The 144,179-nt window shown below is 41.1% G+C and overlaps 7 protein-coding genes and 1 long non-coding RNA gene across 20 annotated transcripts in view; 1 reads left to right on the top strand and 7 right to left on the bottom strand.

The window, feature by feature from the left end:
• The window catches only part of crlf2 (cytokine receptor like factor 2), a 16,049-nt gene extending 407 nt beyond the window's left edge, over positions 1-15,642 (bottom strand). The window contains exons 1-5 of one of the 2 annotated variants that reach the window (XM_065011587.1): positions 15,235-15,642; positions 1,960-2,119; positions 1,668-1,764; positions 1,463-1,541; positions 1-1,225 (exon numbers count right to left, since the gene is read on the bottom strand). The exon at positions 1-1,225 is cut by the window's left edge and continues 407 nt beyond it. In XM_065011587.1, coding sequence (XP_064867659.1) covers positions 1,004-1,225; positions 1,463-1,541; positions 1,668-1,764; positions 1,960-2,044 — 483 coding nt within the window. In that variant the 5' untranslated portion in view covers positions 2,045-2,119; positions 15,235-15,642 and the 3' untranslated portion in view covers positions 1-1,003. Of the gene's footprint in view, positions 1,226-1,462; positions 1,542-1,667; positions 1,765-1,959; positions 2,120-5,384; positions 5,988-15,234 lie in introns of those variants that run through there. The other variant, XM_065011585.1, reaches the window with a different exon arrangement.
• A 16,175-nt stretch (positions 15,643-31,817) lies between these two features.
• Positions 31,818-46,302, bottom strand: asmtl (acetylserotonin O-methyltransferase-like). Its single transcript, XM_029630907.1, has 15 exons — positions 46,236-46,302; positions 45,032-45,140; positions 44,654-44,785; positions 44,476-44,523; positions 44,318-44,382; positions 44,165-44,229; positions 43,888-43,996; positions 43,087-43,372; positions 42,665-42,904; positions 40,748-40,916; positions 40,407-40,588; positions 39,445-39,577; positions 39,083-39,223; positions 34,087-34,209; positions 31,818-33,232 (listed from the first exon to the last, which is right to left on the bottom strand). The coding sequence occupies exons 1-15, from the start codon at positions 46,298-46,300 to the stop codon at positions 33,027-33,029; spliced, it is 2,073 nt and encodes a 690-aa protein (XP_029486767.1). The 5' UTR covers positions 46,301-46,302; the 3' UTR covers positions 31,818-33,026.
• Positions 46,303-46,711: 409 nt separating this feature from the next.
• On the bottom strand, positions 46,712-73,269 carry upf3a (UPF3A regulator of nonsense mediated mRNA decay). Of its 5 annotated transcripts, none has more exons than XM_065011566.1 (11): positions 73,054-73,269; positions 69,069-69,175; positions 68,593-68,675; positions 66,900-66,998; positions 66,324-66,434; positions 66,190-66,245; positions 63,434-63,592; positions 60,961-61,094; positions 57,086-57,383; positions 51,356-51,448; positions 46,712-48,451 (listed from the first exon to the last, which is right to left on the bottom strand). In XM_065011566.1, exons 1-11 carry the CDS (start codon positions 73,192-73,194, stop codon positions 48,284-48,286), a joined length of 1,449 nt encoding a protein of 482 aa, XP_064867638.1. In that variant the 5' UTR covers positions 73,195-73,269; the 3' UTR covers positions 46,712-48,283. The 5 variants fall into 5 exon arrangements, with proteins under 5 accessions (XP_064867638.1, XP_064867632.1, XP_029486754.1 ...); XM_065011560.1 differs by having other exon boundaries at positions 68,593-68,699; positions 73,054-73,267; XM_029630894.2 differs by having other exon boundaries at positions 51,356-51,433; positions 57,098-57,383; positions 68,593-68,699; positions 73,054-73,267.
• A 7,821-nt stretch (positions 73,270-81,090) lies between these two features.
• Positions 81,091-105,222, bottom strand: cdc16 (cell division cycle 16 homolog (S. cerevisiae)). Of its 6 annotated transcripts, XM_029630874.2 has the most exons (19): positions 105,097-105,222; positions 104,195-104,429; positions 102,461-102,515; positions 102,242-102,339; positions 100,581-100,619; positions 99,419-99,553; positions 98,847-99,006; positions 93,402-93,496; positions 92,845-92,978; positions 92,510-92,589; positions 92,360-92,409; positions 92,103-92,176; positions 91,766-91,891; positions 91,349-91,501; positions 90,248-90,311; positions 90,019-90,080; positions 83,332-83,467; positions 83,081-83,189; positions 81,091-81,953 (listed from the first exon to the last, which is right to left on the bottom strand). In XM_029630874.2, the coding sequence occupies exons 2-19, from the start codon at positions 104,195-104,197 to the stop codon at positions 81,694-81,696; spliced, it is 1,833 nt and encodes a 610-aa protein (XP_029486734.1). In that variant the 5' UTR covers positions 104,198-104,429; positions 105,097-105,222; the 3' UTR covers positions 81,091-81,693. The 6 variants fall into 6 exon arrangements, with proteins under 6 accessions (XP_029486734.1, XP_029486741.1, XP_029486730.1 ...); XM_029630881.2 differs by lacking the exons at positions 104,195-104,429; positions 105,097-105,222 and adding an exon at positions 104,173-104,193; XM_029630870.2 differs by lacking the exons at positions 104,195-104,429; positions 105,097-105,222 and adding an exon at positions 103,556-103,729 and having other exon boundaries at positions 83,099-83,189.
• On the top strand, positions 103,007-108,012 carry LOC115107507 (uncharacterized). Its single transcript, XR_003860210.2, has 2 exons — positions 103,007-103,292; positions 107,590-108,012. It is a non-coding gene; the product is annotated as an uncharacterized LOC115107507 (long non-coding RNA).
• Positions 108,013-115,031: 7,019 nt separating this feature from the next.
• Positions 115,032-118,209, bottom strand: LOC115115202 (uncharacterized protein CFAP97D2-like). Of its 3 annotated transcripts, none has more exons than XM_029643705.2 (5): positions 117,787-118,209; positions 117,507-117,587; positions 117,149-117,261; positions 115,922-116,026; positions 115,032-115,454 (listed from the first exon to the last, which is right to left on the bottom strand). In XM_029643705.2, the coding sequence occupies exons 1-5, from the start codon at positions 117,880-117,882 to the stop codon at positions 115,337-115,339; spliced, it is 513 nt and encodes a 170-aa protein (XP_029499565.1). In that variant the 5' UTR covers positions 117,883-118,209; the 3' UTR covers positions 115,032-115,336. The 3 variants fall into 3 exon arrangements, with proteins under 3 accessions (XP_029499565.1, XP_029499557.1, XP_029499571.1); XM_029643697.2 differs by having other exon boundaries at positions 117,149-117,267; positions 117,787-118,208; XM_029643711.2 differs by having other exon boundaries at positions 115,367-115,454; positions 115,922-116,105; positions 117,149-117,267; positions 117,787-118,206.
• Positions 118,210-126,822: 8,613 nt separating this feature from the next.
• On the bottom strand, positions 126,823-133,485 carry LOC135565295 (uncharacterized). Its single transcript, XM_065011533.1, has 11 exons — positions 130,151-133,485; positions 129,795-129,865; positions 129,531-129,707; positions 129,379-129,440; positions 129,210-129,296; positions 129,081-129,122; positions 128,839-129,012; positions 128,724-128,759; positions 128,071-128,625; positions 127,690-127,801; positions 126,823-127,595 (listed from the first exon to the last, which is right to left on the bottom strand). Exons 1-8 carry the CDS (start codon positions 130,306-130,308, stop codon positions 128,724-128,726), a joined length of 807 nt encoding a protein of 268 aa, XP_064867605.1. The 5' UTR covers positions 130,309-133,485; the 3' UTR covers positions 126,823-127,595; positions 127,690-127,801; positions 128,071-128,625.
• A 1,496-nt stretch (positions 133,486-134,981) lies between these two features.
• On the bottom strand, positions 134,982-143,206 carry LOC115107437 (ER membrane protein complex subunit 5-like). Its single transcript, XM_029630840.2, has 4 exons — positions 142,889-143,206; positions 137,921-137,973; positions 137,682-137,785; positions 134,982-135,939 (listed from the first exon to the last, which is right to left on the bottom strand). Exons 1-4 carry the CDS (start codon positions 142,965-142,967, stop codon positions 135,783-135,785), a joined length of 393 nt encoding a protein of 130 aa, XP_029486700.1. The 5' UTR covers positions 142,968-143,206; the 3' UTR covers positions 134,982-135,782.
• Positions 143,207-144,179: the final 973 nt, after the last annotated feature.

Here is a 144,179-nt window from a genome sequence, read left to right as displayed (position 1 = left end):
TTACTTCTCTAAAAGTGTGTGCACAAAGTTGTTTACATCCCTGTTAGTGAGCATATCTCCTATGCCAAGATAATCCATCCACCTGACAGGTGTGGCATATCAACGGATTAAATTGCCTGATCATTACACAGGTGTACCTTGTGCTGGGGGACAATAAAAGGCCACTCTAAAATGTGACTTTTTGTCACATAGCTCAATGACACAGATATCTCTAGTTTTGAGGGAGAGTGTGCAGTTGGCATGCTGACTGCAGGAATATCCACCAGAGCTGTTACCAGAGAATTGAATGCTCATTTCTCTACCATAAGCCACTTCCAACATCGTTTTTAGAATTTGGCAGTACATCCACCTGGCTTCACAACCACAGACCAAGGGTATGGAGTTGTGTGGGCAAGCAGTTTGCTGATGTCAATGTTGTGAACAGAGTGCCCCATGGTGGTGGTGGACTTATGGTATGGGCAGGCACAAGCTACAGACAACTAACAACATTGTATTTTATCAATGGCAATTTGAATGCACAGAAATACCGTGATGAGATCCTGAGGCTCATTGTGAGGCACAATTTTTTAAAGGTATATGTGACCAACAGATGCATATCTGTATTCCCAGTCATGTGAAATGCATAGATTAGGGCCTAATTAACTCATTTAAATTGACTGATTTCCTTATATGAACTGTAACTCAGTAAAATCTTTGTAAATTGTTGCCAGCTCTTATATATTTTTTCAGTATATAATATATCTTGTCCTTATTATTATTTATTGTACTACTGTTGTTTTATCTATCAGAAATAAAGAGATAAATAACATTTCAAATAATCTATACAAGTGTGCAAAAAAGACAACAGTGTGCAAAATTTCAAGTCCTTTGGTTCAATCATGTCACATACAGTCATATACACTACATCATTGGTCCAAGGCCATCATCGTCACAAGCACCTCATCAGCACAATTTCAGTAATGTTAATTTAATTTAAAATGAAATGAAGATCTTGGTCCGTCCCTCACCAGAACACGTACGTTCCATTGACCTCCAAGTCAGGGTAGCTCTGGAGGCCTAGGTCTGTTAGATGAGAAACCGGGTCAATATGAGTGGATTCTTCTTCAGCTTGTCCATCTTCCCTCTCTGCTTCTTCTTCCTCTTCCTCCTCAGTCTTTGCTGTGCTGACAATTTCTATGTCAACTGTCTCACATTCCACACTGGGCTCTGTGAAAGTACTGTGCCACTGCCAACAGAGAGATAGAAAGGCAAGAGGTTAATTGAGGTACTGTAGGTCGCTACAACTCTTGTGCAACTCTGTAGAACTTAAACTCTATATGAATGGTGTTAAATAGATGTATTGTGAAGAATACCTTGTTCATACAGGTTTTATGACTGCTTTACGTATACCCCTCAAAGTAAAGGTAAAGTAAGTGTTTACCAAACTATATTATCAACTATGAATATAACTTCAGTCTGTTACCTGAAACTGGTCCATACTGAAGAGGGTTTCACAGGTGTGTTTGGGGTCTGGAATGTGAGGTAGGAAGAGTCTTCTGACCCTGTTGGCAAACAATTATTGCATTATGATTATATGTATGTATGACCTACTCAGGATCTACACAATTCTAAATTGCTCTTTAATCGTTAGCATATCATTGCAGAATAGAATAGACTTGACCACTTGCCTTTTCTGTGAGAAAGTGACTATCAGCAGGAAACAGATCAACAAAGGTAAAATGGTCACAACATAAACAATGGCATTTATCTCCGTGGCACAGGGACCTGTTGACAGAAAGAGTATGAGTATTTGAAAAAGTCATTTTAGCCTCATTCATCAAATATACTACTGTTCCCTTATTTTGTTAATGGGCTAAACAATTGACCTATGGTTAAATGTGAGAGAGTGAGAAATAAAAGGAAAGTGAGGGGGAGAAGGAATGGAACATAGAAAGCCAAAGGCAGAAAGAATCGCTCTACCTGTCTCGGTCTCATTTCTCCAGTATCTAGTTGGTGTCCATCCACTCCAAGTCTTCAGGTCACCAAACAGACAGTCGTATCTCATCCGTATCCTGAAGTAATATCTCCTCTTCCTGTCTGGCTTGTCCACCTGGTAGGAGAACTCCTTCAGTACAACAACCTGTTCAGAATCAAACACATTAATATACAGTGCATTCAAAAAGTATTCAGACTTTTTTTCCAAATTTTGTTAAATTACAGCCATGCACGGTGCCTTGCAAAAGTATTCACCCCCTTGGCGTTTTTCCTATTTTGTTGCATTACAGCCTGTAATTTAAATGGATTTTTATTTGGATTTCATGTAATGGACATACACAAAATAGTCCAGATTGGTGAAGTGAAATAAAATAAAATAACTTGTTTTAAAAAATTCTAAAAATAAAAAAGAGAAAAGAGGTGTGTGCATATGTATTCACCCCCTTTGCTATGAAGCCCCTAAATAAGATCTGGTGCAAGCAATTATCGTCAGAAGTCACAAAACAAATTAAATAAAGTCCACCTGTGTGCAATCTGTGTCACCTGATCTGCCACATGATCTTAGTATATATACACCTGTTCTGAAAGTCCTAAGAGTCTGCAACACCACAAAGCAAGGGGCACCACCAAGCAAGCGGCACTATGAAGACCAAGGAGCTTTCCAAACAGGTCAGGGACAAAGTTGTGGAGAAGTACAGATTAGGGTTGGGTTATAAATAAATATCCAAAACTTCGATCATCCCACGGAGCACCATTTAACCCATTAATAAAAAATTGAAAGAATATGGCACCACAAAAAACCTGCCAAGGAAGGGCCACCCACGAAAACACAAGGACCAGGCAAGTAGGGCATTAATCAGAGAGGCAACAAAGAGACCAAAGATAACCCTGAAGGAGCTGCAAAGCTCCACAGCAGAGATTGTAGTGTCTGTTCATAGGACCACTTTAAGCCGTACAGTCCACAGAGCTGGGCTTTACGGAAGAGTGGCCAGAAAAAGCCATTGCTTTAAGAAAAAAATAAGCAAACACATTTGGTGTTCGCCAAAAGGCATGTGGGAGACTGACCAAACATAAGGAAAATGCTATGTATGGCACAAACCCAACACCTCTCATCACCCCGAGAACACCATCCCCACAGTGAAGCATGGTGGTGGCAGCATCATGCTGTGGTGATGTTTTTATCGGCAGGGACTGGGCAGCGCTAAATACAGGGACATTCTTGAGGGAAACCTGTTTCAGTCTTCCAGAGATTTGAGACTGGGATGGAGGTTCACCTTCCAGCATGACAATGACCCTAAGCATACTGCTAAAGCAACACTCGAGTGGTTTAAGGGGAAACATTTAAATGTCTTGGAATGGCCTAGTCAAAGCCCAGACCTCAATCCAATTGAAAATCTGTGGTATGACATAAAGATTGCTGTACACCAGCGGAACCCATCCAACTTGAAGGAGCTGGAGCAGTTTTGACTTGAAGAATGGGCAAAAACCCCAGTGGCTAGATGTGTCAAGCATATAGAGACATACCCAAAGAGTCTTGAGGCTGTAATTGCTGCAAAAGGTGTCTCTACAAAATATTGACTTTGGGGTGGTGGATGGTTATGCAGGCTCAAGTTTTCAATTTTTTTGTCTTATTTCTTGTTTGTTTGACAATAAAAAATATTTAGCATTTTCTAAGTGGTAGGCATGTTGTGTAAATTAAATGATACCAACCAACCAAAATCTATTTTAATTTCGGTTTGTAAGGCAACAAAATAGGAATTATGCCAATGGGGTGAATACTTTTGCAAGGCACTGTATTTGGGGAGTGTATGTAGTTTCTCCCATTCTTCTTTGCAGATCCTCTCAAGTTCTGTCAGCTTGAATGGGGAGCGTCGCTGCACAGCTATTTTCAAGTCTCTTCAAAGATGTTCGATCTGGTTCAAGTCCGCGCTCTGGCTGGGCTACTCAAGAACATTCAGAGACTTCTCCCGAAGCCACTCTTCTATTATCTTGGCTGTGTGCTTAGGGTCGTTGTCCTATTGGAAGGTGAAAATTCGCCCCCAGTCTGAGGTCCTGAGTGCTCTGGAGCAGGTATTCATCAAGGATCTCTCTCAACTTTGCTCTGTTCATCTTTCCATCAATCCTGACTAGTCTCCCAGTCCCAGCCACTGAAGGACATTCTCACAGCATGATGCTGCCACCACCATGCTTCACCGTAAAGATGGTGCCAGGTTTCCTCCAGACGTGACATTTGGCATTCAGGCAAAATACTTCAATATTGGTTTCATCAGACCAGAGAATCTTGTTTCTCATGGTCTGAAAGTCCTTTACGTGTCTTTTGGAAAACTTCAAGCGGGCTGTCATGTGCCTTTTACTGAGGAGTGGCTTCCGTCTGGCCACTCTACCATAAATGCCAGATCGGTGGAGTGTTGCAGAGATGGTTGTCCTTCTGGAAGGTTCTCCCATATCCACAGAGAAACTCTGGATCTCTGTCAGAGTGAGCATTGGGTTCTTGGTCAGCCCCCTGTCCAAGGCCCTTCACCCCCGATGGCTCAGTTTGGCCAGGCGGCCAGCTCTAGGAAGAGTCTTTGTGGTTACAAACTTATTCAATTTAAAAATGATGGAGGTCACTGTGTTCTTTGGGATATTCAATACTGCAGACGTTTTTTGCTAACCTTTCCGAGATCTGTGTCTCGACACAATCCTGTCTCCGAGCTCTACAGATAATTCCTTTCACCTCATGGCTTGGTTTTTGCTCTGACATGCACTGTTAACTGTGGGACCTTATATAGAGAGGTGTGTTCCTTTCCAAATCATGTCCAATCAATTGAATTTACCCCAGGTGGACTCCAATCAAGTTGTAGAAACATCTCAAGGCCGATCATGGAAACAGAATGTACCTGAGCTCAATTTTGAGTCTGAATACTTATGTAAATAAGGTTTTTCAGTTTTATGTTTAATACATTTGGGAAAATGTCTTAAAATCTGTTTTTGCATTGTCATTATGGGGTATTGTGTTTAGATTTATCAGATTATTTTTGAATAAGGTTGCAACGTAACAAAATGTGGAAAAAGTCAAGGTGTCTGAATACTTTCCGAATGCACTGTAATTCATATCTAGTATCTGTTAGTATCAATATAATCTGTTTCCACATCTTTACGTAAGCTGGCAATGGCAAGATATCTGAGCCTCTATATTGGATTTTTTTTAAACCTTTTGGCAGTGTGTGGGTATTTATCTTTCTGTTCGAAACGTATGCACCTGTGACTGACCGTTTATTAGGGACTGAGAAAAAGGAGCAGACAGCAACCTTCTGTTTCTATGGTAGGAACCATTTTAATTTCTTTAGCTATTATCCTACAATAGCTAACATGCGTCCTAAAATAGTTTCTCTCTGTAGGAACTTAGAAGAGCATTGAAAGTCCTGTACCTGCCAGTCCGTGTCACAGTGGTTCCTGTATTGTAGTGTGCTCTCATAGCAGTGGTCTCCTACTACACGGTTAGGGTTCCTCCACGACACAAAGACAACATCAGAGCTGTCAGATAGGTCCAAACAAATTTTGTTTGGGGTTATAGCTGGGGAAAAAATGTTGTCAGTCACTTTTAGGGTTATATAAAAAGGTTAAGGTCCCAAATAGCTTTAATACCCTGTCAGTTTGGATGAGGCCTCAACAGTCCAGTGTTATGGATAGGATCCGTAAGAAATAATATATTAATTTAGGATATGAGAAAAAATGAATGCATTATTATGTCATTATGCTATGGTTTGGCTATGCATTGTAAGACTTGTCATAACCATGTGTGACCCCCTAATGTCTAATTGTCATATGGTAATGATCCTGATAAATGGCAGCCATTTTTTATCAGTCAAAAATGCCCTTCATATAGAGACATAACATATATTATAAGACATTATAAAAGCCCACACAATTGTTGTTATTAAATAAATGCTTGCAAAAAAGTAAAGAAAGCCATATACAGTGCCTTCGGAAAGTATTCAGACCCCTTGACTTTTTCACATTTTGTTAAGTTACATCCTCATTCTAAAATTGATTAAATCGTTTTTTTTCCTCATCAATGTACACACAATACCCCATAATGACAAAGCAAAAACAGTTAGTTTTTTTATCGGGTGTGTGCTTTTATAGAGAGCTGTGTGCTTTTTTTCATGCTCATTAAACCATTCAGTTACCACTCGTACCATGTGGATGTGGCAGTGGTGTAGAGTAACTAAGTAAAACAATGTTGAAGGGTTGTTACACATAAACGTACAACGCTTGATGTCAAATATGGACCTTCTGGATGTCTGGGTGCATGACACGAACCCTGACATTCTGGTTCTCACAGAGACCTAGCTAAATGGCTCAATCATGGAGAACAACATTGAAATGGACATTGCAACATTTTCAGATGTGATAGGCTGACAAAAGAAGGGAGGGGTGGCTATATACGTGCTACACTTAACGCATAATGTTCCCTAAGTGTCACTATTCCCAACAGGTTTGAATGTTTGGTTATAGAGGCCTTGTTTGTACACACTTGTTTGTAGCAGGGATTTATCACCCTCCTTCTGCACTGGCGGATGCTGTTTGGCACTATCTTGGAGTATATAAAAACTTTTCTGTCATCTACATTATTGCCTTATTCTAAAATGTACTAAATAAAATTCCTTATCAATCTACACACAATACAAAGCAAAAACAGGTTTATAGAAATGTTTGCAAATGTATTAAATATGAAAAACATGAATACCTTATTTACATAAGTATTCAGACCCTTTGCTATGAGTCTCGAAATTGAGCTCAGGTGCATCCTGTTTTCATTGATCATACTTGAGATATTTCTACAACTTGATTGGAATCCACCTGGGGTAAATTGTTGTTGATTAGACATGATTTGGAAAGGCACATAACTGTCTATATAAGGTCCCACAGTTGACAGCGCAAAAACTAAGCCATGAGCTCAAAGGAATTGTCCGTAGAGCTCAGAGACAGGATTGTGTCGAGGCACAGATCTGGGGAAGAATACTAAAGAATTTCTGCAGCATTGAGAACACAGTGGCCTCCATAATTCTTAAATGGAAGAAGTTGGGAAACACCAAAACTCTTCCTAGAGCTGGCTGCCTGACCAAGCTGAGCAATCGGGGGAGAAGGGCCTTGTTCAGGGAGGTGACCAAGAACCCAATGATCACTCTGACAGAGTTCCTCTGTGGAAATGGGAGACCCTTCCAGAAGGACAAACATCTCTGCAGCACTCCACCAATCAGGCCTTTATGGTAGAGTGGCCAGACAGAAGCCACTCCTCAGTAAAAGGCACATGACAGCCCACTTGGAGTTGGCCAAAAGGCACGCAAAGGACTCTCAGACGATGAGACACAAGATTCTCTGGTCTGATGAAACCAAGATTGAACTCTTTGGCCTAAATGCCAAGCTTCACATCTGGAGGAAACCTGGCACCATCCCTACAGTGAAGCATGGTGGTGGCAGCATCATGCTGTGGGGATGTTTTTAAACAGTAGGGACTGGGAGACTAGTCAAGATCAAGGGATAGGTGAACGGAGCAAAGTACAGAGAGGTCCGTGATGAAAACCTTCTCCAGAGCACTCAGGACGTCAGACTGGGGTGAAGATTAACCTTCCAAAAGGACCCTAAGCACACAGCCAAGACAATGCAGGAGTGGCTTCGGGAGAATAAATGTCCTTGAATGGCCTTGAATGTCCTGAATGTCCTTGAGTAGCCTAGCCAGAGACCAATCAACATCTCTGAAGAGACTTGAAAACAGCTGTGCAGCTGACGCTCCCCATCCAACCTGACAGAGCTTGAGAGGATCTGCAGAGAAGAATGGGAGAAACACCCCAAATACAGGTGTGCCAAGCTAGTAACATCATTCCCAAGAAGACTTGAGGCTGAAATCGCTGCCAAAGGTGCTTCAACAAAGTACAGAGTAAAGGGTCTGAATACTTATGTAAATGTGATATTTCTTTCTTTATACAGTGGGGAGAACAAGTATTTGATACACTGCCGATTTTGCAGGTTTTCCTACTTACAAAGCATGTAGAGGTCTGTAATTTATATCATAGGTACACTTCAACTGTGAGAGACGGAATCTAAAACAAAATTCCAGAAAATCACATTGTATGATTTTTAAGTAATTCATTTGCATTTTATTGCATGACATAAGTATTTGATACATCAGAAAAGCAGAACTTAATATTTGGTACAGAAACCTTTGTTTGCAATTACAGAGATCATACGTTTCCTGTAGTTCTTGACCAGGTTTGCACACACTGCAGCAGGGATTTTGGCCCACTCCTCCATACAGACCTTCTCCAGATCCTTCAGGTTTTGGGGCTGTCGCTGGGCAATACAGACTTTCAGCTCCCTCCAAAGATGTTCTATTGGGTTCAGGTCTGGAGACTGGCTAGGCCAACTTGGGACCTTGAGATGCTTCTTACGGAGCCACTCCTTAGTTGCCCTGGCTGTGTGTTTCGGATCGTTGTCATGCTGGAAGACCCAGCCACGACCCATCTTCAATGCTCTCACTGAGGGAAGCAGGTTGTTGGCCAAGATCTCGTGATACATGGCCCCCTCCATCCTCCCCTCAATATGGTGCAGTCGCCCTGTCCCCTTTGCAGAAAAGCATCCCCAAAGAATGATGTTTCCACCTCCATGCTTCACTGTTGGGATGGTGTTCTTGGGGTTGTACTCATCCTTCTTCTTCCTCCAAACACGGCAAGTGGAGTTTAGACCAAAAAGCTCTATTTTAGTCTCATCAGACCACATGACCTTCTCCCATTCCTGCTCTGGAACATCCAGATGGTCATTGGCAAACTTTATACGGGCCTGGACATGCGCTGGCTTGAGCAGGGGGACCTTGCCTGCGCTGCAGGATTTTAATCCATGGCGGCGTAGTGTGTTGCTAATGGTTTTCTTTGAGACTGTGGTCCCAGATCTCTTCAGGTCATTGACCAGGTCCTGCCGTGTAGTTCTGGGCTGATCCCTCACCTTCCTCATGATCATTGATGCCCCACGAGGTGAGATCTTGCATGGAGCCCCAGACCGAGGGTGATTGACCGTCATCTTGAACTTCTTCCATTTTCAAATAATTGCGCCAACAGTTGTTGCCTTCTCACCAAGCTGCTTGCCTATTGTCCTGTAGCCCATCCCAGCCTTGTGCAGGTCTACAATTTTATCCCAGATGTCCTTGCACAGCTCACTGGTCTTGGCCATTGTGTAGAGGTTGGAGTCTGTTTGATTGAGTGTGTGGACAGGTGTCTTTTATACAGGTAACGAGTTCAAACAGGTGCAGTTAATACAGGTAATGAGTGGAGAACAGGAGGGCTTCTTAAAGAAAAACTAACAGGTCTGTGAGAGCCGGAATTGTTACTGGTTGGTAGGTGATCAAATACTTATGTCATGCAATAAATCAAATTAATTACTTAAAAATCATACAATGTGATTTTCTGGATTTTTGTTTTAGATTCCGCCTCTCACGGTTGAAGTGTACCTATGATAAAAATAACAGACCTCTACATGCTTTGTAAGTAGCAAAACCTGCCAAATCAGCAGTGTATCAAATACTTGTTCTCCACACTGTGTATATATATATATATATATAAATTGGGTAACATATCTAAAAACCTGTTTTTGCTTTGTCATTATGGGGTATTGTGTGTAGATTGATGAGGGAAAAATAACTATTTAATCAATTTTAGAATAAAATAACATAACAAAATGTGGGAAAAGTCAAGGGGTCTGAATACTTTCCAAAATGTACTGTATTTCACCATTTACCATAATGAGATACAATATTTAATTCTATTATAATATGGTTTGTAAACTTACCATGAAAAAGTACCATGATGATTTAGTGTCCATATAGCTGTTACATTATATTTGCACTGCTACTAAGTAAGTTCTCCAGTATTTCACCCGCTAAAACCTCCCCCCATCCCAAGTTGGGTTGTCGTCCCAGGGACAGGCAGACCACCCCTGTCCACCTGGATCCTAGGGCCTTTGAGAAATGGGGACCCATCCTTTAAAAAGAGCACACAGTGCCACTCACAGAACAGAAGCAGATTAACTGCCAACATAATTTCCAACTCCCTCCTCGATTGTATTGTATACAGTTATTTAACAAATACAGCGATATATATTTTAAAAATTGGCATATCTTAATCTATTTCCACAATTAACACAATTATTCATAATAATGTAGACAGTTCATATGAAAGAGTTGTTACCTAAAACCAGGATTGCCATTACAAAAATTACATTTTGGAAAACAATTATTATTTTGGCGAACAACTATTGTGCTTCATCCTATATCCAAAGACCATTACCCCATAGCAACAGATGTGGGATACACACACCACTCATACACACTCCCCACCCTTCCCCCCAAAACGACCACAAGCTCACATGTTCAACAGATGTTCCATCCCCAAGCCCAACTGAAGAGAAGATTTGATGTGGAAATGAATATACAGTTGTAGCTGTTTGGGAAGAAATGCAAAATTGAGAATGAATGGGGAGATTTGATTAACCAATGTCAAGTCCTAGCTGATGGAGCTCAGATACACCCCTAATTACAAATCATTTGCAGACTGCAAATGGACCGCAAGAAGCCCAAACAGATAAAATTTTTAAACTTCTTCAGGCTAGGGTTATTTTTTCTCAATTTCTCCCTGACTGACAGTAAACTGCCTGTTGCTCAGGCCCTGAAACATATATAATATAATTGGTACCATTGGAAAGAAAACACTTTGAAGTTTGTATAAATGTTAAAATAATATATGAGACTATAACACAATAGATATCTTAGGAGAAAATCCAAAGAAAAACCAAATGGAAATGTTTTGTTTTTGAGAGACCAGCTCTTACAGTGGAAAGTATAGGGAAATAATTAAATCTACCCCCCAGTATACAATTCCTATGGCTTCCACAGGGTGTCAGCACTCTATGTTCAAGGATTCAGGCTTGTTTCTTCCAAAATTAGTAAGAATAATTTGTTTTAGTACTGGGACACACTATTGGAAATTCATGTATGCGCGCGATGAAGACAAGCTAATATCGGTTTCCTATTGAACATAATTCTTTCCGTATGAAATATTATAGTTTGATTACGTTGTAGGGTATCTGAGGAGTCAATGGAAACGTATTTTGACTTGTTTCAACCTCTTGATGTTACGGGGCAGTATTTACATTTTTGGGGAAAAAACGTTCCCGTTTGAAACGGGATATTTTGTCAGGAAACGATGCTAGAATATGATTAATTGACAGCTTTGGATAGAAAACACTAACGTTTCCAAAACTATAAAGATATTGTCTGTGAGTATAACAGAACTGGTGTTGTAGGCGAAAGCCTGAGAAAAATCCAATCGGGAAGTGCCCCAGGTTTTGAAAGCGCTGCATTACAATGACTCCCTATTCCGCTGTGAATGTACCATCAATGAGCTTACGCTTTCTACGTATTCCCCAAGGTGTCTAAAGCATTGTGACGTAGTTTTACGCATTTCTGTTGAAGAATAGCCGTAGGCGGCCACATTGCGTAAGTGGTCACATGGTGGCTCCGAGAGAGATTCTTGCGTAAAATACAGTGGTAGCCATTACTCCAATCGGTCCTAGTGAAAAACTAATTGTCCCGACGGATATATTATCGAATAGATATTAGAAAAACACCTTGAGGATGGATTCTAAACAACGTTTGCCATGTTTCTGTCGATATTATGGAGATAATTTGGAATATTTTTCGGCGTTGTGGTGAACGCAATTTCCGGGCGATTTCTCAGCCAAACGTGAAGAACAAACGGAGCTATTTCCCCTACAAAAATAATATTTTGGGAAAAAATGGGAGTCTCGTGTGTGAAAACATCAGAAGTTCATCAAAGGTAAACGATTTAATTTGATTGCTTTTCTGATTTCCGTGACAAGGTTGCCTGCTGCTAGCAAGGCATAATGCTATGCTAGGCTATGATAAACTTATACAAATGCTTGTCTAGCATTGGCTGTAAAGCATATTTTACAGCCAAGATGAGATGACAGGGTGATTAACAAAAGGCTAAGCTGTGTTCCAATATATTTAACTTGTGATTTTCATGAATAGGAAGATTTTCTAGGAAGATTTATGTCCGTTGCGTTATGCTAATTAGTGTCAGATGATGACAACGGTCCAGTTCACGGGATGGGGTGTCACTACAGGTTAACAAAGTTTAGCGGTAGATTTTACGATTCCTTTCTCTGCATGTTGAACAAGTGGATTACTCAAATCGATGGTGCCAACTAAACAGACGTTTTGGGATATAAAAAAGGATTTTATCTAACAAAACAACATAACATGTTATAGCTGGGACCCTTTGGATGACAAATCAGAGGAAGATTTTCAAAAAGTAAGTGAATATTTAATCGCTGTTTGTGAATTTATGAAACCTGTGCCGGTGGAAAAATATTTGTATGTAGGGCGTCGTCCTCAAACAATCGCATGGCATGCTTTCGCAGTAATGGCTACTGTACATCGGACTGTGCAGTTAGATTAACAAGAATTTAAGCTTTCAACCGATATAAGACACTTGTATATACCTAAATGTTTAATATCCATAATTTTTATGGTTATATATTTGAATTGCTCGCCCTCCAGTTTCACCAGAAGTTGTCCTGCTAGTCCATATTATGGCAAGAACAGCTCAAATAAGCAAAGAAAAACGACAGTCCATCATTACTTTAAGACATGAAGGTCAGTAAATCCGGGAAAACTTCAAGAGCTTTGAAAGTTTCTTCAAGTGCAGTCACAAAATCCATCAAGCGTTATGATGAAACTGACTCTCATGAGGACCGACACAGTATAGGAAGACCCAGAGTTAGCTCTGCTGCAGAGAATAAGTTCAGCCTCAGAAATTGCAGCCCAAATAAATGCTTCAGAGTTCAAGTAACAGACACATCTCAACATCAACTGTTCAGAGGAGACTACAGGAATCATGGTAGAATTGCTGCAAAGAAACCACTACTTAAGGACACCAATAATAAGAAGAGACTTGCTTGGGCCAAGAAACAGCAATGGACATTTAGACCGGTGGAAATCTGTCCTTTGGTCTGATGAGTCCAAATTTGAGATTTTTGGTTCCAACCGCTCTGTCTTTGATGAGATGAAGAGTAGGTGAACCGATGATCTCCACGTGTGCGGTTCCCACGTGAAGCATGGAGGAGGAGGTGTGATGGTGTGGGGGTGCTTTGCTGGTGACACTCAGTGATTTATTATGAATTCAAGGCACACTTTAACCTGCATGGCAACCACAACATTCTGCAGGGATACGCCATCCCATCTGGTTTGCGCTTAGTGGGACTATAATTTGTTTTCAACAGGACAATGACCCAACACACCTCCAGCATGGTTGCGGCCTATTTGACCAAGAAGGAGAGTGATGGAGTGCTGCCTCAGTTGAGTTGAGGTCGGGTGATTGTGGAGGCCAGGTCACATGATTCCATGTGTTATTTCATAGTTTTCTACAATGTAGAAAATAGTAAAAAATAAAGAAAATCTTTTGACTGGTACAATACACTGAGTGTACAAAACCACTAGGAATGCTCTTTCCATGACATAGACGTAGATTGACCAGGTGAATCCAGATAAAATCTATGATCCCTTATTGATGTCACCTGTTAAATCCACTTCAAATTAGTGTAGCTGAAGGGGAGAAGACAAGATTTTTAAGCCTTGAGACAATTGAGACATGGATTTTGTATGTGTGCCATTCAGAGGGTGAATGGGAAAGACAAACAATGTAAGGGCCTTTGAACGGGGTATGGTAGTAGGTGCCAGGTGCTGCTGGGTTTTTCAACCGTTTCCCGTGTGTATCAAGAATGGTCCACCACACAAAGGACATCCAGTCAACGGCAGGCCAGTGGTCAAAAGCGGGTCATTGATGAAAGGAGGCTGACACATTGTGCAGAGAAACAGACGGGCTACAGACAGTCAACTGACAGTCCAGTACATCACTGGTGCCCAAAGACCCATAAAAGAATGCACAACTCATCGTACCTTGATTTGAATGGGTTATGGCAGCTGACGACCTTATAGATTTCCACTTTCAGCAAAAATCAAGAAATCGCGGTTGCAGTGGGCTAACGAACGAAAACGTTGGACACTGGAGAATTGGAAAAACATTGCCTAGTCTGATGAATCCCGGTTCCTGCTGTTTCACGCTGATGTGAGGACTAGAGTATGGAGAAACCCACATGAGGTAGGTGCATACATCATGCCACCTGTCAACATTGCAGGCTGGTGGTGGTGTGATGGTGTGGGGTGTGTTTTCATGGCACACATTTGGCCCTTGATAAAAGTTGAGCAACGTTTTGAATGCCACAGGATATCTGAAAATCATTGCCAATAAGGTGCATCCCTTCATGGCAGCAGTGTATCCATCTGCATTTTTTTTTCCCAGCAGGATAATGCCCCATGACAGTGAATTCAGCTTAATGCAGTGACCTGCCAGGTTACCAGATCTCAATCTAATTGATCATCTGTGGGATGAGATGGAACAAGCTATTCAGAGTAGTGATCCACTAGCACTAACGTAAAGGATTTGGGGATTTTTTTCACCCAACTTTTAACCAAAATCTAAAGACATGGTGACATTTTTTTGTTGATTTCATATTGAATTCATGTTAGTTGACAACTCAACCAAATGTAAATCAAAACTAGACATTGAAATGATGTCTGTGCCCAGTGGGTTGTCACTTTGTAATCATGAACCTTTAATAAATAACCTTTTTCATTGTACATACCTGTCTCTGTGGCTGTGTTTGCCTTGGGATCCTAGAACTCTGCTGCTTTTGACATACATTTACGCTAAGTGCAAATATTATTTGTTTTTTTTTTCAAATATTTTGAGCGTGTTGAGCCTTGCACGTTTGGGACTATTACATTGATTCCATTGTGCCGGGCAAGCTCAATCAAGCACAGAAAAGATACAGTATTTGAAAGAAACTGTATGCTATTTGAGCCCAGGTATGCAATCCGCGATCATGAACGAGAGGGGGAAAGGAACTCCTAAAGAGTTTTGGAAAACAGACTTGTGTATTTTGTTTGGAGATGGTTTGCTGTGGCAACCTGATATATTTTGCAGGTAACTCATTTTGTGTTAACTACTGTGCACATTATTCCTAAAGACCATAGCTGATTCTTACTATGGCACAGTATAGAGTGGCACCAATGTGTGAATATTTTCATCATAAAATGCTAATTATGAACGGTAACCTGATCATTTACAGTAAAGCACCTCTTACCTTCTCTAATGGACTTTTGATGATCTAATGGTATTCTTCTTTCTTTGGTCTTCTTTGGATGGTCTTTCCTAGCTTCGGAGCAGAGCACCAGCATAGACAAGAGCCAAGCGAAGAGAGCACTGGTACACATGGCATGCTACCCTAAAAAAATATCCCTACACATACACAATACTCCACACACACACCTGCCCCCCTTACTCTGCAGATAAACACTCCTGAACCCTCTGTATGCAGGCACAAACACGTGAAGGCACCTGCCCTCTGCTCCTAAAAAAACTCTCTGTATCCTGAACGTTAGATTCACAAACACACACTCAAAATCTGAGCTACTGTCACTAGTCCCCACAGAAGGACACAGTCTCAGCTACTGAAGTCAGTGTCAACCACATCAAGACACCTCCACCTAACTCAGAGGTGGCTCATATTCTGACGTGTGATGCCTCACCAGTCAAATGTCATATTTAATATTTTCCAATGCCTCCCACTGCCTTCCTGTAGTACCCATGATGCTACAGTGTATTCCTGCTCTTCTGCCTATAAAAGGGCATCCGTACCCACACACAGGGGTCTCCCCAGATACTTGATGCCCACCTTGTTACCCCCTACCAAAGGCCGGTAGTAGGGGAAAAATGTGTTAGTGTTAGAGGTAAACAAAGGCACAATAACCTTGCAGTGATTCGACGTATGACGAGGCTCTCTTCTTCGCTCACAAATACCAGTATTAGGGGCAAAATGACCCCTCAAAATTAGGGGTCAAAGGGAAGGACACAAACCATTTTGATTTCATATTGACGCTTTGTTGTATCAAAGCTCCCCTAACTTCTTCTCTCAAGATTTTCAATCACCTGACCTGAGCAGACTGGACAGTCTGCGAGTGAAAAGTTTGCTCTCCATCACAGCACCACTGATATGAGAGATATCGCTGTGGGAGTGACTATAGAATGTTATGGGAGGGAACCTACTGAGTAAAGTATTTGTTATTTACTTTTTGCGAATCAAATGACTGCAAGGCTTGGTTCAGGAACTTGCGGTATGCTAGCAAAAGCATTCCCCTTGGCCTCAAAGAGAGACAAAACTACAGGCCCTACCATAGCTAGCTATGGCTTCACTGAGGAGAAGAATGACTACACCCTTTAAATCGGTGGTCGATGTGTGTTGCGCTTGTGGGGAATACTATCCCAATAAGAGTTACAAACACAATATCTTTAATGCCAAGATGTTGGACCGATATGACAGAGGTGTACAAGACAAGTGAGGGAAGGTGTTGTGGAATATGATTGGTTGGTAGATTTAGCCGATTAAACCAATTCCTATCATGGCAGGAGTTTCACAAGTCTTTCTTATTGGCTAACAAAGGCCAAGTCTGACGCATTGGTCCACCAGTTTCTCCTCACAATTGGGGCGGAAGTGAGTCTGGGAACAAGATTATCGATATGCTAAGATTCCATTTTTTGTACAACCTCAAATATATATGATCGAATTCACAGCTAGGCAATTTTTTAAGAAGCTATTGATCCTCTGTGGCTAATTATAGGCATTTTCATGATGTAGTAGGCTATTCTAAATTATTTCATTTCTTTCTGAACAGATAGCAGTAACTCTATAACTTTAGCAAATTTACTTCAATTTATCACGGGTGCTGCAGCTCCTCCAGAACCCTTCACGCGGCTATGATTCTATAAGGAAATAAATGATGAAGTGCAACGCTGTAGAGATGAGAGTTGTAGGCTCACGTCTGTCACAGCATAGAGAGATCATAAAAAGTGAATCTCAAATTGGTTCTGGAAAGAAACAGTCCAAAATGGAGAGGTGCAGGATCCAGCTCAAATTAAGCACTGGGAAAAGCGCAATTGCACATTCAGGTGACACCTTCTCAGTATGGATGAGTAGTATGTTAGTATTTGTTGCTTACTGCATACGTTTTCACTAAACAGTATGTTCTAAATAGTATGTAGTAAAATGAGTACACAGTATGCAGTTTAAATAAGTAGTAGGCAAGACAAATTTCAGACACCACCACTGTGAAATGGCTGCACAAGCAGATGCTACCTACAATTGTGCCCAAAGCTGTAAAATCACTAAGGCATTTTTATCCTAATGTGAATGAGTATGATAGTAATCATACATCGGCATAAAAATCATCCTTATCCTCTTCAAAAAAGTCTTTAAATGTTTTCAATTATGATTTTTTTGTTCCATGACGGATAACACAATGCATGTTCACCCTGGCCACCCATTCTCAATCAAACCATCAACACTCGGATGGAAACCAAACAATTCCAAAGGCGCTCATGATCAAATCAACAAGAGGACAACAATGGAAATACGTTTTTAAATGTTTTTGTGTTATCCTCAAGGAATTTTAAATGCATTGCATGTTTAGTTTTTTTGGTCAAATAAAAACATTTCCCCACAGTTTCCACAGCCACTAATTACAGTTGACTCTGTGACATGCAGGAGGCTGAGTGTGAACCGTTTATCTCCACAGCCCATCAGACAGTTCTGTGAACATCTCACCTCAGCCAGACAAAAACATTACTTAGAAGCTGTCCCCAGTATTAGGAGGAGGAAGTGGGGGGAAGACAGAGATGATAGCCAAGCTCTCGTTCTCTCTTTCTCTCTCTCCCCCTCTATAGGATGGGGGCAAGAGGTGTGTCGCAGTGCTCTAGTCATATCAATCGTGATATTTTAATGTGGTCTGGAAATGTGCCTGTTGTGTTAATGCATGTACTTAGCATTTGACTTCTGTGCATTTAACTTCTGTTTGGTAGTGTTGAGGATATGTAGATCTGTGTTGCTGTAACAGAAAACACTACATGGTATTGCAAATTTTCAAATTTGACTTCTCTGGGGTCATCTATGGGAATTGTCTTTTTGGGCTAGATTTCAGCTAAACTACAATACTGGAGCTAGCCTGTAGATGCAGTGGAAAGCGTGCTTCCAGACCCGAACCCTGGGGCCTTCCTTGCACGCTACACTTTCTATTACACACTCACTGGCTTCTCTTAGTTTCCACACTGGACTGTGAATCCAAACCAAAACATACAAACAATTGTGACAATTTAAAATACCCCCCAAAAAAATCCAGTTCAGCACCCCTGTCTCAAATAATAAACTAATCATAATCGTCCAAAAAGATCTCAATCAAGTTGAAAACAATTAAGAGCTAGGCTGGAACAAAAACCTGCACACCAATTCTGCAGTTCCTCAGCCTTGACTCTCTACTCATGGTACTCCTGGGCTGGGCTGTGGGTTCGGGATGAGAGGCGTCAGACACTCACAGACAGAACAGGTCAACGTAGGGAGGGGGAAGGAAAGCAAAGAGTCAAAGAAAGAAAACGGAGAGGATAGGTAAAGTCTTTGAATCCCGCAGACTTCCTCTCCTCCTCCACTGCATGCATCCTCTGGGAAGAGATTGGAGCCTGTGGTGAGAGCAAGGTAAGACAAGGTCTGTCAGGAACAAAGCTCCAAATTCACATGATATGTTTAGCGAGAAGGGTGAAAGAGAAAATGAATCAAAGCTATGGTAGGATGACGGAACAATAAAGACAAGGCATTTGCCGTGGGACCAGCAGGAGATGAACATCATTTATAAGTTGTTCTCTGGGTGGGTTGGGGGTTAAAAATAGTATGGGGGTTAAGAGCAGGGGTCAGCGTATCACAGCGAGAGAGAGAGCTACTGCCTCGTCTGTTTTAACCAGCAGCATTCTGTTATCTGTGGCTGAGGGCCACCAACTTCACTTGCACTTGCACAAAAACAGATTCACAGTGCACTCCGTAGCCAACATAAATATCTACTCAACACAAACCACATAGGCTAAGTTGTCTATTTGTTTTGTGGTATGCGAAGCGTTACGAATGTTCTTGTGAATTATTTGAAAGGAAATTACATCCTGCCAGATGTAGTAAAAGAATTCTGTTCATACATGTAACTATAGATTTGAAAAGCAGAATATTGTTGCCTATTGATGTAGTTCTCCGCATACACAGTAAAATTCACCATCTTTGATAGAGATCAGATTATAATCATTGTCATGGGAACAGTGACGTCATGACAACTTGTGTTTAGTGTAATAGTTCCACAGGTGTCAACCACAACCCAGACCACAGGTTCCTCTCAGCAGACAAGACGGAGCTCGAGTTACAATATACGTCAAAAAAAAAAGAAGAAAAAAAAAGCCTAGAACAAGTCATATCTGTTGCTGTGTTTCCTTCCGTTATTGGGGGAGGACTTACATTTTTGGCAAAATATCCAGAAAAAAAGACTAATGATACAGTGCCTTCAGAAAGTATTCATACCGCTTAACTTATACCCTTTTCTGAACAATCTACACACAATACCGCATAATGACAAAGTGAAAACATGTTTTTAGAAATGTTAACAAATGAATTGAAAATTAAATACAGAAATATCTCATTTACATAAGTATTCACAACACATTGCTATTGATCCTTCTTGAGATGTCACAACAACATGATTGGAGTCAACCTGTGGCCAATTCAATTGTTTGGACATTATTTACAGTATAATTGGCTCATTCATCACCCTCCTCTCCCCTGTCCCCTGAATCAATTTCTAGTGTGTTGAAAGTTTCCAAGAGCACAGTGGTCTCATCATTTAAAAAAATATGAAACTACCCAGATTGCCTAGAGCGGACCATCCGACCAAACTGAACAACCGAGCAAGAAGGACCTTGGTCAGGGTGACCAAGAACCCAATGACCTCTCTGACAGAACTGGAGAACAGAAGGACAACAATCTCTACAGCACTTTACCATTCTGGCCTTTATGGGAGAGTGGCGAGACGGAAGCCACTCCTGAGAAAAAGGCACAGAGCATAAGGCAAAATGTTCTGTGATCTGATGAGACAAACATTTTACTGCAAAGCACCATGTCTGGGGGAAAAAACAGGCACAGCTCATCACCCATCTAACACCATCCCTACCATGAAGCATGGTGGGGGCAGCATCAGTGCAGCAGGGACTAGGAGACTGGTAAGGATAGAGGGAACAATGAATGGAGCCAAATACAGGCAAATCCTTGATGAGAACCTGCTTCAGAGTGAAAATGACATTAGAATGGGGCATAGATTTACATTCCAACAGGACAATGGCCCCAAGGTTACAGCCAAAGCAACACAGAATAAGAATGTGAAAGTCCGGGGCCCAGCCAAAGCCCAAACTTGAATCCCATTGAAAATCTGTGGAATGACTTGAAGATTGCTGTTCACTGCCGCTCCCCATCTAACTAACAGAACTTGAGAAAATCTGCAAAGAATGGGAGAAAATCACCAAATCCCGATGTGCAAAGCTGATACAGACATACCCATGATGACTCAAAGCTGTAATCGCCACCAAAGGTGCTTCTAAAGTATTGACTCAGGTTTAACTACTAATGTAAATTAGATATTTCTGTGTTCCATTTTCAAAAAATGTAATTGTGATGTATGGGTAATTAATGTTACTATTAGGATACATAAATAACTTAGCAGTTTCTAAGTCAAATGATGTAGGTTAGTAGAGCGTTCAATATGTGTATTGTGTGGTTAAAGCAAAGGTAGTATGTGAAGCAGTATGAAAACGATATAACATGTTCCAATTAAAGCTCTGAAAATATAAACCAATTGGCCCAAATACTAAAAGGCAACTATTTTCATTTTCCATCCTATAGTCGAAGTGACAGCAATGAATCAATGGCCAAAATAATGAGGGGTAAAACAGGTGATTATATTGAAAGCACAAAATTAAGAAATACAGTGCTTTCAGAAAGCAGTCACACCCCTTGACTTTTTCCACATTGTGTTGTATTACAGCCTGAATTTAAGATCTTTTGTGTCACTGACCTTTGTCACACAATACCACAATGTCAAAGTAGAATTATGTTTTTCGAATTCTTACAAATTAATAAAAAAATATTTAAAAATGAAAAGCTGAACATTTGGACATTTTTGGACTTGGTGTGCAATAATAGTGTTTAACATTATTTTATGAATGACTACCTCATCTCTGTACCCCACACATAAAATTGTTTATAAGTTCCCTCAGTCGAGCAGTGAATTTCAAACACAGGTTCAACCACAAAGACCACAGAGGTTTTCCAATGCCTCGCAAAGGGCACTTATTGGTAGAAGTAAAAATGTAAGCAGACACTGAATATCCCTTTGAGCATGGTGAAGTTATTAATTACACTTTGGATAGGGTATCATAAACCCATTCACTACAAACATACATGCGTCTTTCCTAACTCAGTAGCCCGAAAGGAAGGAAACAGTAAAGAAATTTCATCATGAGGCCAATGGTGACTTTAGGAGTTTAATGGCTGTGTTAGGGGAAAACTGAGGATGGATCAACAGCATTGTAGTTACTCCACAATACTAACATAATTGAAAAGAAGGAAGCATGTACAGAATAAAAATATTCCAAAACATGTACAGAATACAAATATTCCAAAACATGCACCCTGTTTGCAACAAGGCACTAAAGTAATACCGCAAAACATATGGCAAGGCAATTCTCTTTTTGTCCTGAATAGAAAGTGTTATGTTTGGGGGCAAATCCAATACTGAATACCACTCTCCATATTTTCAAGCAAAGTGGTGGCTCTACCATGTTATGGGTATGCTTGTAATCGTTAATGACTGGGGAGTTTTTTAGGATAAAAAGAAATGGAATGGAGCTGAGTACAGGCAAAATCCTAGAGGAAAACCTGGTACAGTTTGCTTTCCGCCAGACAATGGGAGATTAATTCACCATCCAGCAGGACAATAACCCAAAACACAAGCCAAATATACACTTGAGTTTCTTACCAAGAACACAGTGAATGTTCCTGTTACAGTTTTGACTTAAATCTGCTTGAAAATCTATGGCAAGACCTGAAAATGGTTTGTTTTGAAAATAATAATGGCCGAATGTTGCACAATCCAAGTTTGGAAAGCTCTTACAGTCTTACCCACAAAGACTCACAGCTGTTATCACTGCCAAAGGTATGTATTGTAAGCTAAAATGTATTGACTCAGGGGTGTTGAATACTTAACTAATGAAGATATATTAGTGTTTTATTTTTCATAACATTTTGACATGTTAGAATTCTTCTTCCACTTTCACATTACATAGTAGATTGTTGACAAAAAAATGACAAATCCATTTTAGTCCAAAATGTTGAAAAAGTCAAGGGGTGTGAATACTTTCTGAAGGCACTATAAGTCAAAATACACCTAACACACACAAACACACACTCCTCTCCACCACAACATGCAAGCTGGTATGATTGACAGTCACAGTGAACATGTTGCAGCGTATTGTGTGTGTGTGTGTGTGAATGAGTGGAGATTGGACCAAGTCTGTCTGCTGCTAGCTGAGATTGCCCCCGTGAGAGATCCAAAATAACAAGAAAGGGGCCCTCAGTGGGTCGGATGAAAGCCTGTCTCCAACCATTTCAGCACGGAAAGAAACGGAAAGTCCCCTCCCCTACTGTAGGTCTGACTAACTGACATCACACGCTTCATACTCGTCGCCAAACCCATGTCATCTACAAGACCCTGCTAGGTAAAGTCCCCCCTTATCTCAGCTCGCTGGTCACCATAGCATCTCCCACCTGTAGCACACGCTCCAGCAGGTATATCTCTCTAGTCACCCCCAAAACCAATTCTTTCTTTGGCCGCCTCTCCTTCCAGTTCTCTGCTGCCAATGACTGGAACGAACTACAAAAATCTCTGAAACTGGAAACACTTATCTCCCTCACTAGCTTTAAGCACCAACTGTCAGAGCAGCTCACAGATTACTGCACATGTACATAGCCCACCTATAATTTAGCCCAAACAACTACCTCTTTCCCTACCGTATTTAATTAATTTATTTATTTTACTCCTTTGCACCCCATTATTTTTATTTCTACTTTGCACATTCTTCCATTGCAAATCTACCATTCCAGTGTTTTACTTGCTATATTGTATTTACTTTGCCACCATGGCCTTTTTTTGCCTTTACCTCCCTTATCTCACTTCATTTGCTCACATCGTATATAGACTTGTTTATACTGTATTATTGACTGTATATTTGTTTTACTCCATGTGTAACTCTGTGTCGTTGTATGTGTCGAACTGCTTTGCTTTATCTTGGCCAGGTCGCAATTGTAAATGAGAACTTGCTCTCAACTTGCCTACCTGGTTAAATAAAGGTGAAATAAAAAATAAATAAAATAAAAAATCTTTAGGGAAAGGAAAGAGAGGAAATCTCTAGTTATCTGTTTGACTATGATGCGGTTTTCCCAAATACAATGTTACCTAATGAGATAATGTCAAAATGAACACTCAATTCTCTCCATTTACTCTATTCTATTTTTCACATGTTCCATCCTACATGGGTGAGTGAGTGAATTGAGAAGGGCTCTAAGTGTTTTTCACAAATTAATGTTAGTTGAGGAGCTAGCTATCATCTCACTTAAACTCATTGTTTGCTGAAGTGGTGGTCTAGTCAGTAATTATTTACAGTTGAATTCAGAAATTTACATACACTTAGGTTGGAGTCATTAAAACTCGTTTTCAACCACTCCACAAATTTCTTGTTAACAACCAATAGTTTTGGAAGGTCGGTTAGGACATCTACTTTGTGCAGGATACAAGTAATATTTCCAACAATTGTTTACAGACAGATTATTTCACTTATAATTCCCTCAATCACAATTCCAGTGGGTCAGAAGTTTACATACATTAAGTTGACTGTGCCTTTAAACAGCTTGGAAAATTCCAGAATATTATGTAATGGCTATAGAAGCTTCTGATAGGCTAATTCACATTGTTTAAATCAATTTGAGGTGTATCTGTGGATGTAATTCAAGGCCTACATTCAAACTCAGTGCCTATGTGCTTGACATCATGGGAAAATCAAAAGAAATCAGCCAAGACCTCAGAAAGACAATTGTAGACCTCCACAAGTCTGGTTCATCCTTGGGAGCAATTTTCAAATGCCTGAAGATACCACGTTCATCTGTACAAATAATAGTACGCACGTATAAACACCATGGGACCACGCAGCCGTCATACCGCTCAGGAAGGAGACGCGTCTGTCTCCTGGAGATGAACGTACTTTGGTGCAAAAAGTGCAAATCAATCCCAGAACAACAGCAAAGGACCCTGTGAAGATGCTGGAGGAAACAGGCACAAAAGTATCTATATCCACAGTAAAACGAGTCCTATATCGACATAACCTGAAAAGCCGCTCAGCCAGGAAGAAGCCACTGCTCCAAAGCCGCCATAAAAAAGGCAGACTACGGTTTGCAACTGCACATGGGGACAAAGATCGTACTTTTGGGAGAAATGTCCTCTGGTCTGATGAAACAAAAATGGAACTGTTTGGCCATAATGACCATTGTTATGTTTGGAGGAAAAGGGGGGACGCTTGCAAGCCGAAGAACACCATCCCGACCGTGAAGCACGGGGGTGGCAGCATCATCCAGGATTGGCTGGTGTAGGCCGTCATTTTGTTCTTAACTGACATGGCTAGTTAAATTAAATAAAGAAATCAAACGCTCTGTCGCAGCTGGCTGCAACCGGGAGATGGCACACAACTAGCCCAGAGTCATCCGGGTTAGGGGAGGGTTTGGCCAGCAGGGATGTCCTTGTCCCATCGTGCTCTAGCAACTCCTGTGGCGGGCCAGGCGTGCAGCGTTTCCTCTGACACTTTGGTTCAGCTGGTTTCCGGGTTAAACGGGCATTGTGTCAAGAAGCAGTGCGGCTTGGCTGGATTGTGTTTCAGAGGACGCACAGCTCTCGACCTTCCCGAGTCCGTACGGGAGCTGCAGCGATGGGACAAGACTGTAACTACCAATTGGATACCACAAAAAGGGATACAAATGATTTATTGTTAACCATATTTGTGTAAGAACTTGTTCCTTTTGAGGTTTACATTTTTTGCAAAGAGAAAAATAGCACTATATTGGTGAAGACATGCTGTATATTGGTGTAGCTTCACTTTAACTCTAAATTATCCACGTTGCTGTTTTCTTGGCCAACATTGCCCTCATGTGGGTAAACTATGGGGTGCACTAAATGCCTCACTACACAACAAAACAGGTCCATGTGTCTATCTATACTGCTCGAAAAAATAAAGGGAACACTAAAATAACACATGCTAGATCTGAATGAATGAAATATTCTTATTAAATACTTGTTTCTTTCCATAGTTGAATGTGCTGACAACAAAATCACACAAAAACTATCAATGGAAATCAAATTTATCAACCCATGGAGGTCTGGATTTGGAGTGACACTCAAAATTTAAGTGGAAAACCACACTACAGGCTGATCCAACTTTGATGTAATGTCCTTAAAACAAGTCAAAATGAGGCTCAGTCGTGTGTGTGGCCTCCACGTGCCTGTATGACTTCCCTACAATGCCTGGGCATGCTCCTGATGAGGTGGCGGATGGTCTCCTGAGGGATCTCCTCCCAGACCTGGACTAAAGCATCCACCAACTCCTGGACAGTCTGTGGTGCAACGTGGCGTTGGTGAATGGTGTCCCAGATGGGCTCAATTGGATTCAGGTCTGGGGAACGGGCGGGCCAGTCCATAGCATCAATGCCTTCCTCTTGCAGGAACTGCTGACACACTCCAGTCACATGAGGTCTAGCATTGTCTTGCATTATAAGGAACCCAGGGCCAACCGCACCAGCATATGGTCTCACAAGGGGTCTGAGGATCTCATCTCGGTACCTAATGGCAGTCAGGCTACCTCTGGCGAGCACATGGAGGGCTGTGCGGCCCCCCAAAGAAATGCCACCCCACACCATGATTAACCCACCGCCAAACCGGTCATGCTGGAGGATGTTGCAGGCAGCAGAACGTTCTCCACATTCTCCAGACTCTGTCACATGTGCTCAGTGTGAACCTGCTTTCATCTGTGAAGAGCACAGGGCGCCAGTGGCAAATTTGCAATCTTGGTGTTCTCTGGCAAATGCCAAACGTCCTGTATGGTGTTGGGCTGTAAGCACAACCCCCACCTGTGGACGTCGGGCCCTCATACCACCCCCATGGAGTCTGTTTCTGACCGTTTGAGCAGACACATGCACATTTGTGGCCTGCTGGAGGTCATTTTGCAGGGCTCTGGCAGTGCTCCTCCTGCTCCTCCTTGCACAAAGGCGGAGGTAGCGGTCCTGCTGCTCGGTTGTTGCCCTCCTACGGCCTCCTCCACGTCTCCTGATGTACTGGCCTGTCTCCTGGTAGCGCCTCCATGCTCTGGACACTACGCTGACAGACACAGCAAACCTTCTTGCCACAGCTCGCATTGATGTACCATCCTGGATGAGCTGCACCACCTGAGCCACTTGTGTGGGTTGTAGACTCCATCTCATGCTACCACTAGAGTGAAAGCACCACCAGCATTCAAAAGTGACCAAAACATCAGCCAGGAAGCATAGGAACTGAGAAGTGGTCTGTGGTTGCCACCTGCAGAACCACTCCTTTATTGGGGGTGTCTTGCTAATTGCCTATAATTTCCACCTGTTGTCTATTCCATTTGCACAACAGCATGTGAAATGTATTGTCAATCAGTGTTGCTTCCTAAGTGGACAGTTTGATTTCACATAAGTGTGATTGACTTGGAGTTACATTGTGTTGTTTAAGTGCTCCCTTTATCTTTTTGAGCAGTGTATATACCTTAGGGATACCATACTTGATATGGTGTACTATAAGTACACCAAGTAAATATCAGAAAATAAATAAATGTCATAAAAGTCCACACAAAAGTAAGTACCAGTCAAAAGTTTGGACACACCTACCCATTCAAGAGATTTTCTTTATTTATTACTATAACACATATGGTATCATGTAGTAAACAAAACGTGTTAAACAAATCAAAATATACTTTCTTCAAAAGTAGCCACCCTTTGCCTTGATGGCAGTTTTGCACACTCTTGGCACACTCTCAACCAGCTTCACCTGGAATGCTTTTCCAACAGTCTTGAAGGAGTTCCCACATATGCTGTCACTTGTTGGTTGCATTTCCTTCACTCTGTGGTCCAACTCTTCCCGAATTATCTCAATTGGGTTGAGGTCAGATGATTGTGGAGGCCAGGTCATCTGATGCAGCACTCCATCACTCTCCTTCTTGGTCAAATAGCCTTTACACAGCCTGGAGGTGTGTTTTGGGTCATTGTCCTGTTAAAAAAAACAAATCATAGTCCCACTAAGTGCAAATCAGATGGGATTGAGTATCACTGCAGAATTCTCTGGTAGCCATGCTGGTTAAAGTGTGCCTTGAATTCTAAATAAATCACTGTCAGTGTCACCAGCAAAGCACCCCCACATCATCACACCTCCTACTCCATGCTTCACTGTGGGAACCACACATGCGGAGATCATTCGTTCACTGACTCTGCGTCTCACAAAGACATGGCGGTTGGAAACAAAAATCTCAAATTTGGACTCTTCAGACCAAAGGACAGATTTCCACCGGTCTAATGTCCATTGCTCATGTTTCTTGGCTCAAACAAGTCTTTCCTTCTTATTGGTGTCCTTTAGTAGTGGTTTCTTTGCAGCAATTTGATCATGAAGGCTTGATTCATGCAGTCTCCTCTGAACAGTAGATGTTGAGATGTGTCTGTTACTTGAACTATTTATTTGGGCTGCAATTTCTGAGGCTGGAACTTATCCTATGCAGCAGAGGTAACTCTGGGTCTTCCATTCTTTGGCGGTCCTCATGAGAGCCAGTTTCATCATAGCCCCTGATGGTTTTTGCTACTGCACGTTCAAAATTCTTGACATTTTCTGGATTGACTGACCTTCAAGTAATGATGGGCTGTCATTTATCTTTGCTTATTTGAGTTGTTCTTGACATAATATGGTCTTTGTCTTTTACCAAATAGGGCTAGCTTCTGTATACCAGACACAATAAGGAAAGAAATTCCACAAATTCACTTTTAACAAGGCACACCTGTTAAAATTGAAATGCATTCCTTGTGTGTTATTTCATAGTTTAATGTATTTTCTACAATGTAGAAAATAGTCAAAATAATGAAAAACCTTGGAACGTGTCGGTGTGTCCAAACCCTTTGACTGGTACTGTATGTATATACACATACACACTGAACAAAAATATAAACGCAACATCTAAAGTGTGGGTCCCATTGTTTCATGAGCTGAAATAAAATATCCCAGAAATGTTATTACTATATTATATGTTATTACTTATTTCGCTCAAATTTTGTGCACAAATTTGGTTACAACCCTGTTAGTGAGCATTTCTCCTTTGCCAAGATAATCCATCCACCTGACAGGTGTGGCATATCAAGAAGCTGATTAAACAGCCTGTGCTAGGGACAATAAAAGGAAACACTAAAATGTGCAGTTTTGTCGCACAACTCAGTTGGCATGATGACTGCAAGAATGTCCATCAGAGCTGTTGCCAGATAATTGAATGTTAATTTCTCTATCATAAGCCGCCTCCGGCGTTTCCAACTGGCCTCACAATCGTAGACCATCTGCAACCAAGCCAGCCAAGGATCTACACTTCTTACCTGCGGGATCGTCTGCGACCAACCACCCGGACAGCTGATAAACTGTGGGTTTGCACAACCAAATAATTTCTGCACAAACTGTCAGAAACCACTGCCAGGAAGCTCATCTGCATGAAGTTTTGAACAGACTGCAGTTCGGCATTGTAACCGACTTCAGTGGGCAAATGCTCACCATCGATTGCCACTGGCACGCTGGAGAAGTGTGCTCTTCACGGATGAATGCCAGTTTGAACAGTACCAGGCAGATGATAGACCGCGTGCGTGTATGGCATTGAGTGGGCGAATGGTTTGCTGATGTCAACGTTGTAAACAGCGTGCCCCATGGTGGCGGTGGGGTTATGGTATGGGCAGGCATAAGCTACGGACAATGAGCACAATTGCATTTTATCGATGGCAATTTAAATGCACAGAGATACCGTGACAAGATCCTGTGGCCCTTTGTTGTGCTATTCATCTGCCACCATAACCTCATGTTTTTGCATGATAATGCACGGCCCAATATCGCAAGGATCTGTACACAATTCCTGGAAGCTGAAAAAGTCCCAGTTCTTTCATAGCCTGCACACTCATCAGACATGTCACCCAAGTTTGGGATGCTCTGAATCGACGTGTATGACAGTGGGTTCCAGTTCCTGCCAATATTCAGCAACTTCGCACTGCCATTGAAGAGGAGTGGGTCGACATTCCACAGGCCACAATCAACAGCCTGATCAACTCTATGCAAAGGTGAGTCACGCTGCATGAGGCAAATGATGGTCACATCTGATACTGATCCAGATCCCTACATTTTTTGAAGCCATCTGTATTCCCATTCATGTGATATCCATAGATTAAGGCCTACTTGATGCATTTCAATTTCAATTGGAACTGTAACTCAGTAATATCTTTAGAATTGTTCCATGTTGCAGCTATATTGTTGTTCAGTGTACATGTATTCAAATATCTGTTTTGATTAAACAAAAAAAAAATCCACAGAAACTTTGATTTCACAATTTAAGCAGTATCATAGCTTCCATGAAAGGTTGGTTTCTGCTGCTCTGCATGCATGCGCTCCTAAACCAATGTCCATACAGAAGGTGGATCCTGTCCCTCTCCTCCCCTTCAGTCTAGAACAGCATGTTTTTTAGAGTTTGACTGGGTACTTTATCACTTTATCCAGAAACGAACCCATTCATCGTGCAGGCTTTCCAACTCAACACTTAAATGAACATTTCAATCAATAAACCTATCATCAAGACCTATCTCATATCAAATCAAATTGTATTGGTCACATACAAGTGTTTAGCAGATGTTATTGCGTGTGTAGCGAAATGGTTGAATTTCTAGCTCCGACAGTGCAGCAATATCTAACAATTTCACATATACCCAATACACACAAAAAAAGGAAAGGAATGGAATTAAGAATATCTAAATATATGGATTAGCAATGTCAGAGCAGCATAGACTAAGATACAGTATATACATATATGAGTAATGCAAAATATGTGAACATTATTAAAGTGACTAGTATTCCATTTATTAAAGTGGCCAGTGATTTCGGGTCTATGTAGATAGGCAGCAGCCTCTAATGTGCTAGTGATGGCTATTTAACAGTCTGATGGCCTTGAGATAGAAGCTGTTTTTCAGCCTCTCGGTCCCATCTTTATGCACCTGTAATGACCTCACCTTCTGGATGATAGCGGTGTGAACAGGCAGTGGCTGGGGTGGTCCTTGATCTTTTTGGCCATCCTGTGACATCGGGTGCTCTAGGTGTTCTGGAAGGTAGGCAGTTTACCCCAGGTGATGCGTTGGGCAGACCGCACCACCCTCTGGAAAGCCCTGCGGTTGCGGGCAGTGCAGTTGCAATACCTGGCAATGATACAGCCCGACAGGATACTCGGAATTGTGCATCTGTAAAAGTTTGTGAGGGTTTTTAAGGTACCAAGCTAAATTCTTTCAGCATCCTGAGGTGGAAGAGGCGCTATTGTGCCTTCTTCACCATACTGTCTGTGTGAACCATTTCAGTTTGTCAGTGATGTGTATGCTGAGGAACTTCAAGCTTTCAAACCTACCACTGTTGTCATCTGCAAATTGATGATTGAGTTAGAGGCGTGCGTGGCAACACAGTCATGAGTACAGCAGTGGGACTGAGCACACACAGGGCCCCAGTGTTGAGGCTCAATGAAGTGGAAGTGTTGTTTCCTACCTCACCACCTGGGGGCAGACCGTCAGGAAGTCAAGAACCAGTTACACAGGGCAGGGTTCAGACCCAGGGCCTCGAGCTTAATGATGAGTTTGGAGGTGTTGAATGCTGAGCTATAGTCAATGAACAGCATTCTTATACAGGTATTCCTCTTGTCCAGATGCAATGGGGCAATGTGCAGTGTGACGGTGATTGCATCGTCTGTGGATCTATTGGGGTGGTAAGCAAATCGAAGTGGGTTTAGGGTGACAGGTAAGGTGGAGGTGATATGATCCTTGACTCGTCTCTCAAAGCACTTCATGATGACAGAAGTGAGTTCTAGGGGGCGATAGTCATTTAGTTCAGTTAGCTTTGCTTTCTTGGGTACAGGAACAATGTTGGCCATCTTGTAGCACGTGGGGACAGCAGACTGTGATAGGGAGAGATTGAATATGTCCTTAAACACACTAGCCAGCTGGTCTTCCCATGCTGTGAGGATGTGGCTAGGGGTGCCGCCTGGGCCGGTAGCCTTGCGAAGGTTAACACACTTAAATGTCTTACGTCGGTCACGGAGGAGAGTCCACAGTCCTTGGTAGCGGGCCACGTTGGTGGCACTGGGTTTTCCTCAAAGCGGGTGAAGGAGTTTAGCTTGTCTTAGCTCATCTTAGTTTAATCAGGTGTGAGTGCTGGGCTGGAGTAAAATCCTGCACACCATAGCTTTCTGAGACCAGGATTAGGTGATCACTGCTCTACACAGTTGCATTAACATTTAATGAAATGTTAATATTACAACATTGTTATTCAAAACACAGGGACAAATCAGATTTCAGACAAGCCCCGCAAAAGCTGAAATACTGCAAACACATGGTTACAAATAGTGTACACAGAAGAGAGAAAAAAAACAACAGCTGAATTATTTCAGACAAAATATTTATTTCATTATTGAAACAATTCAGACAGGACAATTGTCAAATGGCAAACAACGAAGTGTTGTGGTGGTCTCAAAATGTTGGGAAAGCGGTCAGTTAATTATTGTTGGTTGTCTTTGCTGTCATCAGCTGTCATGACAGTTTTATGCTACCAGCTCTCACAGTCTCAGAATTAGAAGTCCATCCATGTTTCTCAAACGTCAAATTTAGAAGTTGTTCCAACTTTTTGAAGTGATTCAGGTCAAGTTTAGGTATTAACTCTGAATTGTTATGGTTCAGTTCAGGCATTATCTCCAAATGGTTAAGGTTCGGGATAGGCTTACGCTCATCCATAACACCCTTAGTACAGCGTTTCCCAAACTCGGTCCTCGGGACAGCATATTAAAATGATCAAAGCTTGATGATTCGTTTATTATTTGAGTCAGCTGTGTAGTGCTAGGGCAAAAAACGAAACCTGCACCCCTTTGGGGTCCCGAGGACAGAGTTGGGGAAACCCTGGCCTACCAAAACCTACTTGAAGGTAAAGGCACTCACTGTTGCCACCAGTGGCCGGTTTCCACGTCATCTCCCTGCGTCCTCAGAAATGGACGGACATCGAATACTGACTTATATCACAGGTGACCTGGCTGGCTTAATGACAGAGACTTCAAGGATTACTGTGAGATCAAAGTCAGCCGCATAGACATACCTCTGATAGAGTCTATATTGCAGTGTTTGAAAGAAATGCCTTCAATGTGGTCCATTGAAATTCACAACATTGTGGTCCATTTTTATAATGAATTAAAAGTCAAATTAAACTGTCTTGGTCATTGTGGGGAACAGTAACATGTCTCACAGCCAAGGGAGGTGGCGGCACCGTAGTCACAGAATCTATCATCCAAAATAAACCCCTAGCCCCATTTCCCCAACATTTCCTGACCCCTTTGAAGATCAACATGAAATGGATGGGTAGAGTAATATTGAGTGAGGCCCTGTTTGAACACTTCTAAAAAGAGTCCTTCCTTCCTACCTTTCTTGAAGTAATCGTTGATCTGACATGACAGGATGGCTGTAAGCAGTTTGCGATCAGTGAACCTTTAGTATTTAAACAGGGCCTCAGTGTCTAGTGGTTGGGGCAAGAGTTTGATTCTAGACTGGGGAGGCATTTCATTGATTTATATTCTTTATTGGTTTCAAGGTTGTTTGTCTCCAAGTCACTCAGTGACACACAGGATGGCATCCAGGAGGTTGTGTGTGTGTTTGACTTGTGCTGTGGTGAAGCCGTGGCTCTTCAGTAAGAGGCTGTATTCGGAGGCGCTCCTTTGTCTCCCCTCGGTCATACTGAGGGCCTGAAGTAGGCCTCTGCTCGGCCCCTTCCTGTCCTCATCCAAAAAGATCTCACTCACCAGCACGCAGCAACCTGGGACGGAGATGGCGTACACAGGATGTATGCATACATATTTAACGTTGTGTATACAATCAGTATTTACATTAGCATGTGAAAGTCACATTCATAATATGCAATAAAGGCATTTTGAACTACGATACACATAAATTGGACTAGTCAATTGGTCGTTTTTTTAATAAGGCAATAATGTAGTATTTCATAAAAGCAGAAACAGTCAGGTACCTAGGCTAGTCAATGATGTGTGCCCTCTGCTTTTCACTTTTGATTTGAAGAGTTTAACATGCAACTTGCACACTGTTAAAACACTACTACTATAACCTTGTGGTTCATTCCGTTTAGGCTTGAGCCAACTCCTCTGTGTTCATTCAAGTTCATTAGAACTTATTTAATCTGCCTAATACACTTTTGCTTTTTGCACACTTTGGTGGGGGCAACATAACAGAACAAATCATCACGTGACTCAAAGTTTACTTTGACATGATGGTTGTTATTACCAATATTTGCGTATATGAAAGCATTTACAACGCAAATGTCACAATCTATTTCACCGACTAAAATGTCAACACTAGGACATTTTACCGAAAGATTTTCTGTTTTTATCAGGCCTGTCGTGAGTTTTTTTTATGGGTCAGGTAATTCATTCACATAAAATTGTTGGATGGAAATGTTAATTCTGTTGCTAAATGTATGAGTGATGTATGGCATTACAACAACAGATGAGTTGGCTTTGGCACATACAGCATGGGACCAGGCTAACTCTTTACACAAGTGATACACAAAAAAATGTCTAGCCAATGTGTGAATCATTATTCTTATCAGGGTCAGAAATCAGAATCCCAAAATAATATATTGTTTTTCACTCTTACCAGGATTGCATGCTTTCGCAATTTTACTCAGCAAAATGTGTACTTTCTCATCCGACCAGTCGTGGAGAATTCTTGCCAATATGTATACGTCTGCCTTGGGAAGCTCATCTTTGAAGAAATCTCCTGTTCAGACATTAAAAAGAAAAACCATTCATTACATTTTACATGTACCCTGACAGAAAACAAATTAATGATCAAAATGGCACTTATTGCTAAATGGTTTTTAAAATAAAATTTAAAAAAACATTTTTATTATGAACACAACAAATACAAAAAAACAGAAATATACAAACAAGAGTACATAAACCTAACAGACAGGGGTATTACATATCAAGATTCATTTTTAATTTGTTAAATACTTTTATGGTGCGTATTACTTTTTGTTTTTTACATTTACTGATCATTTCAAAATAATATTTAAATTCTATCTTAAATAATGTGAAGAGGTGTTTGTTCTCTGCCCACTTCATTTTATGGACAAAGAATCTTCCATGAAAGATAAACAAATTAACACTAAAAGTTGAATCAGGGTCCATATCATTTGATTCAAAATAAAACATAATATCAGAGTCTTTCAAATTAACATTAATAGTTGTTTCTTTTAAAATAAAATCTTCTGACATAAGAGCAGTCCCAAAATAAGTGGTCAAGAGTCTCTGGGTCACAATCACAAAATACACATTTGAAATCAATAGTTATTTTAAATCTGTGTATAATAAAGGTCTTTACAGGGTAGATTCTTTGAATGAGTGTGTATGATACTTCTTTCACCTTATTAGATATACAATATTTACCAGATAACAACTAAACTTTTTTTCCAGTTCACTTATCCGAGGGCTGCATTCCAGTACATTTTAGCAGAGGGAATAGTAACATATTGACATAGTTTCCTTATATACCTGTTATTACATTTATAGTTTAAAATGTAAATTCCTTCTAGTTGTATTGAGGCTACAAAATCCTCAACAGTTGCAATTGGAGTACAGTTATATTCTCCTAAAAGAAGAATAGCACCTTTAGGGACAGCTCTAACAACAATTTGATACTCCTCAGGAGTGAATGTAACATTGTGTGTTCTAATAAATTCTGGATAATCATATAGTTGTCCATCATTATTCAATAATTGTTTAACCTATGTCAATAATTGTTTAACCTAATAATGTTGTCAAACCAGTTCTGGAAAAACAAAGACTTGTTTTGTATTTTATGTCTTTATTATTCCAGATTGTATACATATGAGGGGAAAATTGTGTTTGTACATGAGGTTCCAAGTTAGAAGTACTTGTTTATGAAAGTTTGTAAGCTTAATTTTTACCCATATCAAAGTTGCATTTGAGTAAGAATTGTAGACCACCAATTTGTTGGAATATTAAATTAGGGATGATATTCCAGATGCAATCCTTATTTCTTAAATAGTTTTGTATCCATTTAATCTTAAATATTATATTAGAGGTTTTAAAATTCAGAGCATTCAACCCTCCCTCACCTTGGGTGCTACATATTACCGCTTTTCTTAAATAATGAGGTTTATTCCACCATATGAAGTTAAATAATTTAGTATCAGCCATTTTAGTTCCTGACAGAGGAACATCCAAGGCAAGGGAGGTATAAACTAATCTGGACAGACCTTTTGATAAAAGTACACATCCAGATAAAGAAAGATCTCTTAATAACCAGGAGTTAAATCTCTTTCCAATTTTCTCTACAATAGGAGAGAAATTTAAGTTGGCACTTTCTTTCTGATCTTTGCTAACTGTAATAGCAAGATATGTGATCACATCTTTTACAGGAATATTACATACTGAGTTTAAGTCACATCTTTTCAACGCAAATAATTCACATTTCCTAATATTCATAGATAAACCTGATACATGTGTGAAGGCATTCATACACTCAATAGCTTTCTTGACTTCATTATGATCTTTCAAAAAAAATGGTGGTGTCATCAGCCAATTGTGAAAATTTTATCTCTTTGTCTTGTATCTGAATACCCCTAAAACTATCCTTATTTATATGAAGTGCCATAACATGTGTGACCAATACATTTGGTCCATTTCTAGTTGTAAAGAGAATAAATGACCCTTTCCTTCTTCATCAAGGTCCTCCATAGAGATTAGAGAAAATATTTCCTTAACAAGTTTATCTTCCCTCAATCTTTTAAGTTCAGCAATTTGTTTACCTCTCTTCATGGCTGTTCGTCTTATTTCATACTTCATTAATTCCCAATATTTCCCATAAGACTTAAATAGTTGGGCTTTCCTCCAATTAATTGTATTGTATAATATCTTTGGCATCCATCTTGAAATTATCTCTTCCACCAGTCTACTATTGAGTTTTCAATAACTCCGATTCGGTTTAACTTCAGATCCATTCATATTTAAAGATAAGAATATAACTTTATGATCAGTAATAATTGATGGTTCAATTGACACCTTGACTACAGAATTATCTAATGAATTAGAAATCAACCAGAAGTCAATTCTTGACCGTCTGGACATGTCTTTGTTACTCCAAGTGAATTCCTTTTTATCAGGATATTTAGATCTCCAAATATCTACTAATCCAAGACCAAGACATAGGTTATTAAACTCAGGATTAACTATGATGGATCTGTTAGGAGGGGGATATCTGTCATTAGATACAGAATTAAAATCTCCACCTAAGATAATTTTGATATCTTGAAATATTGTCGGAACTAGAAGCACAAGCATTTCGCTACACTCGCATTAACATCTGCTAACCACGTGTATGTGACAAATAAAATTTGATTTGATTTGATATCCTGAAATAAGGTCATCGGTAGTAAGACTCACCACTCTGGACGTTGGGTAAATTTCAAAGATATTTCAAAATTCTATGGTAACCTTTATACCAGTAATGCCTGTCCTACTAGTGACATATCTGCCTTTCTAGACTCTGTCAAAGACTGTGCAAAATTCATAGATGAAGACATCCAAAAGTCTTGTGATGAAATTATTTATATTAATGAAATAAAAAAAAATTATCGGCAAGTTAAAAGAGAACAAATCTCTAGCAAATGATGGCATTTCGTTGGGTATTAATTTCTTTTTAAAATTCTTGAAATAATATCCTGTTGTTTTGTTTGTTGTTGGATGCATAAATATTCCCTAATAAAAACATTTCACTGTTGAAATTTACCCAACGTCCAGAGTGGTGAGTCTTAATACTGATGACCTTCCCTTTAAATGCACCTCTTAAAATTGCTACACCCACAGAGTGGTTGTTGCCATATGATAACTAGATATGGTTACCTCGTTGATTTTTCCCAAAAAATAGATCGGAAGAACAAGCATGAGTCTCTTGTAAAAAAGTAAAAGTCTGCATTAAACCGTTTGCAATACAGGAAAATAGCCTTACGCTTGAGTAAATTTCGAATACCCCTGACATTAATTGAACAAAGAGATAAAGACAAACTTCAACCAACAACCTTGTTATGCTAATATAAGCTTTTCCTAAGGATATGTAACTCAAAAGGATTTCCATCCCATTATTTAACCTCTCCAACAAAAAACAAATATTGGTCATAAAGTTAACAAAGTATTCTTACTCCCACAAGGGGGAGACATTGTGTAGATTTTACAATAAGCAGTTATTCACCTATAGTTAGTGTTTAGCTTATCAGTTCTCAGGTCAGCCTATTCTCATTCAAGTGTTTGTGTACATTTTTATAATAAAAGGCTACTTTTCACCTGGTAATCGTTTTTTTGACCTGACAGTTCAGTCCGAGTTAGACTCTGGCTCTCACTCAAATGTTCTGATTTGGCCGCATTTCTTTCCCATCGATCACTCTTGCACCGATAAAAATTAAGTTTTCCCTGCCTTTCGAGCTACAGCCACAGTTTCTCTCTTGTCACTTTGTCTGCTGAGTTCAGATCCTCCGTGAACCTCAATTTTTGCTTGATGAGGAATTCACAATTCTTCGCTCGCCTCCAAAGAAGATCCCGTGTAGATCTGTTGGTGAACCGGATGATGGTCGTCCTCGGTCTCTTGTCTTGATCCTTAAGTCTTCCCAAACGATGGACGATGTCTACATTTTCCTAAAGTTTGGCTTTTGATTCAGGAATGACAGCTCCACAGATGTCAACAACTCTGCATTTGATGTCCTCACCCACCTGCTCTGGAATTCCATGGAGCCTCAGGTTCCACCTGCGCTGGTATCTCTCCGCCTCATTCACCTTTTTCTCGAGTTCAGCCACCTTCGTTTCATTTCCCTGGCAGATAACTTCCACTTTCTTCATGTCACTTTTGAGGGTTTTCACTTCTCCAAAGAAAGTCAGATTTTTTAATGGCCTCAATTTTCATCATATTCTCCCTAACCATGAGCTCCAAGCCATTTGCCCTTTCATCTATCTTTTCTGTCAACAGCATTACAATATTGTTTTGCATCAAGAAATGACATACCCTCTTGGCCTCATCTTTTTCCCCTGGGGCTTGACTGGAGTGCCGGGGTCGTAAGGTAAAGGCCTGAGCTGGGTATTGGAGGTGCGCAAGTTGTGAGCATTGTTGCTCACCACATTTTCATCACCCATCACCACATTTTCATCACCCATTGCAGTATTTCCCCCCAGTTACATTCTGAAGAGGAGTACCCAAAATCATACCATCTTTTGTGGTTAATTGTCCATCTGACGATCTTTCCATTTCTTTCCTTTTGGTTCTGGTCGTGGCAGTTTCCATGTACGTTCGACAAGCTCGTTTTTGAGCTAGCTAGCTTATCAGGCTATCTAGTATTGTTGCAAACTTTGTTTTAGAGGTGAATAACTTGCAGAAAGTAATCAATTACTTTGGTAAATAAACTAAACCATATTCATATAGAGTTTTATGACCGTAGAAACAATCCAAAACAAATTATCTGCACTGACCGCCATCTTGCCCGCCCAACGCTAAATGTTATTGTGTATCTACAGACCACATTACCCATGATGGTAACATTACTCTAAAATCCATTCCACCTGCTGTAAGTCATTAAACAAACCTGCTACAAACGATACTCTGTCATCTGCGTCATCTGGCCGGAAGTGACCGCTCATCTCAATGACTTCGGGTAAGTCGAACATGGTCACAGACAACCCCGGGTGTGCTTTGGCAAACTCATACGCCATGGCCCCAGTGCATCCTAGGTGAAGGAAAAAAACACTGATGATTGGTATGGATTGATTCTGATAGGCTACACCCGATTCCCTATTTAAGGGCATACTTCTAGCCAGAGGCTTTCTAATGTAAATCACATTGAAGATAATAACGGAAGGGCCATTTGAGATTTTACTACAATATTGTAGCAACACAATGTGATGGCCATTTTAAATGGAATTGAGGTTCAGGTTACTATGACCTCACCTCCCAGGTCGCAGGCCGTCTTATATTTGGAGAGGTCAAAGGCCGTCGCCACGTCTCTACCAGAAACCTTTGCGATGCTGTGCATGGCCTTCATGAATCGCAGCTTCACTTCATGTCTGCTGTAGTAGGAATCCTATAACAACGAACAACAAGGACGAAAACAAAAACAGTTACCACTCCAATACTCAGTTCTACAGTGAGAAAACAAAACATTAGGAACACTTTCCTGATATTGAGTTGCACCCCCTTTTGCCCTCATAACAGCCTCAATTTGCCAGGGCATGGACTCTACAAGGTGTTGAAAGCATTCCACAGGGATGCTGGCCCATGTTGACTACAATGCTTCCCACAGTTGGCTGGATGTCCTTTGGGTGGTGGACCCTTCTTGATACACACAGGAAACTGTTGAGCGTGAAAATCCCAGCAGCGTTACAGTTCTTGACACAAACCGGTGCACCTTGCACCTACTACCATACCCCATTCAAAGGCACTTAAATATTTTGTCATGTCCATTCACCATCTGATGGCACACATACACAATCCATGTTTCAATTGTCTCAAGGCTTGAAAATCCTTCTTTAAACGGTCTCCTCCCCTTCATCTACAAGGATGAAGTGGATTCAACAAATGACATCAATAAGTGATCACAGCTTTCACCTGGATTCACCTGGTCAGTCTATGTCATGGAAAGAGTAGGTGTTCTTAATGTTTGTATAAACAATAATACAAAACCATTCTATCTAGTGTTAACTGGAGAGCTGCATTGACTGTACATTTTAATCCCAGTTTAGTGCCTTCACACCTGATACAACTAATCAACACGTCTCCCACACCTTGACTAGCTGATTCTGCTAAGCTTGAACAAAAAGCTGCCGCACTGTGGCTCCCCAGGAACAAGACTGATCTGTTGAATAATTACCAAGGTAACTGGAATGTGACATGAAACTTGAGATTGTTATTACCTGGAAAAGGTTAGAGGTTTTCCCGAAGGCCTTCTCGTGCTGGTTGGTACCCTCCCTCACAGCAGTCTCCAGGTGGGTGAATAGAGGCCACACCAGTTCGTTACAGTGCTGGATGTACCCCTGCAGAGAGAGGGGACCGTCCGACAGCAGGAAATGCCTGGACATCGCTGTGTTTGTGTACTCTAGGGAGAAATTGGCATGTCAGAAGGCATGTCATAAATCACTCCTTGACACACACAGCTTAGACGCCATGAACAATGTCTAGGAAAAAAGAAAGAATATGTCTAACAGAAGGAAACAAATTATAGAGGGAGACAATGTGAGAAATTGAGACAGTATACCTTTTCCCAATCTTTGTAGGAGTCCCAGAGAGACGCAGGCCTCCAGCAGGCGTTCGGTCCCCTTAATAGATGCTTTGATCTCCTGGGCCACATCCTCAGCCTGCAGCTCCCCTGTCTTACTGCTCCTTAACACGTCAAACACACGCAGCTTGGATGCTGTGAACAACACCTAGGATACAAAACAAAGGGAAAACGTTCAATGCGAGACTAGAGAAAGAAGAGGAGTAATAGAAAATTCCAATTCATGTTTTAACCTACCTCAAGCAAAAGTAGTTTGATTAATAAGCCTAAAATTAAACTTCCTGCAACCTCAGCTTGAACATGACTACATGAACAACATAAAACCTAACTGTATGGAGAATTAAAACACAATAGCAAGGAACTCAATGTTTTGTTATAGTATATACAGTTGAAGACGGAAGTTTACATACACCTTAGCCAAATACATTTAAACTACATTTTTCACAATTCCTGACATTTAATCCTAGTAAAAAGTCCTTGTTTTAGGTCAGTTAAGATCACCACTTTATTTTAAGAATGTGAAATGTCAGAATAATAGTATAATAATAGATAATAATAATAATAATAGAATAGTAGAGAGAATAATTTATTTCAGCTTTAATGTCTTTCATCACATTCCCAGTCGGCCAGAAGTTTACATACACTCAATTAGTATTTGGTAGCGTCGCCTTTCAATTGTTTAACTTGGGTCAAGCATTTTGTGTAGCTTTCCACAAGCTCCCCACAATAAGTTGGATGAATTTTGGCCTATTCCTCCTGACAGAGCTTGTGTAACTGAGTCAGGTTTGTAGGCCTCCTTGCTCGCACACGCTTTTTCAGGTCTGCCCACAAAGTTTCTATGGGATTGAGGTCAGGGCATTGTGATGGCCACTCCAATATCTTGACTTTGTTGTCCTTACGCCATTTTGCCACAACTTTGGAAGTATGCTTGGGGTCATTGTCCATTTGGAAGACCCATTTGCGACCAAGCTTTAACTTCATGACTGATGTCTTGAAATGTTGCTTAAATATATTCACATAATTATCCTCCCTCATGATGCCATCTATTTTGTGAAGTGCACCAGTCCCTCCTGCAGCAAAGCACCCCCACAACATGATGCTGCCACCCCCGTGCTTCACGGTCGGGATGGTGTTCTTTGGCTTGCAAGCATCCCCCTTTTTCCTCCAAACAAAACAATGGTCATTATGGCCAAACAGTTCTATTTTTGTTTCATCAGACCAGAGAACATGTCTCCAAAAAGTACAATCTTTGACCCCATGTGCAGGTGCAAACCGTAGTCTGGCTTTTTATGGCGGTTTTGGAGCAGTGGATTCTTCCTCGCTGAGCGGCCTTTCAGGTTATGTCAATATAGGACTCGTTTTACTGTGGATATAGATACTTTTGTACCTGTATCCTCAAGCATCTTCACAAGGTCCTTTGCTGTTGATCTGGGACTGATTTACACTTTTCGCACCAAAGTACGTTCATCTCTAGGAGATTGCACTTACTGTATATAAACTTTTTTTGTTTTCTTTTTTTCTACTGTATTATTGACTGTATGTTTTGTTTATTCCATGTGTAACTCTGTTGTTGTATGTGCCGAATTGCTATGCTTTATCTTGGCCAGGTCGCAGTTGCAAAAAGCTGTTTAAAGGCAGTCAACTTAGTGTATGTAAACTTCTGACCCACTGGAATTGTGATACAGTGAATTATAAGTGAAATAATCTGTTTGTAAACAATTGTTAGAAAAATTACTTGTGTCATGCACAAAGTAGATGTCCTAACCGACTTGCCAAAACTATAGTTTGTTAACAAGAAATTTGTGGAGTGGTTGAAAAACGAGTTTTAATGACTCCAACCTAAGTGTATGTAAACATCCGACTTCAACTGTAAATACATATCCATCCACAGGATACCTTTGAGGCTTTAAATCCATCCATGAGCTCGATCATCTTGCTCAACTTTTCCTTGCCGTCTTCTGTCTCGTGCTCCCTCACATTCTGCATCTGAATGGTGCCCCTGCTGGTCAAGTCTGGTGCTGCAGGGTCGCTGATGCCCTGGGGCTCAGCCTCCCCGTTCTCAGAGCACTTAGACAGGTTGTTGACCAACTTCCAGGGCACCTCACCCTCTCCACACCCACTCTCCTCCTGTTTCACCTAGATGGATGGATGAATGGGATAAATTATAAATGGATTCAATTCAATTAACTTTATTGTCCATGTAACACATTAAAAACAATTAATTGAAAACACCAACACTGACATATGACAAATTAAGTGTTGTGCAATAATTGCTAAGGGCAAAAGACGTATTTCAATGCATTGACATGTGTACTGACATTATGGGCTGTACTGGCTGAAGGGATGTTTTGTCCTTGGCTGTCCGGAGGGCTGCCTGGGGGGCTGCTGGCGACTGGCTCGGCTGGTGGGACCGTGTCGACAGGGCTGCCTTGGGGGCTGGTCTGGGTGCTGTTGTGTGTCAGACTGCCTGGGGGGCTGAAGATGAGACCCAGCTTCTTGCAGAACTGGTTGAGCGGGAAGCCCACCACATTCAGGAAGTCTCCGTGTACATACTCCACCAGCATACCACCCAGAGCCTGGATACCATAGCCACCAGCCTTGTCCCTGTCACACACACACATACAGAGAGACCCAGACGCATGCATACACAAACAGAGACACAACAAACACACACGTCTCACATAAATTGACAGACAGTGAGACACACAGAGACAGAGAGCAATAGAGAGAGGGGCCACATAGAAAGACAGGACACCAAGACACAGGGAACACACACACACAGAGGTGACAATCATGTGACGTGTCAGAACTGGCCACGGTACACGAGACCACACAGCAGAACATGCTTCTATGATTGAACTAAGGCTCATTGACCCTCACTTGTTTCTTTCAGGCTGAAATTAGATAACAAAATCCATACCTTATCTCAATAAAGCGACACAAAATGGACTGGTTGGCTGTATCAAAGTCCACAAAACCATGGGTTCACAAGGTTTGAATTCAGGGAAGTGACCCCAATTGCCTCTGCGAGAGGTGAGGCGATGTTCTAAACTTAGAAAAATCTATTGGCATTACAACATAGCCAGTAATGCAAACAGAAGAAGAGAGGTGAAACTCACATGGGTTCTCCGCTATTGATGTACTCCCAGAGTAAATCATCAGACAGATCTGCAAACTTCACCTTGGTCTCCTCATAGAAGTCAATAACTTGATAATCAATCTCTTCATCTGGAAAGAACGGGACCTAGTCAGTTATAAAACTGAATGCATTCAACTGAAATGTGTCTTCCCATTTAACCCAACCCAACCCAACCATTGAAATAAATAAGCATGTACAACTTTAAATCAGGCAACTTCCCAACCTACCCTTTTACCTATTTTATGTTTAAGGCATACCTTCTTTCTCATGGCAGAGAATGATCGCCACTCCGGTAAAAACACTGTGTTCTTTACCACTCAACCTGTTCAGAAACACAAAAACAAAGATAAAATGGGATAACTACGTTTTCCTATTGTTTTTTTTAAATGTACACAGAATTCTCTCAAAACCTTGAAAGCATTCGGTAGGCATCTTGCTTGTCCACTGGCTTCTCAAGAATCAGTCCATCCACTGTCTGAGAAAAGAAGACAACCAATACAGTGTAAAGGAAATAATAACCACTATGATATGAAGGATAGAAGACATTGATATAGCTGACTTTGCTTACAACAACAGTGTCTGCTCCGATCACAATGTCTGGAGTTTTCAGGTGTTTCTAGAACAAATTAAGAAACCACAGACATTCAAAATTATATATTTGTTTCTTCAGTGAGGTAAGAATATCAACAGACAAATATGGTAATGATATTGTAATAATAATAACAGTAAGCAGAGGCTTCACTGACAAACGGCATCCTCTTGGCCACCTCCAGGGCCTTCTGCTTGGCAGTCTCCACAGCATACTCATGGGGTGTTTTGAACAGCCTCTTGTCTAACGTTTCCTTGAACCAGGATGGGACAACCTCAAATCGTAAACCCTGTGACATAAATGGAATAACAAGGCATCATCACCATCAGATAATACATGTCATTACTGTACCTTAGAGGCTCAGTTTGATTAGGCTTTAAAAAAAGTTTGCTTTCTTACTCCCTTAACGGAAGTAATCATTGAACTTTCATGACATGGATAGGTGATTGCAAATGTCCAATATTGTAGAAACCTTGCTTTCACTTATTTATCCTATCAAAGCGGAAGAGTGTAAGGAAGGAGGCCTCGGTCTTACCACATTGGTGAGTATCTCCAGCCTCCTTGGAGATGCACTAGCCAGGACGACCAGCTTACCGGTCAGCTTGGAAATGACAGGATTCATCAACACCATGGTGACCTCCTCACTGCACATATACAAGTTAAACATTAGGCTACTAGTTTGTCTCAGTCAGCTGTTTGGTGTCAGATGCCTGTGACTTTGCCTTGAAGTAGGGTACATACCATTTGCGGTCACACTTTACTGCCTACATACAATGCACGTATTCAGGTCAATATGCTTTTGTAGGCTACACCCCATTGTTCTCTTGTATCAAAAATACACTGACGTGGAATTTGTGGCAAGGGATCAAAGGGCTATCCTAGAATGAACCTATCCATTGAAGAGAAATACCTTTCGCACATATTGGCAATATTATCTTCTGGCTGGTGTAGCTTTGTTGACAGCCCCGACGATCGTTCTGAACGTTAAAACACATTGCACGCGGTACGGTTTTGGAAACGCAAGGAACATACATTTGATATCAGCTATACATTTTGTTTTTTAACTAAAGGTTAAATTACTTCACATCTTTATAGGGTTATGTTTAAGGTTCCCACACGACCATTTGTCCATGTTACTGCACTTGTTTACAAAAAATACTGCTGCAACTGTGTTAAAACAGTGTACAGTATCTGTATATTTAACATTTGTGAAATTATTTTATTGCATTTGTGAAATCATGTAGAGCGTTTTATGTTTATAGAAGCATCCCGCAATTAAGAATCCATTCACGTTTAGATTGAGTGTTTTATCTACCAGGGCCATTTCCCATTTAAAAATAAAATGTAAGGTCACTGGACAATAAGGTCGGAGTAACGTTAGCCCAATAAAGGACTAAATGGAGCCTGTCCTAGAATATGCCATGAATAGACCGAATTATTATGTTAGCTGAGTTAGAAGTTAGTTGACAACTTAAAAGGGAAAGGTCTGGTTAGTGTTTTTATGGATCAGTGATAATTATTGACATGGAAACAAGTAACGTTACCATGTTGCACATTTCACTGCTTAGCTTGAGAAACTCTTCTTCAGATCATGCAAGTTCAGCTATTCAGTTACGACATCTCAATCCTCAAGAAATGTTTACAACATGAAGCATACAACCTTGGGCAAAGCTGCATTGAAGTGTAATTCAATAAATTACACTTTGAAATCTACGGCCGCTAAATGAAAAAACATTTACCTGCAGATCTTCCATGCGAATGAATTCCTTGTTGCGCTTACAAGAGACAACGCATGCGCAAGCATAGCGGAAGAAGAATCGAGAGATTCAGCCAATCCTATGACATCTTTTTGCGTGTCATCATAAAACGTAACAGTTCAATGGATATTCATGGCAATCAACCCTCATTGCACAAACAATGCGTCAGAATATGGATTATATCATTTAGCTTTCTAAAACATTGTGCTGTCTTTGTCGGCTTGTAATGCTTTATTAATATAACAGCCATGCACCTATGTTGAGCACCATAATGCCAGTATGCATAGCCCATGAGGCATTACAATGTACTCATGAAGAGTGTATTCATAGAAAGTGTAATGGAAATATTAAGATATTACTGAGTGGATATTATACATGTACTCCTAGTCATAAAAGAAGTGGACATCCTTTTTTTTTTTCCAAACAGAAAAAATATTAATTCAATCGAGGAACAGGAAAACCTCTATTGGATCATTTTATTTAACTTTTTTTCAAATCTCTTCATGAAAACAAACAACAAACAGAAGGAAAGTGTCTTAACCAGAATGTGATTTTACTGTCATGTGCAAAAAATATCTAAGGCATGTTACACATATCTATAACATAACATACTGCAGTTCAGGAATCAGCTGAATCCAACAGTTCACAATTTGGTAGAAAACCGTGCAGTTTAGAAAATGTAGACTTTAAACAGCATCAAACTCAGCACCTTTAATGTTATTTTGCCTCCTTTTCAGCATGACATTTAAGTGGCAGAAGTTTTTGTTGATCGTGTAACCTGACCAGGAAAAACTCTGGGCTCTAAATCCATGATGAATAATTTTGTTCTTCTTGGCTCAAATGTGAAATACTGTTTTATAAGACAGTTCACGTCACCTTGTTTCCTAACACAAATAGCTACTGTCTATGACAACTAGAAATTCGATGATGTAAAAATTGTCATAAGTCACATTATACAAGGGAACAATTGACAAAGCATATTGTTGACAACCTAAACATTTTATTCTCTGTCTCCTATCACACACTCAAAACACTGAAACACACACGCACATATGCACACACAATTATTTGCTTAATATATTCTAAAAGGTTCTACATCCAACACTGCAAATACATTTTGAATATCTTAAATATAATTCTCACTACTTCATATATTTTCGTTGTGATAAAATCTATAGACTTTCTTTGAAAAACATCCCAATCAAATGGAATCACTAAAAAGGCATATAAATATGATCTCACTTGCTGAGATATTCCTTAGTAGACAGACACATAGGGGAAATTTACAGGACACAGATACATTTTAGCCCTGGACTAAAAAGCTTCTCCATTGACCATGCTTTTTTATTCCAGGACTAGGCGTAATCTGTGTCCGGGAAACTGGCTTGTAATGTGCTGCCTCAGGTACACTCTCATTAAAACAATGACACAATGTCTCATGTGGAATATACAAAATATAACTATAACATATATATAAATAACTGTTATCAGGCAGTGGTTTCTGAAATGAGTGAATGTACCAGACGTGTAAACACCACGGATTAACTATCCTGTCATGAAACAACTGTACATATAGGGTAAAAAAACTAAAAAACATAATGAATGAAGGTCATTATTGTGCTATTGTACCCAAGGGTGAACCAAGATGGGAATAACACACAGGCAAGAAACAAACAACTTCCTATAACCTCGGTCCCATCATGCTTAGAGAACATTCTCTTGTGATGCACAGTATACAACCAAATGGGAACACAATGAAAATGTTCCCATTATGTTCTGGGAATGTTTGATTTTTGTTACCCTCCTCCTCCTGTCAGGGCAGGCCAATCTTACAAGCCTTTCACATTATTTGCACAAAGGTTTTGATGCAGAAGTGTCGGAAAGTTCAAATGATGTGACCTGTGAGTGCAGCTCCATCAACCCCAAAGCCTTGCACATGCGTGTTGTTTAGTAATGCAGAAGCCTACAATCTGGCAGCCCAATACGCATAAAGAATGTGAAAGGCCTATCAGAGCGGACTACGGACTGGACTAATCTTCACTACTCTTTTCCGAGCCTGTTCCCATGGCAATGGCCTCATAGCAGTGATCTACCGCAACGTGTTCTGGCGACTGGCCGATGGGGAGCTCGTAACCTTTGCTCGCTGAGCCCATGCATTTGCGAGTGCCAGGCTGGTAGAGCTGCATGGCCGGTCTGTCCTGTATGGAGAGGAGGCAGGAACATGGGAGAGAAAAGCGACACAATCTGGTTCACAACAACAACAACAAGCAAAATGGCTGCTAAACTATCAGAGTTGTTTTCCTTGACACACATTGAGCCTAGTTCTGGACAAAAAAAACTATTTCAATGGAGATTCTACATTGAGAGCGCTTTTAATCCAGGACTAGGCTTAATCTTTGTCCGGGAAATCATCCATAAGAGGGCTATTTACAGTAAGTGAATAACGTTCAGGACAGAAAGAAAATGAAACCTGTCTAAGTTTACTGTAAGATTCTGATATTGTCAGAGTTTTGTGCCTATTCTGTACTATCTACATTTTTATCATTGAGAATGGGAGTGTCTATATTAATTAATTAAACGACTTTGGGTAATTGAAAAGCTCTATATAAATCCCATATAAACAACAAAAAAATAAACACTCACTGTCAACTGCGTTTATTTTCAGCAAACTTAACATTCAACAACTGATACATAAACAGAACAATTTCACAGACATGTGACTAACAGAAATGGAATAATGTGCAAATTTAAAAGTAACAGTCAGTATCTGGTGTGTCCACCAACTGCATTAAGTACTGCAGTGCATCTCGTATTCATGGACTGCACCAGATTTGCCCGTTCTTGCTGTGAGATGTTACCCCACTCATCCACCAAGGCACCTGCAAGTTCCCGGACATTTCTGGGGGGGAATGGCCCTAGCCCTCATCCTCTAATCCAACAGGTGGGATTGAGATCAATGGGATTGAGATCCGGGCTCTTCGCTGGCCATTCCAGAACACTGACATTACTGTCTTGGAGGGGAAAGGAAATCATGCACAGAACGAGCAGTATGGCTGGTAGCATTGTCATGCTGGAGGGTCATGTCAGGATGAGCCAGCAGAAAGGGTACCACATGAGGGAGGAGGATGTCTTTCCTGTAACGCACAGAGTTGAGATTGCCTGCAATAACAACAAGCTCAGTCCGATGATGCTGTGACACACCGCCCCAGACCATGACGGACCCTCCACCTCGATCCGGCTACAGAGTACAGGCCTCGGTGTAATGCTCATTCCTTCAACAATAAACGCGAATCCGACCATCTCCCCTGGTTAGACAAAACCTTGACTCGTCAGTGAAGAACACTTTTTGCCAGTCCTGTCTGGTCCAGCGATGGTGGGTTTGCGCCCATAGACGACGTTGTTGCCGTGATGTCTGGTGAGGACCTGCCTTACAACAGGCCTACAAGCCCTCAGTCCAGCCTCTCTCAGCCTATTGCGGACAGTCTGAGCACTGATGGAGGGATTGTGCATTCCTGGTGTAACTCGGGCTGTTGTTGCCATCCTGTACCTGTCCCGCAGGTGTGATGTTCGGATGTACCGATCCTGTGCAGGTGTTGTTACAGAGTCTGCCACTGCGAGGACGATCAGCTGTCCGTCCTGTCTCCCTGTAGCACTGTCTTAGGCGTCTCACAGTACGGAAATGGCAATTTATTGCCCTGGCCACATCTGCAGTCCTCATGCCTCCTTGCAGCATGCCTAAGGCACATTCACACAGATGGACATCTTTTGTTTGATGTTTTTCAGAGTCAGTAGAAAGGCCTCATAACTGTGACCTTAATTGCCTACCGTCTGTAAGCTGCTATTGTCTTAACGACTGTTCCACAGGTGCATGTTCATTAATTGTTGATGGTTCATTGAACAAGCATGGAGACAGTGTTTAAACCCTTTACAATGAAGATCTGTGAAGTTATTTGGATTTAATTTTGAAAGACAGGGTCCTGAAAAAGGGACATTTGTTGCCGTTGATTATTAGTGGTTCAGGCAGTGAAGCTGGTGAAACCATTTTTGTATTTCTTGTCATTATTATTATACCAATTCTGCAAATTTGGTGAAAAAAAAAAATATATTCCCGTGAGATAATAAGGCCTATGAGGAAGTAAAGTTGCATGATGGTAAATGGCCATGGGCCACACCCACTGATGCAATGCCATTAGCCACATGGTCGCGCTACAACAAGCGATTGAAAATGCAACCTTTAAAAGGTGACGCCCCTCAGCTCATAATTCGGTTCATTGGTCCCTCTCCTCACAAGGAACACATTTGCCTCATGAACCCATAAGGTCCACCATAATGGATTTTCTGCCATTTAGAATTTTGTGAAAAACACTTAAATGACATCTACTCTGGAACCACTGGACAGATCTAGAATAAATGTAATATATAGAATCTATGGATCAATGTCTCTCAACACAATATGTTCCAGGTTAGCATCTCAAACCACATGGTCGTTACTGACCAATACACATTTATATTCTAAACACTGTCAAGACTCAAAATATGCAATCACATTGAGATTGACACAGTGGTGCTATAATGGGGACGTTTATATGTCTTGTTCGGTTTGCCTCAGAGTGATACAATTTGTCATAAATGCTCAGGGATATGAATCTAGCTAACCTGTAAAGTATGGTTCAGTTCGGCAGCATGGTGGTACTGTTGGACAGGAAAAAAATATTCATGCAAGCTCATTGGCTTATAGCGGCCATATTGTTTCAGCTACAGTCTTGGAAATATTGAAGATGTGTATCCATAGATGCTATATAACGAATTTGGTGCCGATTGCTCCAGTGATTCTGGAGAAGATGTTTAATAATTTTTTTCTCCAAATTACATCAAAAGCACATTGTTAGATGTTGATATGTTAGATGCTGTACTAGCAGATGCCCCAACCTCCGGCCCCCACCGATCAGACCTGGGTTTAAAAAGTATTTTGTCTTTCTTTATCTGCTTTTAATTGAGCTTGCCTGGCGCAATAAATTACTCCCAAAGTGCACCCCCCTCATCACCCATGTAGAAAGCCTAGCTGTACCTTAGCTGGTTGTGGAAAGGATAGCTGACTGTACCTTGTTTGGCAGAGCCCCTCCTATCTGGTGTGGCCCCTCTGACTGGGACGTCCCTCTGTCCTGATGGGCTAACACAGACTGAGAGACACAAGCCTGGATCAATAGGAGTAACATGTAGATATGTAATGTTCTTATGTGTGGTGCATACAGTGGGGCAAAACAGTATTTAGTCAGCCACCAATTGTGCAAGTTCTCCCACTTAAAAAGATGAGAGAGGCCTGTAATTTTCATCATAGGTACACTTCAACTATGACAGACAAAATGAGAAGAAAAAAAATCCAGAAAATCACATTGTAGGATTTATTATGAATTGATTTGCAAATTATGGTGGAAAATAAGTATTTGGTCAATAACAAAAGTTTCTCAATAATTTGTTATATACCCTTTGTTGGCAATGACAGAGGTCAAACGTTTTCTGTAAGTCTTCACAAGGTTTTCACGCACTGTTGCTGGTATTTTTTCCCATTCCTCCATGCAGATCTCCTCTAGAGCAGTGATGTTTTGGGGCTGTTGCTGGGCAACACGGACTTTCAACTCCCTCCAAAGATTTTCTATGGGGTTGAGATCTGGAGACTGGCTAGGCCACTCCAGGACCTTGAAATGCTTCTTATGAAGCCACTCCTTCGTTGCCCGGGCGGTGTGTTTGGAATCATTGTCATGCTGAAAAATCCAGCCACGTTTCATCTTCAATGCCCTTGATGATGGAAGGAGGCTTTCACTCAATCTCACGATACATGGCCCCATTCATTCTTTCCTTTACACGGATAAGTCGTCCTGGTCCCTTTGCAGAAAAACAGCCCCAAAGCATGATGTTTCCACCCCCATGCTTCACAGTAGGTATGGTGTTCTTTGGATGCAACTCAGCATTCTTTGTCCTCCAAACACAACGAGTTGAGTTTTTACCAAAAAGTTATATTTTGGTTTCATCTGACCATATGACATTCTCCCAATCTTCTTCTGGATCATCCAAATGCTCTCTAGCAAACTTCAGACGGGCCTGGACATGTACTAGCTTAAGCAGGGGGGACACGTCTGGCACTGCAGGATTTGAGTCCCTGGCGGCGTAGTGTGTTACTGATGGTATGCTTTGTTACTTTGGTCCCAGCTCTCTGCAGGTCATTCACTAGGTCCCCCCGTGTGGTTCTGAGATTTTTGCTCACCGTTCTTGTGATCATTTTGACCCCACGGGGTGACATCTTGCTTGGAAATCCAGATCGAGGGAGATTATCAGTGGTCTTGTATGTCTTCCATTGCCTAATAATTGCTCCCACAGTTGATTTCTTCAAACCAAGCTGCTTACCTTGCAGATTCAGTCTTACCAGCCTGGTGCAGGTCTACCATTTTGTTTCTGGTGTCCTTTGACAGCTCTTTGGTCTTGGCCATAGTGGAGGTTGGAGTGTGACTGTTTGAGGTTGTGGACAGGTGTCTTTTATACTGATAACAAGTTCAAACAGGTGCCATTAATACAGGTAACGAGTGGAGGACAGAGGAGCCTCTTAAAGAAGAAGTTACAGGTCTGTGAGAGCCAGAAATCTTGCTTGTTTGTAGGTGACCAAATACTTATCTTCCACCATCATTTGCAAATAAATTCATTAAAAATCCTACAATGTGATTTTCTGGATTTTTTTCTTCTCATTTTGTCTGTCATAGTTGAAGTGTACCTATGATGAAAATTACAGGCCTCTCTCATCTTTTTAAGTGGGAGAACTTGCACAATTGGTGGCTGATTAAATACTTTTTTGCCCCACTGTATGTACTGTAATTTTCACTGTTTTCAACATGATGTAGGATGACAGTACATACGATCAACTTATGCTGTAAATCATCATCTCGCGCACAATAAAGTTGTATTCAAATAAAAATGTCTCCACTGCAACAGTATAACACTGTCTTCACAGCTGACGAAACACAGACTTGGGTATACATGCTGCTTGACAAGCAACTGGAAATGTTTTCAGTGGTTCCTCCTTTAAAAGTTGCGTCTTACTGTGGCACTGCATTTAATTCTCAACCATTTTTTGTTACTGCAAGTTATTGTTAGTTTGACCACCAGAGGGCATCTTTGAGAAGCATTTTATCGTGTTCCGTATTGGCATTACCAGAAAATTTAAAACCTTTTTGTAATAACATAAAATATGGGAATGATTTTAAGAAATTTGGCTTAATTAATGTTATGGTGTTTCTATTCAGAGAAAAACTAAAAACAAAACCCTCAGGGTTTCCGTTAGGATGGAATGGAAAATACGGCGATGTACACAATGACGGTTGGGAGTAGGCTACAGGACTGGAGGACCGTTATGCTGTTCTGCTATTCCAAGGATGTGTAACCGAAGAGAGATACCACGAGTGGGCACAGAATGCATAGCCGCTGTGGTTACAACCTTGTTCAGATATTTCTGTAAATCAGTGATATTTATTCCCATAGTAATTCATTATGGATCCATAACTAAACCAACATCTGCATTTTGAAAGAGTCCCATGTTAACTACAGTATGTATTGTAGACTGCAAAGTGCCTAATAAACTAACACATTTCGTTAATAAAATAATTATAAAAAAACTATTTCAAAATGCAGATGTTGATTTAGTTATGGATCCATAACGAATTACTATGGGAAAAAAATATCACTGATTTACAGAAGTATTGGAACAAAGTTGTAACCACAACGGCTATGTATTCTGTGCCTACTCGTGGTATCTCTTCGGTTACATATCCTTGGAATATGTAAAACAGCATAACGGTCCGGGCGGCCCTTGCTGTGCCAGGTGAGCAGTTGGTCAAGTTCTGTTGTCAGAAGAGGAATGGAAATGTCAGGGTGAACCGACGACCTGACAAACCTGCCACGTTCTGTATGTTGACTCTGCCTGTCAGAGGTGGAGTTCCAGAGCTCACAGGTGTGCCTGGCATGGATTGTGACGCCATCTCGTTCCTTTTCAACTCGTGAGTGAGTCAATGACGATTCAAGCAATTGACTCACTGATGAATGAAGATGAGCGATCGGCAAAGGCAATCTGTAATCTGCAGGCATCACGGCTCGGTAAGAAATCTATTTTTAATTCTCAGAACATTAACTATGTGTGTTTTCTTGTTTTGTACTGTTCTGTAGTTTCGACCCAATGATTCGTCTGACAAACAAAGTACTTTGCGTCCTGCAGACCCAGATCAAAGCTGGCGAGACATTCAATAATGTCATCTTCACAGACGAATCAACCGTGGCCCTTGAGCAATTTGCTCAAAATTGCTACAGAAAAAGGAAGAAGATCAAGAAGATTAACGAAAGCATAAAGATGTTGATAAATAAATGCTTTTTTTAGTTAGAAATGTAACACTTTAGAGTACTTCAGCATCGAATACATTGCAAGTTGAGGGATTTTAACAACAGTAGCCGGGCTATAAAAAGTATATTGTCCTGCTAATAGGAATCATTTGCATGATGGGCTACATTCTTTATTGTAACCACAATGTCACACATAATTTGTATCTACCTTTTGGGAATTACAAATGTGCACTTTATTTTTAGTTACATTGTTTTAGTTCGAACGTGCAGCCTTTTTTTCTTTAAATGATTGATCTATATAGGATGCTACATTTTTGACCGGTTGCAATTGTAAGTAGGCCTAATAAAGCCTCATAGCCTACCTCAGCCAGTTAAGTTATTTTATATAGATCTAGGCTCCGAAAAAATAGACTCCAATTAAGCCCTCTTGTTGTTTGTAAAGTCAAATTCAAAATTCAAAAAGGCACTCGCACATCTGAGCTACCTTTTTTTGCAGGTGCATGGCAACAGCGGGATAAAGATGAGGAAAAAGAAGAGGGAACCCGCACACTGCTCTTGATCGTATCGCTGATCTTTAATAAGATTTATGTATTGGCCTCACAGCCTTCGTCAGAGCTTTTATGAGTTTAAAAAACAATTAGCACCCTTATGTAGACCTAGCCACACCCACATCCGTTCCACACATTGAAAGGGGTTGGAGGCAAAGGAAAAACAAATAAGTGCTACCAAATATAACAATATCCATTTCATAAATATTCAAATAAAGTGTTTACATAAAACGTATTAAACACGTCTGTAAAACCACAATGAGGACATCGACCTACCAAGCAAGTTTTCATAAATCATTGGGTCCCGTGTAAGTAAAACATCAGAGTAATCTGAAATAGGGGCATAATTCATGTTGAAATTTACAACGTAACATACATAGGCATTTCATAATTAAGACCTTTGGGAAATAATGTCTGGAGGGTGAAAATCCCAAAACATTCTGGCTGATTTTCTTTTGTGACTGGCAGTTGGCATGGACCAATTTATCGCGTAAATAAAACATGCCAGTGTTTCTTGACCGCATCTCCCACTTTTCACGTGTTCAAAGTATATATGGTTGTGAACATTACAGACTGTTCTTTAGCGGGTCTTTTTTGTAGCAGTTCATTGTCGTGGTTTCCCCAATGCCAAATTAAGAGCTTCATCCACACATTGTGGAGAACAGCCTCCTCTTAGAAACCTATTGCGCATCTCCGCTGCTTTTTCTAGATAGTCCTGAAAATGATTTGTTGCAAGCTGGGGAGGAGGGGGTTTCACACCTAGCTCGGCAATTAGACAATTCTTTAGTAAAGGTTGAATAGTCTATTGTTCAGCTAATAGCCCATCCTGCTATGCTTGTGAAAAACTAATAATAATACTTGTCCCCCTTTCCACGTTAAAGATTCCAATTGACCCAGTGTCTTTAGCCACAATCGACCCCAACCCAAATTAATACATTTGGCACAGTCAATAGCATGCTGGACTTCAGGCAAGAATGTTGAGGGTTCGAAAATCTGCTCCCTGCTTGCTAAAAATGAATGAGTTTGATACACCTGGTATTGGATATGGCTGGGGGGAAAAACCTTGCTAAATAGAGATTTTGGTAAATTAACTTTATAAGAAAAAAGTATTCACAATCGTTAGTCTCTACATTAACTAACATATTCCTCTCAATTGTAAATGTTGTGCTTGACTCGCTTTGATGTTATAACTACATACATTTTGCTTCCAGTAATGTTTTGTCAGCCATCTTTGCTGAAGTCACCAGGGACGGGTGGCCCGCGTCAAATTCGTCATTGGAACCATTCAATATGATTGGTCATATAAAAACCTTTGGACCCAAATGCATAATGAGTTCTCTAACTCCCCCTTGTGGTGGTCAGGAGCAATGAAGCTGTGACGCTGAGTACCTCTAAGTCCCGCAGTGTAAGCTCAAAACTTTTAAAGGAGAAACCACTGTATGGTGGGGTTATATTCTAAAAAAAAACAGAATATATTACAAGAATGTAAAACAACCTTTGTTAACTTAAAAATACTTAAAAGTACAAACGAATCCAACCTTGCAACAATTTTTTTTTTTTTAAACCTTTATTTACCTAGGCAAGTCAGTTAAGAACAAATTCTTATTTTCAATGACGGCCTAGGAACAGTGGGTTAACTGCCTGTTCAGGGGCAGAACGACAGATTTGTACCTTGTCAGCTCGGGGGTTTGAACTTGTAACCTTCCGGTTACTAGTCCAACGCTCTAACCACTAGGCTACCCTGCCGCCCCAACAATACTTTTTACAGTGTACGCACAGGAATAATTACACAGTAATAAAGGCACTGTAATGTAAAACGTAGCCTGTACATTACCAATGTTATTTCAATAAAAATTAACCGCAAAAAGAACAACCTACCCCAACACCAGAACCTCTCTTGCTCACCTTGTCGCTCACCTTGTTCCGGGTGCGGTCCTTCCTGCTAGCGCCAATGCCTTCCCTGTCCTCCTTACCCACCTTGTCACCCGTACTGGGGCAGTAGGAGTAGGAGCCGTGGTGGTGGCCATCTTTCTTGGCCCGGTCCTGGCAGTAGCCTTTGCCCCACTTGGTCTCCTCCTTGCGCCGTATGAACTTGTCAAACTCATAGTGGTGGCGCTGTCGTTTCCTCTCCTCATCTCTTCCTCTGTGGTCTTTGTCTCTCTGCCTGCGGCCGTGTTCTCCCTTATCACTCTCCATCTGACCCCTAGTGGCAGGAAAGGGAAGAACAGTTAGAATGGTTATCACACTGGAGGGTTGTGGTATCAGTTTAAGACCTTGGCCCTGAATAGAAACATTCGTTTTGTAAAGGTAAGGTTGTAGGTGGGTCATGGCCAAAGTTGGCATCCCACTGTGAAAAGGAAGTTTCGCTCAAAGTAAAAGGCTCTTTCTCACCAAGTCCGTGATTTGGACGAAAAAAATGTATATGCGCACCTCGTGGTTTTTTCCCCACCCCTTTTCTCTCCCCAATTTCGTGGTATCTAATTGGTAGTTGTTACAGTCCTGTCTCATCGCTGCAACTCCCGTACTGACTCGGGAGAGGCGAAGGTCGAGAGCCATGCGTCCCCCGAAACACAACCCAACCAAGCCGCACTGATTCTTGACACAATGCCCATCCAACCGGGAAGCCAGCCGCACCAATGTGTTGGAGGAAACACCGTACACCTGGCGACCGTGTCAGTGTGCACTGCGCCCGGCCCGCCACAGGAGTCGCTAGTGGGCGATGAGACAAGGATATTCCGGCTGCGACAGAGCCTGGACTCGAACCCAGAATCTCTAATGGCACCACTGCGCCACTCGGGAGGCCCATGTCTCATTTTTAAAAATCTGTATTGTTGTCTATCACTTGTTTTCTTTGGTGCAATTAAATAAAACAAGAACAATAAAACAAAAATATTGTCCTGCTGCAATCCGTCAAATATTTATTCAGCACTGGATAGATTTTTGCTTTCACATGTGAAAATAGAGGGGTTGGTTGTTTAGCAACAACCACTGCGCTGACAACTATGGGGCAAAACAGACAGTTGGCTGAGATTGTTGACAATATGTCAACTATATTTAATCTCCAAATGTTTATTGAAAACAAATACATTTGCACAATGAGCACTCTCTCAAATAGATCTTTACAGTTGTTGGTTAGCTAGCTAGCAAATTTTAGCCATATTAGCATTGACATGAAATCAGTCAAAACACCTCAAAACAAGACATGGTGTCAAGAACAAGATAAAACTAGCTGAAATGAGCCACCATCGATTCCCCACATGGCAGACATTGTCATTTTTGCTAGCTATCTGACTGTTCAGAATCATAACAAAGCACGGCTTCCAGTCACATTGATGCGCGCAAATAATTGCGTGAACTTGTCAGCCAACCAATAAGCTGAAATTGTTATCTGGGACACTGACACTGACAGGTCGCGCACTGCCACTGACAGGTCTGTGGGTTTCGTTGTGTGAATGAATGAATTAATACATTTCTCTGCCTTTTTTTTTACATTAACATTACATCAGTGCAGCAATGTATCAATAGCCAATCTGATCACATCACACTAGCTACATGTCGCTCTCGCCATTCAAACGTCCCTGCCAGTTCATTACCAACGCTGTAGCCAAGAGGATCGATCTATGCTTGTCTCCTTGAATAGGCCTAGGCATGAAATAACTTTCAAACTATATTGCTGTTCATTGTCAATATAGGTTGCTCATTCAAGCGCTAGAGAGAGGGGGAAGAGAAAGTTGAGTTGCCAGCAGAGATGCATGAATTGCGCATGAAGGGAAGACAGAGAGCTGTGTAACATGCTGACTACACCGCTCGCGTCGCAAAATACATTTACACACACGTTATTCAATCATTGCACCCATACCGCTCGCGGGCGTCAGCGAGCGTCTGCATGGTCAGGCGCTAAAATAGAAATTGGTTATATTTTTGGCGCTCAACGTGCTGCAAGTCCGGCCTCTCCCATCTCCTCACTGGATTTTAGGAGCATATACCCACGTGGGTGATTGAAAGATGAACTTAGGTGCACACTCCAGTAGGTTGCTGTAAAGTTGATTGCCAACCGCCATATAAAGTCTAACGAAGAAAAATAAGCCTTAAGGAAGGAGGAGAGATGACGAGAAACAAATTCTGTTTACAGTTTTATCTGTGGATTAATTGTCAGAGTTGAGGACCTTGTGCATTTCAGGTAAAATAACAACTCAATGTTTATAAAGGAGTTGGGTTAAATGCAGAACATTTCAGTTGAATACATTCAGTTGGACAACTGACTAGGTATCCCCCTTTCATACCAGGACAAATTAGCTAGCAACAGCAAGTAAAAGTTGAATGATTTTTGACCTGTCCCCAAATAAATATAATTGTTTCAGAGTTTGTTTTGATATTTCAACCTGTGAGTCCTGATCGCTTCTGGGTGTGGGTGAACAAAATCAACGTGACCAGTTTGGTCAGCATGTAAGTTAGACAATAATTAAATGCTTAATTACAGGCCCCAACAATTCAGAGAGAAAATAGAGTGAAAAGAGAAATAATAAAAAAGTAATAACATGTGAGTAATGAGTAACATGTGAGCAATGAGTAATGATAACTTGGCTATATATATATATATATATATATATATATATGGGGTACCAGTACAGAGTCTGTGCAGGGGCATTATAATATATTAATGAATCATTCGTATAGCATTTTTTTTTTTTTGATAGACCTACTAAAGTGAATCTAGGCGATCACCTGTTCTATAAGCAACCCTAAAAGACAGACAAAATCCGTTGGCGTTTACCCTAATCAATAAGTGGTTGCACAGATTTAGATAAAACACTCAAGTTAAAATGAAGTGTCAAAATAACCACATTGCTTAAAAAAAATGGCTGATCATTAGGCTATGGAAAGGTTGAATGCATGTGTTATTTTCTAATGGTTGTCAATTTCATCTTCATATAGCCTATATCAACGCTGTCTCTATATCTCCCACTTAAAACTTTCCTAATCAATTTTAATGATAGGCTTCATTGATTGAGCACTACTCTATAACGTAGACTAGTTTTTGATATCCAACAGAAATTACTTTGAAGTTAATGGATAAATGTGATTTGCTTATGTGTCTGAGTAAGATGCGCTGCAGGAGGCTTTGATTGAGGGGTCCTTTTCGGTCTGTGGGCAGGTGGGTATACGTGTAGGCTATGAGTTCATTAATTCTTTATGTCCATTCATATAGTTTAATAAAATAGACCTAGCCTGTCTGGACTTCATCTCTTTAATCAGATAGAAAGAAAACTGTAGGTAGCAAGCATCATGATGGTCAGCATATTGTATGTGTGAGAAATGATGACAGGTGCCAGTTTTACGTTTCCTCTCTAATTAAATGTGCCACTGAATGAAACGTAGCCAATAATAACATATTGAGTCATGATCCATCCTATAGATGAATAGCCTATCCTAATATTTTCAGTTGCATATTGTTTTTCCAGTATTGTATTATTTTTCTCATTACTTCATCCTCTACAGCATATTAGTACTGAGAATGACCACGGCAGCATTGGTGATATTATACGAATTGTTTGGAAAAGTGGAAGGAAATATGCATCAGATTTTATGTGAATGGTTTAGTGCGTCAAAATCTGAATCTGTATTTTTGGTGAATTCGGATGAAAAGATTGCTATGCAGTTGGTGAGAAAAGGGCTTAAGGCATAGAAAACATCCCACCACCCATTTTGGTTTGTTATAACTGAGAAAAACAAAAAAACAGAGTTATCTACATGAATAGTTCACTTAAAAAGGTACTTACTTGTCCTTGGCTTCCTTGAACCTCATTTGTCCACTGGGTTTGTCCCACTTGGCCCTTTCCGTATCCCCACTGTCCCCTTTGTCCTTGAGCCTGTCAGAGTCCATGTCATCGTCCCGGTCACACTTCTTTAGGAGCTGAGGCAAGCCCAAAACACACTTACTACCCAAAAACTACGAACACTTATTTGCACAACACAGTAACTAACTATCTGTTCTTTCTTTAAGCCTTAAATGGCCAGTTGCTACATACATTTTTTGACTTATAAGTGATATTTGATTCTTGAAAAATCCATAAAAAATGCCTCATGAGCTGAATTCAACTCTTCTACCCAATCAGAATCCAAAATACAGTTGAAGTCAGAAGTTTACATACACCTTAGCCAAATACATTTAAACGCAGCTTCACAATTCCTGACATTTAATCCTAGTAGAAATTCCCTATCTTACATCAGTTATAATCACCACTTAGAATAATAGTAGAGAGAAGGATTTATTGCAGCTATTATTTCTTTCATCACAATCCCAGTGGGTCAAAAGTTTACATACACTCAATTAGTATTTGGTAGCATTGCCTTTAAATTGTTTAACTTGGGTCAAACGTTTCGGGGGGGCCTTCCACAAGCTTTTTGGCCCAGTCCACCTGACAGAGCTTGTGTGGATGAGTCAAGTTTGTTCACACAAGCTTTTTCAGTTCTGCCCACAAATGTTCTATAGGATTGAGATCAGGGCTTTGTGATGGCCACTCCAATACCGTGACCGGGTTGTCCTTAAGCCATTTTGCCACAACTTTGGAAGTATGCTTGGGGTCATTGTTGATTTGGAAGACCCATTTCCGACCAAGCCTTAACTTCCTGAACGATGTCTTGAGATGTTTCTTAAATATATTCACATAATTATCCTCCCTCATGATGCCATCTATTTTGTGAAGTGCACCAGTCCCTCCTGCAGCAAAGCACCCCCACAACATGATGCTGCCACCCCCGTGCTTCAAGGTTGGGATGGTGTTCTTCGGCTTGCAAGCGTCCCCCTTTTTCCTCCAAACATAACGATGGTCATTATGGCCAAACAGTTCTATTTTTGTTTCATTAGACCAGAGGACATTTCTCCAAAAAGTATGATCTTTGTCCCCATGTGCAGTTGCAAACCGTAGTCTGCCTTTTCTATGGCGGTTTTGGAGCAGTGGCTTCTTCCTTGCTGAGCGGCCATTCAGGTCATGTCGATTTAGGACCCGTTTTGCTGTGAATATAAATACTTCTGTACCCGTTTCCTCCAGCATCTTCACAAGGTCTTTTGCTGCTGTTCTAGGACTGATTTGCACTTTTCGCACCAAAGTACATTTATTTATAGGAGACAGAACGTGTCTCCTTCCTGAGCGGTACGACGGCTGCGTGGTTCCATGGTGTTTATACTTGCGTACTATTGTTTGTACAGATGAACGTGGTACCTTCAGGTGTTTGGAAATTGCTCCCAAGGATGAACCAGATCTATGGAGGTCTACAGGCTTTTTTCTGAGGTCTTGGCTGATTTCTTTTGATTTTCCCATGATGTCAAGCAAAGAGGCACTGAGTTTGAAGGTAGGCCTTGAAATACATCCACAGGTACACCTCAAATTGACTCAAATGATGTCAATTAGCTTATCAGAAGCTTCTAAAGCCATTACATAATTTTCTGGAATTTTCCAAGCTGTTTAAAGGCACAGTCAATTTAGTGTATTTAAACTTCTGACCCACTGGAATTGTGATACAGTGAATTATAAGTTAAATAATCTGTCTGTAAACAATTGTTGGAAAAATTACTTGTGTTATGCACAAAGTAGATGTTCTAACTCACTTGCCAAAACTATAACTGTTAACTTTGTTAACAAGGGCGGCAGGGTAGCCTAGGTGGTTAGAGCGTTGGACTAGTAACTGAAAGGTTGCAAGTTCGAATCCCCGAGCTGACAAGGTACAAATCTGTCGTTCTGCCCCTGAACAGGCAGTTAACCCACTGTTCCTAGGCCGTCATTGAAAATAAAAATGTGTTCTTAACTGACTTGCCTAGTAAAATAAAGGTAAAAATAAAATAAAAATGTGTGGAGTGGTTGAAAAACAAGTTTCAATGACTCCAACCTAAGTGTATGTAAACCTCTGACTTCAACTGTATATGTTTGTTTTACTCCAATGTTTGTAAACAAAGTAAATGAACAGTATATAGCATCAAAATATGGCTTAAACTCACATTTTGGTCATCCTTAGAACTATGAATTTGAGAGTGATTACATTTCTCCAGCCCCATCCCTCAGTTTTTTACCGAAACCGGCTGGGAGGGCGATTTGTTATTATTTTTACTGCTGATTGCAGCTTTTACTCTCGGTCCCAAGTTTACTAACTAACTAACTAATACTTAAAACTAACAAAACCCAGCACACAAAGGGCTTCCTAAACTCTTGAATTTAGTGAATGTGCATATACCACTCAAAATGAACCAGTGACCACCTTTATCTTGATCTCCTTCTCCGACAGCTTCTTCAGTTTATCCGCCTCCTTGCGTTTGCGTCTCTCCTCCTCCCTCCGCTTCCTTTTCTCCTCCTCCCTCTGGCGTTTCTTCTCCATCTCCCTGCGTCGACGCTCCTCTCTCTTTTCCTCCCTTATCCTCTGCAGAAAAATGGCATCTCATAGTGAGAGTTAATCTACAGTGGTTCCTAAATTAAAAGTTTTGAGTTTATGCTGTAGAGCACAGAGGTAGATTGTGGTATAGTGTGGTACTTAGCATCACTGCAAGGGGGAGCTAGAACACTGATTATGCATTTGGGTTCGGAAAATAAAGCACTGGTACCCAGGTGCTAATGTGTCTCTCTTCTCACTGAATGATGTGCATTGATGAATGGGTGATAGAAACTGATAATTGCCTCTTGAAAGACAAACAAAAAATGTAATGTTATATTCCATTATAGTCTTAAAATATATATGTGTTGACCCCCAAATTAATAAATTGATGGTACAGCCATATAGCCTCGGCTACTAAGCAGGGGTAAATAATACTCAAAACATGCTATTCTGTTATTTTGAAATACATTGTCATAGTATCATATCAATAGACCCTTGACGCCGAGTTGATTTCTATTTTTAGACTTGTATCAAACAGGTGAACAATATTTTTTACCATACAACACAAATACAAAAATAATTTATAAAGAATGTTTTATTTGTTCTAAGATGAAAAACATTTGCATTTACTCGTGAATGCAATTCCTTTAGCCAACATGTTGCGGTTTATTTATTGTTTACTTAGTCAAGGCTCCCTTTGATTTGATGAATTAAGGTCACTAATTAGTAAAGAATTCCCCTCACATGGTTGTCTAGGTCTTATTTGAAAGGAAAAACCCAAAACCTGCAGACACTAGGCCCTCCATGGAATGAGTTTAACACCCCTGATCTACAGTATTTGTTCATCAACATCTTAATGTCAATAAAATAATGATTAAAAAAAAGTATGTTTTAAAATGCAGATGTTTATTTCAACTGCATTTGAACTAAATTTAAGTTGCACTTCCACTCCATGATCATGGGTAAAATGTTGCAGAGATGATCAATGTATTTACTGCATTGTTGTATTGTAAGTTTCTCGAGCCAAAACGCTTGTAGGCTTGGTAGAATTATGTCATGAATGTTTTCAGTTGATAATTTTTTTTTTTTTTTTAAAGAGTTAGATATACTGTAGGCCTATCCAGCTGTAGATGGCACTTTACTGTTTGCCTGCCTCAACAGCGAGTGTGGCCTCTTTGAAGCGATAGGAAATCAACAACATCCCTCTTTCACAATAGCTGTTATCTGCAGTTTTGTGCTGGGAACTGTCCCACTCCGTGATCAATAGCTCCCTCTCCACAAGGACCCACTCTTTGTTTATATAATGGGCTGTAAGGCACAAGTATCCTTTTTCTTCCCTCTCTCGCTCAACTCCAGGACCACCCGCCAACTGATTTTTGGGCTGATGAGATAGCTCTTTATTTTTATTCATGGTAATTCACTACGCAGCTGTATTTTTGCAAACCTCTATAGTGTGAGAGGAGAGACTCTCGGACAGAAACATTCACACCACCAATAACTCGGCAAGGTGTTAAAACACCAATTTGTGCCACAGTTTAGGCTACCGCTAAATGCTGCGGTCAGTCATCTGAACGGGGATAGGAGCGAGCGCAGTGTGCCTATTGATTTTGACCTTCTGAATGAATAGATTTATGGAATGTTACCGAAAAGATAACAACAATAGAAATAAACATCTAGTGGCATCTCGATTTACAGAATATCCCTCCCTCATTTACACAACAAATATACAAAAGTATCCAAATTAGCGGGAGAGATAGGGGCATCTTGTCACACAGTGCTGAAGTTTATAATGGCTGTCAGTCAAAACCCATACAGTGCTGTGAATAAGAGAACCTTCTACAAGTAAAATTATCGTAAATAAAGGCCAGGATATAATGGTCACATATGAATAGAAACAATCAGATTTTGGCCTATAACCATCCAAATATTTCATTCTTCCTATAAGTTTACAAAGATTTTTTTTTTTATATATATATATATATATACACACACACACACACACACACATATATATATAAATCAAATTCAATTTTAATCATGAAGTGTATTCACCAATTGCATGTCATGGTGATCTTAAAAGGAGCATTTAACGGCAAGCACTGTAAAAGGCGCTGCATGGTCAATCCGACATCTGCATTGGCCACAGCATTTACTGGTGATGTGGCCTCCGCAGAAGTCAGAGCAAACATACTTTTGGAAGTTTTGGTATTTATTAGGATCCCCATTAGCTGCTGCAAAAGCATCAGCTACTCTTCCTGAGGTCCACATGAAACATAACATAATACATAGTACAGAACATTATTAATTGTCAAGGAAGTGAGTTTGTACAGGACCTCCCACCCTCACCTACCGTCAACCAATTATGTCAATGCGGAGCTATACAGAGCCCTCCGTATTGTTACAAAATTTGAGAGGTGCACAGCGATGTGGTACGGAGCTCAATTTGGTCTCTCTATGACTCCGGAGACTCCGTAATTGCGTTACGCCATCCATACGGCACCTCCGACCACATTTTCAGATCAAGCATAATTTGGCTTTACCGTGGTATAACGCAACTTTTAATTGAGGAACCACTGTATGTCTGGATAAGAGTCCACAATGGACAACTATAAACACATTATTTTTCACTGTTACATTGCTCTTACCTGCTTCTCAAGTTTCTTATTCTTGATGTACTCCAGAAGAGGTGTTGTTCTTTTGGCTGAAATTAAATCACATATAATGCAAAGTCAGATTGATTGAATGCCTGACTTATTGGTTGACTGATTGATCCTAGTACCTATGAGTTCCCTTGTCTTGGCCTCTATCTCTCCCAGCAGGGTTTCAGGGTTGGCCATGGACTTCTCCTCATCACAGGAGTAGTTCTCCAGAAACCGACAGTACTCTGGGTCTGCGAGGGGAGAAGGATTAGGATGAGTCAAGAAGAGGGATGAGGTCCATCAGTCACATTGTTACCAAGGATGTGGTGGTAAAGAATAAGGGGGGTAAAATATAGGGTTAAAGCCTCAGATGACAGGAGGGGATGTTATCAAAGCTAAATACGTTAATTTGGTGTAATAGGCATGTAATCTCTATTCGGAAAATAGAAAGGTTTGTTATCTGCATTTGTGTGCGTTTATCCTTCACTACATCCCAGATTTTTTTTTTTTTTGCGTTATTTATCAGATGCTAAAATAAATCCATAAAGTACAATGAGGGGGCTAAAACCCCATATACTATAAATGTAAAGGGTGGCATGGGATCCAGTCTGTGTTTGCCAGTCCCGACATGTTTTGACATTGAATGCAGAAACAATCAGGCATCCAGGCTATATGGCTGAATAGTTTCTAAAAAAAGACACAGGTCCAGCACCCACCTTCTTCAATGCTTCCGGCTTTGGCATCTTTCTTTTTGAGTTTCTTCTTGGATACTTTCTGAAAGGGTGCAAACTCTACCACAGCTGGGTACTCCTGGCCTGAGCAAATATTGACATGGAGACAGATCATCATTAGACAACACCTGACACAATGATCAAACAATTACCATGGCATCTGGGGTTGTGAAACCCTCATGTCTCATGACAGATTAGAGCCTACACACACACACAATAAAGCACCACAAAAAAAGAAGCATCACAAAAAAAAACACTGAGCGTTGACCATTGAGGATGTGTTTAATTGCATTATATACAGTGCCTTGCGAAAGTATTCGGCCCCCTTGAACTTTGCGACCTTTTGCCACATTTCAGGCTTCAAACATAAAGATATAAAACTGTATTTTTTTGTGAAGAATCAACAACAAGTGGGACACAATCATGAAGTGGAACGACATTTATTTTATATTTCAAACCTTTTTAACAAATCAAAAACTGAAAAATTGGGCGTGCAAAATTATCTGCAGAGATGGCTGTCCTTCTGGAAGGTTCTCCCATCTCCACAGATCAACTCGAGAGCTCTGGCATCGGGTTCTTGTACACCTTGACCAAGGCCCTTCTCCCCTGATTGCTCAGCTTGGGGCAGCCAGTCCTGGTGGTTCCAAACTTCTTCCATTTAAGAATGTTGGAGGCCACTGTGTTCTTGGGGACCGTCAATGCTGGAGAAATGTTGTGGTACCCTTTCTCAGATCTGTGCCTCGACACAATCCTATCTCTGAGCTCTACGAACAATTCCTTTGACCTCATGGCTTGGTTTTTTCTCTGACATGCACTGTCAACTGTGGGACCTTACATAGACAGGTGTGTGCCTTTTTCAAATCATGTCCAATCAATTGAATTTACCACAGGTGGAGTCCAATAAAGTCATAGAAACATCTAAAGGATGATGAAAGGAAACATGATTGACCTGAGCTCAATTCGAGTCTTACAGTGAATGGTCTGAATAATATAAATAAGGTATCTGTTTTTTATTTTACATAAATTAGCAAAACATTCTAAAAACCTGTTTTCACTTTGTCATTATGGGTTATTGTGCGTAGATTGCTGAGGAATTATTTGTATGTAATACATTTTAGAATAAGGCTGTAAGCATAACAAAATGTGGAAAAGTCAAGGGTTCCGAATACTTTCTAAAGGCACAGTACTTCTACCTACAGGACTATCTGCTCAAAAACATTGTGTAAACACTAACTACTAAGCACTAAGACATTGGTAATAGGAAATATTTAGGATAGGTTTCCCAGATATAGATTAAGCCTAGTCCTGCACTAAAAAGCAAGATCGATGGAGAATCTCCAGAATAGGAAGAAGAGTGGCAGCATTTTTCAGCTGTGCTAACATAATTGCAAAAGGGTTTTCTAATGATCAATTAGCCTTTTAAAATGATAAACTTTGATTAGCTAACACAACGTGCCATTGGAACACAGGAGTGAAGGTTGCTGATAATGGGCCTCTGTAAGCCTATGTAGATTTTCAGCTACAATAGTAATTTACAACATTTATAATGTCTACACTGTATTTCTGATCAAATTGTTGTTATTTTAATGGGCAAAAATGTTTTGCTTTTCTTTCATAAACAAGGACATTTCTAAGTGACCCCAAACTTTTGAATGGTAGTGTACATAAAAAAATATACCTTTGTTATCAATGAAAACATAGCCATCAAAGCGGTCTCTGAAGAGCAGGATGTCCTCTGGGTTTTTGAAGTTGATGTAAGCTCTGGAGAACAAGTGTGGGTAGAGGCTGCATGGAATTAACAGGTTGTTTTAGAAAGCCATTCCATCAAGAGCAGCCTATCTAAAATGTGGAGTTAAAAGAGTGATGATGACATATTCTCTGATACACCCTGATTTTAGGTGGTAACCTAATGATTAGATTACTGTGCTAGTGTTTTAGCAAGATCATTTAGAAATCATTCAGTCAGGCTGAATCGGCATTAACAGCAAAGGCGGTATGGACTTCACAAACCAAGGTTTGGTGAAGCCAATTGTTTAATATCTGTGGGTAATGTCAACATCATGATGTTGGCATCACCCGATGCAGATCTGAGAAAAACAATGATCTGTGCAGGCACCCTGTCCCAACACATGGAGTATCCTACTAAATATTCACCTTTGATCTGCAGGGAAGAACTCAAAGTAGTCAAAGGATGGAAGAGGACTGAGCTGTTCTTCCAGCTGGTCCTTGGACAGGTTGGGTGGAAGTCGCCTTATTACTACCTGGAACCGAGAAGGACATACATGCACAAACACAAAATAGTGGGTTGAAATTACACTAAAATTGGCAAGACACCAAAGACATTCATGGTCACGTTAATAGTTGGATGGAATTTACTCTTAAATCAATGAATTTGTACTGTGTGTCTTGGTTGTTTGATTACATACATTTCAACTATGACAGACAAAATGAGAAAAAAAATCCAGAAAATCACATTGTAGGATTTGTAATGAATGTATTTGTAAATTATGGTGGAAAATAAGTATTTGGTCAATATCAAAAGTTTTTCTCAATACTTTGTTATATACCCTTTGTTAGCAATGACAGAGGTCAAACGTTTTCTGTAAATCTTCACAAGGTTTTCACACACTGTTGCTGGTATTTTGGCCCATTCCTCCATGCAGATCTCCTCTAGAGCAGTGATGTTTTGGGGCTGTTGCTGGGCAACACGGACTTTCAACTCCCTCCAAAGATTTTCTATGGGGTTGAGATCTGGAGACTGGCTAGGCCACTCCAGGACCTTGAAATGCTTCTTACGAAGCCACTCCTTCGTTGCCGGTGCGGTGTGATTGGGATCCTTGTCATGCTGAAAGACCCAGCCACGTTTCATCTTCAATGCCCTTGCTGATGGAAGGAGGTTTTCACTCAAAATCTCACGATACATGGCCCCATTCATTCTTTACACGGATCAGTCGTCCTGGTCCCTTTGCAGAAAAAACTGCCCCAAAGCATGATGTTTCCACCCCCATGCTTCACAGTAGGTATGGTGTTCTTTGGATGCAACTCAGCATTCTTTGTCCTCCAAACACGCGAGTTCAGTTTTTCCCAAAAAGTTATATTTTGGTTTCATCTGACCATATGACAAATGCTCTCTAGCAAACTTCAGACGGGCCTGGACATGTACTGGCTTAAGCAGGGAGACACGTCTGGCACTAAAGGATTTGAGTCCCTGGCGGCGTAGTGTGTTACTGATGGTAGGCTTTGTTACTTTGGTCCCAGCTCTCTGCAGGTCATTCACTAGGTCCCCCCGTGTGCTTCTTGGATTTTTGCTCACCGTTCTTGTGATCATTTTGACCCCACGGGGTGACATCTTGCGTGGAAATCCAGATCGAGGGAGATTATCAGTGGTCTTGTATGTCTTCCATTTCCTAATAATTGCTCCCACAGTTGATTTCTTCAAACCAAGCTGCTTACCTATTGCAGATTCAGTCTTCCCAGCCTGGTGCAGGTCTACAATTTTGTTTCTGGTGTCCTTTGACAGCTCCTTGGTCTTGGCCATAGTGGAGTTTGGAGTGTGACTGTTTGAGGTTGTGGACAGGTGTCTTTTATACTGATAACAAGTTCAAACAGGTGCCATTAATACAGGTAACGACTGGAGGACAAGAGGAGCCTCTTAAAGAAGAAGTTACAGGTCTGTGAGAGCCAGAAATCTTGCTTATTTGTAGGTGACCAAATACTTATTTTCCACCATCATTTGCAAATAAATTCATGAAAAATGTGATTTTCTGGATTTTTTCCCCTCATCTTGTCTGTCATAGTTGAAGTGTACCTATGATGAAAATTACAGGCCTCATCTTTTTAAGTGGGAGAACTTGCACAATTGGTGGCTGACTAAATACTTTTTTTGCCCCACTGTATGCTCATTGAATTGAGCAATGTGATGTAGGCATTCTTTGGGGCAGAAGTGCACCGCCTATACCTTTGCAACTTTATCAACATAGCATAAGCTACAGTAGCGTTACATGCATACAATAGTACAGCAAACATACATATTACTTTGTTCAAACATAGGCCTACTACTTCAGATACACTATATATACAAAAGTATGTGGACACCTCTTCAAATTAGTGGAATCGGTTATTTCGGATGGTTCCGACCTAGAATATGTGGACATCTATAAGTACCTAGGTGTCTGGCTAGACTGTAAACTCTCCTTCCAGACTCATATCAAACATCTCTAATCTAAAATCAAATCTAGAGTTGGCTTTCTATTCCGCAACAAAGCCTCCTTAACTCACGCCGTCTAGTAAAACTGACTATCCTACCGATCCTCCACTTTGGCGATGTCATCTACAAAATAGCGTCCAATACTCTACTCAGCAAACTGGATGCAGTTTATCATAGTGCCATCCGTTTTGTTACTAAAGCACCTTATACCACCCACCACTGCGACCTGTATTCTCTAGTCAGCTGGCCCTCGCTACATATTCGTCGCCAGACCCACTGACTCCAGGTCATCTACAAGTCCATGCTAGGTAAAGCTCCGCCTTATCTCAGTTCACTGGTCACGATGGCAACACCCACCCGTAGCACGCGCTCCAACAGGTGTATCTCACTGATCATCCCTAGAGCCAAGTCCTCATTTGGCGGCCTTTCCTTCCAGTTCTCTGCTGCCTGTGACTGGAACGAATTGCAAAAATCGCTGAAATTGGAGACTTATCTCCCTCAACAACTTTAAACATCTGCTATCTGAGCAGCTAACCGATCGCTGCAGCTGTACATAGTCCATCGGTAAATAGCCCACCCAATTGACCTACCTCATCCCCACACTGTTTTTATTTATTTACTTTTCTGCTCTTTTGCACAACAGTATCTCTACCTGCACATGACCATCTGATCATTTATCACTCCAGTGTTAATCTGCTAAATTGTAATTATTTGCCTACCTCCTCATGCCTTTTGCACACAATGTATATAGACACTTTTTTTTCTACTGTGTTATTGATTTGTTTATTGTTTACTCCATGTGTAACTCTGTGTTGTTGTCTGTTCACACTGCTATGCTTTATCTTGGCCAGGTTGCAGTTGTAAATGAGAACATGTTCTCAACTAGCCTACCTGGTTAAATAAAGGTGAAATAAAAAATAAAATAAATTTCAGCCACACTTGTTGCTGACAGGTGTATAAAATCAAGCACACAGCCATGCAATCTCCATAGAAAAAACATTGGAGGATTATGGCCTTACTAAAGAGCTCAGTGACTTTCAACGTGGCACTGTCATCAGATGGCACCTTTCCAGTAAATCAGTTAGTAATTTTTGGGGGGCAGATACCGGGAGAACGCTACCTGCCCGAACGCATAGTGCCAACTGTAAAGTCTGGTGGAGGAGGAAAAATGGTCTGAGGCTGTATTTCATGGTTGAGCTAGGCCCCTTACTTCCAGTTACATTCTAGATGATTCTGTGCTTCAACTTTGTGGCAAAAGTTTGTGGAAGGCCCTTTCCTGGTTCAGCAAGCTACCATGCACAAAGTGAGGTCCATACAGAAATGGTGTGTCGAGATTGGCGAGGAAGAACTTGACTGGCCTGCACAGAGCCCTGACCTCAACCCCATCAAACACTTTTGTGATTAAATTGGTAAGCCGACTGCGAGCCAGGCCTAATCGCCCAACATCAGTGCCCGACCTCACTAATGCTCTTGTGGCTAAATGGAAGCAAGTCCCCACAGCAATGTTCCAACATCTAGTGGAAAGCCTTCACCAGAAGAGTGGAGGCCGTTATAGCAGCAAAGGGGGAGAAACAACTAAATTTGAATGATTTTGGAAAGAACTGTTCAACAGCAGGTGTCAACATACTTTTGGTCATGTAGTGTATGTTGTTGTTGACATATATTGCATGCACCTAATGCAGATCGTTAGAAAATTTGGTAGGCGCATGGCGATGCAGTACAGAGAGCTCAATTCGGCCTCTGCGTGCCTTCCAGAGGCTCCATAAATGCGTCACACCCTCCATAAGGAGAACCGACAACATTTTCGGATCAAGCATAAATTGTATCTTAGCATACCTCTCGCGTTCGCTGCCTGTGGTGCCGATTATGTTGCCTCGTCCATATCTGCGGCCGACTGCAATAACAAACACGCCATCACAGCGCTCTGCCTACCTTAGTAAATACCTCCTTCTTCTCTTCTTTCTGCTTTGAGTTGACAAAGACGGCGTCCTGTTCCCTCGGAATGTCTCTAAATTGTATCTCGACGACACTTTTCTCCCTGCCTCCGGGCATTTGGTCCTTTTCAGACCTCATCTCTCTCCATCTCTCTTCCTCTCCTGTGGAAGTCACTATGTCCCCTCGCGAGAGTTCTAAACCAAGTACCGCGATTATTCAATGCCTCAGCAACGACGCTGTCGGCAAGAGCTTGTGCTGCTGTGTTGTTTATGTCGTGCGCACTTCTCATTTATCAGTTTGAGAAAATATCTATTAAAAAAATACGTTGTTAATATACAATAAGTGCGACTTCTATAGTTTATTGATTTATATAGTATTCACATGTTATAAACAGTCTTTACAGGTCTGAGCTGCGAATAGGACAATAGTATGTTAGTAGGCTGGTCGCTGGTGGGATGTGTGAGGAAGTAGGTCTACTGCATCTTAATAAAATGTTTTAAGAAATACTGTGTTCATTCCCGGGAGATTATTGACAATAAACGATAACATCAGTGACATCCATAAGGGAAATCAACATTAAAAAAAATATAATTTTGATTCCTTGTGGACCTTAGTGCGCGTCTGATGTTGCAGGGAGAGCCTACAGTTATGCCTCAATCAGACGAAAGTGAAGGCGTTTGGTACTCCAGAAGTAGGCTACATTAATTTAAAATGGAGCCCTGCATTTTTTATTTATTTCACTAGGTAAATCAGTTAAGAACAAATTCTTATTTACAGTGACGGTCTAGTTATTTTGACCTTGTCAGCTCAGGGATTCGATTATGCAACCTTTCAGATTACTGGCCCAACGCTCTAACCACTAGGCTACCTGCCTTGACAGAAATAGTGGATGTTGAACTTTGTCGCACACATATCCACAAAAATGTTTACATGATGAAAAAGTTTGACTGCATAATTTATTACTCAGCATTGATGCCAAACACTGTCTGTATGATCAAGGCGTTTAGTCTCATCACACCTACACTTCCTTGCGTTTTGGTACACCAGAAGTACATTTATTTTCAGTGGAACGTTTGCCTTGCAGCATTGCATTGCAGGGGCAATGTGTTGGATTTATCAAACATATGCCTCCATCACACAGATAGCGTTTAGCGCAAAATGGTGTGCAGCATTATCTGGATATGTGTGCAACAAAAGTTCAACATTCACCTTCTGCTACCATTTCTATCAAGCCATCTACGCATAGTCAATCTATTCATACAGTTTCATACACCTTAGCCAAATACATTTAAACTCAGTTTTTCACAATTCCTGACATTTAATCCGAGTAAAAATGTACTGTCTTAGGTCAGTTAGAATCACCACTTTATTTTAAGAATGTGAAATGTCCAAATAATAGTAGAGAGTGATTTATTTCAGCTTTTATTTCTTTCATCACATTCCCAGTGGGTCAGAAGTTTACATACACTTAATTAGTATTTGGTAGCATTGCCTTTAAATTGTTTAACTTGGGTCAAATGTTTCGGGTAGCCTTCCACAAGCTTCCCACAATAAGTTGGGTGAATGTTGGCCCATTCCTCCTGACAGAGCTGGTGTAACTGAGTCAGGTTAGTAGTCCTCCTTGCTCGCACACACTTTTTCAGTTCTGCCCACAAATGTTCTATAGGATTGAGATCAGGGATTTGTGATGGCCACTCCAATGCCTTGATTTTGTTGTCCTTAAGCCATTTTGCCAGAACTTTGGAAGTATGGTTGTCATTGTCCATTTGGAAGATGCATTTGTGACCAAGCTTTAACTTCATGACTGATGTCTTGAGATGTTGCTTCAATATGTCCACATCATTTTCCTCCCTCATGATGTCATCTATTTTGTGAAGTGCACCAGTCCCTCCTGCAGCATAGCACCCCCACAACATGATGCTGCCACCCCCGTGCTTCAAGGTTGGGATGGTGTTCTTCGGCTTGCAAGCGTCCCCCTTTTTCCTCCAAACATAACGATGGTCATTATGGCCAAACAAGTATGATCTTTGTCCCCATGTGCAGTTGCAAACCGTAGTAGGCCTTTTTATGGTGGTTTTGGAGCAGTGGCTTCTTCCTTGCTCAGCTTCTTCCTTGCTCATGTCGATATAGGACTCGTTTTACTGTGAATATAGATACTTTTGTTTCCTCCAGCATCTTGACAAGGTCCTTTGCTGTTGTTCTAGGACTGATTTGCACTTTTCGCACTAAAGTGCATTCATCTCTAGGAGACAGAACGCGTCTCCTTCCTGAGCTGTACGACAGTTGCGTGGTACCATGGTGTTTATACTTGCATACTATTGTTTGTACAGTTGAACGTGGTACCCACAGGTGTTTGAAAATTGCTCCCAAGGATGAACCAGACTTGTGAAGGTCTACAGTTTTTTTCTGAGGTCTTGGCAGTTTTCTTTTGATTGTCCAATGATGTCAAGCAAAGAGGCACTGAGTTTGAAGCTAGGCCTTGAAATACATCCACAGGTACACCTCCAATTGACTCAAATGATGTCATTTAACTTATCAGAAGCTTCTAAAGCCATGACATAATTTTCTGGAATGTTCCAAGCTGTTTTAAAGGCACTGTTAACTTAGTGTATGTAAACTTCTGACCCACTGGAATTGTGATACAGTGAATTATAAGTGAAATAATCTGCCTGTAAACAATTGTTGGAAAAATGTCATGCACAAAGTGGATGTCCTAACCAACTTGACAAAATTATAGTTTGTTAAACAAGAAATTTGTGGAGTGGTTGAAAAATTAGTTTTAATGACTCCAACCTAAGTGTATGTAAACTTCCGACTTCAACTGTATGTCCCACACAGAACGCACTGCAACTGCCTCTGCAAGGCAATGCTGCAAGGCAAATGCAGAGTTCCATTGGAAATTAATGTACTTCTGGTGTACCAAACTGCAAAAACACTATCTGTGTGATCAAGGCGTTATGAATCAAATTGTATGTGTAGACGGCTTGACAGAAATGGTAGCAGAAGGTGAATGTTGAACTTTTGTTGCACCCATATCCAGATGACGCCTCCATCACACTTACAGTGTTTTGTGTAATGACGCTGTAGGTTTGTACAAGGCGTAAGGCGCATCCCACTAGGCATAAACTGGTTGAATCCATATGGTTTCCATGTAATTTCGACCAAAAAATGTTGGGCATTTTGTATTTTTTCACCCAACTTTTAACCAAAGACATTGTGAATTTGTATGTTAATTTCACATTGAATTCACATTAGTTGACAACTCAAACAAATGTAAATTAAAGCTAAACATTGAGCTTACGTCTGTGCCCAGTGGGAGATCTGTCTTGTGTAGATCGTATAGACCATACAGCGGTAACTTGCCGCACATGCATCTATTTATCCAATGTTATCATGATTTGTTATGAGATATATTATAGTTTAGTAAATCAACAATGACCTGGTGATGTAAAAGTCTAATAATTATGTTATCTTCCATATTCCTACAGATACCTTGCAACTGAAGATTCCTTCAAGACGAATGCCTACAGTAACTATGTAGGGCACTGCACCATCGCAAGTGTGACCAAGGCCATCTGTGACTGCCTCGTGGGGAATTCATGCCTGTCCCAACCAAGGATGACTGGAGGCCGATAGCTGCTGGCTTTGAAAAACAGTGGAACTTTTCTCATTGTCTGGGATCAATGGGAGGCAAGCATGTCGTCCTGCAAGCCCCCCCAAACTCGGATTCCTATTCCACAACTACAAGGGGACATTTTCCATTGTCCTCTTGGCGGTTGTGGATTCCAATTACCTCTTCCTGGTAGTGGATGTCAGCAGCTACGAGAAGACAAGCGACTGAGGCACTCTGGCCAACTCTGCCTTTGGTCCTCAGATCACTCCCGGAACCTCCCCAAAGACAGCCTGATTCATGGAGCAGAGCCCCAGGGACCTCAGCCCCATGTGTTCATCAGAGACAAGGCCTTTCTTCTCCAGAGAACCATCATGCAACCCTTCCCTGGAGCGAACATCCCCTGGAGGAACAGGGTCTTCAACTACTGCCTCTCCCGAGCCAGGCTGACCATCGACTGCACCTTTGGCATTCTTGCCGGATGTACCAGCGAGTGATCGGGGGCCACCCTGCTAATGCAGAGGGGTGTATGAAGGCTACCTGTGTCCATCATTGTAAATAAGAATTTGTTCTTAATCGGTCTTCTCAAGACAACAGCTGTAGCGTCCAAACGGTTTAGCCTACAAACTGTTACGAAAGATGAGACTCACGAACACGATGGTGGTCTTCAAAAGTAACAGTCAGTATCTGGTGTGGCCACCAGCTGCATTAAGTATTGCAGTGCATCTCCTCCTCATGGACTACACCGGATTTGCGAGTTCTTGCTGTGAGATGTTACCCCACTCTTCTACCAAGGCACCTGAAAGTTCCCGGACATTTCTGGGGGGAATGGACCTAGCCCTCACCCTCCGATCCAACAGGTCCCAGACATGCTCAATGGGATTGAGATCCGGGCTCTTCGCTGGGCATGGCAGAACACTGACATTCCTGTTTTGCAGGAAATCATGCACAGAACAAGCAGTATGGCTGGTGGCATTGTCATGTTGAAGGGTCATGTCAGGATGAGCCTGCAGGAAGGGTACCACATGAGGGAAGGGGATGCCTTCCTTGTAACGCACAGTGTTGAGATTACCTGAAAAGACAACAAGCTCAGTCCGATGGTGCTGTGACACACCGCCCCAGACCATGACGAACCCTCCACCTCCAAATCGACCCTGCTCCAGAGTACAGGCCTCGGTGTAATGCTCATTCCTTCAACGATAAGTGTGAATCCAACCATCACCCCTGGTGAGGCAAAACCGCGACTCGTCAGTGAAGAGCACTTTTTGCCAGTCCTGTCCGGTCCAGCAACGGCGGGTTTGTGCCCATAGGCGACGTTGTTGCCGATAATGTCTGGTGAGGACAGGCCTACAAGCCCTCAGTCCAGCCTCTCTCAGCCTATTGCGGACAGTCTGAGCACTGATGGAGGGATTGTGCGTTCCTGGTGTAACTCAGGCAGTTGTTGTTGCCATCCTGTACCTGTCCCGCAAGTGTGATGTTCGGATGTACCGATCCTGTGCAAGTGTTGTTACACGTGGTCTGCCACTACGAGGATGATCAGCTGTCCGTCCTGTAGCGCTTTCTTAGGCATCTCACAGTGCGGACATTGCAATTTATTGTCCTGGCCACATCGGCAGTCCTCATGCCTCCTTGCAGCATGTTCACGCAGATGAACAGGGACCCTGGGCATCTTTCTTTTGGTGTTTTTCAGTCAGTAGAAAGGCTTTTTTAGTGTCCTAAGTTTTCATAACTGTGACCATAATTGCCTACCGTCTGTAAGCTGTTAGTGTCTTAACGACCTTTCCACAGGTGCATGTTCATTAATTGTTTATGGTTCATTGAACAAGCATGGGAAACAGTGTTTAAACCTTTTAGAATGAAGATCTGTGAAGTTATTTTGATTTTTAAAGACAGGGTCCTGAAAAAGAGACGTTTCTTTTTTTGCTGAGTTTAGAATAACCATCCCTTCCATCTCAGCATCTGACCTTTGAAGTGTGTGTGTGACATCTTGTCTCTGCTCTTCAAAGATATGGTGTAACACAAACAGACGGACAACCCGAGAGTTGCTCTTTTCTATTACATGGCTGTGTAAGTAGGCTTGAGAAGTACAGTGCCTACAGAAAGTATTCACACCCCTGAATGTCACACAAGTATTTATTGTTTTGAAGTAGTAGGGGTAGTGACGGCAGTAGTAGGGTTTTCAAAGGCTGTGTGTTAGGTCACAAAAACTATTTAGGGGTGGTTTGTAGATGTGGAGTTATTATAGTGGGCTAGTATGGTAGGCTAACGTGAGTACCATGTGTTTTAAGCTCAAAATGTTTGTTTGAACATTCAACATTTTTTGTGGCAGTGATTTCAGTTTTGAATGTTGAAGCCTGCATTCCGCCATTTAAATGAATGGGGATACAACAAGCTATATAGTCTATGAAGTGGGAATGATAGTAAAATCCTGTGTTGAAGCCATCTAAATTGAGCCAGTCAGCATATGTCAACGTTGTAGCTGTGGTCAGTAGTTGTGTGGTTAGTAGTGGTCAGTAGTTGTGATCAGTAGTTGTGTTTCTCAGTAGTTGTGTGGTTAGTAGTTGTGGTCAGCTATGTGGTTGTGTTGGTAGCTTTAACAGTTTATGAGGAGTGGCATATCCAAATATTTTCCATTGGGGTCTATGGAGTTCCAAAAGTATAAATGGTATCAAAAAGCTGTACTGTTGTTGGCCAAAAGTTTTGAGAATGACACAAATATTAATTTTCACAAAGTTTGCTACTTCAGTGTCTTTAGATATTTTTGACAGATGTTACAATGGAATACTGAAGTATAATTACAAGCATTTCATAAGTGTCAAAGGGTTTTATTGACAATTACATGAAGTTGATGCGGAGAGTCAATATTTTCAGTGTTGACTCTTCTTCTTCAAGACCTCTGCAATCCGCCCTGGCATGCTATCAATTAACTTCTGGGCCACATCCTGACTGATGGCAGCCCATTCTTGGAGTTTGTCAAAATTTGTGGGTGTTTGTTTGTCCACCCGCCTCTTGAGGATTGACCACAAGTTCTCAATGGGATTAAGGTCTGGGGAGTTTCCTGGCCATGGACCCAAAATATTGATGTTTTGTTCCCCGAGCCACTCAGTCATCACTTTTGCCTTATGGCAAGGTGCTCCATCATGCTGGAAAAGGCATTGTTCGTCACCAAACTGTTCCTGGATGGTTGGGAGAAGTTTCTCTCGAGAACCATTCTTTATTCATGGCTGTGTTCTTAGGCAAAATTGTGAGTGAGTCCACTCCCTTGGCTGAGAAGCTACCCCACACATGAATGATCTCAGGATGCTTTACTGTTGGCATGACACAGGACTGATGGTCGCGCTCACCTTGTCTTCTCCAGACAAGCTTTTTTCCCGGATGCCCCAAACAATCGGAAAGGGGACTCATCAGAGAAAATTACTTTACCTCAGACCTCAGCAGTCTGTCCCTGATGTTTTTCCTGGAGAGAAGTGGCTTCATTGCTGCACTTTTTGACACCAGGCCATCCTCAAAGTCTTCGCCTCACTGTGCGTGCAGATGCACTCATACCTGCCTGCTGCCATTCCTGAGCAAGCTCTGTACTGGTGGTGCCCCGATCCCGCAGCTGAATCAACTTTAGGAGACGGTCCTGGCGCTTGCTGGACTTTCTTGGGTGCCCTGAAGCCTTCTTCACAACAATTTAACCGCTCTCCTTGAAGATCCGATAAATGGTTGATTTAGGTGCAATCTTACTGGCAGCAATATCCTTGCCTGGGAAGCCCTTTTTGTGTAAAGCAATGATGACGGCATGTGTTTCCTTGCAGGTAACCATGGTTGGCAGAGGAAGAACAATGATCCTAAGCACCACCCTCCTTTTGAAGCTTCCAGTATTTTATTCAAACTCAATCAGCATGACAGAGTGATCTCCAGCCTTGTCCTCATCAACACTCACACTTGTGACATGATGTCAGCAGGTCCTTTTGTGGCAGGCCTGAAATGCAGTGGAAGTGTTTTTGTTTTTTTAGGATTCAGTTTATTTGCATGGCAAAGAGGGACTTTGCAATTCATCTGATCACTCTTCATATCATTCTGGAGTATATGCAAATTGCCATCATACAAACTGAGGCAGCAGTCCTTGTGAAAATTAATATTTGTGTCATTCTCAAAACGTTTGACCACGACTGTATACAAGCAACCTATTCCAGACCACATTTTAAAGTTTGAATGCCGTTTGAACCACATTAAGGTTCGAATTCCGTTTCTAGCTTAAACGGTGGAAGACTAGTTACGACCAGAATTTTTTTCATTCATGTCTACAGCAATTGAAATGCATTGGGATGTATACAAATATGGTTGGTAGTGTGAAAAGTATTAGTGTCAACATCTTTTTTTTTTTTTTTTAAAGCAACCTGGCCAAGACTGCAATGATCACAAAAAAAAACAGAATATAAAAAGGTAAACGTATGGTTTATTGTAAGTATTACCAGTATTTTCATCAAAACGCTCTTGCATTCAGCATTTTTTGTTTGTTTATTCAAAGTAAAAATCCACAGGTAGCAACACACGTTCCTGCTAGTGGGCAGGAGTAGGGGGCACAGTCAGTTACTGCTGCATTCATTCCATTCTGTTAAGCATCAGAGTACCATGTCTTTGCTTTCCCCACTGTCTTCAGACTACCCGCCTGAGGCACAAATCCAAACCAAGCCCACACCTCACATCCCCAGGTCCTTTTCAACCTCCCTTGGGAATATGAAAGGATTGAAATAGTGTGAGCAATATTCATTCAGCCAAAAAAATATATATTTTACAATACGGTACTGAGCGTGACATCTTTTTCCAACAAAACCAATTGGACTGAAGGTCAAATTCATGCTAAAAAGCTCTGCCTTAACCTCTTCCCCATCGCTTAGTCTATTCCAATCCCATCATTTCAAATCCCCAAGAGGGGAACACGACGAGAAACCTATAGATAAGTGCCAACTGTCTGGTTGGTAATGGGTCCCGAGGCTGGGACCAGGCAACCTGCCACTACTATGATATCATCAGTGACATCACGCGCTGGTGTCGGACATCGAGGTCTCGAGCATCATGTCACTCTCGTACATGTTGCATTCCAGGGGCAGCGAGCTCCGCAGGGGCGTGTCCAACGAGGCCTTGTCCTGATTGGACTGCGGCGTCTCCAGGGCCATGATGCCGCTCTCCTCCAGAAGAACCGTGGTTCGAGCGTTACTGGGTTCCGTCGACGTGTTCAGCATCTTCATCAACCCCGGGGTGCTCAGCGTCCCACGGACTTTGTCTTTTATGTCCGTTCCTGAAAGACACATACACCATTAAATGCTTTAGACACACACACACATATGTGGACACCTGCTCATTACAAAATTATGAGCATTAACATGAAGTTGGTCCCCCCCGTTTGTACTCGCTACACGCTTCAGCACTCGGTTGTCCCGTTCTGTGAGCTTGTGTGGCCTACATCTTTGTGGCTGAGCCGTTGTTGCTCCTAGACGTTTCCACTACACAATATCATAACTTACAGTTGACCGGGGAAGCTCTAGCAGGGCAGAAATTTGACTAACTGATTTGTTGGCATAATGACAACAACAACTATGACAGTGCCACATTGAAAGTCACTGAGCTCTTCAGTAAGGCCATTCTACTGCCAATGTTTGTCTATGGCAATTGCAAGGCTTTGTGCTCGATTTTATACACCTATCAGCAACGGGTGTGGCTGAAATAGCCGAATCCACCAATTTGAAGGGGTTTCCACATACTTTTGTGTGTGTGTACATGTCTTGTATCAAACCGGCTTGACACCGTAACAACATCAGGACTGGTGGTCTACTAGTTTTCCGCTGTTCTTTGAGCATGTTAAGAAATAAGAAATCCAGCGCTAACCTGCAGGTGCACGTTAAGTTCTGCCTGTTCGCTGCAATCCACCCATATTGTTTAACATTAAAACAACGTATACATTCCAGACTGAAATTATTATGCATATTCCCATTGTACATCTGTCATTATGGTGTTGACTCATTTTAAAATTACAAATATTTTATGATACATTTTTATAGAAAATACACTCATCCAACTACTATTCATTCTTCTTCTTGTTTGATAGAATTAAACCTTTGACAGTGGATCACTGACTTGCAGAGTCTTTCTAACAGATGACACAGGGGCTCGGGTCACAATCCCAGCGCATAATGCACATAGTATCCAAAAGTGTCCCTCAGAAAAAGCGACATTATTTCTTAACACAATTCGCCGGCAAGGCACACACTGGCAACAAGACTCGGAAAAAGCAAAAAAGAAACGCAAAATCAACAGTACTTAAATGTCTTAAGTCATTGATGTTTACAGGCAAAAATATAACAAATGCATCCACAAATGATTGTCGCAAATCTGTTTTAGCGTGGGTTGCAAAGGAAGTCATTTTACCTATGTAGGAAGTTTTACCTATGTAGGCATCCGTATCGCCAATGTACATCTCAATGCAGTGGCCGAGCATCGTCACAGAAAACGTGTCATCTCGCTTAAGACCGAGTGCCTGTCAGAAAAACAAGGAAAAACTCACATCAATTGCTGTAATAACATTGAAATACACAGCAATATTTATTCAACGTGTCACACAGGTTCTGTGTCTATGGATTTAAAATGTAAATAAAATCGACAAAAAAAATATACAGTACCGTGTGGAAGTAGTCGATGGCGCTCTCGAAGTCTCCCATGAGGCTGTGCACATATCCGATGGCGGAGTAGGTTGACGCGTGCTGGGGGATGAGAACCAGGGCCTGGCGGTGGTACTCCAACGCCTGGACATACTTCCTATTGGAGGACAGAACAAAACAACCATTTGGACAGTTCTCTAATGACCAGAGCCAAATAAAGAGTTCTGCCTAGGCTGGGTGGGTTCAGAGAGACAAAAAAAGGATGTAATCAAACAATACCTTCCCTATCAGAACTAGGTAAAAAAAAAAGTATTTGTTTTATTTTTGATATTGTTCCATAGTTGCCATGGCAATAAGGCACTAAAATAAAATGGCTAAATATGTGGTCAAATAAATTAACAATTTCCTGAATACAAAGTGTTATGTTTGGGGCAAATCTAACAACACAGAGTACCACTCTTCATATTTTCAAACATGGTTGTGGCTGCATCGTGTTATGGATATGCTTGTCATCTGCAAGGGAGTTTTTTTTAAGCTAAAAAGAAAGAGGAAAACCTGGTTCAGTCTGCATTCCAACAGACACTGCGAGAAATTCATCTTTCAGCAGAATAACCTAAAACACAAGGCCAACTATACACTAGAGTTGCTTACCAAGAAGACTGAATGTTCCTGAGTGGCCTAGCTACAGTTTTTATTTAAAAATCTACGGCAAAACTTACATTTCTGTCTAGCAATGATCAACAACCAACTTGACATGGCTTGAAGATTTTTTTTAAAGAATGTGCAAATATTGTACAAACTAGGCGTTCAAGGCTATTAGAGAATTACCCAGAAAGACTCTCAGCTGTAATCGCTGCAAAAGATGATTCTACCATGTATTGGCTCAGGGGAATACTTATGTAAATCAGATATTTCTATCTCATTTTCAATAAATTTGCAAACATGTCTAAAAACACATTCACTTTGTCATTATGGGTTGTGTAGATGTGTGAGAAAAATATATTTAATCCATTTTGAAATCATGATGCAACAACAAAATGTGGATTAAGTCAAGGGGTATGAATACTTTCTGAAGGCACTATGTTTTACAAAATGTTTACAAATAAATTAAAAATGAAAATCTGAAATGTCTTCAAAACGTTGCCTATTCATTGTCTGCATGCAACTTACTGTTATGTAAATTGTTATGCAATAAAAACATTTTTTACTCCTGAACTTATTTAGGCTTGCCATAACCAAGTGTTTGAATATGTATAACACTTGGTTATGGCAAGCCTAAATAAGTTCAGGAGTAAAAAATGTTTTTATTGCATAACAATTTACATAACAGTAAGTTGCATGCAGACAATGAATAGGCAACGTTTTTGCTGGTGATGTCTGGTTGAGGACCTGCCTTACAATGGGCCTACAAGCCCTCAGTCTAGCCTCTTTCAGCCAATTGCAGGCAGTATGAGCAGTGATGGAGGGATTGTGCATTCCTGGTGTAACTCAGGCAGTTGTTGCCATCCTGTACCTGTCCCGCAGGTGTGATGTTCGGATGTACCAATCCCGTGCAGGTGTTGTTACACATGGTTTGCCACTAAGAGGATGATCAGCTGTCCGTCCTGACGCCCTGTAGCACCGTCTTAGGCGCCTCACAGTACGGACATTGCAATTTATTGCCCTGGTCACATCTGCAGTCCTCCTGCCTCTTTGCAGCATGCTTAAGGCACATTCACGCAGATGAGCAGTCAGTAGAAAGGCCTCTATAGTGTCCTAAGTTTTCATAACTGTCTCAACGACCTTTCCACAGGTGCATGTTCATTAATTGTTTATTGAACAAGCATGAGAAACAGTGTTAAAACCGTTTATTACGATAAAAATCTGTGAAGTTATTTGGATTTTTACAAAATATCTTTTAAAGACAGGGTCCTGAAAAAGGGACGAGTTTATAAGTACCAGTCAAAGGTTGGCACACCAAGTCATTCAAGGGTTTTTCTTTATTTTTTACTCATTGTAAAATAATATTTAAGATGTCAAAACTATAAAATAGCACATATGGAATCACGTAGTAACCAAAAAATATATTTTATATATGAGATTCTTCAAAGTTGCCACCCTTCGCCTTGATGACAGCCTTGCACACTCCTGGCATTCTCTCAACCAGCTTCATGACTGTCAATCACAACATTGTTATTGGCAGACTCAACAGCCTTGGTTTCTCAATTGATGGCCTCGCCTGGTTCACCAACTACTTCTCTGATAGAGTTCAGTGTGTCAAATTGGAGGGCCTGTTGTCCGGACCTCTGGCAGTCTCTATGGGGGTGCCACAGGGTTCAAATCTCGGGCTGACTCTTCTCTGTATATATCAATGATGTTGCTCTTGCTGCTGGTGATTCTCTGATCCACCTCTACGCAGATGACACCATTCTGTATACATCTGGCCATTATTTGGACACTTAACTAACCTCCAGATGAGCTTCAATGCCATACAACACTCCTTCCGTGGCCTCCAACTGCTCTTAAACGCAAGCTCTTCAACTGATCGCTGCCCGCACCTATTCTGGACGGTTCTGACTTAGAATATGTGGACAACTTAAAATACCTAGGTGTCTGGTTAGACTGTAAACTCTCCTTCCAGACTCACATTAAACATCTCCAATCCAAAATTAAATCTAGAATTGGCTTATTTCGCAACAAAGCATTCTTCTCTCATGCTGCCAAACATACCATCCTACCGATCCTCGACTTCAACGATGTCATTTCCAAAATAGCCTCCAACACTCTACTCAACAAATTGGATGCAGTCGATCACAGTGCCATCCATTTTATCACCCAAGCCCCATATACTACCCACCACTGCGACCTGTACGTTCTCGTTGGCTGGCCCTCGCTTCATACTCGTCGCCAAACCCACTGGATCCTGGTCATCTACAAGTCTCTGCTAGGTAAAGCCCCGCCTTATCTCAGCTCACTAGTCACCATAGCAGCACCCATCCGTAGCTCACGCTCCAGGAGGTATATCTCACTGGTCACCCCCAAAGCCAATTCTTCCTTTGGCCGCCTCTGCTGCCAATGACTGGAACAAACTGCAAAAAAAAAAAAAATCACTAAATCTGGAGACTTAAGTCCCTCACTAGCTTTAAGCACAAGCTGTCAGAGCAGCTCACAGATCACTGCTCCTGTACATAGCTCATCTCTAAATAGCCTATCCAAGCTACCTCATCCCCATACTGTATTTATTCATTCAACTTGCTCCTTTGCACCCCAGTATCTCTACTTGCACATTCTACCATTCCAGTGTTTAATTGCTATATTGTAATTACTTCGCCACAATGGCCTATTTATTGCCTTTACCGCTCTTATCCTACCTCATTTGCACATGCTGTATATAGACTTTTTTTTAAAATTATTATTGATTGTATGTTTGTTTATTCCATGTGTGTTGCTGTGTGTCGAACTGCTTTGCTTTATCTTGGCCAGGTCGCAGTTGCAAATGAGAACTTGTTCTCAACTAGCCTACCTGGTTAAATAAAGGTGGAAAAAAGCAATTAAATTAACAGGTGCGCCTTGTTAAAAGTACATTTGTGGAATTTCTTTCCTTCTTAATGCGGTTGAGCCCATCAGTTGTGTTGTGACAAGGTAGGGGGGGTATACAAAAGATAACACTATTTGGTAAAATACCAAGTCCATATTATGGCAAGAACAGCTCAAATAGGCAAAGATAAATGACAGCCCATCTTTAATTTAAAAGACATGAAGGTCAGTCAATCCAGAACATTTCAAGTTTCTTCCAAGTGCATTCGCAAAAACCAACAAGCGCTACGATGAAACTGGCTCTCATGAGGACCGCCACAGGAAAGGAAGACCCAGAGTTACCTCTGCTGCAGAGGATAAGTTCATTAGAGTTACCAGCCTCAGAAATTGCAGCACAAATAAATGCTTCACAGAGTTAAAGTAACAGACATCTCAACAACTGTTCAGAGTAGACTGTGTGAATCAGGCCTTCAAGGTCAAATTACTGCAAAGAACCCACTACTAAAATAACACCAATAATGAGAAGAGACTTGCTTAGGCCAAGCAACAAGATCAATGGACATTAGACCGGTCAAAATCTGTCCTTTGGTCTGAGGAGTCCAAATTTGAGATTTCTAATTCCAACCACCATGTCTTTGTGAGACGCAGAGTAGATGATCTCCGAACGGGTGGTTCCCACCGTGAAGCATGGAGGTGTGATGGTGCCTTGCTGGTGACACGGTCAGTGATTTATTTAGAATTCAAGGCATGCATAACCAGCATGGCTACCACAGCATTTTGCAGCGATACACCATCCCATCTGGTTTGCGCTTCGTGAGACTATCATTTGTTTTTCAACGGGAAAATGATCCAACACACACCTCCAGGCTGTGTAAGGGCTATTTGACCAATAAGGAGAGTGATGGAGTGCTTCATCAGATGACCTGGCCTCCACAAGCACCCAACCTCAACCCAATTGAGATGATTGGGACCGCAGATTGAAGGAAAAGCAGCCAACAAGTGCTCAGCATATGTGGGAACACCTTCAAGAAGGATGGAAAAGCAGTCCAGGTGAAGCTGGTTGAGAGAATGCCAAGAGTGTGCAAAGCTGTCAAAGAAAAAGGGTGGCTACTTTGAAGAATCTCAAATATATTTTGATTTGTTGGACACTTTTCTGGTTACTATATGATTCCATGTGTTATTTCATAGTTTGTCTTCACTATTATTTTACAATGTAGAAAATATTAAAAATAAGTAGGTGTGTCAAAACGTTTCTATTTTATTTTTACTGTTTCGACCCGAATAAACACTTCTGCGGCCAGTCCAATACTTTTCTATTTAGAAAAAGCTACGCACTCCATTCCTGGTAAGCTGCCTGCAGGACATCAATGCGTGGATGCAGTTGAGTTTATTTTTCCCCCATTTTTTAAAAACATTTATTAACTAGGCAAGTAAGTTATGCTGAAAAGCTGTTCTGATTTTCAATGATCAATTAGCCTTTTAAAATGATAAACTTGGATTAGGCAACACAACGTGCCATTGGAACACAGGAGTGATTGTTGCTGATAATGGGCCTCTGTACTCCTATGTAGATATTCCATAAAAAATCTGCCATTTCCAGCTACAATAGACATTTAGGACATTAACAATGTCTACACTGTATTTCTGCTCAATTTCTTTTTCTTTCAAAACCTGGAAATTTCTAAGTGACCCCAAACTTTTGAACAGAAGTACAAAGAATAATTTGCACCTTGGGTGTGAGAAGTGATTTACAAATGAAATGAATTATTAATATTATAATTATTAGCAGTTCTTGATTGAGATTGGCACATTGGAACCAATTGAATAGTTCCAAAACTGCAAACCCTGCCTCTCACTCCACTCAGGTTCAATTAATGGCTCAATAGTTTACCATAATCAAATTCACCACATAGGAAAACATCCCATCATCTCTTGAACGAACAAATCAATTACGGAACAATGTGCATGTTGTTTGCAGGGCTTTACCAACTGATTAATTCAATAGATCAGTGAACACTGCAATCCTGTTAAGAAGCCTTCATTAAAATAAAAACACACATTAACTGCAAGGTGTGGATTTCCAAAGATGCCCCTTTAGATATGAAGTACCCAAACATTTTCAAAACAGCCACTTGCACTGCAAAGCCTCTCTAGATCTGCTTAGTGGCTACTATGCATTATTCATTAACAGATCTGTACATTAATACTCAATGAGTCCTACTTATACAGAAGGACTGGAGAAGAGCAAATGCGTGTCTTTGAAAATATTGCGAGGAGAAAGAAAAAGAGAGAAATACAGTAGGTTAGGGATCATCAACTAGATTCAGCCGCAGGCCGATTTTATGTTCAGCGGATGGTCTGGGGGCCATAACATAATTACAAATCATTTGTAGACTGCCAATTGACTGTAAGAAGCCTAAACAGATGTGTTTGAATAAATCAATAATTTCAAGCCTTGCTTACATTTGTACACAATCACATTTCTCTCCATTATGAAATGGGAAAATATTTCTTAAATTAAAATCAGTTGGAACAGATTTCCTGGTGATTCTACAGTATTCCATGTCCAACAAAGACACATTTCTTTGTTCTTTTTTCCCCCTTTCATCACCTCAGACTCTCCTCCTGAAATACCACTCAGGAAAATGTTTGGATCCCTGTCCTTTAACAATGCTTTATCAGGTACCTGGGAGACAACAGAGAAATGCCTGCCTGTCTAACTACCTAATCCTGAACTTATAAGTGAGATGAGAACAAGGACAGGGCAACAACAACGATGTCATAGGAGATACAGAGATACTGCATATGCCAGTCAGAACTTCCATTCTGTTCAGTTCCATCCCCTCAATAGGGGTGTGTCACAAGCCAACTAGAAATATTCTGGATTAGTTTAGGCTAACTAGTTTCAGTTAAGGCTACATTCCAGCTCACAAAGGTGGATATTTATCCAACAGCTTCCACTAATTCAAACCAGGCTTGTAACTGCGTGTGCATGTCGCACATGGAAAACCCAGAGTCCAACAGTTACCCTAGTAATTTACCTGGCTAAAAGGAGTTGACCCCTACGTGACAATAGTTATCCCAAGTTAAATTCAGAATAAACCAAAGTGAGCTTGCAACTCCATCCTGCTTCGTGACATACCCCTCTGGTGTCCTGATGAGTAAATACTTGCGGAGGATCTTTATACTCACTTCAGTTTTCGACATACGTGACCCAGGTTGTTCAGGAGTGGCTCCCACTTGTCCACTGTTACCTGGAAGAAAACACAACATTTACTAAAAGAGGAATTTTTGCATTGAAAATAAACACACAGCTACTACACTGGCTGCCAGTTCTTCTTAAAGAAGTTCAAAAAAAATGTAAGAATGGCATATGACACAGTACATGTGGGGCTAGAGTTAGAGTCAAATGATCAGCTACCTCATTCCCAATGGCTTTGATCTTGTCCATTGCGTCCAGGAACAACTTCTCAGCTGTTTTCCAGCTGAAAAAGGCAGAATTGAGCACATTTCAGCACAATCAAAGCCAACACATGAACAATTAAAAAGGCATAAGTACCCTTTCACACACACTATCGTGTCAACCCGAACCATACGATGCCAGCACAGAATTTTTCTTTACAAATGGTCCTTTCCGGCACGGTTCCAGCAACTAGTATGGAGGCGTGGCCAGGTGCAGCTAAACCTCAATAAATAGACAGAATCCATGTTTATCGTCATGACCCAAACCGAATCATTCGTGGCCCTACCTATGGGTTTAAACCCATCGTTAGGAGAACACTCTTCTAACCCATTTGCTAATGGCTATGATGAGAGCCCTCAAGCGTGTATGTGTGCATGTGGGGGTATTGCAGAGTTTGCTAAACACAAAACACTCAGTGTATTTCCATGACATAGACTGACCAGGTGAAAGCTTTGATCCTTTTAATGTCACTTAAATCCACTTCATAATCAGTGTAGATGAAGGGGAGGAGACAGTTTAAAGAAAGATTTTTAAGCCTTGAAACAATTGAGACACAGATTACGTGTGTGTGCCCTTCAGAGGGTGAATGGGCAAGACAAAATATTTAAGGTGTCTTTGAACACAGTATGGTAGTAGGTGCCCAGGTGCACCAGTTTGAATGTGTCAAGAACTGCAACACAGCTGTGTTTTCACGCTCAACAGATTCCTGTTTATCCCAAGAATGGTCCACCACCCAAAGGACATCCAGCCAACTTGACACAAATGTGGAAAGCATTGGAGTCAACAAGGGCCAGCATCCCTGTGGACTGCTTTTGACACCATGTAGAGTCCATGCCCGACAAATTGAGGCTGTTCTGAGGGTAACAGGGATAGAAACTCAATATTAGGGAGGTGTTCCTAATGCTTTGTACACTCAGTGTAGTATGTGAGCACGTGAGGGTATTACAGTGTATGCTATATATCCTCTTGGGTGTATGAGTATGCACATATGTACGTTTTCCCAATGTGTGGGTGTTTGCATACACATTATCTCTGTATGTATTTGTGTGTGTGACTCACTCTCCATTCTGAAAGGCCACAACGGCCACCTCATGCATGACAAAGGGGTCTTCTGGTGCTATGCTCAGGGCCTGGCTGAAGAAGCGCTCGGCCAGTTTAGAGTTGTTTGTAAGACCGTACTCCAGCCCTATGTACAACATGGGGAGATGACATCTGGACAAGAGAGATGAGAGCAAGGGTTAGGGGTCAAGTCTAATGGGCAAGGTTGTGAAGGTACATGCTATTATATATATATATATTTTGTTATGATACTGTACATTACATGTTTTCAATGACTAAGGCACACCTGCTTTTAGCAAGATACATATTTGAACAGACGCTAACAAATGTGTTAATGTTCAATATTGCTTTTCAGCACGTGACAGCCCTGTTCTGTGGATGTGTGGTGTTGTGTCTGGGTACAATAACAGTACATACCCCTTCATCAGTTGAGCAGCAGTGAAGTAGGCAGCCATGGCCTGGTCGTGTTCACTCTCCACTGCAAACGAGTGACCGTAGGCGATCCATGCCGGACCGTACGTCCGCTCCAGAGTGGTCGCCTTGCTGTGGGAGACAGCATAAGGAACATAGTGTAAATAAGAGAGATATTCTAGTCTGAGTGAATGATAATCAATTATGTTTTTTTTATAATACTTTGAAATTTGTAGATTTGATTCAGCAGCAAGTGAATCAAAATATTTGAATTTACAATATCAATGTCTGACTGCTGAATATAAAATAAACTTGGTGATAAGAAGAATATGATATCTGGTACCTGAGATATCTACGCGCGTGTTCATTTTTGTGACCAACCATTAGATAGTAGCATCCCACAGCAAACCAAGAGACCTGGATGAAAACAACATTTACCATTTGTCTAATGGTCAAAAAATAAAATACACACAAAAGAAAACATACCGTACCAATCAGAGCTTGGATATGTGGAATGGCAAGATTGGGGGGGGGTGTATTCATAGCAGAGCAGGCAACACTTTGCACTATATAGCTATATAGGGCAGGGACTATACTTACTGGGTTGTTGGGATACAAGTCCACAAGCCTGTGCGAAAGGTAAAACAGTTCTGTGGTAGTAAAAAGAGGAGAATCATGGTACACATTCAGATGTTAAATGTATCTTTCACATGTATGAATAACCAAACTTAAGATCTTCAACGGTCTTACCATTTGCTTTGCTGAGTTCCACCAGTGTTCCTATATGAACAGGTAAACAGTTGGCATGGAATGGGTCTTTCACCATCACCCTTGAAGAAACACAAAACATTCAGGTTTTACAGACAGGACCAAATTATATGTGTGAAATGTATATCCTTTTTACACAACTGAGCCGAGCCGAGAGAGAATAATATTCCACTAACAAACCGTACGAATATCACAACAGTTCTTATTAAAAATTTTAAAAAAGTTAAGATTGGCCAGTTAACGCTTGCAGACTGCCAACAAACCTCAATTTGTAGTTAAAAGGTTAAGGTGGGCCAGCGGTTAGTTACCAAACTTACATGGAAGTGAGTTTGTAGCACATTTTGAAGTCACAGTTGTAATAATGCCTCTCAGCAAGGGAGACCACCACGTCCAAATTGTCCTGGAGACCGTTGACCATCTCTGGGACCACCATATCACTGGGTTTGTTATACTGAGGGAAGGAAAGAAGAAAGGATGGAGAGAGAAAAAAAAGTGGATAAAGGGAGGGGGAAACAAATGTGGAATTGGAACAAAAGCACCATCAACACTAATTTGAGACAAATGACCACTTAACTTTAGTAAAATCAGAGAGAACATTTCTGGGTTGTTGTTATCATTATTGTTAGGGGCAACTGTAGACAACCAATATTAACCAAATATGAGTGATTGTAATATTTAGAAAATAATCATATGGTTCATTCTGAACTATAGGGCAAAATCTAAAGTGACACGATGACATGATGGCCTGTGTATTCCAACAAAGAAACACAACATAGTGATCAACATGGCACATGACAAATGTAAAATACTGAAACTTAACATGGGAATCTGAACGCAACTGATGTCCTGACATGGAGGATAACAGTGGACATACCTTCTTCAATTTATTCTCAAACAGGAAGTGAAGTAATTTGTCTTCTTCCTCTGTGCACTGTTGGCTCAAAGGAAGCAAGTCCAGGAAGTCCTTTTCTACAAACACAAAAATGACAAAGGTCTTCAAAATAAGGGGTTTGGGGAAAAAATGTAATACATTTACCCTACAGACACATCTATAAACCGTTAATGGCATAAAACAAAGCAACATACATACCAATATTTCAGGGATGCAAACTGGTAAGGGCCCAAAAAGGGGCACAGAAACACACAAAAAAATTGTATATATATTATCAGAGTGGGGTTGTCACAATACCAACATTTTAGTAACGATGTGATACCAGGCCAAGGCCCATGGGGGCCCAAGAAGCAAAAAAAAAGTTAGCAATAAAAAAGGAAAAAATATATTTATAATCACACACAAACGCCCAAAAGTTTTAGAACACCCCCATTTTTCATTAAAAAAAATGTTTTTAAGCAGCTCAAGTCCAATGAATAACCTGAAACGGTACAAAGATAAGCAGTAAACTGCCAGAGGTTAATAAAATAAAAAAAGTTTAGGTTACAGAAAAACAATGTACATTTCAGAGTTACAAAAAAGGCCTTTTTAGGGAACAAATTACAGCTGTTCTGCAGCAATTGAAGTAAATTAAGCCTTGAAAGTTGATGCTAACAATTCCTACCGGTGTCGCAACTTTTGTTGACTACTTACAAAACCTCTGTCTGTTTAAAAGCAGTGTTGCAACAGACTGTGTTCCTACTAGTGGTCGACAGAATATGATTTTTCAACGCAGATACAGATTATTGGAGGACCAAAAAAGCAGATGCCGATTAAATCTGCCAATTTTTTAAATGTATTTGTAATAATGACAATTACAAGAATACTGAATGAACTTTTATTTTAACTTCATATAATACATCAAAAAAATCAATTTAGCCTCAAATAAATAATGAAACATGTTCAATTTTGTTTAAATAATGCAAAAAACTAATTAAGTGTAAAAAGAAAAAAGTAAAAAAGTAAGTGAAAAAGAAAGTAAGTGTAATAAAAAAGAAAAAAAAGAAAGTAAGTGTAATATGTGCCATGTAAGAAAGCTAACGTTTAAGTTCCTTGCTCAGAACATGAGAACATATGAAAGCTGGTGGTTCCTTTTAAAATGAGTCTTCAATATTCCCAGGTAAGAAGTTTTAGGTTGTAGTTATTATAGGAATTATAGGACTATTTCTCTATACGATTTGTATTTCATATACCTTTGACTATTGGATGTTCTTATAGGCACTTTAGTATTGCCAGTGTAACAGTATAGCTTCCGTCCCTCACCTCGCCACTACCTGGGCTCGAACCAGGAACACATCAACAACAGCCACCCTGGAAGCAGCGTTACCCATGCAGAGGGGAACAACTACTCCAAGTCACAGAGCAAGTGACATTTGAAGCATTGCGAAGAGCTGCTGGCAAAACGCATGAAAGTGCTGTTTGAATGAGTGCTTACGAGCCTGCTGGTGCCTACCATCGCTCAGTCAGACTGCTCTATCAAATCATACTTAATTATAACACACAGAAATACAAGCCTTAGGTCATTAACATGGTCAAATCCGGAAACTATAATTTCGAAAACAAAACGTTTATTCTTTCAGTGAAATACGGAACCGGTCCGTATTTTATCTAACGATGGCATCCCTAAGTCTAAATATTGCTGTTACATTGCACAACCTTCAATGTTATGTCATAATTACGTAAAATTCTGGCAAACTAGTTCGCAATGAGCCAGGCAGCCCAAACGGTTGCATTCTGAGCCCTCTCCTGTACTCTCTGTTCACCCACGACTGCGTGGCCACGCACGCCTCCAACTCAATCATCAAGTTTGCGGACGACACAACAGTGGTAGGCTTGATTACCAACAACGATGAGACGGCCTACAGGGAGGAGGCGAGGGCCCTCGGAGTGTGGTGTCAGGAAAATAACCTCACACTCAACGTCAACAAAACTAAGGAGATGATTGTGGACTTCAGGAAACAGCAGAGGGAACACCCCCCTATCCACATCGATGGAACAGTAGTGGAGAGGGTAGCAAGTTTTAAGTTCCTCGGCATACACATCACAGACAAACTGAATTGGTCCACTCACACTGACAGCGTCGTGAAGAAGGCGCAGCAGCGCCTCTTCAACCTCAGGAGGCTGAAGAAATTCGGCTTGTCACCAAAAGCACTCACAAACTTCTACAGATGCACAATCGAGAGCATCCTGGCGGGCTGTATCACCGCCTGGTACGGCAACTGCTCCGCCCTCAACCGTAAGGCTCTCCAGAGGGTAGTGAGGTCTGCACAACGCATCACCGGGGGCAAACTACCTGCCCTCCAGGACACCTACACCACCCGATGTTACAGGAAGGCCATAAAGATCATCAAGGACATCAACCACCCGAACCACTGCCTGTTCACCCCGATATCATCCAGAAGGAGAGGTCAGTACAGGTGCATCAAAGCTGGGACCGAGAGACTGAAAAACAACTTCTATCTCAAGGCCATCAGACTGTTAAACAGCCACCACTAACATTGAGTGGCTGCTGCCAACACACTGTCATTGACACTGACCCAACTCCAGCCACTTTAATAATGGGAAATGTAAATATATCACTAGCCACTTTAAAACAATGCTACCTTATATAATGTTACTTACCCTACATTATTCATCTCATATGCATACGTATATACTGTACTCTACATCATCGACTGCATCCTTATGTAATACATGTATCACTAGCCACTTTAACTATGCCACTGTTTACTTTGTCTACATACTCATCTCATATGTATATACTGTACTCGATACCATCTACTGTATGCTGCTCTGTACCATCACTCATTCATATATCCTTATGTACATATTCCTTATCCCCTTACACTGTGTATAAGACAGTAGTTTTGGAATTGTTAGTTAGATTACTTGTTGGTTATCACTGCATTGTCGGAACTAGAAGCACAAGCATTTCGCTACACTCGCATTAACATCTGCTAACCATGTGTATGTGACAAATAAAATTTGATTTGATTTATACCCTGACTCTGCATGCAATGAACGCAAGAGAAGTGACAATTTCACCTGGTTAATATTGCCTGCTAACCTTTCTTTAAGCTAAATATGCAGGTTTAAAAATATATACTTCCGTGTATTGATTTTAAGAAAGGCATTGATGTTTATGGTTAGGTACACATTAGAGCAACGACAGTCCTTTTTCGCGAATGCACACCGCATCGATTATATGCAACGCAGGACACGCTAAATAAACTAGTAATATCATCAACCATGTGTAGTTATAACTAGTGATTATGATTGATTGTTTTCTATAAGATAAGTTCAATGCTAGCTAGCAACTTACCTTGGCTTCTTACTACATTCGCGTAACAGGCAGGCTCCTCGTGTGGCAGGTGGTTAGAGCATTGGACTAGTTAACTGTAAGGTTACAAGATTGAATCCCTGAGCTGACAAGGTAAAAATCTGTCGTTTTGCCCCTGAACAAGGCAGTTAACCCACCGTTCCTAGGCAGTCATTGAAAATAAGAATGTGTTCTTAACGGACTTGCGTCGTTAAATAAAGTTGTAAAAAAATCTAATAAAAAAAAGGCTAAATTGGCATCCAAAAATACTGATTTCCGATTGTTATGAAAACTTGGGGGAAAAAAATAAAAAATAAATAAATTTAAAAAGTTTTTTTTTTTTTTTTTTATAAATCGGCCCTAATTAAATCGGCCATTCCGATTAATCGGTCGACCTCTAGTTACTACATACACCCACTTAAGCATTATTTGGACAGTATTGTTTGAGATTTAACAACTTGCATGATAGGTGGCTCACAGTGCAACAGCTTCAAGCACAGCTTAACACTGGTCGAAGTAAGCAAATGTATTTACATTTATTTAACTAGGCAAGTCGGTTACAGAATCTCTTAAGGATCCGCCCCTTTCCCCCCAATTTTTTGCTTAAAATGACATACCGAAATCTAACTGCCTATAGCTAAGGCCCTGAAGTAATGATATGCATATTCGTGGTACCATTTGAAAGAAAAAACTGAAGTTTGTGGAAATGTGAAAGGAATGTAGGAGAATATAACAATAGATCTGGCAAAAGATAAGAAAAAAAACACATTATTTTGTATTTTTTTTTGTACCATCATCTTTGAAATGCAAGAGAAAGGCCATAATGTATTATTCCAGCCCAGGTACAATTTAGATTTTGGCTACTAGATGGCAGTATGTGCAACATTTAAGACTGATCCAATGAACCATTGCATTTCTGTTAATTTGTGTCTCAAGACTGCCCAAATGTTCCTACTTTGTTTATGAATAACTTTTCATGTTCAAAATTGTGCACTCTCCTCAAACAATAGCATGGTATTCGTTCACTGTAATAGCTACTGTAAATTGGACAGTGCAGTTAGATTAAGTAGAATTTAAGCTTTCTGCCAATATCAGATATGTCTATGTCCTGGGAAATTCTCTTCTTACTTACAACTTCATGCTAATCGCATTAGCCTACATTTGCTCAACCGTCCCTGGGACGGGACACGGATCCCGAAGAAGTTTTAAGAACAAATTCAACCCCAGCCAAACCCCAACTACGCTGGGCCAATTGTGCAAAGCACTATGGGACTCCAATCACGGCCGATTGTGATACAGCCTGGCATCGAACCAGGGTCTGTAGTGACGCATCTAGCACTGAGATGCAGTGCCTTAGGGATCCCGAGTGGCGCAGCTGTCTTAGTCTCAACTGTGAAGAGAAGACTTTGAGCTGCAAGTTTGACAGGTCAAGTGGCAGTAAGGAAGCCATTGCTAAGATGGCAAAATAAGAAAAAGAGGCTTGCCTGGGCCATGAAGCACCGCCAGTGGACTACTGAAGACTGGACGGTCTTCTGGAACAATGAATCAAAATCTTTGGTTCATCATGCAGGGTTTTTGTACGCCATATTGTGGGCGAAAGGATGGTTCCACATGGAGGAGGAAGCGTGGATCCAGAGTCGGTAACTTGCACAGAGTGGATGGCACCCAGAACCAAAATGGCTACCACATCATTTTGCAGCACCATGCAATAACCTGTGGTGTACGCCTAGTTGTCAGGGGTTCATCCTACAGCAAGATAATGCACCAAAACATCCCTCCAGGCTATGTCAGAACTACCTTAAAAGAAAATAACAAGATGGTAGGCTTCAAATCATGGAATAGCCAGCACAGTCTCCAGATTTAAACCCCATCGAGCTAGCGTTTTTTTTCCTGAGAGATCTACACGATTCCAGTGGAGGACCTACATTTTGCAAATATCTCCAAAAAGTGACAAGTTCGCATCCCTGTACATTACTTCTGATGCACACGTGCACAAAACGTTACTCTTATTTTTTGATTCGACAGTCCCCTTAAGTCTGTTTCTGTTCCAAGTCTTGCTCTGGCCTCACCTTCCTGAGCGGTCAGCATGTGGTGGGACGTTAGAAGGTCGAAGGCTTCAAAGCAGTACACATCCAGTTTCAAGGCCTCTTTGTAGCTGGACGTGGCCAGAGGCCGGTTGTCCATGGCATCATAGATCTTCCCCCGCAACAGGCAGATAGAACTGTTGATCTGAAAAAGAGAGGGAAAGAAAGACGTTAAAGGGACCACAAGGGGTCAGAACCACTAAAGCACCATCAGTCGGAAAACTCGAGAGGACTCTGACATTCAAAAAAAGACCCACACATTAGTTTTCTATGAATATGGCAGGTGATGTGGCTACCGGGTGAATGACAGGACCCCTTTAATAATATGATGGTGAGAATGACAAAAGGATATTATTATAGCCAAAGGGTCTTTGACCTGGCAACATGGTATTCAATCTCTGCCTCAGTCACATACAGTACAGTATCTAACTAGTTAACCTGTAATCACAACACCATAAATGTGAAGAGACTGGAAAATCCCATTGAAAGACCACAAACGTGGTATTACAGGGCCACAAAAATACATGGGACCCTATTATGTCAAAGCTGAGACTCACAGAGGCAGGGGTCATCTCCCAGTCTGACTCTTGTATCCTGTTCTCCTCTTTGACACTACGGTCCAGCAGCTTCTTGCTGGTTGGCTCCTCCATGTCCAGGATGTCTAAGGCCTGCTGGAACTCTTTGGCAGCATACTGTACAAAACACAAACAATGGGTTAGTGCTTCCAATGGCGCAGCTCAGTTAAGAGTATGGTGTTGGGAAATTTAGGGTTGTGGGTTTTTGTACCTGAATGTAAACAATATTCAAGAGATAAAAAGTGCTTTAAAGTTCACCCATTTTGCATACCATGAGACATTAACGGTTGAGATTGATACCATTTAAAAGCTTACAAAACAGGGTTGTGAAACCATTTTCTTTCTTGAAATTTTCTATACATTTTTGATTATCCAAACATGTGTAAACCCCAATGCTGCATAGTATTTTTTATTCCTGCTATGCATAAGCTGTAAAAACAATAAAGGCTTTCTCATTTAGCCACTACATGAGAGTGCCTTGATTACTTCTCGAAGTTTGTTTGCACAAAGGCTTTTCCGGGATTATTTACTATCCAGCATCAACTTATTTTTGTTCTATTCAAGTTCAGTAAAATTGCAGTGATCTGAAGGGATAGTTCCATTCTATTCATTATATTTCTATGATAAAAAATAACATCCACTGTTTACATGAGCATGTTGTGTCTCAACCAATGACGGCACAACATAAAAACCTCAGATGATGTAAAATAAGGTCGAAGCTATAACATACGAGAATATGAAAAACAATCGTAGTTTACACAATTTTAGATCCTTTGCTGTAATTGTTAAAATACACTTTTTTAATAAATTAGAAAATAGTTACACAACTGTGTGTAAGGTTTCAAATAATATCAAAGTCAAATATTTATATTTTTCAGCAATGAAGACATGTCTCACAATATGGTGGGGTATGCAAAATGCGTCAACTTTGAACACCTTTATCTTCTAAATGTTTTGGCATACAGGTCCAAGAAGTCACGTTCTGACCACTCATTTCATGGGCAAACATGTTTGAAAAGATATGTTTAAATCAAAAGGGATACTGTAGAAAAGTAATTGAATTTAAGTGGATTGACCCATGGGATTGTGGAGAGTTTGAACAGGTATATTTCATCACAAGAAGTAGCCTAAGATTAATACTCACGTGGCACCTAGCAGCAAGATATTGACAAGCGCCATACAACTGAAATGAAAGATAGATATTAGGAACAAGCTGACTGACAACAACTTTTCAGATTAGAGGTCGACCGATTGTGATTTTTTTCAACGCCGATACCGATATCGATTATTGGAGGACCAAAAAACCCTAAATAAGGACAATTACTACAATACTGAATTAACACTTATTTTAACTTAATATAATACATCAATAAAATAAATTTAGCCTCAAGTAAATAATGAAAAATGTTCAATTTGGTTTAAATAATGCAAAAACAAAGTGTTGGAGAAGAAAGTAAAAGTTACTTGCTCAGAACATGAGAACATATGAAAGCTGGTGGTTCCTTTTAACATGAGTCTTCAATATTCCCAAGTTTTAGGTTGTAGTTATTATAGGAATTATAGGACTATTTCCCTCTATACCATTTGTATTTCATTAACCTTTGACTATTGGATGTTCTTATAGGCACTTTAGTATTGTCAGTGTAACAGTATAGCTTCTGTCCCTCTCCTCGCTCCTCCCTGGGCTCGAACCAGCAACACAACGACAACAGCCACCATCGAAGCAGCGTTACCCATGCAGAGCAAGGGGAACAACTACTAGAAGGCTCAGAGCGAGTGGCGTTTGAAATGCTATTAGCGCGCGCTAACTAGCTAGCCATTTCACTTCGGTTACACCAGCCTCATCTCGGGAGTTGATAGGCTTGAAGTCATAAACAGCGCAATGCTTGACGCACAACGAAGAGCTGCTGACAAAACGCACTAAAGTGCTGTTTGAATGAATGTTTACGCGCCTGCTTCTGCCTACCACCGCTCAGTCAGATACTTGTATGCTCAGTCAGATTATATGAAACGCAGGACACGCTAGATAATATCTAGTAATATCATCAAACATGTGTAGTTAACTAGTGATTATGATCGATTGTTTTTTATAAGATAAGTTTAATGCTAACTAGCAACTTACCTTGGCTTACTGCATTCGCGTAACAGGCAGTCTCCTTGTGGAGTGCAACGAGAGAGAGGCATGTCGTTATTGCGTTGGACCAGTTAACTATAAGGTTGCAAGATTGGAGCGCCCCCGAGCTGACAAGGTAAAAATCTGTCATTCTGCCCCTGAACAAGGCAGTTAACCGACTGTTCCTAGGCCGTTATTGAAAATAAGAATGTGTTCTTAACTGACTTGCCTAGTTAAATAAAAGGTATAAAAAATAAGTAAAAATAATAAATATATAGATATATAGATATATATAGATATAGATATATATAAAAAAGCGCCCAAAAATACAGATTTCCGATTTAAAACTTGAAATTGGCCCTAATTAATCGGCCATTCCAATTATTCGGTCGACCTCTAGTTCAGATCACCAAGGACATGCAGCACACCCAGTACAATGCTTCTTCTATCAAAAATATCAGAGGCATACTCTGGATGGCACAAAGTAATGAAAGCTACATAGAAGAGTAACGTATAGACTGGACAGACTCATAATGACAAGTCAGAATATGCAGAGTATCCAACATGTCATTAGTCCTTCTGCATGCTAGTGCATGAGGGCCCCTCAGTGAGACGTGTAGAACAGGGAGGCACCCAAACTACCTGCATGCCCCATTGCAACAAATTGGGGGAAGCCAACCAGGTGGTCTTACCTTATCTAGTTTACGTGAGCGGAGGGCATGGGAGGCTCTATGGTACTGAGAGGTGAGGTAAAGGCACTGTGCTAGCCAGTAGATATCCTGGGGGTCTTCTGCAAGGACAGGAAAAAGGCTTCACCTCCGTTAGATACCCTACCAACTAACATTTTATACTAACTAGCCAGATGAACACAAAACATTTGTTATATCTCATCAATCAGGAAGATCACTCACCATGTGACAGGGATGCAATCTTATCTGCCCAAAATAGAGCACTTTGATACTGTTGCTGCAAAAAAAAGACAGGAAAGGCAGCATGAAACCAAACATTCTGAATGTGTTTACTACAAGTATGAAACTGACACAGTCAGGGGCTGTCAACACTCACTGATACACGTTAGCTAGCAGCCCTGATATAATGTGGCTAACCTCCAAGTACATAGTAGCTAGCTCAGGCCACTGACTTAGTAGCAAGCACAAGCAGGGTAGCTAACTAGTTACTAGCTAATTCATAAAAGGTAATGTTAATTGACTGATATCTCAGAACAAAACATATTAGATCTCCTAAACCTGTGTTAAGCTCAGACCTTATTTTCAGCATTTATCCCAAACCCCCATAGGAATAGCCAAACGAACCAGAGGTTACTCATTTCCGTTTTTTAGGACTACAACAGAGATCGAACAATGAGCCGCATAAATCTGAAGCATCCGGTTGGCATTTCCACTCACCACCAAATATGGTGATGGCAGGAAGCCCAGTGGCTGGCAGTTGGGTGAAAATAGAGCGAGATGGATTTTGTCCAACATTCTGCACATTTTCTCATTGATTAAACATTTGATCTCAGTACAGTTTCCTGTTCTCCAAACTACAATGTTACAAAGAGTGTGGACTACGTTTTGCAGACTTTACCAAAAACATTTTTAAATTGCGTTGTTTAGGAGTACTATGGCGAATTGAGTTATTGCACACCCTCGCTTGGCGGTCCTTAACGGAAATAGGCAAATAAATGCTAGAAAGCGCCAGTAGGACCTCGCTATGATTAATTTACCCCCGTTGGAAACCCAGGTAAATATTGGGTTACGTTTTCTTCCTTTTTTTATCGACAACAAGTTGGCAAGTTCTATTTACATTATGCTATCGCAAATATAACCTTACACAGCTGGATAACGTTCCTGTAGACTTGTCATTCTGAACAGTACCTAGCCCATTTACTTAGCTAGCAGGAGCAATACATTTTTCCAATCTGACAGCGGTAACCTAATTTGGCTATCTAACGTTAGCTACCTCGATTCTTATCAAGACCTAGTCTAGGTAGCTACATTTCTTACCTGATCAATGTAGTGTCGTACACGTTTTCGAAGTCTGTCGAGATTCATTGTAATTGTCCGAATGCTTTTTACAAATCAAAGCGTATCATTATCATGTGAAAATCCACTCCCTAGTAGTAGCTAGCTAGCTACGCGGCTTCTTCTGCAGCAGTAGTGTCACTTAAACTCCGCAAGGAAACTCGGGCCTTTGATTAAGGGTTCCGGTCATTTCACAGAAATGATTTAATTGCGGCGGAGAACATTTGACAATACAGTTAATTACATGATAGATATAGCCAATTAAAATGTATTTATATTTGTAGAAAATGAGGCGAAACCCTTTTATCTGTATTATAACTACAGGTAAAGAAAATGTTCACCCACTTTTAATGTTATATTGTTTTCGTGCATCTCTGAGTGATGTTCTATCGAAGGTATATGAGTTAAATAGATACAGTAAAATTACATTTAATATTTAAAGTGCTCAGGATGTAAAGGAAATTAAAACTTTTTTTTTTTTAAAACTTTTCCTGACAAATATAAGTGCAGTCTTTTTTTCAGCATAACACCTGTTAATATGAATTCAAGTTGTAAACCTTTTCAAACTAACTTCTTCAAGCATTAATCAGACAATTCACCATGTAATGTTTCTCAATTCACCATGTAGCAATTCACTCCGCTCCACGTTCAGTGATGATGCTGTCCAAAATCAAGAAGTTTGTTGGTGATTATTGAAGCCATTCCCGATTTGCCCTCCAGGGTTCGGCAATTACCCATTAGCTGAAGAGGTCAGTCGTGGTTAGGGCATATTGGTTACCAGTTTGTTAGTCGCGGTTCTCTTTTCATGCCTGTAACTTCGATAGGATGCCCGCGTTTTCATGTTTCATGTATCGACCTTATAGAATGTGAAAACATGGTACATTAGATATAACAAAGGCAAACATTAATCTTAATTTATAATAACTGCAATAGCACAGTTTTTTTTAAATGGTTGTTTGGGTCCTGGATGCTGATTGGTTGATAGTAGGGAGTTATAGCGCCACAATCCCCATATATTCCGTGGGTAATGCCTGTTAACAATTATATTAAATGTATCAATTTGCAGCCAGTGTCCCACAGCCCATCCAGACAATGTATAAACTTAATATCGCCTGAAAAAAAGGTGTCTAGACAATATTTCTTCCACATGCTACCAGCCTAGCATTTGGTTTGGTACAGCAGCGGTTAATATAAACCTTGCTGTGTGCCTATCCAACCTATGCAAAACGTTACTGTTTTTTGTTAGTCATCTCCACAGTGCCATGCAGATATGAACGTCACGAGACTGACAGCTTCTCTGAACCCGGCAAAATAATTTATCAGGAATCATTATTATAGTGGATATATTCTGAGAATTGGCAATAGAAACAATGTTAAACAAATTAAATGAATGCAGTTTGCTGTTATTTCAACTGCTTGATGTGATTGTGTTACGCTGTAAACACTGAATTCCCGCGATATGGGAGAAGTAACGTTAGCGTGTGATTACTTGTGAGTGAGGAAGATAGAAAGTTAGCACTTACCTAGTCGATCGTTTCATTCAGCAGATGTTCCCAGGTACTGTTTTCAGATAACAAATATATTTGTTCAAGACTGCTATCATCGAAAAAGTAGAGCCAAGTCTTTTGCAATTGCAAAAAAACTCCTCACATCAACCCTCAGCACTTTAGACGCGCGAGTCCAGATTGGCAAAATGTAGCAAATGCACACACCCACAGGTGGGGCTCATTTTTAGCAAAAAAAAATATTGTAAAATTTTTCTGCTCTCTTGCGATGCAATGCAACTAGGTTGTAGGCAATGTTTTGGTGGTGACACACCTTGATAAGGTGACCAGATTTGAGAGAAAAAAAATTAAATGGGGTCCATTTTGTTTTAAGAGATTATCTGGAAATGTTGTATACTTTTTAGCCATGCAGTACTTCTGAAAGTACCACTCAAGACCAGAAGTGGTCCACGAAAATTGCATACCATGTTACATGTGCAGATATGTGCAAAAAATAATAATAATCTCACCCATCGACACACAATACCCCTTAATGACAAAGTGAAAACATAATTGTTTTCATTTTTCCAAATGTATTGAAAATGAAATACTGAAATATCTCATTTACATAAGTGTTCACATCCCTGAGTCAACACATGTTAGAATCACCTTTAGCAGCGATTACAGAGCTTAGCGCTACTGGATTGTACAATATTTACACATTTATTCTTTAAAAAATTATTCAAGCTCTATCAAGTTGGTTGTTTATCATTGCTAGACAGCCATTTAAGTCTTACCATAGATTTTCAAGCTGATTTAATAAAATATGTTAACTAGGCCACTCAGGAACATTCAATATCATCTTGGTAAGCAACTCCAGTGTATACATTTGGCCTTGTGCATTGGGTTTTTGTCTGGCTGAAAGGTGAATTTGTTTCCCAGTGTCCATTGGAAAGCAGCCAGAACCAGGTTTGCTCTTAAGATTTAGCCAGAGCTTAGGTCTATTCAGTTTATTTTTATCTTAAAAAATACTCTCTAGTACTTGCCAATGACAAGCATACCCATCACATGATGCAGCCACCACCATGCTTAAATTTGAAGAGTTGTACTTAGTGATGTGTAATGTTGGATTTGCCCCAAACATAATTCAGGACAAAGTTCATTTATTTTCCACATTTTCTGCAGTTTCACTATAGTGCCTTGTTAAAAATAGGATGTATGTTTTGGATATTTCTATTCTGTAAAGGCTTCCTTCTTTTCACTCTGTCATTTAGATTAGTATTGTGGAGTAACTACAATGTTGTTGATCCTGCCTCAGTTTTTTCCTATCACAGCCATTAAACTCCGTAACTGTTTTAAAGTCACTATTGGGGGAATCCCTGAGCGGTTTCCATCCTCTCCGTCAACTGAGTTAGGAAGGCTGCATGTCTTTTTGTAGTGACTGGGTGTATTGATACACCATACAAAGTGTAATGCAGAACTTCACCATGCTCAAAGGGATATTCAAAATCGTCTTTTTTAAATTTTTACCCATCGATCAATAGGCGCCCTTCTTTGCGAGGCATTGGAAAACCTCCCTGGTCTTCGTGGTTGAATCTGTGTTTAACATTCACTGCTCGACTGAGGGCACTTACAGATAATTGTAAGTGTGGGGTAGAGGGATGAGGTAGTCATTCAAAAATCCTGTTAAACACTATTATTGCACACAGAATGAGACTATGCAACTTATGTGACTTGTTAAGCACATTTTTACTCCTGAACTTTTTTTTTTTATACATAATTCCACTTTGACATTATAGGGTACATTGCCAGTGACACAACATCTCATTTTTAATTCAGGCTGTAACACTACAAAATACACTATGAACACTGAACAAAAATATAAATACAATATGTAAAGTGTTGGTCCCATTTTTCGTGAGCTGAAATAAAAGATTAAAGACATTTTCCATATGCACAAAAAACGTATTTCTAACCGTCATCACCTGTCAAAAACCATCCCTACCATGAATAGTGGTGGTGGCAGCATCATGCTAAGGGGATGCTTTTCAGCAGCAGGGACTGGGAAACTTAAGGATAGAGGGAACAATGAATGGAGCAAAATACAGGTAAATCCTTGATGAGAACTTGTTTCAGAGTGCAAAAGACCTTAGACTGGGGTGAAGATTTACGTTTTAATAGGACAATGACCCCAAGCATATAGCCAAAGCAATGCTGGAATGGCTTTTGAACAAGAATGTTTAGGTCCTTGAGTGGCCCAGCCAAAGCCCACACTTGAATCTGTGGAAAGACTGAACAGAGCTTGGGAAAGTCTGCAAGAAAGAATGGAATAAAATGCCAAAAACCAGATGTGCAAAGCTGATGTGCTAATTCCTTTCTGTCAAACCGTCTTGCCATCGCCACAACCTGGACTGGGGCAGGGTATAAGGCCTGTTTCAGGGACTTGCTTCTGAAGACCATTCTTCACAATAAGTTTTGATATTTTTAAATGTGCGATTCAAATGCATCTGAATGTTATTTCTTTGTGTATAGGAGCCATTCGGAAGAACCTGCAACCCGGGATGCCACGTATATGAGTTGGTCAGATTTAGATCACCTGTTACCTGAAAGGGGTCTCCGATTGTGAAAGCGGGAGTTGGCAGCGCACAGGGGAAAGGGATCGCTTCAGTGAGGGTCGACAGACTCCGAGCAGCTGTCTCAAAGCCAGCCCTTAACTTCAAGTCACAAGACTGTTCCAAAAGCTGAACCCTGGGCTGACTACTGTACCCTACCACACACTTACTATTTATTAATGTTCTGCACTCTGAAATTACTTTTGTCTACCAGACCAATAGTTGTCACCTTACTGCACTACTAATGTGTATATACTTTCATATATTCCAATGCTGCTACTGCACTCACTTTGCACATGGGCAATGTCTCTACAGGCTATAAAAAAGTAGTATTTTAATTTAATCTGTTCTTTTATCTGCATGCTTCTTGTACTTTATTTAGTATGTTATATATTTACAATGTTTGATTACTATGTCACTTTTGTGTGGCCAGATAGTTAGCAACAATAACAAGAAACTAGCGTTGAATCATATGTGGCTCATTTCAGCAAGTTTGATCTTGATACCATGTCTTGCTTTGAGGTCTTTTGACTGATGTCATGTCTATGCTAATATAGCTCAAAATTTCTAGCTAGCTAACCAACAAATGTAACAATGTATTTGAGCAACAAGTGTTCATTGTGCAACTTTATTTATGTTTTCAACAAACATTGGAGACAAAATATAGTTTACATGTTATCAACAATCTAAGCCAACCCCTTCTGATTTGCCCCATAGTTGCGCATGCGTCAGATTTGTTGCTAAACAACCAAGGTTGCGTGTGTAACCACGGTTATGTGAGCTATATGGATCACTCCAATATATTGGTATCACTCCGCAGCGGAGGGATACATCCGAGGTGAGGATTTACAGATTTACTCCCGTGTACACCTGTGTCTCGGCTGGGGTCCGCCCTTATACATAGACCCCATGGCCGTGACACACGTTCTCTACATAATTTTCAAGGCGCCTCTAGCACCGTAGAGGATTGGAGTGATCCATATAGCTCACATAACCGTGGTTACATACGTAACCTTCGTTTTGTTTCACTATATTGGATCACTCCAATATATTGGTATACCCTACCAGATTTAGTCGGTGCTAGAGGGACCTGGCCAGCCACGGTGAAGTCCCAGCGCGGGACTGTCAATGTTAAAGGGGGCATTCCGGCACAGTCCCCGGAAGGGGAGGCGACGCCCATGACCACTGAACCAACAGCAAAGGGAGGTGCCACATTTACCCGATAGTACCTAGCAAAGGTGCAAGAGGAAGCCCAGCTGGCCACAGCACAGATATCAGTGAGGGGCACTCCTCTCAGTAGAGCCCAGGACGCAGCCACACCTCGTGTTGAATGTGCCACCACAGATCCCAGCACTGGCCTGCCAGCCAGGCAGTATACTGTTGTAATCATGTCCACGATCCAGTTCGAGAGCCTCTGCTTTGATAGTCCAGCCCCCAGGACTCTCTCACCATAGCAGACAAAGAGCTGGTCTGTTGTTCTCACTGACCATGTTCACTCCACATTGGCAGCCAGTGCCCTCACAGGGAACAGCATGCCGGAGGGAGGCCCAGACTCCCCCGCCACTGCCGGGGGGTCGTAAGCAGGCAGGATAAAAGGGATGTTCACATGCCTATCTGACAGAACCTTGGGGAGGAATGAAGGGTTGGGGCGGAGAGATATACTCCTCCCCCGGGGTCCATCCGGTAGCACTCAGAACTTAGCGAAAGAGCATAGAGCTCACCCACCCTCTTCATGGAAGTAATTGCTACCAAGAAAGCCACCTTCATAGAGATGGGAGGCAGACTCCAAAGGTTCAAAAGGCGGTTTTGCCAAAGCTGCCAAGACCACATCCAGATCCCAGCTCGCCATTGAGCGGGTCCTAGCTGGATGCAGGCGATGAACCCCCTTCATAAACCTGGAGACCAAGGGATGGCACCCGACTGGCCTGTCCATCATTTACATTACATTACATTTAAGTCATTTAGCAGACGCTCTTATCCAGAGCGACTTACAAAAAGTCCATCCACCCCATATGGCAGGCAAATAAAGCGGCCAAATACACTCTCAGTGTAGAGGCTATCAAACCCTCATCCAAGCGAGACTGCAGGTATTGCAGGACATACTGCACCCCACATGACTCAGGCGCAACCTCAATACCAGTACACCAAGAGCAGAACAACCGCCAGCGCAACTGCTATGCCGCGGTTGTTGCCGGTGCCTTTGCGCTCTGCATGGTGTTCATTACACCCTCCTGTAGACCTAACATGGACCATTGGTGCTGTTCAGTGGCCAAGCCCACAGACTGAGGCGGTGCGGTCTCGGATGCCACAGAGTTCCCCCGGCCTGAGACAGCGGGTCCGGTCTCAGGGAAAGTTGCCAAGGTGTCCCAGACAACAGGGACAGGGGAAGGCTGAACCAGGGTTGTCGGAGCCAGTATGGGGCCACCAGAAGCAGATGATGCTCTGCCATCCTGGTCCTGTCCAGCACAGCCTGGATCCGGGGAAAAGGGGGAAATGCATAAAGCTCCAGCACTGACCAATCGTGATCCAGAGCAGATCAGAGGCCCTGGTGGCTTCGACATGGAGTACCACAGGGGGCAGTGTGCATTGTCTAGGGAGGCAAACAGGTCCACCTGCACCCTCCCGAACTTGTTCCACAGGTGCTGCACCACCTGGGGATGTAGGCTCCAGTCCCAAGGTGGTGGCCCTCCCTCAAGAGCATATCTGCTGCCACATTCAGGATGCCAGGTGCATGTGCTGCGAGTAGAGGCTAGACGTCGCTGAGCCCAGAGAAGGAGTACCCGTGCCATAAGATGGAGGCGGTGGGAACTCAGTCCACCCTGATGGTTGATGTAATCCACCACTGTGGTGTTGTCCATTCTCACCAGGACATGTCTTCCATTCAGATGCAGGCCCAGCAGTACAGCTCAGAGCTCTAGTGTATCGATGTGCCTGCTGCTCCAAGTGGGTAGCCAACAGCCGCTGGCCGACCTGCCCTTGGTTACACCTCCCCCTGCCGATCTGGGAGGCGTCTGTGCTGACCAGCTCCTGGTAGCACATCCTCAGCATCTCCACCCCACCTGAGAGAAAGGAGTGACAGCGCCACCTCAACAATGCCCTGAGGCACTGTGCGGTTACCCGCAGCTGGCGGTGACGATGGCGCTTCGGGTGCAGCTGGTGGGAGTTGTACCCCCCTTTTTTTTTTTTTTTCCATCTTTATTTAACCAGGTAGCCAAGTTGAGAACAAGTTCTCATTTACAATTGCGACCTGGCCAAGATAAAGCAAAGCAATTCGACACATACAACGACACAGAGTTACACATGGAGTAAAACAAACGTACAGTCAATATTACAGTATAAACAAGTCTATATACGATGTGAGCAAATGAGGTGAGATAAGGGAAGTAAAGGCAAAAAAAGGCCATGGTGGCAAAGTAAATACAAAATAGCAAGTAAAACACTGGAATGGTCGATGCTATGGTGACCAGCGAGCTGAGATAAGGGGGGACTTTACCTAGCAGGGTCTTGTAGATGACCTGGAGCCTGTGGGTTTGTCGACGAGTATGAAGCGAGGGCCAGCCAACGAGAGCGTACAGGTCGCAATGGTGGGTAGTATATGGGGCTTTGGTGACAAAACGGATTGCACTGTGATAGACTGCATCCAATTTGTTGAGTAGGGTATTGGAGGCTATTTTGTAAATGACATCGCCAAAGTCGAGGATTGGTAGGATGGTCAGTTTTACAAGGGTATGTTTGGCAGCATGAGTGAAGGATGCTTTGTTGCGAAATAGGAAGCCAATTCTAGATTTAACTTTGGATTGGAGATGTTTGATATGGGTCTGGAAGGAGAGTTTACAGTCTAACCAGATACCTAAGTATTTGTAGTTGTCCACGTATTCTAAGTCAGAGCCGTCCAGAGTAGTGATGTTGGACAGGCGGGCAGGTGCAGGTAGCGATCGGTTGAAGAGCATGTATTTAGTTTTACTTGTATTTAAGAGCAATTGGAGGCCACGGAAGGAGAGTTGTATGGCATTGAAGCTTGCCTGAAGGGTTGTTAACACAGTGTCCAAAGAAGGGCCAGAAGTATACAGAATGGTGTCGTCTGCGTAGAGGTGGATCAGAGACTCACCAGCAGCAAGAGCGACCTCATTGATGAGAGAGAGTCAGTCCAAGAATTGAACCCTGTGGCACCCCCATAGAGACTGCCAGAGGCCTATAGTATAGGCTATAGATCATTTGATTAAGACCACACTTTTTTTTCTCTACATCCTGTTTTTGATGTACTTATTTTCTTTATTCATCCTATGTTTATTTTCTGATAAAACAAGCTTGCATCTCTTTGTCTAACTCTGCTTGATTCAAATTCTTCACCATAAAACATTTGAAATAAAAAAATAAGTCTCTCAAAATTAAAATATTTTTATGTAATCAATTAACAGTGTCACTATACTAGATGTTGAGTTTTTTGACTGTACCACCTTTCTTGTACTTGTTGAAGTGATGGGCTACAGTATGTTCAGTGCAACAGAGTGAAACAGGGAGTTGCTATCTGAACATCGAAATTTGAGTCACGTGCTGTAGGCTATATAGTCTATGAGCCAGGGGAGTCGGTCAGGCTCACTTGTGCCAACGGTCTCTCATAGTGATTTTTTTTTAATGTCCCTAGCGTTGGAAAATGTGTGATAGCGGTGCAGCAATGGCAGCTTTCTCTGTTATCACTTTCTTTAATGAAAAGCATTGTCATTATACAACACGTGATTCCTTACTTATCATATATCATTGGAACGCTATCTATCAGACACATTTTTGGAATGTTCAGGTCAACAGAACCTTGAACTTTAATCTCTAGGGTACATATCAGAATTACCTGTATAAATTGCTTAATAAAGGAAACCCTGAAACACTCAACAAACAGAAATTGACTAGTGTTTCTCAAAGGTCATGAAATGAACTTAAAAATTATATACATGTATAATATACCAACTTTGAAAGCACCAGCTACAACTATTGTAAAAACAAAACAAAAAAAACATATTGTGTCATTGACATTACAATTATGGAAGCTTAGCTATAGAATTCCATATAGTGGGGCAGCTATGTTTTTGGATTGTAACTTTGGTGATAGAGGCACCACATTTCACACACACAGCTAGAACAGGGTTTTAAAAAGATTTGTAGATACAGGGCCGTCACATAATTCATGTATTAACCCCACAGAAGCCTTTTTCTAATATGTTATTTGTGATGTAGGATGCTCAACCAAATGAGCCAGGTGTGTCAGATACACACTACCAGTCAAATGTTTGTACACACCTACTCATTCAAGGTTTTTACTTTATTTTTTACAATTTTCTACATTGTAGAATAATAGTGAAGACATCAAAATTATGAAAGAACACATATGGAATCATGTAGTAACCAAAGAAGTGTTTAACAAATCAAAATATATTTAAGATGAGATTCTTCAAAGTAGTCACCCTTTGACTTGATGACAGCTTTAAACACTCTTGGCATTCTCTCAACCAGCTTCATGAAGTAGTCACCTTAAACTGCATTTCAATTAACAGGTGTGCCATGTTAAAAGTTAATTTGTGGAATTTCTTTCCATCTTAATCCGTTTGAACCAATCAGTTGTGTTGTGACAAGGTTGGGGTGGTATACAGAAGATAGCCCTATTTGGTAAAATACCAAGTCCATATTAAGGCACGAACAGCTCAAATAAGCAAAGAAAAATGACAGTCCATCATTACTTTAAGACATGAAGGTCTGTCAATTCGGAAAATGTGAAGAACTTTGAAAGTTTCTTCAGGTGCAGGTGCAAAAACCATCAAGCACTATGTTGAAACTGGCTCTCATGAGGGCCGCCACAGGAAATAATCAGCCAGACTTACCTCTGCTGCAGAGGATAAGTTCATTAGAGTTAACTGCACCTCAGATTGCAGCCCAAATAAATGCTTCACAGGCACATCTCAACATCAACTGTTCAGAGGAGACTGCGTGAATCAGGTCTTCATGGTCAAACTGCTGCAAAGAAACCACTACTAAAGGACACCAATAAGAAGAAGAAGAGACTTGTTTGGGTGAAGAAACACTAGCAATGGACATTAGACCAGTGGAAATCTGTCCTTTGATCAAATTTACCATTTTTGGTTCTAACTGCCGTGTCTTAGTGAGAATCAGAGTAGGTGAACAGATAAACTCTGTGTGTGTGGGTCCCACCGTAAAGCATGGAGAAGGTGTGATGATGTTTTGCTGGTGACTGTCAGTGATTTATTTAGAATTCAAGGCACACTTAACCAGCATGGTTGCCACATCATTCTGCAGCGATACGCCATCCCATCTGGTTTGCACTTAGTCCCACTATCATTTGTTTTTCAACAGGACAATGACCCAACACACCTCCAGGCGGTGTAAGGGCTATTTGACCAAGAAGGAGAGTGATGGAGTGCTGCATCAAATGACCTGGCCTCCACAATCACCCAACCTCAACCCAATTGAGATAGTTTGGAATGAGTTGGCCTGCAAAGTTAAGGAAAAGTAGCCAACAAGTGCTCAGCATTCCAGGTGAAGTTGGTTGAGAGAATGCCAAGTGTGCAAAGCTGTCAACAAGGCAAAGGGTGGCTACTTTGAAGAATCTAAAATATATTTGTTAACTACATGATTCCATATCTGTTATTACAGAGTTTGTCTTCACTATTATTCTACAATGTAGAAAATAGTAAATTAGAATTAGTAAGTGTGTCCAAACTTTTGAATGGTACTGTAAAAATATGTTAAATTATTCACAGAACTTTGGTAAGAATGTGCCCAAAAAGCTGTCAGAATCATCAGGGGGCTGCATAACCTCATGACACAGAGAGGTGCTTACTGTGAGACAGCTTTAGGTACTTTGACAAATTTCCAAAATGTTCCCCTTTGACAATGTCTTAACCAATTTCAGGTTGTTATACATTGGTGTTGATATTAAAACAGTAGTTAGTTTGACATATTAATACCATTTACAATTAAAGTTGTTATACAGCTGTACATTGGTGTCGATGAAACATATGTTTTGTATTCTACCTGGTGATAACAGGCTGCATTTGACTTGACCATAAAACCTAAACCAAAAGATGAACAAATACTGTGGTTTTAGTTGTGCACATGTGGTAGCCTAATTTAATCTCCATGTGAAGTTATGGAAGGCTGCTAATGTCTTTAAAAAAAGGTCAATTTTGTTCTAGCCCAGCTCGTTCACAGGCAACGAACCGTCTTATGATATAATCACTGACGCTTTCCTCTGAAAGAACCTTTGTTTTGAAAGAACTATTTATTGTGTAGCTAACGTGCATTATGCATTGATTTCGCATAAAGGTGGCAAAGGCATCTGATCCCAAGACGAGAAGTTATAAATTCCTTTAATACTACAAGCCAGTAATATATTTTCAAAGAACATCTGGAGACATTGCAAAGGTAAATAATCTACCAAATAGACAAATTACTTCACCCCTTCTTAATGTCCTTGTGCTTACACCTATTCTCAGTCTTTGACTGGTGAGTCAGGTCTGCTAGATGTGCTTAGTGTGTCAGGTGTGTGAGGGGGTTCAGGTATTGGGGGACTTTCAGATGTAGGACCTTTGTTTGGTGTGTCAGATGACTCAGGTGTTTCCTACAGGCCCGCCTCCTCTTCCTGTTGATCAGGTTCTTCCTCACACTCCCCTTTTGCCATTGTGAGTGATGCTGCTGTGTGAGCTCTGTTCCGCATGAAGACTGTCCTTTTCTTCAGTCTCAGTGTTGCTGCTCTTCATTACTGGCCTGGCCTTGTCCCTATAGGATTGGCATCAAATTATATGCATATTTTAAAAAGGTCCAATGCAGTCGTTTTTATCTGAATATCAAATAATTTATGGGTAACAATTAAGTACTGGGCGTAGTCTGAGTGCGGATGGGTAAAACTGAAAAATATCGGTTATTGGCAGAGAGGTTTGGAACTCTTTCTTATTGATCTATTTACAAATGTATCGCCTGGTGGTGCCACCAGGCCTGCAAAAACTCCATCCCACCAAAACAGGCAAAAATTTCAGGCAGTCTTTTCAAACAGCTCTTACACTAAAAGGGCATTATCATAATTTCACAATTGTACAGTATTATTCCAATCTCATAGAGTGGAACTACATATAAAACATAGGAACATCACATGTTTGACTGCACTGGGGCTTTAATATACATTTCAATAATGTGTTATGTTTTGAGTAAGATCTGCCACTCGCCTGTATGTGATGCACAGAACTCACCTTTTAGTCACTAACTCTTCGTGGATATCGTGCAATGCTCTCCATGAGCTTGATTGTCTTGAGCCAGTCCTCATGCCAGTCCTTAATGCTGTAGTGAGGCTGGCACTGGGTCAGACGAAGAAGGATCAACTGGTTATCTTTGGTGATACGGAGCAACTCTTGCTGTTGCATCTCTCTGCAGAGACTACCATTCCAAGGGAAAAAAGGTTTTCTATTATGTGTAGGCCATTGAGTTGAGGTACAATAGGATGCTAGTTAGTTTATGAACATGGACATTTTCGGACCTGGTGAAGCCTCCCTGAATTTAAGCATACTACTGCCTCTACCAAAAGGTCTAGACCATTGTGGCACATTTAATGTGCTTGCCCTGTGCAAGCTGAGTGGGTCCACACCTGCTTTAGCTGCAGTGGTGTACTGTACTTAAGTATTTTTGTTGCAGTATCTGTACTTACTATTTATATATGACAACTTTTACTTGACTACATTCCTAAAGAAAATAATGTACTTTTTACTCCATACATTTTCCTTGACACCCACATGTACTCGTTACATTTTGAATGCTTAGCAGGACAGAAAAATGCACTTATCACCAATTCACACACTTATCAAGAGAACATCGCTAGTCATCCCTACTGCCTCTGATTCTCGGACACACTAAACACACAAGCTTAATTTATGAATGATGTTTGGTTATTGGCGGGTACCCCTAGCTTTCCATACATAAAAAAAAGAAAATGGTGCCATCTGGGTTGCTTAAAGGACAGTTCCACCCCAAAACAATATTTTGGTATTTGTTTCATTTCATTAGTCCATTGTTGACATATTTCCTAAATATGTTACTTTCAAAATACAGATATCATCCCCGTATGATGCATTTTGACTAGCAAACCTTTTTTTGACTATGTCAACAATAAACTAATGAAACAAATACCAAAATCATTTTTGGGTGGAGTTTTCCTTTAACATAAGGAATTTGAAATCATTTATACTTTTACTTCCGATACTTAAGTATATTTAAAACCAAATATCTTTAGATTTTTACTCAAGTAGTATTTTACTGGGTGACTTTCACTTTTACAGTCATTTTCTATTACGGCATCTTTACTTTTCTCAAGTATGACAATTGGTTATCTTTTCCACCACTGTTTAGCTGTTACCAATTAATATTGGTGTCAGCAGTGGGATTTAAAGCCACACCCCTGAAGAGACTGGAGGTAAACACTATACCTTTTGTTTTCATAGTCGTTCCTGTTGTCGATGCGACCAGTAGTACTCATGATGTGAGATATTTTCTCAAGCAGCATATTGTTTTCCCTCTGAATTTTGGACATGCTTTGCTCCTGAAACTTATTGAGGAAACATTAAGAAAGACAAAAACAAGTAAAGCCAACCAAAACAGCAACAACAAAATACAAGGTAACAACTGCTAAGGTTGCAATATGCTACTTAGAATGTTCAAGGAAAGCCTGGGACAGACGTATTGGTAAGCTTTCTCAAAAGACACATTTGCCAGCTCAAAAGTTCAGAAAAGGGACTCTTTGATGGATACATGGTGAAATGACACGACTTAGAGATCCTTTATCACCTTTTGTTTCTTCATTTTGAGGTCAAGGTGACCATAGGTTTTAGGTGCAGTTGTGTCGATGGTGGGTTTCGCTGATTTGACCTTGACAAAAAAATGACAGTGAAGGGCAACAACACTGGACATTTTTACTTGTTTTGTGGAATTGATGACTCAGGAATATGACAATACTTTGAAAAACAACAGCTAATGACAATGTTAAATTAATATTGTCAATATGTTAAGGATATCTCCAACATTGTTGATAGCCTTTGATTTTAGCATCAAAGCAGCTTTCGCTTACCTTTCTCAGATGCATTTCATAGGAGGCCTTGTCCCACTTCTGCTGCAGGTATTTGTTTCCATTGAGAAGCAGTGGCTGGTACAACAGGTGTTGCATGGCTGCAGTACTTGCACTATTGGTCCCAGTCTACCTCCAGTCAACCTAAGAATTGTCCTACACTGTTACCCCTGCCCTGTGGCCTTCTCTATCTACTGCATATGGAGCTCGCTCGAAGAGATGCAGTCTGTGTTTAGTCTGTTTCCTACAACTTCTGTTAGCTAGTAGAACCACTGTCAACTGCCAAGTACTGTCAACTTACTGTAACCTACCTCCAGCACAGCACTGCCAGATGCCCCACACACAGCCTTCTCTGCTTTGCTAAAGTCTAGCCACTGCATACACAGCTCAGACAGACTGCAGTCTGTTTTCAGTCATACCCAGGTTGCCATGACAGCAACGGCATAGAGTGGAGATTAATGAATGTCTTCAAACACTCTGCTTGCTTAACAAGTTCCACAAAGGGAGGGCGAGGCATTAGAGGATGAGATAAATGGTGTGGCGAGAACCTGTTGAAAGAGTGAGAATATAAACGTCTTCTTGAGCCTTGAGAAGTGATTCTCCACAAAAATGTTTAAAAAAAAATCTTAATTGCACATCTTCTATTAAATAGTTATGATATAATATAGAAAGTATAAAATTCCTACTCTGTCTGTGGGCAGAAATGCATCGTGGTCTATCTATATTTCTCCCTAATATAGAGACGGTCCTTTTTAGTGTTATGACCTTGGATTCAGACCCGAAAAGCCAACATATCTATCGTTTGAAATACTTGAAGTGCGCTTGACTTTGCTTATCAGGTACAATGGAACCAATGGAATAGTGCAAAAACTGCATTAATACTCAAGTATTTCAAATATTGGAGATGTATATATTATATATATTATTCAACCAATTTCTGCTTGGCTTTTCTGTGTCGTGCAAGTATGCAGCAAGTGGACTGCCAGCAAGGCCAAGATATTACCAGTTTAAGGTCATAACATCTTTCAACACCAAAATTGGACTTTTCAGAATGTTCACTTTGAAGTTATTGTTACTGACCCATTTTTACACTCACTCTTATAAATCAAAACAAGACTGCATCGTTTTCATGCAGTTTTCTACTGAAGAGCAACAATTAATACCCTTAGTAACAGTTACCTGGAAACTAACATTGCACCAACACTCCCCAGTAAACAAAGCCAATTTACAAAAGCCTCCCAGGGAGATATTGATGTCATAAATCACAGATCAAATCTTGATTTTAAACTTAACTTTACTGCTTTAGGCTTCTAATGAAGGGGCAATATCCGGCCAAAACACATGGCATTATTTTAAAATAAAAGAATTGTGGTGAAGTGGTGCATTTATGGAAACACTTTCTATGAAGGCCATATGCATAATGCCAGAAATTATGAAGCACTATGTTGCTGTATATTATAAGTGATTATTTGTATGCAGAATTATAAGTCTTTACGTGTGTCTTTATAGCTCTGCTTTTACTGCATTATTACTCTATCAAAGTGCATTATGAGTACATGTATAATGTATTATGCATATAGGCTTCATAGAAAGTTGGGTTTGTACTGTTCATTAGATGAAAATCTGTCAAACCAGAGCCAAATATGAATACATTAATTTATTTGACAAATTTAAAATACAGAGAGTTGTCTCAGCCGAATACAACAATACACACATTCAAAACACGAAGTCAACAGACTTATTTCCATATGGCTGTTTAAAACAACTTCAGTTCACTGGCATGGCATAAAAGTTACTTTAAAATATCATGAAAGTGAAAATATACTTGAGCATTAGAAATATAAAAGTCAACCACAAGTGTGTATCAGATGTATAATTTAAATAGTGGATGTATAACATAAAATACTAGTGATATGACATTGTCATGTCAGAAGTTTCACCAGGTCACTTTGTAGATGCTCAGTGAACATATCAAAAAGATGAGGGATATCCCTTGAGATTCTCCTCCACAGCTAAACATTTGGGCACGCCAAGGAAAATTTTTACAACAGGAAGCGAACATTTACATTTCTTATTAGAAGTCTAGGACACCCACCAGGGCCAATTAATTATCCCCCCACCGTAGCATTACACTGCTGAAGGACCCCTCATGAATGAATTATGCGCAGTAAAATGTTTCCCATCTAATTTGTTGCTTAGTTGTGTAAGGGGAGACATGCGTTTCTGTACACAACAGAGTGGGTTCTGTCTCTTTCTTCCCAACCTGGGACACAAAGTCCAGTAACCTCTGCACAATAAGACAACATATTCCAGAGGCGCTGTCAATACCACCAACCATGAAAAGCCAATTCACAACCTTGTATAATACAGGTTGTTTGTGGGTCTCCCTCTTTATCTTGCTCTGTCCTTCCCTCTCCTTATTTCTTTAAAGACCTATTATACACAGTAGAGTTCTATGTGCTCTTTGATGAAGATATTTCCATCAGCAGCACAAATCACACAGCAGTTGTTTGTTTTCTTGGCCCCGACACAGAGATTCTTCTCCATAGCAACTTAACAACACAGCAGTTAAATATGATTACACCCAGACAGCCATCTACAGTATTAGGTATACAGGTCCTTAAGACAAGCAGCTAGAATCTGATTGTCATGTCAGCCTGGTTACTTATTGAAACCATATGTTTTTCTTACACAAATTGAGTCTTTGTATAACAGGTTAGATAAAGTAATTAGTTTGATTATTTAGCATGTTTTCATGTCCATGTCCTGAGGATGATGGGAAATGCCTTCAAAACCAGCCACTAGTGGTAACAGTGAGCTCTATTACAATCATGTAGACTTGGGTTTTGTTAAAAAACACTGTGGATTGGGGTGGCAGATAGGTGTAATCCCATGACTCCAGATGTGAATGTCCAATGTTCAATCTTAGTTGTAGACACCCAGTTTTTCTTTTTTGGTTTTAACTGTTATCCTAAATCTTAACCATTCAGAATGAATGCAGAAACGTAATGTTTTAACCCTATCCAAAACCTTAACCATTAACATCAAAATGTTACTTTTGGAGAAGTCAACCCAGAGATTTAAAAAACACTTCAAAATTTGACGTTCGGAGAAATGAAAACTCAGCAAAAAAATAAATGTCCCTTTTTCAGGACCCTGTTTTTCTAAGATTCTTCGTAAAAAATCCAAATAACTTCACAGATCTTCATTGTAAAGGGTTTATACACGGTTTCCCATGCTTGCTCAATGAACCATTAACAATTAATGAACATGCACCTGTGGAACGGTCGTTAAGACACTAACAGCTTACAGACGGTAGGCAAGCTTACAATTGGCTCATTCATCCCCCTCCTTTCCCCTGAAGCTATTCCCCAGGACGTTGCTGTAAATGAGAATGTGTTCTCAGTCAACTTACCTGGTAAAATAACGGTAAAATTAAAAAAATTACGGTCACAGTTATGAAAACTTAGATGACACTAAAAGAGGGATTTCTACTGACTCTGAAAAACACCAAAAGAAACATGCCCAGGGTCCCTGCTCATCTGCGTGAACATGTCTTAGGCATGCTGCAAGGAGGCATGAGGACTGCAGATGTGGCCAGGGCAATAAATTGCCATGTCCATACTGTGAGATGCCTACAGGGAGACAAAATGGACAGCTGATTGTCCTCGCAGTGGTAGACCACGTGTAACAACACCTGCACAGGATCGGTACATCCGAACATCACACCTGCGGGACAGGTGCCTGGCATGGCTTGCAATGAGAATGGGCCGAGCGTTATGATATGGAATAGCATGAATACAATGAGGGATTCCGTGTACAGCACTTTAAAATTAAAGTGAATGTGATCTCTAAAGCAAACGGGATATTGTTTGAAGAGATTCCATCGTGTATGATGATGTCATGCAAGGAAGCTGAGTTGAGCTGAAAAATTGAAAGGGAAACTATCGGAGATACACTGTCAAAACATTGGAGGTAGAACGGGTAGGTTAATTACCTGAGAAAGGTGGAAACAATGTACAAATATTTTTGCAACGTTTCCACAGCCAGTCAGTTGCACTACATTGGGATCTATAAGGCATAGATTTAGTTTTTATACAGCAATAGCTATACAGTACTGGATTTATTGTTGTTACTATCTAACTTACATGTATGTTTTGCTTTAGCTCACAATCCTGTCAAATTACCACTGTACAGCTGTTATGGTGATCAGGGTTGACTTTAATTCAGTTAGTTCAGTAAAATGAAAAGTCTTCATAATAAATGATGGCAGATTTGAAGTAAATGATTCACTGAATTGATCCCAGCCCTGGTGGTGACTATACAAAATACTCTTCATACGGGGAGAAGATTGAGTTTAGTTCAGTCGAAAAGCAAGAGGTTTATGTTGTTCAATGGCACCTTGTCTAGGTCGACCGATTATGATTTTTCAACGCAGATACCGATTATTGCAGGACCAAAAAAAAGCAGATACCGATGAATCGGCCGATTTAATTTGTTATTTTTTTAATCTATTTGTAAAAATGACAATTACAACAATACTGAATTAACACTTTTATTTTAACTTAATATAATACATCAATAAAATCCATTTAGCCTCAAATAAATAATGAAACATGTTCAATTTGGTTTAAATAATGCAAAAGCAAAGTGTTGGAGAAGAAAGTAAAAGTGCAATATGTGCCATGTAAAAAAGCTAGCGTTTAAGTTCCTTGCTCAGAACATGAGAACATATGAAAGCTGGTGGTTCCTTTTAACACAAGTCGTCAAAATATTCCCAGGTAAGACGTTTTAGGTTGAAGTTATTATAGAAATTATAGGACTATTTCTCTCTCTACCATTTGTATTTCATATACCTTTGACTATTGGATGTTCTTATAGGCACTTTACTATTGCCAGAGTAACAGTATAGCTTCCGTCCCTCTCCTCGCCCCTACCTGGGATCGAACCAGGAACACATCGACAACAGCCACCCTGGAAGCATCGTTACCCATCGCTCCACAAAAGCCATGGCCCTTGCAGGGCAAGGGGAACAGCTACTCCAAGTCTCAGAGCGAGTGATGTTTGAAACCCTATTAGCACGCACCCCGCAAACTAGCTAGCCATTTCACATCCGTTACACCAGCCTAATCTCAGGAGTTGATAGGCTTGAAGTCATACACAGCTCAATGCTTGAAGCATTGCGAAGAGCTGCTGGCAAAATGCACAAAAGTGCTGTTTAAATGAATGCTTACGTGCCTGCTGCTGCCTACCATCGCTTAGTCAGATTGCTCTATCAAATATCAAATCATAAACTTAATTATGACATAATAACACACCGAAATACGAGCCTTTGGTCATTAACATGGTCGAATCCGTAAACTATCATTTCGAAAACAAAACGTTTATTCTTTCAGTGAAATGCGGAACCATTCCGTATTTTATCTAACGGGTGGCATCCCTTAGTCTAAATATTGCTGTTACATTGCACAACATTCAATGTTATGTCATAATTACGTAAAATTCTGGCAAAAAATGCTGTCAACAAGCCAGGCGGCCCAAACTGTTGCATATACCCTGACTCTACGTGCAACGCAAGAGAAGTGACACAATTTCACCTGGTTAATATTGCCTGCTAACCTGGATTTCTTTTAGCTAAATATGCAGGTTTAAAAATATGATTTTAAGAAAGGCATTGATGTTTATGGTTAGGTACATTCATGCAACGATTGTGATTTTTTTGCAAATGCGCTTTGTTAAATCATCCCCCGTTTGGCGAAGTCGGCTGTCTTTGTTAGGAAGAAATAGTCTTCACACAGTTCGCAACGAGCCAGGCGGCCCAAACTGCTGCATATACCCTGACTCTGTTGCAAGAGAAGTGACGCAATTTACCTAGTTAAAATAAATGAATGTTAGAAGGCAATACTAACTAAATATGCAGGTTTAAAAATATATAATTGTGTATTGATTTTAAGAAAGGCATTGATGTTTATGGTTAGGTACACGTTTGGAGCAACGAGTCTTTTTGCGAATGCGCACCGCATCGATTATATGCAAGGCAGGACACGCTAGATAAACTAGTAATATCATCAACCATGTGTAGTTATAACTAGTGATTATGATTGATTGATTGTTTTTTATAAGATAAGTTTAATGCTAGCTAGCAACTTACCTTGGCTTCTTACTGCATTCGCGTAACAGGCAGGCTCCTCGTGGAGTGCAATGTAAGGCAGGTGGTTAAGAGTGTTGGACAAGTTAACTGTATAGTTGCAAGATTGAATCTCCGAGCTGACAAGGTACAAATATGTCGTTCTGCCCCTGAACAAGGCAGGTAACCCACTGTTCCTAGCCCGTCATTGAAAATAAGAATGTGTTCTTATCTGACTTGCCTATTTAAATAAAGGTGTAATATATGCACTACTCAAAAAAATAAAGGGAACAGTAAAATAACACATCCTAGATCTGAATTAATGAAATTTTTATTAAATACTTTTTTCTTTACATAGTTGAACAAAATCACAGAAAAATTATCAATGGAAATCAAATTTATCAACCCATGGAGGTCTGGATTTGGAGTCACACTCAAAATTAAAGTGGAAAACCACACTACAGGCTGATCCAACTTTCATGTAATGTCCTTAAAACAAGTCTAAATGAGTCTCAGTAGTGTGTGTGTGGCCTCCACGTGCCTGTATGACCTCCCTACAATGCTAGGGCATGCTCCTGATGAGGTGGCGGATGGTCTCCTGAGGGATCTCCTCCCAGACCTGTACTAAAGCATCCGCCAACTCCTGGACAGTCTGTGGTGCAACGTGGCGTTGGTGGATGGAGCGAAACATGATGTCCCAGATGTGCTTAATTGGATTCAGGTCTGGGGAACGGGCGTGCCAGTCCATAGCATCAATGCCTTCCTCTTGCAGGAACTGCTGACACACTCCAGCCACATGAGGTCTAGCATTGTCTTGCATTAGGAGGAACCCAGGGACAACCGCACCAGCATATGGTCTCACAAGGGGTCTGAGGATCTCATCGCGGTACCTAATGGCAGTCAGGCTACCTCTGGCGAGCACATGGAGGGCTGTGCGGCCCCCCAAAAAAAATGCCACTCCACACCATGACTGACCCACCGCCAAACCGGTCATGCTGGAGGATGTTGCAGGCAGCAGAACGTTCTCCACGGCGTCTCCAGACTGTCACGTCTGTCACATGTGCTCAGTGTGAACCTGCTTTCATCTGTGAAGAGCACAGGGCGCCAGTGGCGAATTTGACAATCTTGGTGTTCTCTGGCAAATGCCAAACGTCCTGCACGGTGTTGGGCTGTAAGCACAACCCCTACCTGTGGACGTTGGGCCCTCATACCACCCTCATGGAGTCTGTTTCTGACCGTTTGAGCAGACACATGCACATTTGTGGCCTGCTGGAGGTCATTTTGCAGGGCTCTGGCAGTGCTCCTCCTTGCACAAAGGCGGAGGTAGCGGTCCTGCTGCTGGGTTGTTGCCCTCCTACGGCCTCCTCCACGTCTCCTGATGTACTGGCCTGTCTCCTGGTAGCGCCTCCATGCTCTGGACACTACACTGACAGGCACAGCAAACCTTCTTGCCACAGCTCGCATTGATGTGCCATCCTGGATGAGCTGCACTACCTGAGCCACTTGTGTGGGTTGTAGACTCAGTCTCATGCTACCACTAGAGTGAAAGCACAGCCAGCATTCAAAAGTGACCAAAACATCAGCCAGGAAGCATAGGAACTGAGAAGTGGTCTGTAGTCACCACCTGCAGAACCACTCCTTTATTGGGGGTGTCTTGCTATTTGCCTATAATTTCCACCTGTTGTCTATTCCATTTGCACAACAGCATGTGAAATGTATTGTCAATCAGTGTTGCTTCCTAAGTGGACAGTTTGATTTCACAGAAGTGTGATTGACTTGGAGTTACACTGTGTTGTTTAAGTGTTCCCTTTATTTTTTTGAGCAGTGTATATATATATAAATATAGGACAAATCGGTGTCTAAAAATGCTGATTTCCGATTGTTATGAAAACTCGGTCGACCTCTAATTAGGATCAAGAATCGTTACCCCTACCCGATGTCCGCCGCCTTGGAGTTGGCCATAGGAGCCCAATTCTTCGCCAAACTGGACCTCTGCAACGATTAAAATCTGGTGAGAATCAGGGAGGGAGATGAGTGGAAAACTGCCTTTAACACCCCTAGAGGTCACTGAGTATTTAGTCATGACCTTCAGAATATGGAACTCACCGGCAGTCTTTCAGGCACTGACCAATGACACTCTTAGGGATATGTTGAATCGGTTCGTCTTTGTTTACCTCGACGACATCCTGGGGCCTGTTGCACAAAACTAGGATAAGGGATTAAGCCAGGATATCTTGGTGATCCTGGCTCAATTGATCCGTAATCCGGTTGCACTAAAGATGGATAGGGGGCAGGAGGATATGTTATGGTATAAATTACCATGGAGATTTATTCTGTGGAGCTAGCCTGCTCCAGACCAGGCTAAATTCCAGGATCTATTTAATCTCATCCCTAATGTCAGTCAGCAGTCACCACAAATGGAAACCAATAGTTATTTCACTGCTCACTATACATTGTTATCACATATAACTAGACCCACTGTTATTATTTAAACGTTTGTGATCATTAATTTCAATGATTTTGGATAAAAAATGATTTTTAGATGATGTTGCTATCATTAGATAATTTACAGTTTCCCATAGACTATAAGGCTATATATAAAATGATAGAATATTAGGGCCACAGAGGGGAAAAAAACACAAGTCATAATATTGTAACCAGTTGTTTTAAAGGACAGTTGTTAAAATGACAGATGTGGGGCATTTCGTGAAATTGTACTTCAGTATGGTTTCATAAACAAAGACATGCTGATGTGCCAGAATATTAAGTATCACATTGTCATAAGTATCAAAACTGTAAAAACAATATGTAGCTTTTCTGCAGAAAGAACCAGCCTCATAAATTTATGACTTTATCCTTTTTCTTCAGTGTGGCCCTAATACTCTGTCATATAAACAAATACACATTCCATATGAATATAAAAACACAATGTGTAACATTATGTTCCTTTATTGAATAAGGACAAAACAAAGCAGGTAAACCATCAGCTCCTTTCGAAACTGAAGTCACAGTGACTCTACAAGATGGAAAGCACAGAATCCAAGCATATTATACAAAATGATACATACACATTCAAAGGTCTGTATATAACACACTCTGCATGTCTGCACACTAAAATAAATGCAGGACAAATCCATACACATCAACTGAACAGACAAATGAATGGATGCAGTAGCCTCCCTGCAGCCTTGTATTACACACAGTATACCGCACAAACATCATAAGAGGCCAAATTCGTCAAAAAACGAACCCAAAAAAACCCAAATTCCTCTGCCACCGCAGGACATATTTAACCAAAATTGAAAGCACACATACTAACTAAAATAATTCAACACATATTGGTCCCTCAGCAGCCGACCACTGTCGTCATCAGGGAAGATTGCCGGATTGTCCCAGTCCATGGCTGGTGGCACTCTGGGGGCCCTCTCCTTCCTCAGGCAGGCCACATTGTGGAGGACAGCACAAGCCACAGTAATATCACATGCCCTAACAGGGCTGACCCTTAATTTGTGAAGGCAGTGAAAGCGTGCCTTCAGGAGGCCAAAGGTCATTTCAACTCTGGCCCTGGTCCTGGCATGGGCATGGTTGTAGGCCTGCTGTGCTTCCTGGGGGTCTGTGAAAGGTGTCAGGAGAAAAGGCTGGCAGCCATAACCCCTGTCTCCCAGCAACACACCAGAGAATTCACCTGTCAACACAAAATCTCATCATTACTACCTCATAAACACAGTGATATTCTTGACACAGCCATGATGGTTATAAATAGGGGTTGTGTGGCTTACCTTGTGATAGGCACTGATAGATTTCAGAGGCCCGAAAGATTCTGGAGTCATGGACTGAGCCAGGCCATTTTGCCACAACATTGCTGATCATACAGTCAGCATTGCAGACCATCTGAAATCATAAGATGAGGAATATTACACATCACTGGCAATGCAGAGTGTTCGTCAATGGACAATATCAAAAAGTTATGTTCACCTGAACATTAATGCTGTGAAAGGATTTCCTATTCACAAAATCGGCCTCATGGGCACCTGAGGGGGCTTTTATCCTTATGTGTGTGCAGTCCACTGCACCAATGACATTGGGGAAACCTGTCACACAAAGTAATGAGTATCCTACTATGTGTTAACAGTTGTCCTGTAATTTGTAGATCCTCTTACCTGCAATCCTATAGAACTCCTCTTTGATGTCACAGAGTCTTCTGTGGCCAGGGAAGGAGATGAAGACATCTGCTAATGCTTTGATAGCCAGACACACACTCCTTATTGTGCGGCAAATTGTGGCCTTGTTCAGCTGTTCTGCATCCCCCACTGAGTACAGGAAGGCTCCACTAGCAAAAAAGCGCAAGGCCACACAAACCATTTGCTCCACACTCAGTGCATGGCTCCGTGCAGTGCGGTGCTTAATCCTGGAACCCAGTAGTCTGCATAGATACCTGATGCCATCTGCAGAAAACCTGTATCTTTCATATAGATGGTCATCAGGGAAGGCCAGTGGGTCCAACCGGTCCCTGAAGACCCTTTCTCGCCTGAAGGCTCTCCTCAGCACAAGTGCTTCTTCATCCACCACATCTCGCACGAATGGGCATGCCATTGTCAGAGCAGAAAGGAACACACAATTTTGGGCCTTCATATAGGCTAGTGGCCACACCTGGTGCTGGGGGGGTGGGCAAAAGAGGGCGATGCCTTATAACGATGACTTGGTTGTACTGATTGCTGGGAAAATAAAAAAAACCTTAGAAAGATGCCACCGTCCTGTGTGCTCACAATAAGAGCTCATATGTCATGGCTCACTTGACTTTACGAGAATATACCTAATTTTTATTTTGAGCTGTGTCATCTTCTTGGAGCTGGGGGAGGAAAGAAAAATAATGATTAATACATTTGTGTTACAGTTAGCATACAGTGTACATTGAAGGCATATCTCACCTCCCTCTCAAGTTTTTTTATTTCAAGGTCCAGTTTCCTAATTGTCCTCTTTTTTATTTCGGACTCCAGTGCAAGATTTTCCATCTTTTTCTTCTTGTACTGAATGTCTATGTCTGCCAGTTCTATTTGGCGCCGGAGGTGGTTGCCATACAACTTTCTGATAGCTTGTGAGCTCTGTGAACACAATACAATTAGCGCAGCTGGAATTTGGCAGGATGTGGTGTCCTTTTATTAATACGCACTATGTTGCCAGGCTGGTTTTCCCACTGTATAGCATCTGGGTCCTGTAAAAGAAATTAGATTTTTTGATTTTGATGAGGACTCCTCACCATTGTAGAGTAAATAGTACTTTCACAGTCTTAACATGATACCTCATGCCTTCTGGAATCCAGAGAGATGGTCTCCTCCTCATCATCGTCTCCATCATGTGCTGTTGCTGCTGCACTGGGGCCTTCACCCTATCACATTTAATCGGATTCATATTGAAGCTAGTAGACAAGACATGCCAGGCCTACAGTATGCCTTTGATGGAGTACTCACTGGATCAGCATCGTCTGGTGCTTGTGCTGGTGGCTCTAACAGGAACACAGTGCTGCCAGGCACTGCAAGGCAATAGGTAAACCAAAGTCAGACAGTCCAAATTGATTCAATATGAATGTGGTTGTATCCCATGTAGAGATGGAAGGACATACCTTGAATGAAGCGGGTGGCATCTTGGGAGGAACCTATGCTCGTCTCTTTCCCCCCAGGGATCCCCTCTAAGACGGGCCTGCCTTTATTTAGCTCCAAGGCCATGTCCTCTGCTGGGGTAAGGTCAGCCTTTGGTGACCCACCACCCGTGCCTTGTCTGTGGGTATTCTTTTTCACTGCTAAAACAGTACAGACAATGTGTGAGCAGGCACCTTCTGGGTACAATATATGCTTGTGCTTTGTTAAATATTAGTCAGGGACCATACCATTCTGCAGAATGTTCTTGTATTTGATTTTGACCTGCTGCCATGTCCGTTTTGGCCCGTTCATGTTTAATCTACACACACACACACACACACATTTAATGGAGTCACACTGCAAAAAATTACTTGGTATTTTTGTCTTGTTTTCAGTAAAAATATCAAAAAATTTATCATAGCTTTATACAGTGTGATGGAGTTACTTTACACAATTTCACTCATATCTGCAGTGCATTTCAATTAAACATTTAACCGTTTCATAATTACAGTACAACTGCATTTTTGGAGATGTGAATTAAATATTTGAATTGTAATTGTGATGTTTCAGCGGAGCGGTGAGTGTGTAATTGTGCACTACTTACGCATTCAGGCGGTCTGCAATACTTTGCCACGCTTTTTCTCTTTGCTTTATCACTGTGGCGGTGTTGCCTTTCTTCTTAATTATATCTTTTACCTCCTCGTATGCCTCCATGAGGATTTGTGCTTCCGACGGGGAAAAGTACGCGGCTCTAGTTGCCATGGTAAATCAGTTAATCTGTGGCGGGGTCTATTTGAGTGAGCCGTGAGCGCGCACCTATCCAGGATTGGTTTCACCTGGCTTAATGAATCCGTGTCTGCTCATCCTGGCTTGGTCTTTGTGCAACCAATTAAGCCTGGACGCACATGTTTTGGCTTCATTGAGCTCAGCTGAGTCATTTATCCCGGATGTCTTAATTCTACTTTTGTGCAACAGGCCCCTGATCTTCTCCAAAAACACCTCCGGAACATATACGGCCCTGTCCCACCTCACTCAAGCAGGTTTTTGCAGGAATCCCGAGGCTGACAGGGCATTCATAGAGATCAAGGGACCTTTCACCTCCGGACCCATCCTCGTTTATCCTGATCCTACTCGCCCCTTTGTGGTAGAGGTGGACATCTCAGATACCGGAGCTGGGGCGGTCCTTTCACAGCGGAACGAGGAGGACAAGAAACTTCACCTATGCGCCTTTCTCTCCAAGCGGTTCTCGACCACCGGAAGTCAACTACGATGTAGCTAACCGGGAGCTCTTGGCAGTTAAGTGGGCCCTTGAGGGGTGGAGACACTGGTTGGAACCACTGCTTCATCTTCTGGTCTCTTCTCTGCGCCTGGGTCCAACTTTACCACATCACCGTTAAAGCATCTCTTAATCCCTTCTCTTAACATGTATGGCCCCAAAACATAATCAAGCAGCTGACCAATTACGCAAGACTTTAGTTCTAAATTAACTGAGATTAATCGACAACTGGATACATTTCTTTATTTCTAAAGTGAAACTATCCTATGCTATCCTAATGCTATTCTAAATGTTGGTTTGATAAATAGTTGGGTTGTTGCTTATGATTTGGAATATGAATGATTTCAATGACCTATTCTCTATTCCTAAGTATATTTCTGAGCATGAGGACTTAGAGGGATGTCTGTCCTATATGTTGTGAGGAGGCCTGTGTTTAGACACTGGGTTCTATTGTAATTTTGGGAGCATTTATGTTTTGTTATTTTCATTTTTACTCAACAAATGTATTATTCTATATGTTTAAACAGGTGCAAGTCTGTATTATGGTATAAACATTGTAAACTCAGTTTCTGAAGGGTGAATAATTACATTGAAGGGATTTGATTATTTATTATCTTTACATTTTGATTATGGATTTTTTAATTGTATTATATATTCTGCAACTACTGTTAGTAAGGTGCCATGTTACTGTTCTGATTCTTCAGAAGGGACTGAGTCCCTTGAGAGGGGAATGTTGGGGAATAATCAGAATTGGTGGGTAACATAGATAGGATGTTTTATTTTCATGATATGCTTATGAGTTATTTCTCATAAGAATGTATTTTGTTGTACTATAGTGGTGGCCATTGGCAGTTATCTGTTCTATGTCAAGACTAAGTTGCATGGGCCGCAGAGAGGGGAGAGGTCAAGGTGTCATCATGTGTAAACATATCTTTTGCTCCACTGTGTCTGTGTGCCAGTCACTCCCTACTTTTCCCATCGGGGAGAGGAGGATGGCAGTGTCTGGAATCATTCTATACTCTCTGTGAGTTTGTCCAGGATTGGTTGTATTTAGAATTGGTTGTATCTAAATGACAATTTGATATATGCCTGTTGATATGGAGGATTGGTTTATGGTTCTGGGTTTGAGTAAGGAGACAAAGCTGAACGATTTATTTTGTCTATGCTGTCTGACTATGTGTGTTATTTGCTATTAAAGGATCTCAGTTGCAATGTAGAGGGGGCTCTCAGAGAATTCATGGATAGACACTGAATTGATCTGAGAGTCACAGGGTTGTGATAGAGCTCATATAATTAAAGATGGACTTTGATAACTAACTCTGACTTGTGTGGTTTGCTCTCATGATTTGGTAAATAGAGGACATTTCCACGACAAAAACCAACCTCTTCTCAAAACGGTTGTTATTTCCTCTCTTACATGGCCCCACATGAATATAGAATCGCTGCGGCAATCCTGGAGCGACTAATAAGATTCAGGTATTGAAGAATAGCTATACCGAGGGCAACCTCAATGGTGGGACTTCAACTGACACCTCAACACAGTTAATCAAGCACTTGAGACCACTCGGCCTGACAACACATTTGTCAAATGTCTCGATGGGATCGACACATGGCCCTGCCATTGCTCTGCCTAACTTTCATTGATTTCAATCAAGAGTTTACATACAGCAACTACAGTTCTTTAGGGTCATTTGCCACATGGATATTACAAGGTGAGGTGGCTGAGTGGTAAAGGTGATGGACTGCTAATCCATTGTGCGCTGCGTGCATGGGTTCAAATCCCATCCTCATCATGTAACCTGTAAAATTCTGTACCATTTTATGGCATTGGAAGATTTTGACTTTCAAAAACCCTGGAAAATGAGTGGTGAAGGCGGTGAACGACATGTGTGGATTATAACACCAACCTCTTCACAAAACATTTGTGTTTTCCTCTCTTGCATGACCCCACATGAATATAGAATCCCTGCGCAATCCTAGAGTGACTGATACGGTTCAGGTATTGAAGAATAGCTTTACCAAGGGCAACCTCAATGGTGGGATGTGAACCGACACCTCAAAACACAATCAAGCGAGAGCACAGGACTTGGAATCTGAGTGGTGAAGGCGGTGAACGACATGTGTGGATTATAACACCAACCTCTTCACAAAACATTTGTGTTTTCCTCTCTTGCATGACCCCACATGAATATAGAATCCCTGCGCAATCCTAGAGTGACTGATACGGTTCAGGTATTGAAGAATAGCTTTACCAAGGGCAACCTCAATGGTGGTATGTGAACCGGCAATGTGATTTTCTGGATTTTTTTTCTCATTTTGTCTGTCATAGTTGAAGTGTACCTATGATGAAAATGACAGGCCTCTCTCATCTTTTTAAGTGGGAGAACTTGCACAATTGGTCGCTGACTAAATACTTTTTTGCCCCACTGTAAATGTAACCTTTTTAAAACTAAAAATAAGTCAGTTAAGAACAAATTCTTATCGACAATGACGGCCTACACCGGGCCACCCCCATGTGACTCCCAATCACGGCCGGTTGTAATACAGCCTGGATTTGAACCAGGGTGTCTGTAATGACGCCTCTACCACTGAGACGCTATGCCTTAAGGCGCTGCACCACTCAGGACCCCTACAAATAACAGGGGAGGGTAGCATTTTTTTTGGGGGGGTGTTCATTGTGTCTCTGTAACATTCTCAAACAAAATTATCCACAATTCATTCATGATTATCCATAATCATGGTAGCCTCCACATGGATATAGAAGTGATCAGAAACATCTATTCTTACAATAAAATTGACTCCAAAATGGTACAAGACATTATTCACCATTCAGTTCATATTGGGCAAAACATACTGCAAATGCATCCAACAAGCTTGTAAAGACAAGCTTTTGATGTAGTCATTATGTGGGTGCCAAATGGCAAATGTATTGCACTATATAGGGATAGGGTGCCATTTAGGACTAAGCTCACTGGGAGCCCTAAAGTATGCACAATCTATAAAATCTAACTAATGCATCCTAACCCACAGATACACTATATATATAGACAAAAGTATGTGGACACCCCTTCACATTAGTGGATTTAGCCATTTTAGCCACACCTATTGCTGGCAGGTGTATAAAAACAAGCACAGCCATGCAATCTCCATAGAGCGACATTGAATTGCCTTACTTAAGAACGCAGTGACTTTCAATGTGGCAGGACCCCACCATTCCAAGTCAGTTCATAAAATGTCTGCCTTGCTAGATCTGCCCTGGTCGACTGTAAGTGCTGTTATTGTGACGTGGAAATGTTTAGGAGCAACAACAGCTCAGCCGCGAAGTAGTAGGCCACACAAGCTAACAGAACAGGACCGCCACGTGCTGAAGCGCGTAAAAAATCTGTACTCGGTTGCAACACTCACTACCAAGTTCCAAACTGCCTCTGAAAGCAATATCAGCACAAAAACTGTTCAGGGGCTTCATGAAATGGGTTTCCATGACCGAGCAGCCGCACACAAGCCTAAGACCACTACGTGCAATGCCAAGCGTCGACTGTAGTTGTGTAACGCTTGCTGCCATTGGACTCTGGAGCAGTGGAAATGCGTTCTCTGGGGTGATGAATCACACTTCACCATCCGGCAGTCCGACAGACAAATAGGGATTTGGCGTATGCCAGGAGAGTGCTAGCTGCCCCAATGCATAGTGCCAACTGTAAAGTTTGGTTGAGGAGGAATAATGGGCTAGGCCCCCCTTAGTTCCAGTGAGGGAAAATCTTAACGCTACAGCATACAATGACATTCTAGACAATTCTGTTCTTACAACTTTGTGGGAACAGTTTGAGAAAGGGCATTCATTACTTGTCTCAGCATGACAATGCCCCCATGCACAACGCAAAGTCCATACAGAAATAGTTTGTAGCAGTCAGTGTGGAAGAACTCAACTGGCTTGCACAGAGCCCTGTCCTCAACTCCATTGAACACCTTTGGGATGAATTAGAACACCGACTGCGAGCCAGGCCTAATCACCCAACATTTGTCCGACCTCAAAAATGCGCTTGTGGCTGAATGGAAGCAAGTCCCTGCAGCAATGTTCCAACATCTAGTGCAAAGCCTTCCTAGAAGAGTAGAGGCTGTCTTAGCAGCAAATTAATCCATATTAATACCCATGATTTTGGAATGAGATCGACGAGCAGGTGTCCATATATTTTTGGTCATGTAGCGTATATCTGCAAGACATTAAATGCATTCGGTTATCTTCGACCAATAAATGCAGAAATGCATCGAACACACTGACAACATCATAGAGTTTAAGTTAAAACATTGTTGAATCTTAAAAGGCCAAATAAAAAAAACACTGCCCAAACAAATGTACCATTAGTCTCTACTTTGAGTTCACAGTATCATTAGCATTGCTTTAACACTGACTTATTCTGCTTTCCATGCTGCATCCTTCAGGCTTGACCTTTGTGACTTCAATGACCGTGGTAACTTTATTGCATACAGAATAAGCACCAAAGCCTAATGTTAAACTCCAGGAGGTCAGGTCATGAATTGTAGACTTTTGACTAGATAAAACAAAATGTCATATCTGCAGATAAAAAAATTAAAAAATAGTTCCAGACAGCTGTATTGTGGCAAACAAAACAGCATGCCCCTTGTCCAAAAAAGGGGAACACTTGCTTAGGAAGTCTTAAAGGATTTAACAAACAGCTTACCCTAAGGGGAAGATGTGTCAAATCCGTTTACTTCTAAGCAATTACAATTATATACAAACAAATCTGCCTGAAAAACTGTAGGGTTGGTTGACAGTCAGGAGTTAAATATGGTAACCACTTTCATGGGAGGAGATGCACATTTGTACAGCATATTAATATATGTACTAAGGCAAATTAAAAGTAGAAGAAATTACTTTGTGGGTTCTAACCAAAAAGCTTATCTGTGCACAGAAATAAAGACATGTGGGTGGGGAAGGCAAGTCTCAGTGCAAATGCTTCAGCTTGCGTAGCCGCAGGGGGTTTCGCAGGGCCTCTGCATTTGGGATGTTGGAGACCTCTCGGTTGGGAGAGCAGAAGAGCACCCTACCACGATGATTGAACATGTAGAAAGACGGGTGGTTCCTCAATGTGTCAAACGTCCTAAAAAATGAGAAGAGGGCAGTGAGTAGTTTGAACTATACTCATGATTATGTTTTCAGTGCGATAGGTCAATAACAATAGGGCTACTCATATAGGCAAGTCAATTATTATGCTGATTTGCAACACTATACATGCCAACTACAACAACAAGTGAAATCCCTGCAACACTTAACAAAGAGCTGCAGTCAGGTTCAGAATGGGGTGGCCAGAAGGCCAGCATCCTGGAATCACCTCTTCACTGTTGATGTTGAGACTGGTGTTTTGCAGGTACTATTTAATGATGCTGCCAGTTGAGGACTTGTGAGGTGTCTGTTTCTCAAACTAGACACTAATGTACTTGTCCTCTTGCTCAGTTGTGCACCGGGGCCTCCCACTCCTCTTTCTATTCTGGTGAGAGCCAGTTCACAGTGTTATGTGAATGGAGTAGTACACAGCATTGTACGAGATCTTAATTTTCTTGGGAATTTCTCGCATTTCTCAGAACAAGAACAGACTGGCGAGTTTCAGAAGAAAGGTCTTTGTTTCTGACCATTTTGAGCCTGTAATTGAACCCACAAATGCTGATGCTCCAGATACTCAACTAGTCTAAAGGCCAGTTTTATTGCTTCTTTAATCAGAACAGTTTCAGCTGTGCCAACATAATTACAAAATGGTTTTCTAATGATCAATTAGCCTTTTAAAATGATTAACTTGGATTAGCTAACACAACGTGCCATTGGACCACAGGAGTGATGGTTGCTGATAATGGGCCTCTTGTACGCCTATGTAGATATTCCATAATTTTATTTTATTATTATTTATTTTTTAGTTGGCCGTTTCCAGCTACAATCGTCATTTACAACATTAACAATGTCTAAACTATATTTCTGATCGATTAGATGTTATTTTAATGTACAAAAATGTTTTGCCTTTGTTTCAAAAACAAGGACATTTCTAAGTGACCCCAAACTTTTCAACTGTAGTGTATCTACAACAGAACCTAAACATGGCAAGAAGTCTGTCCATGACAAAGTGCTGCTCTGCCTTCTTAATAACACTATCAATAAGGTAGGTCCTACAGGACCTAGTTTTGTCGCACCTGGACTACTGTTCATTTGTGTGGTCAGGTGCCACATAAAGGGACCTCGGAAAATTACAATTGGCACAGAACAGGACAGCTGGCCCTTAAATGTACACGGAGAGCTAACATCAATAATATGCATGTCAATCTCATGGCTCAAAGTAGAGGAGAGATTGACTTCATCACTACTTGTATTTGTGAGAAGTATTGACATGTTGAATGCGTCGAGCTGTCTGTCTAAACTACTGGCACACAGCTCGGAAACCCATGCAAACCCCCACAAGACATGCCACCAGAGGTCTCTTCACAGTCCCCAAGTCCAGAACAGACTATGGGAGGCACACAGTACTACACAAAGCCATGACTACATTCAACATCAAGTACCTGATACAGCAGTAGAATCAGATAAAAAACAGATACAAATACACCACATGCAACAGTGGGGACTGTGAAGACACACACGCATACACACACACATGGATGGATTTTGAGTTGTAGATATGTGGTAGAGTAGTGGCGTGGCCTGAGGGCACACACTTAATGTGTTGTGAAATCTTTTGTGAAATGTATTGTAATGTTTTTAAAATTGTATAACTGTCTCAATTCTGCTGGACCCCAGGAAGAGTACCTGCTGAGCTAATGGGGATCCATAATAAATATAATTACTGAAATGAAGGCTTACTTGTTTTTCAGCTCTGAGGATGCATCCATATCTTTAAACTCTCCAGAGATGTGGACAATACCATAAATGGTCAGAACAAAAGCTAACAAAGTCTGTAAAACAATCTGCAAAACAAAATTAAAACAATAGATATATATTTTTCTTTTGAAATATGTTTAGTCAAAACGGTACAATTAATAGAATGGATCTACATCAAAGAATGGAATAACTTACTTGCTATTTAGTATTAAATAACTTACATCTATTGGTAGGGTTTCATTTTCTTTTTCTGTCAGACGCATGTAGGATCGATCTGGTGGGGGGAAAGAACAACATTTATCACACTGGAATCAAGGTGGCTACAGCTGAGACAAAATCAAGTGGGTAGCTAGTCTCATTGCATCCATAGCAGATGTTGCAAGCGGCAAGCTAACTTGCGTAACTGTTAGTACTTTGGCTTTTGGAGCATAGCTTCCAACTGGATCCTGGATTTCCTGACGGGACGACACCAGGTGGTGAGGGTAGGAAATGACTCCGTACACTGGTCCTCAACACAGAGCCACCCCCTCCTCCACGGATGTGCTTAGCCCCCTCCTGTACTCTCTGTTCACCCATGACTGTGTGGCCATACACGACTATAACTCAATCAAGTTTGTTGACTACACAAGAGTGGTAGGCCTGAATACTAACAACGAGAGACTACAGGGAGTAGGTCAGAGCCAGGAAAATAACCTCTCTCTTAACAAATCGAAGGCGCTTATCCTGGACTACAGGAGACAGAAGAGAAATCACACCCGATCCTCGGGGCCGCAGTGGATAGGGTCAAAAGTGGAGGTCGGACGATTAAATCGGAATGGCCGATTAATTTGGGCCGATTTCAAGTTTTCATAACAATCGGAAATCGGTATTTTTGGGCGCCGATTAGTATATATATTTTTTTTTACACCTTTATTTAACTAGGCAAGTCAGTTAAACAACACATTCTTATTTTCAATGACGGCCTAGGAACGAGGCAGAACGACAGATTTTTACCTTGTCAGCTCGGGGATACAATCTTGCAACCTTACAGTTAACTAGTCCTTCGCTCTAACCACCTGCCTCACGAGGAGACTGACTGCCTGTTATGCGAATGCAGTAAGCCAAGGTAAGTTGCAAACTTAGCATTAAACTTATCTTATAAAAAACAATCAACGACTGTCGTTGCTCCAATGTGTACTTAACCATAAATATCAATGCCTTTCTTAAAATCAATACACAATTATATATTTTTAAACCTGCATATTTAACCAAAATAAATCCAGGTTAGCAGGCAATATTAACCAGGTGAAATTGTGTCACTTCTCTTGCGTTCATTGCACACAGAGTCAGGGTTTATGCAACAGTTTGAGCTGTCTGGCTCTTTGCGAACTAATTTGCCAGAATTTTACACAACATTGAAGGTTGTGCAATGTAACAGGAATATTTAGACTCATGGATGCCACTCGTTAGAAAAATTACAGAACGGAATAAACATTTTGTTTGAGGTGATACGTTTCCGGATTTGACCTAAGGCTCGTATTTCTGTGTGTTTATTATAGTTAAGTCTATGATTTAATATTTGATAGAGCAGTCTGACTGAGGGGTGGTAGGCAGCAGCAGGCTCATAATAGTCAAAGGTATATGGTTTAGAGAGAAATAGTCGAGGCGTTATAATTTCTGTAATAACTTGCGGCTGAACTTGAAGGGGTTCCTTCGTTATTTTACCGTTCATGTCTTCCATAGAGAATGTTTTGATCTAATTCAAATAAGGTCTGTGTTTCGTGCAGGCTTAAACCGAGGCGTTTTGATACCCGTGTAAATCTCACTAGGATAAGGTAACGTTTGTCAAAATATTTTCATAAATCTACTCTACAAAAAAAAAATCTTTGCTTATATTTAGCCAATATTGATCAGAGTTACCTTGTCCTATGGATATCTACAGTTATAAAATTGGCAAGGTGGTATAAGCATACACAAAACAGACCTTATTTTAAGTTAATCTAAAAATATCCTATGGAATAAATGAATGAAGGAACCGCTTTTCAGATTTTGCTAGGTGTCATGGGAATTATGACTAGCACTTTGGTAGTCAATTCTTACCATGTCCATGATTAAAATAGGATTTCCTGCATATAGAAATTACAGTTTTTGTTTTCAACATTCATCACAGGCAACTTACACTATTTTTATTCAAACAATTGAGTATTTGTCTCCTAAGCAGACTCTCCAGTATCATTGTCACTTCAGAGCTGTGTGCGTGTTTTACAGATGGCATAGAAAAGCAGAGGACCAGTGTGGGACTATTACATGGAATTGGCACCAGGGAAAGCAAGGTGTCTTGTTTGTGATAAGGACAAGCATGGGGTCAGCAACGGCTAAATCAAGAAATACCACCAACCTGTGGAATCACCTTAAGAACACCCATCCAAAAGCCCATAATATGTATTATATTAAGTTAAAATTAAAGTGGTCATTGTTCATTAAGTATTGTAGCAATTGTCATTATTAGAAAAAAAAAAATATATATATATATATATATACACACACATTTTTAAAAATGGGCTGATTAATCGGTATCAGCCTTTTTTTTTTTGTCTTCCAATAATCGGTATCAGCGTTGAAAAATCATAATCGGTCGACCTCTATTCAAAAGCTTTAAGTTCCTCGGAGCGCACATCACGGAGGACCTGAAATTGTCTCGCCACACCGACATCGTGGTTAAGGCACAAAAGTGCCTCTACAACCTCAGGCAGCTAAAAAAAATTGCCATGGCCCCTAACCAGTGGTGTAGTACTCGAGACCGGTCTCGGTTTTGTCTCTGTGTTGGATACATTTTTACCCTGTCTTGACTTGGTCTCGGAAAATGACAACTAGTCATTTCCTACCGAGACCAGTAGAGTGGAAAACTAATAATTATCAGCTCCCATTCAGCCAGCCCATAAAACCACTTCGCCAGGCTAATGTAGTCACACTCCTTCACGACACAATATCTTATTGTCTATTGAGACCTGGGCTTCCTACTTTACTTGTAACATTACTGTTCTTTACTTTTGTTGAAAAATATCCTCAAGTTCATCAGAATTTCCTTGACTCACTGGTAGGGAAGAGTGGGGTACATTGTTTGAAAGTTGCATGCGCACTATTAATAAGTGGTGACTGGGGGAAGTCTCAGACCCCTAGCCGGTCTCCCGGTTCTGACTTGAATCAGTCTCAGTTTAGGTAGTCTCGAACACAACACTGCCACTAAGACCCTCACAAACTCTACAGCTGCACCATTAGAGCATTCTGTCAGGCTGCATCACCGCCTTGTACGGCAACTGATCTGCCCTCAACCACACAGAGGGTGGTGCAGGCAGCCCAACGCATCACAATGCTGCCTGCCCTCCTGGACATCTACAGCACATGGTGTCAAAGGAAGGCCAAGAAGATCATTAAGGACCTCAGCCACCCGACTGTCCCGAGACACTGACTGTTCACTCAGCTATTGCCCAACAGAGACAGGACAGCTGCATCTTCGCTCAGACCGAGAGGCTAAAAAACAGCTTGTATTATCAAGCCATCACTGTTGAACAGCTATCGCTAGCCGTCTACCAGGTGATGCTTACTCACACAAAACACACAAGCTATCACACACACTACATACTCGCAAACACATACACAAAGCCAATGCTGTCCCACGCTATAGATATTAAACCACTCGTCATTTCCCATTTCACACAGTATTTAAATACTGTATCCCCGACATAGCTCATAATATTTCTACTGTACATTGTATTTTATTTACACTGGATTATTGACAGACAGTGCCTAGAAGGCCAGCATCCCGGAAGGCCAGCATCGCGTCTTCACTGTTGCCGTTGAGACTGGTGTTTTGCAGGTACTATTTAATGAAGCTGCCAGTAGCGGATTTGTGAGGCATCCGTTTTTCAAACTAGACACTGTAATGTGCTTGTCCTCTTGCTCAGTTGTGCACCGGGACCTCCCACTCCTCTTTCTATTCTGGTTAGAGAGTTATCGCTGTTCTGTGAATGGAGTAGTACACAGCGTTGTACAAGATCTTCAGTTTCTTTGCAATTTCTCGCATGGAATAGCCATCATTTCTCAGAACAATAATAGACTGACGAGTTTCAGAAGAAAGGTCTTTGTTTCTGGCCATTTTGAGCCTGTAATCGAACCCACAAATGCTGATGCTCCAGATACTCAGTCTAAAGAAGACCAGTTTTATTGCTTATTTAATCAGAACAGCAGTTTTCAGCTGTGTGAACAATTGCAGAAAGGTTATAATGATCAATTAGCCTTTTAAAATTATAAACTTGAATTAGCTAACACAACGTGCCATTGATGATTGCTGATAATGGGCCTATGTAGATATTCCATAAAAATAGCTTGAATTTTTATTTAAATGTGCCGTTTCCAGCTACGATAGTCATTTACAACATTGACAATGTCTACAATGTATTTCTGATCAGGTTGGTGTTATTTTAATGGACAAAAAAATGCGCTTTTCTTTAAAAAAAACAAGGACATTTCTAAACTTCTGAACGGTAGTGTATGAACTTTTTTTACATTCAATTCTAGCTGATCTTGGGGAAATTATCACATAGTACATACGTAGATTGCATTGGATTACTGCCTCGGTGCTATTTGTGTTCATCAGATTCATCCCGCAGTTCTTGATTCCCTGTCTTTTTTCCCCTTGCAGTAAAATGTCAGACAGTTCAAATGTATTGTTAGGATAACGATTTCGCTGCACCCGCTATAAAACCTGCTAAATTGTGTACGCGACCAATAAACCTTGATTTGATTCCTTGTTTTCAATTGAATACGTGTTAATATAAAGTCACGTACAGCTAACAGACCGCGTTGGCAGCAAGACATTGTTAGCTAGCTAGCTACTGTAACGTCAGTAGCTTTGGGACACATCAACGTGTCTGAACTAAAACATGTTCTGTCCCGACGGTACCAGCTAGCTGCCATACTATGCCAATAATATGACATGCTAAATCGCTAGCTAGTAGTTAGCCATCTGGTTTAAGGATAATTCTTCATCGCTTGATAAACTGGTTTGGTTTATGTTTAACGAAAGTTAGCTAGCACGCGCTAGTTATAACAGGCCGCAGTACACTGCATGGTTGATATCTGACTGTGTATTTCGATCTAAACAGCTAAATAAAAGGCCAGATATGTGTATCTTATTGTATCGCACTTACGTTGTGCCGCTGAGAAAGCAGCATGAGCCAGGGCAAATAGACCGACCCCTACGACATCTCTCCAAAAAGACGAAACCATGTTCAAGAGAAGTGATCAATTTTCTTCTTCGATGGGGTTTAAGGGCGGTTTGCATCCAATGTTAATGTTGCATTACCACCACCAGCTGGACGGGGTATTGAATAAGACAAAAAAAAACATTACGGGAAATGGGGAAAACGACTTAATACAAAATGAAACACGTCAACTAAGAAAAACCATCCCACCTCTTCAATCACAGTCCACTGCTAAATACATCCATACACAAGCTCAGGGGCCTGTGATAGCGGAACATTCACTGACAGCATTTCCTGCACTGGCTCGGCTGTGAAATCACAACACCCAAAAAACGTTCAGCAGCATTCAATTTTCTTCTACTTCTCCTCTTGTGCTGTACAATTTTTTACCATATCAATACAAATACAAAGTCCACCTTTTTAACATGTAGCATTTCAATATTCTTTGTTTTTATTTAACCTTTATTTAACTAGGCAATTTAATACATTCTTATTTTCAATGGCGGCCTAGGAACAGTGGGTTAACTGCCTTGTTCAGGGGCAGAACAACCTTGTCAGCTCAGGGATTCAATCTAGCAACCTTTCGGTTACTAGCCCAACACTCTTAACTACTTGGCTACCTGCCGCCCCACTGTCCTTTGTATTCATGTTACCTGATTAAATTGCTGTACAATATGATCTTGTTGCCGTCTGATGCACATGCAGATGTCATAAATCCGCACTGCAGAGCTCTCCCTGTACTATGCCGTGCCTTGATTCTATTACTGATGATATCTAGAAATGTGCATGTTCACCCTGGCCCACCTACTGTTGCTAGCCCCAATTCTGACTTGCTCTCTGATATCTGCTTCACTGATTTCTGCTTATAACCTAAAATGGATCAATTGAAAGTGTGGGTTCACAGCTCCAATCCAGATGTGTTGGTCATTACTGAGACGTGGTTAAGGAAGAGTGTTTTGAATACTGATGTTAACCTTTCTGTTTATAACCTTTTTCTGCAAGACATATCTTCCAAAGGTGGGGGAGTTACAATCTTTACCAAGGATCACCTTCAGTGCTCGGTTGTCTCCACAAAGTCTGTCCCCAAACAATTTGATATGCTGGTTTTAAGCATTAAACTTTCAAATAGCTCTTTGTTGACTGTTGCTGGGTGCTATCATCCTCCATCAGCACCGGCCTGTACCCTACATGCCCTAAGCTCTCTCCTGGCCCCTTACACTAAGTCTGAATTTGTCCT

This window comes from Oncorhynchus nerka, linkage group LG3 (assembly GCF_034236695.1).
Source record: "Oncorhynchus nerka isolate Pitt River linkage group LG3, Oner_Uvic_2.0, whole genome shotgun sequence".
NCBI classification, from domain to species: Eukaryota; Metazoa; Chordata; class Actinopteri; order Salmoniformes; family Salmonidae; genus Oncorhynchus; species Oncorhynchus nerka.
The sequence above is the reverse complement of the archived record's forward strand: the minus strand, read 5'-3'. Positions and strand labels throughout refer to the sequence as shown.

What these genes read in the sequence shown, in the direction of transcription:
- asmtl (XM_029630907.1), bottom strand. Translation starts at nt 46,300, where the DNA reads ATGCTTGCGCATGCGTTGTCTCTTGTAAGCGCAACAAGGAATTCATTC. An exon ending in AAACCTCTAACCTTTTCCAG is followed by an intron (nt 39,578 to 40,406) that starts GTAATAACAATC and finishes TCGTTGTTATAG; the next exon opens with GATTCCTACTACAGCAGACA. An exon ending in CAGAGTATCGTTTGTAGCAG is followed by an intron (nt 34,210 to 39,082) that starts GTTTGTTTAATG and finishes ATGTCTGAACAG; the next exon opens with GAGATTTCTTCAAAGATGAG.
- upf3a (XM_065011560.1), bottom strand. Translation starts at nt 73,194, where the DNA reads ATGAGGTCTGAAAAGGACCAAATGCCCGGAGGCAGGGAGAAAAGTGTC. An exon ending in AGAAGGAGGTATTTACTAAG is followed by an intron (nt 69,176 to 73,053) that starts GTAGGCAGAGCG and finishes TCTCGGTTCCAG; the next exon opens with GTAGTAATAAGGCGACTTCC. An exon ending in AGCCGGAAGCATTGAAGAAG is followed by an intron (nt 66,435 to 66,899) that starts GTGGGTGCTGGA and finishes CTCCCCTCGCAG; the next exon opens with ACCCAGAGTACTGTCGGTTT.
- cdc16 (XM_029630854.2), bottom strand. Translation starts at nt 102,876, where the DNA reads ATGAGTAACCTCTGGTTCGTTTGGCTATTCCTATGGGGGTTTGGGATA. An exon ending in CATGCTGACCGCTCAGGAAG is followed by an intron (nt 93,497 to 98,846) that starts GTGAGGCCAGAG and finishes TTGTGTTTGTAG; the next exon opens with AAAAGGACTTCCTGGACTTG. An exon ending in AGGTAAAACTTCCTACATAG is followed by an intron (nt 81,954 to 83,080) that starts GTAAAATGACTT and finishes TGTGTCTTTCAG; the next exon opens with GAACGGACATAAAAGACAAA.
- LOC115115202 (XM_029643697.2), bottom strand. Translation starts at nt 117,882, where the DNA reads ATGCAACACCTGTTGTACCAGCCACTGCTTCTCAATGGAAACAAATAC. An exon ending in TCAAAATGAAGAAACAAAAG is followed by an intron (nt 117,268 to 117,506) that starts GTGATAAAGGAT and finishes TTCCTCAATAAG; the next exon opens with TTTCAGGAGCAAAGCATGTC. An exon ending in AACGACTATGAAAACAAAAG is followed by an intron (nt 116,027 to 117,148) that starts GTATAGTGTTTA and finishes CGTCTGACCCAG; the next exon opens with TGCCAGCCTCACTACAGCAT.
- LOC135565295 (XM_065011533.1), bottom strand. Translation starts at nt 130,308, where the DNA reads ATGGCAACTAGAGCCGCGTACTTTTCCCCGTCGGAAGCACAAATCCTC. An exon ending in CACCAGACGATGCTGATCCA is followed by an intron (nt 129,297 to 129,378) that starts GTGAGTACTCCA and finishes TAAATGTGATAG; the next exon opens with GGTGAAGGCCCCAGTGCAGC. An exon ending in TAAAAAAACTTGAGAGGGAG is followed by an intron (nt 128,760 to 128,838) that starts GTGAGATATGCC and finishes TTCCTCCCCCAG; the next exon opens with CTCCAAGAAGATGACACAGC.
- LOC115107437 (XM_029630840.2), bottom strand. Translation starts at nt 142,967, where the DNA reads ATGGTTTCGTCTTTTTGGAGAGATGTCGTAGGGGTCGGTCTATTTGCC. An exon ending in ATGAAACCCTACCAATAGAT is followed by an intron (nt 137,786 to 137,920) that starts GTAAGTTATTTA and finishes TTTGTTTTGCAG; the next exon opens with ATTGTTTTACAGACTTTGTT. An exon ending in TCCTCAGAGCTGAAAAACAA is followed by an intron (nt 135,940 to 137,681) that starts GTAAGCCTTCAT and finishes CTCATTTTTTAG; the next exon opens with GACGTTTGACACATTGAGGA.